We start from the raw sequence: 129,547 nt of genomic DNA, 5'->3' as shown, positions 1-129,547 counted from the left end.
AAAAAAATAGCTAACCAAAGAGCAATTAAAACGGTCGGTGTAAATGCCTCAATTCAGATTAAAATACACGTGCTTGCTAGCGGTCCACATGTAGGTTACCTTAGCTAATTGACGAAGAGCAATTATAACGGTCGGTGTAAATGCCTCAATTCAGAGTAAAATACACGTGCTTGCTAACTGTCCACACAAAAAACCCACTTACTAACCGAAAAACAAGTCCGGTAATACGTCATGACTCAACTCAGAGTAAAACACACGTGCTAGCTAAACAAACAGCAGAGAAAACAGTCAAAACATACAAGACTGGCCCATAAAAAAATAAATTGAAACACACTTACTAACCGAGGGCACAACTAAAACCTTCTTTGATAAAATGGTCAGTAAAAACATATGTGGTAAATTAAGCTAACGTGAGTGAGGCTCGGTTTAAATTCACATCTAACATTATAATTTGTACTGATGCTAACGTTAGCATCGACATTGGCAGTTATGCAGTGTGTGACACCCACAAACTCGCCAGCTGCAATGTTACTCACAAGCATCACCTTTCAAGCAAGCCAACAAAAATTCTGTTGACATTTTATCTTAAATAAAACCGATATTAGTAAGCTACTTTGGTGACTTACCTGGCTTACCGCCGTCCACCACGTCACCTCGACCTTCCACTGCGGGATAAAAGATGGTGGCAGAAAGGAAACCGAAGAAACATTAGTGGGCGTGTTCTTGAAATTACTCCAGTAGGATTTTCTCTATTTTTTTCCTCCTACTTTAGTGGCCACTGGAAATAATTATTCTCCAAAATTAATAAAAAATACTCTTTTGAAGGAAAATAATGGTAATTCTGAAAAAATTACTCTCTCATTTTTCCTGTGTGATTGTAATTATTCAATACCTGAAAAACTAACGACAGTCACAAATTTAAAACACGTTTTTAAAAATGTTGAAGAGAACAAATGGCAGTGACTGGATCTGAAGACTAGAATCACTACAAATCACATGCTGTGTGATTTTGAACACCATCTGACCCAAACTGGAACAGTCCAGCTTGGTCCGATCAGTCGTCAGGCCCAAGACATATTTGTAATTGGCTCAGCAGTCATAATGTGTGCCCTCACCATAAGAGAGACATGGTCTTACATTTTACAGCCAGTTCTTAAAAGACTGACTATTCAACAACTAAAAGTGCAAAATACAACAATAGATGCAGGAATTAGATTTTTTTTTCTTCTTTTTTTTTTCAAATTTATTTATGTATTATATTTCTGTCCCAATGTTTCTGAACCCTTCTTTTCTGATTTGAAGTCCTCTATGTTTCTTGATTCCCCAAAATTGGCTTGTGCGTCTCCACGTAGAAGCAGTGTGTGTTGTCTCTGGAAGCTTATTTGATTTCTGTCCCGATGTTTCTCAGCCCTTCTTTTCTGATTTGAAGTCCTCTACGTTTCTTGATTCCCCAAAATTGGCTTGTGCGTCTCCACGTAGAAGCAGTGTGTGTTGTCTCTGGAAGCTTATTTGATTTCTGTCCCGATGTTTCTCAGCTCTTCTTTTCTGATTTTATGGCCTCTACGTTTCTTGAGTCCCAAAAATTTGCACATGCGTCTCCACATAGAAGCAGTGTGTGTTTTCTCTGGGAGCTTCTCATCAGTAGATTCTGCCTCCTCCGTGGACTCAAGGGCGACTTGAGCCTCTTTCAGGGGTGTGATGATAGCTGTATCCAGAGGAGGGAATAGGAGGAACCCTTCCATCTTCAATGGCTCATCCTCACCTGTTTCTTCATGCCTGGCCTTCGTTTGGGGAGGTCGACCATCCTCTCTCTCCGCCTCAAGCTCGGTGGAAAGCTGAAGGTTGAGTGAGATCTGATCGTTGAGCTGAGTTTTCAGCTCCTCCAGTTCTCTCCCGAAATTTTGCTGCAAGGTACTCATCTCCTCCGCCATCTTTTGACGGAGGGTGTCCTGCTCAGCCCTCAAGGTGCTGATCACGCTCAAGCCTTCTGACACCATGTCCGTGTAAGACTTAATTTCTTTGTCAAGCTCACACTGAAGTTTGTCAGCCTGCTGTCGTGCAGTGATCAGATCAGTCTCATATCTTTGGCTGATCTCCTGGTAGGAATCTCTGGTCCTTTCCAGTTCCTCTTGGAGAAGCTTGTTATTCACTCTCTCCTCTTGGAGAGCGCTTGTCAACTTCTCCTGGCTGAGGGCACTTGCCTCTTGCAGCTCCTTACTGTGTTTTTGAAGGCGTGTCTTGTGCTGGAGTTCATTGTCGAGCTCACGCTGAATGTTGTCGACCTGCTGTCTCGCAGTCATGACATCAGCTTCGTACCTTTGGCTGACCTCACGGTGTGAAACAGTGATCTTCTCCAGTTCTCCTTGGAGAAACTTGTTCTTCTCCCTTTCCTGCTGGAGCTCAGTCGTGAACTTCTGCTGGATCGCCGCATGTGCCTCCTGGAGCTCTTGGTAATTTTTCAGAAGGAGATTCTTTTCCTCGACTTGCCTCCCGAGCTCACACTGAAGGGTCTCAACCTGCTGTCTGACACTGATGACGTCAGTGTCACAAGTCGGGCTGACCTCTTGGTGTGAAACCATTCTCTCCAGTTCTTCTTGGAGTGTCTTGTTCTTCTCCTTCTCCGCCTGAAGCTCAGCAGCAAACTTTTCCTCGCTGATGATGTAAGCCACCTGCAGCTCCTCGTAATCGACTTGAAGATCCCTCTTCTTCTTTCTCTTGGCGGTATTTCTTGCCTGAGTGGCAATCTTAGCCATGTCGAGAGTTTCTGGATTGCTGTATTTTACCAGCCTCTCCAGTTCCCTCTTTGTTTCTTTCCCCCTGTTGATGTACATTTCTTTCAGGGTTTTCTGTCTTTGCCACTGGTTTGTGGTCCTATCCAGCTGTTCAGTTAGAACCACTCTTGCACTCTGCTCGCTGAAAGACTTGGCCATCTCTGCGCCCAGCTGTTCACTGAGTTTGCCACCATCTCTAGGATGATCGTGATGCTTCTTCAGGATGTTCCTCTGAGACCTGACGGTCACGGGCACTCTCTCGGTATCTCTTGCTGTATTAGTGAAACTCATTTTCTTTGGCTGGTAGAATCAGTCCCAAAAAAAAATGCTATTGTGCGCAGCTGAAGGTTTCCTCCGATGAACAGATCTCTGTGTCAGTCGCTTTATCTCAGATTTTTTCTCTCCTTTCGATCACAGGTTTACCATGCGTTGAAAGATTAGAAACGATCTACCTGATCTAATAGCTGCTGCCCTATATATAGGCCTGAAGACCAAAGACCAAAGCCATTTTATTTGGCTTTGGTCTTTGCTTTGATCAGGTTTTTTTTTTTTTTTCTTCATGTCTACATTCTAAATAGAATTCTTTTCTTCAAAGGTAAACAGAAGGACTGCCCCACTGACAACATTCTAAACAGCTTTTAAAACCTGTTTTTAATCTCAGACTGATTGATGAGCAGCGTTCAGGGTAACGCATTACAAAAGTGGCCTGTTACAGTCATGGATTACCTTTCCCCAGTAACAAAGTCATTTAAAATGTCACTTACAACGATGTCATCCCTTTTAAAACATTCAGCGGAGGGGACAAGAACCCAAACACTTTGTTCAATACAGCTGGAGTCAAGAAACCAATACCAGCCACCTCACTCACAGCTCAAACCATAACCACCACCATAAACCAGCACAAAAATGACAATTACAATGTCCTTAAACAATCCAGTGTGATATTTATACCATATGTATTTTTTTCTGTAGCCATCTCTGCTTTGACAAGACTTCATAGCCTGACACTTATTGCAGCTGGACTAAGCCCCACTGGTGGCCTACGGCAGCTTTCCTGGGGAATCATCATCAGTAATGTAGCAAAATAGCTCCCCAGCCGCAAAATCACTGCTAAGCACTGCTGAGCCTGCCAGCCAGCATACATTATTGATTTACATTGAAAACTGTTAACAAGGAGGGTGGGCCTGCGCTGCTCCACCGGTAGATCATGGCATCAAAACTGCCAGGTGCAGGGATTAGATTCCCTCTGTGCCACTGCTGGCTATTGCTCATAAAACTGTCATGTTTTCTTCTCGTAGTTCATGGAGAGGCTTTACTTTAACCTCACCTTATTTAGCCTTTAGAAGCAGTATGTTAATGTCACACCGCGGTGAGGTATTGTCTTGTCTTGGGTTTTTTGTCTTGTCATTTCTTGTTTTATTTTGAAAAGTAACTCTCCTCTCCTTTCAGGTCACTTGCCCTTCCTCATGTCTCCAGTCTGATTGTCTTCCTGATTACCTGATTGTTTCCACCTGGTTCCTTTTCCCTCATGTGTTCAAATAGTCTGCGTTTCCCTTTGTCTTGTGCCAGTGTGTTTCGTCCCTGCATGTTCACGCCAGTGTTCCTTGCCACAGCCACAGGTTTTTGATATTGAAGTTCTTGTTTGTCTTCCTCTGATCTAGAGTGATTTTTTGTTGTACATTTAATAGACCAGTTTAGTATTCTTAGTTATTCTGACATAGGTCTTTCCTCGTTTTCGAGTGATTTTTTGTTGTAGTTTGTATTGTTTTGTTTATCCTGTTAATTCCTCCCATTGGAGTGTTTTTCTGTTCTTTGTTGTAGATGCTAGTTCTTTAGATTATCCTCCCTTTTGGAGCGATTTCTGTTGTAAATTTTGCATCGCCTGTTTTGGTTTCTTGTTTCTTTGTTAATGTTTCATAGCCGTGTGATTTCCCCGACGGAAGATCACGCGTCAGGTAGTTTCATAGCCTCGTTGTTTTCTCACTCTGCCCAGAGGTTTGTTCAAGACTTCACTAATAAAGTCAGGACTTGTGAACGAGTCTCTGCATCTGAGTCCTGCTTTGAGCCATAGCCTGACAGTTAGCTTCTTCTTACTTTTCAGATTACAACTTTTCGCACCCTTTCCGTTCAGTGAAATCTCAAAAAATTTGGTGTTTTGGAATTTTTCTAGCATGTGTTCCTTTGTGGGCTGAGAAAATGCATCAGCTAAATAAACAGATAGAAATCCTCCATCCTACTAGTACTGTTGCAAAGCTGAAAACGGGGCTAAGTTGACATTTTTGAAAAGCATATTTCTCACAGGACAGTGACTGTACAAACATATGATGATCTTATAGAATATGATGCATTGCTGTAGATGAAAGTACAGCTAGCAGTAAAATGCAAACACGTGAATGCGGCACAGGGTCAATATCAATGCAAAAACAGAAGAAGTTAGAATAAGCTACATATCACAGGGTCCATTTCTCTGCATAACTACTTTTACTTGATGAGGCAGTTTGATTTTTACATTAAAATCATTCTGAAAATGCAGGATTTCATATATCTTATAAGACATGAAGCTCAAGTTTTGAATGTAGGACTTTTCCTTTGTATGGACTATTTCCTTAATACTTCTTCCACCACTGTATGCACATCCAGACAGGCATTGCCTGCACAGTTATCAATTGTCCAGTAGCAGAGGAAATTTGTGTATTGCCCTGCCAGCCCGTACGCCTGTTAACTGCCCAGCAAGTAACCTGTCAGGCTTATTTTCCAGCTTGAAATGCTTTTGCTTAAGTTTGTGCATATAATTTCCAAGCTGTTCTCCCAACTTTAGGGCTGTTTTTTGAGTTTAGGAGAATGCGTTTGTTGTTTCTTCCCATTGTTACTTTTGCATTAATATTTTTTTTTTCTTATATATAAACCGTTTGTGTTTCAACGGCTGCCTTCGTTTCCGTGCTCATTGTCTGCCTCTTGGGTCTTGCTGTTAATTTAGTGATTAGTAGATCATAACACTGAGAAGTGAACAAGCTGATATTTGTCACATTTTTTTGTGTTAAAAATGTGTCTGACTTTTACAAACCAACAGGTCTAACAGGTTTGTCTGGCATTTTATTTTCCAGTAACCTTAAAGTAAAGGGCAGGTAAGTACATATGTATATATTTTGTGGAGTGGTGCTCTAAGGACCACTAAACAGGTGAAATATCTTAAATATTTGTTGAATAAATACCATAAAATCATTTTCTTTTTCCCTTTTCTTGGTTCAATAAATAAGAGCGATTAAAAGCTTAAGGTTTAACAAGTAAGCATCAAGGGTTAAAATATACATTCACACTATCGTATTTTCATTTGACTGAAGCCTTTAAACCAGGACAGACCGTTCAAAGAATGACAAAGTTGGCGGTATAGAGTGTGTTAAAGGAACTCAGGGCGCTCTGCCTCATGCTAACTTATCTGGAGAAAGCGCCGCACAGCTGTCACAGCAGTCAAGAGCCACAAACTTAGAAGTTCATTTCAGACACAATGAAGAATTGAAGAGTCAGTGAAATCTGTCAAAAGTAGTTAAGATGTATCTAAAACCACAATCTCTTAAAAAAATGAAATTAATCATGAAGTTAAAACTACTTAAACACACACAGAGCAGAATGCGGACTCACGGACATCTTCTCTTGGTAACTAGTTTTTCTGTCGTTCTGTTTTTACAGTAACCTTTGTTTTTGATCCTGACCACATTAGACAACCCAACATTCATGTCCGTCCTCTTGTTTACAATTTTCCAAACCTGGTTGTAATTATTCAATACCTGAAAAACTAACGACAGTCACAAATTTAAAACACGTTTTTAAAAATGTTGAAGAGAACAAATGGCAGTGACTGGATCTGAAGACTAGAATCACTACAAATCACATGCTGTGTGATTTTGAACACCATCTGACCCAAACTGGAACAGTCCAGCTTGGTCCGATCAGTCGTCAGGCCCAAGACATATTTGTAATCGGCTCAGCAGTCATAATGTGTGCCCTCACCATAAGAGAGACATGGTCTTACATTTTACAGCCAGTTCTTAAAAGACTGACTATTCAACAACTAAAAGTGCAAAATACAGCAATAGATGCAGGAATTAGATTTTTTTTCTTCTTTTTTTTTCAAATTTATTTATGTATTATATTTCTGTCCCAATGTTTCTGAACCCTTCTTTTCTGATTTGAAGTCCTCTACGTTTCTTGATTCCCCAAAATTGGCGTGTGCGTCTCCACGTAGAAGCAGTGTGTGTTGTCTCTGGAAGCTTATTTGATTTCCGTCCCGATGTTTCTCAGCCCTTCTTTTCTGATTTGAAGTCCTCTACGTTTCTTGATTCCCCAAAATTGGCTTGTGCGTCTCCACGTAGAAGCAGAGTTTGTTTTCTCTGGAAGCTTATTTGATTTCTGTCCCGATGTTTCTCAGCTCTTCTTTTCTGGTTTTATGGCCTCTACGTTTCTTGATTCCCAAAAATTTGCACATGCGTCTCCACATAGAAGCAGTGTGTGTTTTCTCTGGGAGCTTCTCATCAGTAGATTCTGCCTCCTCCGTGGACTCAAGGGCGACTTGAGCCTCTTTCAGGGGTGTGATGATAGCTGTATCCAGAGGAGGGAATAGGAGGAACCCTTCCATCCTCAATGGCTCATCCTCACCTGTTTCTTCATGCCTGGCCTTCGTTTGGGGAGGTCGACCATCCTCTCTCTCCGCCTCAAGCTCGGTGGAAAGCTGAAGGTTGAGTGAGATCTGATCGTTGAGCTGAGTTTTCAGCTCCTCCAGTTCTCTCCCGAAATTTTGCTGCAAGGTACTCATCTCCTCCGCCATCTTTTGACGGAGGGTGTCCTGCTCAGCCCTCAAGGTGCTGATCACGCTCAAGCCTTCTGACACCATGTCCGTGTAAGACTTAATTTCTTTGTCAAGCTCACACTGAAGTTTGTCAGCCTGCTGTCGTGCAGTGATCAGATCAGTCTCATATCTTTGGCTGATCTCCTGGTAGGAATCTCTGGTCCTTTCCAGTTCCTCTTGGAGAAGCTTGTTATTCACTCTCTCCTCTTGGAGAGCGCTTGTCAACTTCTCCTGGCTGAGGGCACTTGCCTCTTGCAGCTCCTTACTGTGTTTTTGAAGGCGTGTCTTGTGCTGGAGTTCATTGTCGAGCTCACGCTGAATGTTGTCGACCTGCTGTCTCGCAGTCATGACATCAGCTTCGTACCTTTGGCTGACCTCACGGTGTGAAACAGTGATCTTCTCCAGTTCTCCTTGGAGAAACTTGTTCTTCTCCCTTTCCTGCTGGAGCTCAGTCGTGAACTTCTGCTGGATCGCCGCATGTGCCTCCTGGAGCTCTTGGTAATTTTTCAGAAGGAGATTCTTTTCCTCAACTTGCCTCCCGAGCTCACACTGAAGGGTCTCAACCTGCTGTCTGACACTGATGACGTCAGTGTCACAAGTCGGGCTGACCTCTTGGTGTGAAACCATTCTCTCCAGTTCTTCTTGGAGTGTCTTGTTCTTCTCCTTCTCCGCCTGAAGCTCAGCAGCAAACTTTTCCTCGCTGATGATGTAAGCCACCTGCAGCTCCTCGTAATCGACTTGAAGATCCCTCTTCTTCTTTCTCTTGGCGGTATTTCTCGCCTGAGTGGCAATCTTAGCCATGTCGAGAGTTTCTGGATTGCTGTATTTTACCAGCCTCTCCAGTTCCCTCTTTGTTTCTTTCCCCCTGTTGATGTACATTTCTTTCAGGGTTTTCTGTCTTTGCCACTGGTTTGTGGTCCTATCCAGCTGTTCAGTTAGAACCACTCTTGCACTCTGCTCGCTGAAAGACTTGGCCATCTCTGCGCCCAGCTGTTCACTGAGTTTGCCACCATCTCTAGGATGATCGTGATGCTTCTTCAGGATGTTCCTCTGAGACCTGACGGTCACGGGCACTCTCTCGGTATCTCTTGCTGTATTAGTGAAACTCATTTTCTTTGGCTGGTAGAATCAGTCCCAAAAAAAAATGCTATTGTGCGCAGCTGAAGGTTTCCTCCGATGAACAGATCTCTGTGTCAGTCGCTTTATCTCAGATTTTTTCTCTCCTTTCGATCACAGGTTTACCATGCGTTGAAAGATTAGAAACGATCTACCTGATCTAATAGCTGCTGCCCTATATATAGGCCTGAAGACCAAAGACCAAAGCCATTTTATTTGGCTTTGGTCTTTGCTTTGATCAGGTTTTTTTTTTTTTCTTCATGTCTACATTCTAAATAGAATTCTTTTCTTCAAAGGTAAACAGAAGGACTGCCCCACTGACAACATTCTAAACAGCTTTTAAAACCTGTTTTTAATCTCAGACTGATTGATGAGCAGCGTTCAGGGTAACGCATTACAAAAGTGGCCTGTTACAGTCATGGATTACCTTTCCCCGGTAACAAAGTCATTTAAAATGCCACTTACAACGATGTCATCCCTTTTAAAACATTCAGCGGAGGGGACAAGAACCCAAACACTTTGTTCAATACAGCTGGAGTCAAGAAACCAATACCAGCCACCTCACTCACAGCTCAAACCATAACCACCACCATAAACCAGCACAAAAATGACAATTACAATGTCCTTAAACAATCCAGTGTGATATTAATACCAAATGCATTTTTTTCTGTAGCCATCTCTGCTTTGACAAGACTTCATAGCCTGACACTTATTGCAGCTGGACTAAGCCCCACTGGTGGCCTACGGCAGCTTTCCTGGGGAATCATCATCAGTAATGTAGCAAAATAGCTCCCCAGCCGCAAAATCACTGCTAAGCACTGCTGAGCCTGCCAGCCAGCATACATTATTGATTTACATTGAAAACTGTTAACAAGGAGGGTGGGCCTGCGCTGCTCCACCGGTAGATCATGGCATCAAAACTGCCAGGTGCAGGGATTAGATTCCCTCTGTGCCACTGCTGGCTATTGCTCATAAAACTGTCATGTTTTCTTCTCGTAGTTCATGGAGAGGCTTTACTTTAACCTCACCCTATTTAGCCTTTAGAAGCAATATGTTAGCTACTTCTTACTTTTCAGATTACAACTTTTCGCACCCTTTCCGTTCAGTGAAATCTCAAAACATTTGGTGTTCTTTCTTTTCTTCAGCTAAATAAACAGATAGAAATCCTCCATCCTACTAGTACTGTTGCAAAGCTGAAAACGGGGCTAAGTTGACATTTTTGAAAAGCATATTTCTCACAGGACAGTGACTGTACAAACATATGATGATCTTATAGAATATGATGCATTGCTGTAGATGAAAGTACAGCTAGCAGTAAAATGCAAACACGTGAATGCGACACAGGGTCAATATCAATGCAAAAACAGAAGAAGTTAGAATAAGCTACATATCACAGGGTCCATTTCTCTGCATAACTACTTTTACTTGATGAGGCAGTTTGATTTTTACATTAAAATCATTCTGAAAATGCAGGATTTCATATATCTTATAAGACATGAAGCTCAAGTTTTGAATGTAGGACTTTTCCTTTGTATGGACTATTTTCTTAATACTTCTTCCACCACTGTATGCACATCCAGACAGGCGTTGCCTGCACAGTTATCAGTTGTCCAGTGGCAGAGGAAATTTGTGTATTGTCCTGCCAGCCCGTATGCCTTTTAGCTGCCTAGCAAGTAACCTGTCAGGCTTATTTTCCAGCTTGAAATGCTTTTGCTTAAGTTCGTGGATATAATTTCCAAGCTGTTCTCCCAACTTTAGGGCTGTTTTTTGAGTTTAGGAGAATGCGTTTGTTGTTTCTTCCCATTGTTACTTTTGCATTAGTATTTTTTTTTTTGTTCTTGTATATAAACCGTTTGTGTTTCAACGGCTGCCTTCGTTTCCGTGCTCATTGTCTGCCTCTTGGGTCTTGCTGTTAATTTAGTGATTAGTAGATCATAACACCGAGAAGTGAACAAGCTGATATTTGCCACATTTTTTTTGTGTTAAAAATGTGTCTGACTTTTACAAACCAACAGGTCTAACAGGTTTGTCTGGCATTTTATTTTCCAGTAACCTTAAAGTAAAGTGCAGGTAAGTACATATGTATATATTTTGTGGAGTGGAACTCTAAGGACCACTAAACGGGTGAAATATCTTAAATATTTGTTGAATAAATACCATAAAATCATTTTCTTTTTCCCTTTTCTTGGTTCAATAAATAAGAACAATTAAAGGCTTAAGGTTTAACAAGTAAGCATTTCCTAAGCACGTCTTTAATGGTGTTGGTGGAATAAAATCTCTACTGGAATATAATTATAAAATTGAAAAATTACCTATCAAACTATCTAACTTCCACAAACAAGCCCTACTCGCGTGGAAACTGATTTACAAGCATAACTTTTCACCAACCAACCTTTGCATCTGGAACAATGAAAATATTCTGTATAAAAATAAGTCACTGTTTTATCAAAAATGGTTTGACCATGGTATCGTTCTCGTAAGTCAACTCCGTAATACAGAAGGACAACTGCTGCATTACGATGAATTTCTAAGTTTCAGTTCCCAGTTTCACCAAAAGAATATGCCATAGTGTTTGATGCTGTATCAAGGGGCATACTGCACCTCCTCAGAGGCTCAGGAGTCTCTAACGGGGACTCACTCAGCAGTGCCATTTTCATTGATTGATTAGCTATCAGGAAAAAACGTTGCTCCAACAAATATATTAGAAACTGCTTGCAAATTACAACTCTGCCACCTGTGTATGTTCAGTACATCTGCTGTACAGTCCGTTTTATGTGTGTGAAGACACTAGTGTGTCAGTGAATTGAATTGTACACTGTTAACTAATTAACTAAATAAAAGTTCATTGAGAAAAAAAAGTTTACGGGTACGACTCGAAAAGTGCTGAAGTGACGTCACTTAGGTTACAGTCAAGTCGCAGGGGAAAGTAATCGATCGGCGATTCCTCCAACTGCGCATGCGCATGCCCCAGACGCAAACATGTAGGGCAACGCCACCATCCCTGGAGATATGGAGAGACTTCACTGGCGAAGCTCTAAAGTCTCACCCATTGGGGCTGGTAGAGCCGCTCTTTGAAGTGAACGATCGGAGCAGTCTCCTGCCTGGGAGCTGGAGCGGGAGCCGCTTTGTGTTTTGTTTTGTTTTTTACGCACTGAGCAGGATGGGGAAGGGCGGGGTTATACACACACACACACTTGCACTGAAATGCTGAATTGAATAAATATTTTTATTTGTACCAATTTATGTGTCATTTATCAGATCAGACCCCCGTCCCCACCCCAACCCTCACTGCCGCTGCCAAATCTCACTCTGAACTCAGTTCAAAACTTTAGAGCCCTGCACAGGTAACGTCAATAATAACGTGCATAGCCATTATTTATTTGATACAATCGAACCATTTTATACAATATACATTTCTTGAACTCACATACTTCTTGCTTTAGCTTGCAAGATAAAGATATTTACATGCCGATGAAGCTAGTTTAGTGCTATCGTTACTGGGATTAGAAGTGGGCCAGTGCTAATTAGTTAGCACTAAACAGCTATGAAACATATAACGTTACCCCTCAAAAAATGCTCTGTCCTCATAATTTTCGACCAGAGCATTAACAATCAAGCCAGATTTGGGATGAGTCAACGTGAACCAGTAACCTATTGTCTCAAATTTATAATTTCACTCATAAACCGTGCAATAAGCAGGATGATTCATCATGTCCAGGTTTATTTCTCCATATCAACCTTCTCCCTCTTTCCGTGTTAACTTTACACAAAGTTACTGGTTCACGTTAATTCATCCCAAATCTGGTTTGATTGTTAATGCTCTGATCGAAAATTATGCACGATAGCACCCAGTAACGATAGCACTAAACTAGCTTCATTGGCATGTAAATATCTTTAGCTTGCAAGCTAAAGCAATAAGCATGTGAGTCCAAGAAATGTATATTGTATAAAATGGTTCCATTTTATGAAATCAATAATAGCTATGCACGTTATTATTGACGTTACTGTGAAGTCTCTCCGGAGACGGTGGCGTTGCCCTGCATGTTTACGTCTGGGGTATGCGCATGCGCATGCGCAGTTGGAGGAAACGCCGATGATTACTTTCCCCTGCGACTTGACTGTGACCTCAGTGAAAATTTTGAAGAGTAAATTTTACTCAGTTTGAGTAAAATTTTACTCCCAAAAAGATAGAAGGTATTTGATCCCAGTCCAAAAAGAGTAAAATTTACTCTCGTCAAAGAATTACATTTTCAGAGTTATTTCTGCTCTATCTAGAGTTCATATTTAACTCCACAAGATTAAAATTTACTCAATTTAGCATAAAGTCTGTCGTCAGACTGCAAAACACCAGACTGCACTTCAGTCTGGTGTTTGGCTTAACTTTGTTAAAGAGTGTACAGCATAGCTATGTATTTTATAACGGTAACGGTAATAATCAGTAAGCTGTATGTCGATACTGTCCTTGTTAGAGATATTAAAAACAAGCAGTCTGGCGTTTGGTTGATCCACTCTCACTTTTATTTGTCCAGCAGTCTCCTTCAGTATGTTTACACTGAAATGCATACTCAGACATTGCTTGTCATGTCTGCAAATATAATGTCACAATCCATAGCCTCAGCCACTGGGTGTTAACTGGATGCTATATGTCAGAACACAGAACTTCTACTTGAGCTGTAGTGACTGCAACGCAAGTGGGGGGTTCTTCACATCTACTGGGGACTCCAGCTCCTGGAGAGAAGAAAAGATTTGTACATTTTTTTCCTTAACTTATTCACAGAACATAACTTAAAATGCACTTAAATAAGAATTGGAGGACACTAACCACTAACTGACATACTAACTGATATGTAGAAGTAAGGTGTAGAAATAACTTCACTAAGCACCAAAACAAACTAACTCTGGAATGTTTATTCATAGTAGGTTGCATAAAGAAGAAATTAAGTGGCATCATCAGTATACATTATATTATATGCCGTTATTCTATAACGCCAATAAGTGTAACTGTACGTATATACGTTGACGGATATAAAAATGGCCAATTTTAAAAGTTTGAAGGAAATTAAAGGGAACGAGAGCTGCACATCTATCAAAAACATGAATATTTAACTATTATGATTTGTCTCTCAAGGCACTCGAGTGTCATGAGTTTCTACCTCAGAGTCTGAGTCATAGTGTTCACATGGCAGGCCCATGTTGGCCATCAGAGTTTCCTTCTCTATGGATCTGCTTCTGATGGACGCCCAGGCTCGCCTGTTGAGACCAGATTGAAAAAGTCACATTTTAATTTCTGACACAGTTCACCCAGGGACTTAGTACAGAACAGCTCTGAGGTGCTGTTGGTGGCCAAGAGTCCCTTTAGAATTTAACTGCAAACACTTCAGCAGCTGGCTTTAATGTTTAGTCTGTCCTCTCAAGCTCACAAAGTGTTAACCCCCTCTGGCCAGGGTACAAAGAAAGCACTCTTTGTCATGGTCACTACCTTTTAACGAAAATAAAAGCAGCAGCCATCAATATAGCGATGAGGCAGAAGATACCCAGGATCATAGCCACATTGCTTCGTCCAGCGTCGTCCTCTTGACAGAACTCGCCTTTGTAACCAGTCACACACTGGCAGCGAGTGACTTTGCCCTCAGCGATGCAGCTGCCGTGACCGTGGCAGTGTTGGACATCACAGGACGCAGAGTCTTTTTGAACTGGGATAATAGAGTTCTTTTGGGTGTTGAGTTGACTCGAGGAGGAAGACTGTTTAGGGCGGCCATCGCTGGCTTTGGTCTTGAAAGAGGCCGATTTTGTGTTTGGACCTGAGGAGAAAGGCAGCGCTAGTGACCGTGCATCATTATGATATCATTATATCATCAACACAACATAATTACTAACAGCCATCATCAATTCGTGCACTAAAACTAGGGCTTATAATGACTGATGACGGTCAAAACATGTGGAAGAAGAATGTTAAATACATGTAGGCTTAAATTTGAACATGTGGAAATTGAACATAACGAAACCAAGATGGTACATTCAACATTATCATAACTGATTCACACTTGAGTCACAATAAATCTGAGATGACTTTTCAGTTTCTTCTCCAAACTCACAGTCCTGCTCATCTGACTGGTCTGCACAGTCCAGATGTCCGTCGCAGAACTTGCTGCTGCTGATGCACGTGCTCCCGTCAAAGCAGGATTCTTGCCCAATGGGGCAGTTGGGGAGCGGGGCACAGGAAGTGGCGTTGACGGTTGAGAAGCCCCGTCCGCATTTACAAGTTCGACCTCCGGGATAGGCGAGGCACAGATGGGCACATCCGCCGTTGTTGTCGGAGCAGCTATTAGTTCCTGTAGGAAAGGAGTAAAAGGGATTAGCAAATTAAGCAGCACAAATCCTTGACTTTCTCTGGGAGGAAATTAAAGGGAGAGCTTTTCACACTTAAAGCATGAGCAAATAAACTAAAGCATCAAGATTATCTAAGTATAATTTAAAATGGATGGGTGGAGATTCAGCTGCATTTTTATAGGATTCTCATTGGTTTCCACTTTTAGTCTTTCTGGACATGTTACTGTGGTTTTATACAATTATGTTCTATTATGGGTAAACAGGTTCCCTTGTGTCAACACACGGTTGCTCATATCAGGCAGTAATGTGGGAATAACAGTGGTGCACACCATAAAATGGGTTCGACCTCCTCCCATGTCAATCAATAGTCTTTTATGGCTATACACACAAATCAGGGCTTCTGGCTCTCTGTGATGACATAATCTGCTTTGGCAGTGGAAGCAGACTTCCAGTGCCAGGCTGAGGAAAGCAGTTTGGGTTGAGTCCAGGAAATGTGAAACAGAGGTGCGCTGATGTTTGTCAATGAATAATTATGAAAAAGGCCATTTTTCAGTCTGGATGTGTGCAAATTAATAAAGACATTGTTTAAAATATTGTCCAAAGATGTGAAAAATGTGAAGACGTCACTGGATTTCACAGAGGAAAAAAAGTGAATGTGATCTTTAAGTTTGTGAGGCAACTTGCCTTGGATTTAATATTTTTTTGAGTCAAGGATTCCCAGTATTTGTAACTTCACGGTTGTGCTTTAGTTCTAGTTTTAGCAGATACTGTGTTTGCAGAATTTTGGAAGTAACTTTGTCATTTTTGTGTATGTATGGCTGCAAGAGTGTGCAACAGGTCAAGAACATAAGCAAGAGGAGTGTCAGCCAAGTGTCAGGTGTAGGGGTGTGTGTGTGTGTGTCTGAGCTCAATTCATCATCGCTCTTTTTCCAGTGCAAGACACACAGTAACGAGACTGGGCTCTCCCACAGCTTGCCAAGCCCCATCTCTGCGCAGGTATCACATCACACTGACATCCATTCAACTATTCACCTCAAACTTCGTCTAAGTGAGTCTTTTCATTGAGGCCTGAGTGTCCGATAACGCTTGTTCTGCTCCCTGCATTCAGGAACAGAGGGGAAAGTTGAGGTGGAAATAAAAGTGTGCTGATGGTGCAATTCCTGATTTGTGACTAGCGCACTGGTTGGATGTGCTTCTGTTCTAAAGATTGTTGGTTCACATTACAAACCTGGGCAGGTATTAACGCATGGTGTAGCATTGTGTAAAGCGGATTTCAGTGTTGACCAGCCACTTTCACAGTCTCATGTCACAACTGTTCAAGTGGTTGCAAAATTGCAATTGAACAGTTGCTGGTAAATCAGCGCTATAGTTGATAGGTTGCTTAAAACATAGCTGGAAGAAATATGCATGTATTATGTGCATGTGGTGATTCATGTCTATCATTTTATGTGCTATTGTTTATTTGGTTGTGTTGTAAATCACACACACAACAGTCATTTAGTAAAAGTAAGAGACAAAACAACCTGCCGAACTGGACCTTACACCAGTTTTTAAAGCCAGTCAGTGTCTCGCTGTCATTCTGTTTTGTCCTTCATTGCACTCTGATTTCAAATGTTTTATCTTGCTCCATATTATGTTTCAGTCACAGTGATACCTGCTCACTCTCTCCCCCCTCAGACTCTCTGCAGTCACAGGCTGTTCTGGAATACGTTTTTCTACGTCCTGTCATGCCTCACCTGCCATCTAGTGGCCATCAGAGAGAGCTCCTCATTTGTCTCCCTTCCGTTGAGATCCCCTGCCTGCAAATCTGCTCATCTTAACAATCAGCCTGAGCATACAGTATGTAGAGGATAGCTTTCAGTACAGTTTGCTTCCCTGACTGTTTATTTAGCCTGATGTGTTAAAGCTCTATAGATACCTACCAGACTGACTGTCGCTGCTGTAGGCTCTGACCTCCACCAGGCTGGTCTTTGTCTCAAACCACAGTTGGTTAGGCTGGAGACCGTCACTGAACCACAGTTTGGTTACATCTACAGTTTGGAAACACACACAGACAAAAACCCTCAACAACTACTGATGTTTGTACAGTGCAGGAATCAGAAGCTACTGCATTGGTGAGGAAACACTTGATGTTCGTTCATTAGTCAGACTGAAAATTAAGATTTGAAAGGAACAATGAAGGGCCTAATGGAGAGGGGGAAAGTGTGGGTGATTACAAGTGGACACTTAAAGGTGTCCAAGAGCGCAGACTGGTACAAAGAGGATGACTGAATAATTCATTGTTACATTATTCAATGATGCCATCTGCTGCCTGAAGGGGAGAAAGACGGATGAGACGAGGGTGAAAGCAGATGAATGAGAAATTTAAAAGGACAGAGTATAGTGGAACAGAAGGTGGGTGTTCGAGTCTTCAGAGCGAGGTACACATACCTTTGTCCAGGGTGATCCAGAGGAGGATGTTCTCAGTATGTGTGAAGGAAATGGGAAAACCTGGCCCTGTTTTGTACTGTTTATATCCTGCTCCGTCCACTCCAATAGAGCTGATTACGCCTTCACCTGGAGAGGAGAGTAATCAGACAGGTGCACACAAGCAGGAAAAGGAAGGCCTGCAAAAGTCATCAAACACATGAGAATTTCATTTCCTCACCGGTGTCCACCCAGTAGATCACAGTTCCCTGATTGGAAAAGACCAGCGAGGTGGGGACGCTCGACTTCCTCCACAGCACTGCTTTGTTACGGCCGTCCATCCAGGCACAGTCCACCTCTGTCTGGCTCTTCCCACCTGCCACAACTGTGGCTGTGTAGCAAAGTCGTCCCGAGGGAGGATGCAGTGCAATGGACGTGGTGCCCTGAAAGGTCCAAAAAGATGTGTTAAATTGATCAGGAAAAACAAATAACTTAGAAAAAATGTGTCTTGGAGCAAGCAAGGAAAGGAAATCAGAGAAATATCAGGGGTAAAAGAAGATAAATGATTATACTGTCTTGATGTACATCAGAGCTCCTCCATGTTTCAGCTGATATTTATACAATTAATGCAGTAGTAAAGAGGCAGCTAAGAGTAAATTTGTTTCAGTCTACGATAAGTTAGCATTTACAATATAAAAGCTCCAACCATTGCAGTTAAATCTGACTCTGCTATGGATAACTGAACATTGTGTTTGCTTCATGAACATCTTGCAGGGTTACCTCAAAACTAAAATTACTGCGCAGAATTTGTGAGCCTCCATCACCTTTAGTGATCCCTGTAGCAGTGAGGTGGTGTAGCCATCGTGGCGCGAGGTCACGTGGAGATCGGGCCTCTGGGTGCTGCTCCAGTAGAGGTTGGAGGTCACCCAGTCAACTGCCAGAGCACTGACTGAGTCATCCTTGTGGGATAGAGTTAAATTAAAGTTAAAGTTAATTTAAGACATCTACAGCAACTGTTAATGCAGCCACCTTATTTTACAGCTGGGGTCAATCAAAAATAAAAGCCAGAAAACATAGAAATGGCTTAAAATGACATTTATTTTTGCAACAATTTGAGAAGTTGCCATTTCCCTGGAAAAGCTGTTAATCCCTACCCTCAGCTTCAGGATTTGTCCAGACGGTGTCAGTCCCTGTCTCGACCTGGAGCTGCTTAGTTTCAGCACATCCACAGATCCTTGTCCTGTATCAGCCACATATAGAGAAAGCTCCTGGATGGAAACGTCCAGCGCTGAGGCCTCCGTTAGTCCGGGAAGGGCTAACACTCGGCTGTTAGGCATTTTTTTCAGGGCAACACCATCACGACGCATGGAGTGCAAATAAATCTGCAAGCAGTGGGAGGACGAGATAACAAGAGGGAAGGAGCAAGAGTAAGCAGGAAAAGGGAAAGAAGAAAGGATCAATTAAAAAGGTCTCCAACCAGAAAGGTTTCTCAAGTTTGTTTGGCAGAGCTGCTCCGGGCACCACAATGAAACCATTCACCTGGTAGACTGTTGTACGAGACAAAAGCAGGATGAAAGATGACTCCATAGGCAGAGAGCAGGTAATCATGTCCTTGGAAAGCAGCATCCCCTTTGGGCATCGGCAAACTGCCGTAGGCCCCTTCACCGCTGGAGCTCCTGGTGACCCTGGTGCTCCAGACCTGCCCCTCATTGCCGGGGCCAGGAGGCAGAGGTGGGAGCACTGTAGCTGGTCACAAGGGCTGGATATGGTGGGTTGGGAAAGGACATGCATCAGCTGGGGAGAGAGCAAACATAGGGACATAACTGTGACATAATATTGTAGTCCTCATACCCAAAACTACCCATTGAGCTGACCTCTTAGACAGTCATGATTGCAGTCAACAGTGATATATTGATAAAATGCAAATATATTCAAATAATTAAGCTCTTCAGGAGTTACAACCACACCAATGGAAGTTGAAGACTCACTTTCAGTCCAAATGGCTGCCCCGGTCTCTTCAGGAGGACCTTTTGATCTTTGCCGGTGGTCTTGTCAGCTGAGCGGATGGTTCGTCTTTTGGTGTCAGACCAGAACACTCTGTCATTGAAGACAGCCACAGAGAAAGGGCTCGGTGTTTCAGCTAACTGGAGGATCTAGTGAGAGAAGGGTATCACCATCACAGTCAACCAGCTAACAGTAAATGTCATGATAGAATCAGAACTTTTCCTCAAATGATGCTAAAACTTTGTGGGTTGACTTGTCTTTACCTTGACATCGTCTCCTTCCAGAGAGGCGGAGCCAATGCAGCGCAGCTTCTCGTCGGCCCAGTAGACCCTGTTGTCCAGGAGGTCATAGGCCAGACTGACCGGCCAGCTCAAGTTTCGGCTCACCACCACCTTCCTCTTTGAGCCGTCCATCCCAGACCGCTCGATCTGAGGGCTGCTGCCGATCTCAGACCAAAGCATCAACCTGAAAATATTGATTATGAAATACATGTAAATACATGTGATGCTGAAAGATCTAGGGTTGAAATTTTGGGTAAACATGATTTTTCAGGTTGAGCACCTTACCCTCTGTGTGGCAGCAGGACTAATGAGCTTGGCTGCTCCAGATCTTCACCCAGCACCACGGTGTAGTCCTGAGACCTCACTGTGGTATCACTGAGTTTCACAGCCAGAATCTGGCCCACCAGTCCGTCCACCCAGTACAGGTTCTTACCAACCCAGTCCACCGCAATGAAATCCGACTTTACCCCTTTAACAAGATTTCAATCCAATACTGAAAATTAGCACATTCATTCAATTTCTATTATCTCATCCTTTGCGTCAAATCTTGTTGATGTAGTGAACCATCCAGTCAGACAACTTTAGAGCTCCTGAGAGCAGCCGTACCTTTGATGAGTGTCCCTTTGTTGTTTGAGTTTTTCATGTCAGCCCAGCGGATGCTCTGATAGTCGGGGCTCAGCCAGTAAACTCTCCGTTGAGCCCAGTGATAATCCAGGGAGAAGACTGGCCGACTTGCAGAGGACAGAAGACGCAGGGTGCTACTATGCACTCCCAAAAGCAACAGCTCAGACTGCACTGATGCCAGAAGCAAAGGCTCATCTACAGATGCAAACATGACCAGTGAGTTTTTCTGGATTGTCTCCAGATGGAGTGACATTGACCAAAATGACAGCATGAAAATTCAAGAACAAAAATCATTGCACTCACATGGCTAATAGTGTCTACACCTACAGTACCTTTGGTCTTGCAGCTTTTGTTGTCAGGCTCTAAGTAGAAGCCAGGATGGCAATGACAGGTGTAGGACCCACGGGTGTTCAGGCAGGTGTGCTTGCATACGTCCTGTGGCACTGCATTGCACTCATCAGTGTCCACACAGGATGCAGCACTGGAGTGCAGTCTGAAACCTGCAGCACAGTAGCACCTCTGCAGGGAATGACGGGGGAAAATAAAAGCATCTTCAAGCCAATGCAGGAACGAGTTTTGCGCACACATTCAAATGCAAACAGAGGCGAAATGTTGATTTACAGTAGTCTGGTTGTGAAAGGCTGATGAAGCAGTGGAAAACCACATACACATCTGTTCTGTACTGACCGGCCCATTTGGGGTGCTGACACAGTGATGGTCGCACTGAGGAGCTGATGGGCTGGAGCAGTTCCGTAGAGCACAACCCGCACCCTCATCTGAACTGTCAGCACAGTTGGTGAAGCCATTACACACCAGGCGGGGGTCCATACACTCACCGCTGCCACACTGGTAAAGGTGAGAGGGGCATTTTCTCTGGCTGCCTGTGTAACAGATGCACAGACTCACTGTGACTCCATGGTAATTAAAACACACTTCACTGTATTGGACAGCATTTCCCCCCCATATGTAGGTTTCATCACTTATCATCTGTAAGTGATCTACTTATAAACTATATTATAAATGGATCACTTTTTATGGTGCATATCAGCTCATGAAAATGAGATGGCAGATTTAGAATGACCTAAAAAAACTGATTTTCATTGTATAATTAATCCTCTGCAAATAGGTGTGATTGCACCCAATGATGCATGGCAACAAAAGCTAATTTCTTCAAAAATAACTGAGAACAAACATGCTCACATTTGTCCTCGTCCAGGCCGTTGTGACAGTCCTTCTTCCCGTCACACCTCCAGGACAGAGGGATGCACTGATCGCTGTCTCCACACTGCCACTGGTAGTCCCTGCACTTTGCTGGTGGTGATATGCAGTTCTGGATACAAATGATGAGACCAAGCTTCAACCACTGCTTCCCAACCTCACATGGAAAGCTCCAGTATGCGTTATTACAAACCAGTAAATGTGTGAGAAGCAAGGAAAGTCTCCCTCAATTGTTGCCTCTACTCATTAATGCAGATTTATTTCACCTCACTCTTCTTTACCTTCTCGTCTGACCCATCTTTGCAGTCGTCCTCGCCATCGCAGAGCCACTCTCTCTGCAGGCACTCGTGGCTTTGTGGGCATCTGAGCTGTGCCGGGCAGTGAGGAGGTTTTGTGCAATCCACCTCATCAGAGTGGTCGCTGCAGTCAGCATATCCGTCGCATCTCAGAGCCTCAGACACACACTGACCGCTAGCACAGCGATACTGGTTCATCACACAGGCCACCAAACCTGAACAATTCGTAGAAATCTTTCACATTCATGTGTATTTTACAAACATTGAACGCAAGATTTGCTGGTTTGATCTGGGTTTCTGTACATATGGGCATCACCCACCACACTTTTCCTCATCTGACCCATCAGCGCAGTCTCTCTCGCCATCACACAGGAAGGTCTTTGGTATACAGCGAGTGTTGTTATCACAGCGCTGATGGCAGCCCTCCATCAGAGTCGAGCAGTCCATTTCATCTGATCGGTCTTGACAATCGTTCTGCCCGTCACACACTTGCTCCTGTGGGATGCATCTATTCCCGTGAGCACACTGGAACTCAGCTGGGGAAGAGAAAAGAGACTTGTCAAGGATTATCAATTGCATGTCAAGCATCTATTTTCAAAACGTATCACTGACAGATCGAAGACAAACTATCCAGTTCATCAGTTATTTTCCATTTATTTCTGGTGCTGTTTTCCGGCCATGATCAAACTTCACTCTGGACTAAAAAGAAATTCAGTTTAGAAATCTGTACTGATGAATGTGATTGGAAAACACAGAAGAAGTGAGAATGAAATATGAAGTTCACAGCACTGCTTCAACAATACTGAAAACAGATTCACACACACTCTCCCTTCACATTATAAATGACTACCTAACATTTTCCATGTGACTGAAACAGCTGATTGTGGCACTGCTTTAAGCTGCTTATTACCAGCTCAATGCACAAAACAAACCTGCTTTGCACTGAGCAGCACATCCCTCTTCATCCGATCCGTCCTGGCAGTCCTGCTCTCCGTCACACACATGGCTGTACATAACACACTCCAGGCCATCTTTACATGGCTTGAAACCTTTGCGGCACCTCAGTGGAGCTGATCTGGCACTGAGCCCGTTGATGGAGGCTTGGCAGAGAGAAAATGATGCATTCAGTGGGCTATGAAGATACCCAGTTCAGATTTTGAGATCAGGTCAAGGAAACAGGGGGATTGTTTTCTTTGTTTAACAAATAGTGTAAGTGAAGTTATGGGGACTCCAGGTGGTTAGTTGGTAGAAGTATCATCTACATCAATTATCTTATTGGCTTACGGGGAGCTGTGGGATCTGCTAATTGACACTGCTTCTCATCTGAGCTGTCGGGACAGTGGGCACGACCATCACACAGTTGCATCCTGGGAACGCACGCCCTCCGGTCGCTGCACAAGAAATCATCTGATGTGCAGGAAGACAAAGAATCAATTTGAGGAGCAAGAGGGAGTGAATATACCATTGTAAAGTATTGCAATCTCTGCCTGATGGCCATCACTGGATTCAGACTTACCTGCGTTATTACACTGGAACACACAGTTCTTTTCATCAAATCCATCAGGGCAGTCTCTCTGTCCATCACACAGCTGTTTTTGAGAGACACACTGTGATGAACCCGGACAAAGAACTGACGGAGTGATGCAACCTGATGACGAAGTGAGAATGGGGGACACTGTTGTTGCAGCAGTAACAGGATCTGGAAAGGGGAAAAACAAGTGTTAACTGGCTAGCTAAGCATAAGTAAGCCAAAACAAATAAGGAAGACGTCCATATCAAAGTTCAAGTAAGTTTTTGCTCCGTTTATTCTAGATGTCCATCGCTAGGTTTTTCCATCTACACAGCTTTCAAACTTTTACTGGCGTAAAGAATGAATACTAGAAAACTGGCTCTGAAGACTTACTGCATCCCTCCTCATCCGTGCCATCTACACAGTCTTTCTCTCCATCGCACAGCAATTTCTTGGGGATGCAGCGCTTGCCGTCGGCGCAGTGATGTTCGCAGCTCTTGGTGCGCTCGGCGCAGCCCAGTTCATCAGACTGGTCCCGACACTGTGACTTCCCATCGCACACTTGAGCCTCAGGGATGCACATCTTCCCGTGAGAGCACTGAAACTCACCTACGGTTGGGTACAAATAAAAGCTATGACTATGTGAATGAAACAACGTGACAGCTAATCTTAGTAGTTTCTGTTTACTTTCTTTAATGCTCTTTTCTGATTTAACTGAGTGGTTGAGTGAGTGATGTCGTAACTGAACTTTGTTGGCTTGATGTTTTTCTTTCCTTTTATCTTCCTCAGTGTGCAGACCCCAGCAAAAAATATAAATGTCTATATAACTGATTAACTCTGTTTCGATGTCACAACTCAACAGGTTCTATCAGACTTAATTAAATTAAAATAAACGTTTGAAGTGAAACAACCTTGTTTGCAGGTTTCTGGGCATCCCTGTTCATCCGAGCCATCCACACAGTCATTCTCCCCGTCACATACGTGGCTGTATAAAACACACTCTGTGCCGTCTTTACACTGCTTCGAGCCCTTGCGACACTTCAGGACGTTTGTGGGAGCTGAGCGAGGAGCTACACTCGGACAGTCGACCTCATCTGAGCTATCGTGGCAATGAGAGCGACCGTCGCAAACCAGGCTCTTGGAGACGCAGCTCCTGCGGTCTTTGCAGCTGAAGTCAGCTGAGGGGGAAGACATTTAATTGATCAGACATAACAGAAAAGCAAAGCTGATTGAGACAGAAAAGCTGTCTCAATCAGCTTGTAATTTGACTACTCACTCTTGGAAGGGCATCTTTTCACACAGTTCTCATCAGATCCATCGGGACAGTCTTTCTTTCCATCACAAAACTGTGTTGGGTTGATGCATAAAGAAGAGCCTGGACACAGAACTGAAGGACTGGTGCAGGCTGGCTTGGTGGGAGGCTCAGTGAAGGGTGTGACTGGTAAAGGGGATTCATTTAAGTTTTGTGCAGCAGTGGTTGGGCCAATCTCTGCAGCATCTAAAAAATGATGGAAACAGTAAGTAGAAGTTTATAGTTTTATTTGATTTTACAGCATATATTACATTGATTGCATTATTGGAATGAACATAAATATAGGCTTAGGTCCAAGATCACTAGCCATCTCCATCATAAGCCACTGTATCACTGCCCTTTCTGCACTACTTACCTCTCAAAATTATTGTGAAAATGATACATAAATGTAAAAGATGAATATAAATTTCATTCAAATGAATATAGCTTATTGGCCTGGCTATTTTAGGCATGCAACCATAGGATTTATAAGATGTAAGGAAAAGCTTGATTATTGCTGAAAATCTGACAAGAAACACAGCTGCTGTATTTGTCACAGCATATTTTCTCATCTATAAAGCATCTTCACATTTATTCCACTTTGCAAAGGCAACATTTCAACAGAAACTCACCACATCCTTCTTCATCTGATCCATCCCGACAGTCTCTCTCTCCATCACAAACATGGCTGAAGAGAACACATTCTGTCCCATCTCCACACAGCCTGGAGCCCATGCGACACTTCAGGACGTTTGTGGGAGCTGAGCGAGGAGCTACACTCGGACAGTCGACCTCATCTGAGCTATCGTGGCAATGAGAGCGACCATCACAAACCAGGCTCTTGGAGACACAGCTCCTGCGGTCTTTGCAGCGGAAGTCAGCTGAGGAGGAAGACATTTAATTGATCAGACATAACAGAAAAGCAACAAGGTAACAGAGAAAAAACTGTCTCAATCAGCTTGTACTTTGACTACTCACTCTTGGAAGGGCATCTTTTCACACAGTTCTCATCAGATCCATCGGGACAGTCTTTCTTTCCATCACAAAACTGTGTTGGGTTGATGCATAAAGAAGAGCCTGGACACAGAACTGAAGGACTGGTGCACGGTGGCTTGGTGGGAGGCTCAGTTAATGGCTTGATGGGTGCAGGAGATTCATTTAATTGGAGATTCTCTGCAAGAATGGTAGTTGCAGTGTTTGCAGCATCTAGAAATATCACACCAGGAGTTAGCTGGACAGTTTAGCTTAACAGTAAAACATCCATATATTGTCAAATTGTCATCAGAGAAAGCAAAGTGTGCTTCTTTTACAATTATTACCATTGTAAAAGTGACCATTAAATGAATACTCACCACATCCTTCTTCATCTGATCCATCGCGACAGTCTCTCTCTCCATCACAAACATGGCTGAAGAGAACGCATTCTGTCCCATCTCCACACAGTCTGGAGCCCATGCGGCACTTCAGGACGTTTGTGGGAGCTGAGCGAGGAGCTACACTTGGACAGTCGACCTCATCTGAGCTATCGTGGCAATGAGAGCGACCGTCGCAAACCAGACTCTTGGAGATGCAGCTCCTGTGGTCTTTGCAGCGGAAGTCGTCTGGATAGAAATTCCAGAAAAATTAAGCTTTCCTAGTTTCAAAATCACATTAGCGAGCAGGGAAATACACAACATTTGGGGTTAAGGTCGAGGCAAACTCCAAATTTATTGCTTACTTCTTGAAGGACATTTTGTCACACAGTTCTCTTCATCAAAGCCATCAGGACAGTCTTCATATCCATTGCAAAACTGGCTCGGGGAAATGCAGAGGTGGGCAGAAGAGTGGGGACAGAGCACAGAGGGGCTCCTGCAGGCCAGCACAGGCTGAGCAGGAGGTTTGGCAGTAGGTGGCTTTTTGTTTGAAGCATCAATATTTAGTTTTGTGGGAGTCGTGGTTTGCTCTGTGGCATCTTGAAGATTGACATGTTAAAGATAAACCAAATATGAGTTAAATTAGTATTTGTCATATAATACCATTGCATAAGTAATCTATGTTAAAACTGCAACTTTCCCAATATGTGAGATTATGTCTTAAACTCACCACATCCCTGTTCATCTGATCCATCCCGACAGTCATTTTCGCCATCACACAAGTGGCTGTATAACACACACTCGCTGCCGTCTTTACATGGCTTTGAGCCCATGCGACACTTTAGGAAGTTTGGCCGAGCTGCGGGAGGAGCTACGGTGGGACAGCCGACCTCATCTGAGCCATCATGACAATGAGAGCGACCGTCACACACGAGATTCCTGGAGAGACAACTCCTCCCATCCTTGCACTTGAAATCATCTAAAATTGGAAATTTGGGCAAAATGGAAACGATTACAAGAAACTCTCAAAGCTGGAAAAAAAGTCAGTCATTGGTGAATATATTTACTACTCACATGGTTTTAGGGCTGTTTTGCCCATTGAATCAAATTGTAAGACTGATGCTTTACCTTTAGATGGACATGTGGTTACACAAAGATCCTCATCATCTCCATCAGGGCAGTCCTTTACCCCGTCACACAGCTGGGCTTGTGAGAGGCAGATTGATGTGTGTCGGCACAGCACGGAGGGTTCATTACAGACTGGAGTATTGGGCACTATGGAAAGTTAGAATAAGGGAAAAAATTAATTAGTATGTCAGAGTAAAAATCTTTCTTTCAGATCAACGCAGCCTGACCTGCACGGACGTCCTTGAGCGCGACGACTACACTCAACACTTGACCTCTCACGGTCATGTCTTGGATGGCGCTTCCATCACGCCGGTCCCACAGAGTTATGACATCATCAGAAAGGGACAACAGGAAGGGCTCAAAGGCAGCTATGATCGAGCCTGAAATGTTCCATCTTCCTCCGGCGCGGTGGCTTCTCTCCTGCAGCAAACTCATTGCTGTCAAACCTGAAAACAGGTAGAGAACCATTTAACAGGTCTCTACTGTGGTAATACAGGCTGCAAAATTAAGATGCACTCTAAAAAAGTTTTGTATATGTTGGAAAGTTAGGTCTGATGTACCATCTAACATTACAAGAACCAAAGCTATTGATTGTTGGAGGCCCAAGAGTGACTCAAAACATCATTTATTACAATCTCTAAACTGAACTAAAAGAGTCTGAACACACTCAGTGCCCATTATTGCTGGATCATTACATATTTAATTATTTTTGTGGATGCAATTTAAACTGGAAAGAAGGACATGATTATAGCCTGCATGTGCTTCAAGAAGAAGGTTCTTGCATGACAGCTATACAAAAACTGGCCTTGAAATGAACAGTGGGACTGGTGGGACATTTGAGTGACAGACCTGCCCTTTTGGAGTTCCAGAGCAGGCTGTTAGCCCTGAGGTCGAAGGCGATGTTCCCCCTGACTCCGCCTGCCAAGTGCAGCAGCTCTTTGGGGCTGCTTCCCATTATGCTCATGATGAGGATTTGCTCTTCCTCCAGCCACAGGATGCTGCCCCTCAACCAGTCCAGATACAGGTCTCGAATCTCCTTTGCTGTGCGGTACAGCTGCTGTGGGTATCGACCGTCACCTGTGGTGGTGCCGATGCTGTTTTGGTCACATGACACCCAGTAAAGGTTGCCTCTCCTCTGGTCTACTTTTATCAGACATACTATAACAAAAGAAAGAGAAAGAAGTAGTAGGAGCCCATAGAAAGTGTGCAGACAGCTCTAATGTGGCCAAATAGCCAGTTCATTCATGGCTTATACTCAACTGACCAAGTACAGCTGAAAACAATTATTTTCCCTAAACAATTAATCCAGTATTTTTAAAAAAAAATTCATTTATTGATCATTTAAGAAAATAGAGAACGCTCATCACAAGAACCCAGTTTTGTCAACCACAACCAAAATATTCAATTTACAGATATGATATAAAAATGATGATATAAATTCAGAAACCCTCAAATTTGAGAAGCTGGAACAAGGAAATATACTGTTTAGAAATGATTAAAACAGTATTTGCTTAATTATTAACTATTTGTCAAATAAATAAAGACTAGATAACATCGCTTTCTCAGTTCCACTGTGATAGCAACCTGTCATCTGTACAAACCAAAGCATTAACCTGGCAAAGGTGTTGGGACCACCTCGGTCTTGACCTGGGTTAGACTGGTGCGTTGGATATGGCCAGTTTGGTTAGCCCAGTACAGCCAGTCTCTGTACCAGTCCAGATCAAAGGACAGGATGCCGTCGTCAGTGGCGAACAGCTGTGTTTTAGTGGCCCCCCTGCCTCTGAACTCCAACATGTTGATGTTGGAAATGGTGGCATATAGAAACTTTGGATCTATGAGACAAAAAAAAAAAAAAATCCTCATGTTTATTCAGCTATAAATGCACCAGAGAAATTTACTTTTTAGGTCATTTAATAGTTTGGGCCCTTGTTTGGGAAAGAAAAAATATTTCTACAGTATCAGATACATTTTATGTTCATTGCCATCCACCACAAACAGGGAAAGGCCATTTGTTAGAGAAGGAAAAGCTGTGATAAACCTACATTCACATGTCCCATCAAGCAACAGCACTTTGGAGTCTGGACAAGCACAGGTGAATCCGACAGGGTTGCCTTTGGTTAGCTGGCAGAGGTGACACTGAGTCTTTGCACATGCAGAAGAACCTGATTGATGACGAGACAACATAGCTGGGTATCTTGCATATAAACAGCACAGGAAGAAACACTTACATCGCCGTTATATCTATTGTGCCAATAAGTACCTTTGGGCTGCTGTTGCTCGTGATAAATGGCTAATAATGGCAGTGTGGCTTTCCAGATGAATTTCTTCTGGTCTGGTTGTTTCTGTGGAACCTGCCACAGTCCTTTGTCATCCACCCAGTAGAAGGAGCTTTCAAACACAGCCAGGCCGAGAGCTGGTCTCCTGCCAAACAGTCCTAGGATGGAGTAACGGCCGGTCCCATCCACCTTCACTGTCTCTATAGACTGAATGAAATGAGTTCATCAGTGATCCTGACAGCTGTAACAAGTGCTGCTGAGAAAACCACTGCTGGGCAAGGTTTTTCCTACATATTAGCTGATAAAGTTAATCACATTCCCTATATTCTGTTCATTCATTACCTTAGAATTAAATGAAGCAGGACCACAAGCAGGAGTTCTGAAATATGGCATTATAATGCATTTAGCTTATATATCCAATATATACTGAATATATACTCCAATTTGTTTGATGTACTCTTTCATATTGCACTGCCTCTGCTTCTTTGGTGAACTCACCTTCTTGAAGTCACTGATCCAATACAGCCTCCTGGCAGCCACATCAGCAGTGAGGCTGTGGGCCGACTGAGCAGTGAGCACCGCAAGAGAGCCTCTTTCTGAGCCGTCCATCCACGACCTCTCTATCGCCACTCTGTCCCTGTGGCCAGCGCTGATCCAGAACATCAAGCTGGGAGGCAGAGAGCAGAGAATTCAAAGTGGATCATCATCTCATCGAATGCATTCATGGTGACTTGATTTTAACAGTTCATTTCAATACGAATGTATGTGTAAATACTTATTCCTTTTCCATACAAAAGAGCGAAAGAAAAAAAAACGTTCACAGATCAGAAATATTTAATAACAATACAAATATTTTAAATAAAATGACCTTTACAGCATAGCGTCCAAATACCTCTCCACAGGTAGAAGCACCAGGTCTGATGGCCTCATGTTCTTGCTCAGCAGAGTAGTGTAACTTTTCCCATCGGCTGCCTGCATGTAGATTGACTCTGTCTTCTGATTGGTCCAGAACAGGTTTCCATTCAGCCAATCACAGGCTAGACCCGTGATTCCAGGTTCCCCTGTTAAGAAAGTTGGGGATTTTTTTCCCACATCATTGCTTTTATCTCAAGAAAAACTGGCTAAATTTAAACATTGCAGGACTTCTCATAGTTACTCAAAACAAGGAAAAAAGCAGTTGAACTGGTGACAATTAGTAGACAAACACAAGTAGACACTGCTTTGTTTTAAAGGGCCACAAGGCAAAAAGACATCTAGTTAACCATCGCTCACACTCTCCTGCTTCAGTCACTTCATACAACATAAATACAATATATAAAACTTGCCACAATTATAATAGACAACAAGCATAATACCTTTAAGACCTTGGGTCAACTAACCATTATAGACTGTGGAGCTGTGCTGTCCATCACTTTTGTAAATGCTGCCCTGGTCGTCAGCCCAGTAGTAGCAGCCTCGGGCGACGTCAAAAGTCAAAGCCACTGGGTCAAACACTGCAGTCTGGATAGCTGCAAACTGCTGAGACTTCACATTCAACAGCCCGACAGATTTCCTCTGCACCGTTAGCAATCTGACAGCATCACCTGGACACATTTACAGATTCAGAGAGACGGCTACAGTGAACAGTTGGATTGGATTAACTTTGACGTCCTGTTAGTTCATCATCCCTCAAATGCTGACATGACGAATTACCTCACATGTCACTCTAAGATAAGTGAGAGCAAAAACTGTTACATGTTAAAACACTGACTCAAAAAATTAATGATTACATTTGAACAGAAAAAGAACCTGGATGACTGCGATACAACTTGCATCATTTGATAATTGCTAATTTTATCATCATTTTCACACCAACATTTCAGGTGACAATTTCTTTTTTATGTAACCTGCTCGACTGTTTGCATTTCAACTTTGGTCTTTGATCTTTCTGAACTTTTCATCTGTGCTTTTGTCATTCGCTCGGCCACATCAAAGAATCCCATTAACATGTCAATGATCTTTTAGTTCATAAGGTTTGTTGCTGGGTTTGATCTTTTCAGGGGATGAAACAAAATCCAAAGCAAGTTCACATGGTGCAATTAAACTGATGACTCCTTCACTTACACCTGTCAGCATTAGCTTTGTACTTGGATGTCAGTCGAAATCTCCTGTTTTCTAGTACTTGGGCTCAAGATGAGACCAAACAGCTAAGGTCGAATCGCCATGACGCACATGTGGATTACTTGGATTTGGATAAACAACCCCAACTCATTACCTGTAGCTTGACACGTGGAGCTTCCATCCAGTTTGAATCCGTCTCTGCAGTGGCAATAGTAAGATCCGACGGTGTTTGTGCAGTGATGCATGCAGGGAGCAAAGGGTGGGGCACATTCATCCAAATCTGAGGAGAGGGAGTGGCTTTGAGCTTCAGAAGCAAGAGCTGTTTAAGATTACAGAGCTGCAAAGTGGAATTTCTTCTGAAAACTCAAGATATTCTTTAATCACGTCCGTTTGCTTATAGAAGTGGGAAAATAAGTCCTGCAGAGGGTGATCACTCCGCCACCGGCTACATACCTTCACAGACTGCTCCATTGGGAGAGAGCTTATATCCAACAGGACAGGCACACAGAGCTCCCCAGGCTTCATCCACACACACATGGCTACAGCCACCGTTGTTCATAGAGCAGATGCGACCTGCAGGAGGCGCAGTATGGCTCAGCGTCACAGAGATACACTTGGCATGAGCATTTCACTGCATCACATTATTTGGAGATCGGGTTGCGGTCAAGCGTCTGATAGTTTGTTGCAGCGACTGCTGTCACTGTAATGTGACTCAAACCCACCGCAGGTTATGGGCTCGTCGCTGCCATCTGAACAGTGAATCTGGCTGTCGCACCTTTCTTCAGCAGACAGACACGTCCCCTCAGGACACCGTACGCCATCCTCTCCACACAGATCTGACAGAGACGAGGATCAGAACCTAACCATTTAACTGGCACACATAACTACCCACCTGCTTGTGTTTGATATCTTTTGACACTGACTCCAATACTGTGTTCATGCTGTCTCAATGTACATGTTGGGCTGATTGTTAATCAAATCATGATGTCATCACAATCATAAAACTCAAACCCTTTCGAGGAATATCACCTGAAATTTCAGTTTTGACATCACATTAAACTTGTAGTCAACATCAACGTGATTATTCATTTACGTGATGTGTTGACAGATGTTGCAGGCCCACCGCCTGACATTCACTACCCTGTGGCACAGCATCCAACAACCCTCCATCTTTCTCACCACAGTCCTCTTCGTCAGAGTTGTCCATGCAGTCGTCTCGTCCGTTGCAGCGCAGCTCTTTGGGGATACAGATGTGGTTTCGGCAGGTCCAGTCAGACGCCAAACAGCCCTCTGTAGCTGTACAGTTTTCTTCATCTGAGCCGGTGGGACACTGGATTTGTCCGTCACAGCGGGCCGACGTATCAACACAGCCGACAGTGTCCACACAGGAAAACTGACCCGGTGGACATTCAGGAGAGCCTGATAGTAAAACAAGACACCACGCACACAATGGAAAAAACAGGATTCATGTCAATAGCAATACATTTTCCTCTTTCAGCACAAAAGTTCTGCACAACATATGAACATTGTTTATGTTTATGGTTTTACAAAGTGAATCCAAGCCCATACAGTAATATCCTCTGCACAATCATGTCCACAAAGTGGCAAACCTCGCTCCATCCTCGCTCATGAACGAGACTTTTGTGAAAGAATCTCTACTGCTTTGGAGTCATGGTTGTATAGACAATTTATTCATGTCAAGAGCACTTCTTTTGCACAGGGACAAGAAGCATACCTGCACAATCCATTTCATCAGATCCATCCAGACAGTCTCCACCGCCATCACATCTCCAGACATCAGGGATACAGTTTCCATCATCACACTGCCACTGGCCTTGGTAGCATCCCAAAATTTGACCTAAAAACACACATAGAGAGACAGACAGGAGGATAAAGTACAAAGATGAAGGATTGAAAAATATGTCCAAATACTCCTAGACAATCCCTTTTTAATCAAACGAGTTGATTTCCCTAAACAAGCTGAACTGTCATTGAAATTGTGCCAGCTGGCAAGTTCAAGCCATGCGGCACCTTTCAGAAACACTGAGGATCTGGAGGAGAAATGATGGGAAATGCAACAAAACAGAAAAGGTTGCAAACATATTACATATTCTGTTTTCCTTCAGCCTTTTGCCTGTGATTTGTTTACATGCCCAGCAGCCAGGCAGCAACTTAGAGCCAAGCAATATTTTACAAGCACAGACAGGAAAACGTAGTTAAATTAAGTTTTTAGGCAGCCAGGAATTAAATGTTTCAAGAGATTTGATGAGAAAAGCCACACAAAGTGCAAACAAACCAAACTTTAGCAAAGCAAACTGCGACTGAAAAACTAAGGAGGTTTTGTGTTAAACTCATCACAAAAGGTCACACTGGGCCTAAAAAGGCTCTGCTGTGACATGCACTTCGGTCAAATGATTATCACAAAAAGTTTGCTAATTAGCAAAATGGCATGGCTCTTTCTTCCCAGCCTGACTCAGGATTTTTCACTAATTTTACTCAGATATGGGTTCATGCAAAACAGGAACAAAAGGAGTAACTGAGTTTGCAGGTGCTAATTTGTCTAGTTTGCATTAAAATTCCTCCGAATCTTGTGCCTCTCCGCTCACACACTCCAGGAATGGACGCCATCCGGCCGCGTTCATGTTTAGTTGTAAATAAAAAGTGCAAACGCGCCCGCATGTTTGTTTTCGTCTTGTATACACACTCACTAAGTCACACGCGCTCCTTAAAAAAAATAGAGGACATTTTACCTCGAGAAACTGTCAGACTTGCCAGTAAAATCAAACAAACAAACTGGCGTAAATCCATATCGGCCCGCGCGGCTCATCGGGACAAAGTGCGTCACCTGAGCGGAAACGTTTAAATCAGCTTCCACTGCTCCAGGTGCGCGTGCCATTACAGCTCAGCGGCTCAGCTTCCGTTACCGGACATGAAGTACAATAAAATCTGTTGTATGGAACATTTAACATATTTATATAGTATTATGTATCATGCGTATGTATATATTTATACATATGCATAAATATTTGATTGGTTAATCGTTTAGCTGTCTTCCCAGCTTTCCTCACCACGCGCATTTAAAAGTTTGTTTAATAAAACAGCATAAATTCATTTATGTCACATCATTATTCAGCGATGCTCCTCACTCCCCTCTTGTTTCTCAGCTTTAGTTAGCAATGTTCTTGACAGCTGCTGGTTTAGCGGGCGTGAGCACAGAGTACACGTGTGTCCGATTTGACCGAAGGCAAGCTGTGCACGTGCCGCGTTTTTGTCCAGTGACAGCTTGGGGAGCAGCTCGCAAAATGTGTGCCTCTTCTTCCCTCTCCTCACCTCTTCTCTCCTATTCTCTTTTGTACTTTCCTCATCTCTCCTCTCGCCTCCTTTCCTCTCCTCAGCCCCCTTCAGTCCTTATTTTGAGTCGACGAGGCCGTGCGCATTTTGGATAGGTTTTGCGCTTTTACGCACACACGAGCGAATTGGTAGAAGGTAGCTTTATCCATGATTTTTTTTTGATGATTTTTCAATATCTAAATCTACATCGTAACTAAAGTTAATGCCAAAAATTGTTGTGGAGCAAAAATAGTAATAATAATAACAATGATTTTAAAATACAGTATTGGTTTCCAAAATGTATAATGTAGATTTATGGCCACGACCTGCCGCGTACAATTTTGCCCGTGGCACTTAGGTTTATTGAAAATATATTGATTTGAAATGTACAGTACTAAAAATAGACATGGCCTGACACTCTGAAGATATTTCGTTCATTCACATACAGATTAATTGATATAATAAGTTCATTTTTATATTTAAGGTTGAGTCTTTTGTGCTTTGGTTCCAGTCACCCCAAACTCCAAAATGTGGACCACAGATTCAAACAAAAGCCCGTTTGATGTTGTGACTATAAAGGAATTATTTAAAGAATAATTTCAAACTAATGGCACCTTTCTTTGAGGTTTTTTGATTCTTTACACACATCATGCTCATCAAAGAGAATCAAAGCTTTATAGTTGGCCGCCACCTCTTTCTTCTTTCTTTTGAGGCCAAGTGTGCAGTTTGACTTATGAAAGGGGTCATTAACGTCGATAATGCCCCTTTATTGCTGCTACTGGCAATTAGCATGTCAAATTTTAGACTCGGGTGGTGTTACATGAAATCGTCTCATTGAAGCTGTCCAGTCCAATTTTGAAACTGATTCTCACAACTCACTAAACTCACTAAATATTGATTTGCAGTTGAGTAAAGAATTATGAATAGTAATGAATTTGTTGTATTTGCTTCCACAAGAACAAGTTCTTTCTTTAAAGTTTTCAAAGAGAAGTCCAGTTCTTTACATCTCCTGACATTTCACTTTTTTTTTTTTTTTTTTTTTTTTTTAAATGGCATAATAATGTTTATTGTTAATGCTTTCTATTATGGATAATTTCGTATTTATGTATTCAAATTGTTCAAATGTTCAGTTGATTATACTTTGACTGTGGGTCAAACTGTCACTGGATCAACTATATTTTTTAAAACAAACAGCCTAACACCATCTTTGCTGAAGATTTATAGATGTTATATTTATTCACATTTAATTAGCCTTAATTATGTTCAACAAAATGTATAGACGTGCGCAACAGGCCTCCCATGGCGCTTGAAACTTAAATAGAAATTCACCAGCAATTAAAATGCAGCACTGAAAATGTCAGTTGGTCTTTTTTTCTTTTTCTTTTTTGGAGAAATTATCGATGTTGACTTTCCCCCAGTTCTTTATGTTTCCTCTTTCCGTCCCAACAGGCTCCTGAGCAGGTCACCACCTGCGCTACAGAAAGTGAGTTTTCTGATTAACTCCCGTGTTGCTTTCCCATTAATCAGCTGTGCAGCTCGTAATCTCCTTAACTAATATTATTGTCACGGCTTCTTATCAAAGGGATCTCTGATATACAACACAACAACAATCAGAGTAGCGGACCTCTACGGTTTTCACACCTCGGCCACTACAAAGGCCAACTGGTTTCGATACACAGCGACCATGCCCCATTTAAGTCTTTGGGCTCCCGTGGATCACACACGTTATTGAACCATCTTGACAGATCTCTTCAAAGCACGTCAGGAGAGAGGCGTGTTGTTATAAAACGGCCACTCAGCATCTCACCTGGAGCATTTGGAATCTACCTGTGGAAGAGACAACACACCTGGGAATTATGAAGGGACTAACGGTGGATTTCCTTTTTGCGCTTCTTCTCCTGGTGGATTTGCTTGTGGGTCTCGCCGCGCAGCCCCTTCCTGGACTGCACTCTGACGCACTGATGCGTGGGATGAGCGACGGCCACAGACGGACCGTGCAGCGGCAGCATGCCAGCGGGTTGACCCTCTACATGATGCAGCTCTACCGGACCATGCTGACCGACGACCGGGCGAGGACTCCGGCTGCCAGCGTTAGCCGCTTCAGGACGGAGGACAACCCGGCTCTGCACGACTCCGACTCTGTCACCAGCCTTGTCGCTAAGAGTGAGTACTTTGTGAATGGAGTTTGGTATTATGGTCATATCTTGTAATGACATGCAGTGCATGTGGGCTGTATGATTTATTTGGGATTATACAGTTGAAATGGCACCATGTAAACATTATAGAAAACATATTGTATACACCTTTAAGTGAATGCATTGAATGCTACAGCATGTCCCTTTATAACATGTGCCTTAGCTCTCCTTTGACACACACCCACAAAATGTGCACATGCTGATTAATTTCACTCATCTTAATTTAATCATTTGTCTAATCAAACTCTGATTAATTTATTTAGACATTTGTGAAACTGTTATTGGGTATAAAGGCTGTAAAGCTTTTAAGAGCAGCAAAATTACAGTCATCACATGCTCACACATGAGAAATTGGTGCTTCTGGCAGAAGTGTGTGTGTTACCTTACCTTCAAGTCATACAGACTGCTAATCAGTTTTCTTTACTCTTATCCCTTTCAGGCTGCCAGCAGACTGGCAAGAGGTGGTCCATCACCTTTGACATGTCCTCCATGTCTGCAAGCGACAACGTTCAACTGGCTGAACTTCGCATCCGCCTGCCTGCTTTCACAGAGTCTTCCAGAGCCTCAGTGGACATCTACCTCTCCCGCACAGACCGGTGCTCAGACATGCACTGCGCAGAGAACAGGCTGTTCCTGGGCCGCCTGAGAGCTCATCCCAGCTCTATGGTCTCCCCCTCCTCCTGGAAGGTGTTCAACATGACAGAGATGTTCCGTCGCTGGCTGCTGTGGGAGGACTCCGCACAGAGGACGGAGGATGAGGCTGAAGGGAAGGAGGAGGAAGAGCAGGAGCAGGGGGGAGTCCAACACCCTACAGCTGACCGGGTCATGATGGTGGTCTTCTCAAGGCAGAACCCGAACGGCCAGCGAATGCCAACACTCATCCGCACAGCAGAGCACTCCAAGTACGTCAGTCTGGACAGGGAGCGAGCGACAGCTGGCTCTGGCTCCAGGACGAGGAGCCGCCGGGCCAAGAGGCACCACCACACCCAGCAGCAGAGACAGAGGGTGGCTGGGGCTGCTCCTGTCAGCACGCCCACAGAGGAGGAGAACAAGGGTCCTCTCTGCAGGAAGGTGGACATGTGGGTGGACTTTAAGAAGATCGGCTGGAGCGAGTGGATCATCTATCCCAAACGGTACAACGCCTTTCGCTGTGAAGGGAGCTGTCCTACACCAGTAGACGAGACCTTCACCCCAACAAACCATGCATACATGCAGGTAAGACTGAATTTTGTAACCAAGATAAACTATTTGCTGCAACAGGATATAGCTACTAATACCCAGAAGAGATGTGTTCTAATCAAGCATTTTTTCTATTTCTCTCTCCAGAGCCTGCTGAAACTTCACCACCCAGACAAGGTGCCGTGTCTGTCCTGTGTGCCGACACGCCTGGCACCGCTTTCCATGTTGTACTACGAGAACGGGAAGATGGTCATGAGGCATCATGAGAACATGGTGGTGGAGGAGTGCGGCTGCCACTGAACAAAAGAGCTGCAAGCCTTTTGGTTAAAGGCCAGACAAACTGGAGCCACTGAGCTGCAGGGCCGGGCCTGAGCTACTCAGAGGCATGAAGTGGATGCATGTCCACAGGCACTTCACAGATATGTCCAGTCTGACACTGAGACAGAGGCTGCTGGGGTTTTTTTAGAGGATTAAGTGATCTAAATTGTGCCTTGGCTTGTCAGATGAGCTACAATTCATTGGTTTGATCCAGTTAAGATGAAGACAAAAGCACAATATGGTCATTGACTGAAGCACTGCAGGAGATCGCTGGAACATTTTTTAATGCCATTGAAATGAATGTAAATGTCAGAATGGTGTTAGCGCTTTAACTTTGAGATGTTTGGGTCACATTGACCCATTTGTATGTTTGCTATTTACAGTAATAAAATAAATCATCACTTATCTTGAACAAAGTGTTTGATGGTTTTTATTACAGTCTTTATACAAGAGTTTAAAGAAGGTCCTCATTTCCCACAATGATGATGCCATATAAGGCAAAAGAGACGTTTGGATTGGTTTTAGCAGAAAAAGCACAGGCGGAATTAACAAAATCAGTGACGACTGTATTCCATTTAGGTGTGCAAGTCGTATGAAGCCATTCCTCAAGTGTTTTCAAGCAGTACTTTTTCAGTTTCAAGAGATTAGACCGTTTCAAAAAGACACACATTTAAAATGCAACTCAAGTACAGAAGTACTATCAGCAAAAAGAAAGTACAGAGGTATTATTGCAGATTTATAAACTTATATATTTATAAACTTCAGATTTCCCAAATTATTACTTTTGCTTTACACAATCCATCTGAATAATTGCAATAAACAATAGGTCACTAAATGAGTCATTGCATAAAAAATTAAGGGTATAATTTGCCAGACTTTGATTTACATGTCAAACATGTCACACATCATACAGTCAAGTGTCCATCCAAGAGACGATTTTACGCATCAGTGTTGTTGCATAAGAGTACAACATTTGAACATATGTTAAGCATTACAAAAAAATAAAATAAAAATGCTGTAATGTTTTCAGAACAGATCTGAAAGTGGATTACACGGTGTAGTAAGACTAGGCTTCTCATTTCAACCCATCATTTTTTAATGCGAGTAAACCAAAGAGCGATGACACTGTTGCGAATCGCTTTCATCCTCGGGGGCCGAGTCTCCTCAGATGTCAATTTCAAACTGAGCATCTTCTAGAAAAGGGAAAAGACATCGCAGTTTAGCAGAGAGAAACAGACCATGACAGACGGACACGAAGGACTGCCGCTCCTCTCCCTCCTGAGGCTGACACGCTTACCTGCGCTCTCCTCTGTGTGCAGGCTGTGCTCGGTGTTGTTGCTGGCCGTCTGCTCAGGCTGGTTTGTGTTGCTGGGGGAGTCGGGTTTGAGCGGCCTGGTGACCCCCGGGATGTCGGGCAGGTTGGGAGGCGTACGAGTCAGAGGAGATGTCCGACACTGCAGGAGGAACTTCCTGTCGTAGATGATTCTGGTTCCTGCGGGTGACAGCAGCAAAGGAGTTAGCGGTAATGACCATCTAGCTGCTATCTTATCTTTCAGGTGATTGCACATCACATACGTCCACTAAAAGTGTTTGTTTTTGGCACTGACAGGCTCAGATTGTTATTCTAAGTGTCTGGCAACATTACTGAAAGGATCCCTGCAGAGACAGACATTTTTTTTAAAAGAGTGTTTCAACAGAAACAGCTCACAGCCACCAAACTCCATTGACAAAAACAGCAATTTTACCACACTTCATTTAAGCTGGACGGAAACAAAATAAAACTCACCAAATCTGTCTTGACTGCAGCAGAGAGGCAGCAGGTAGAACGACCAGACTACTTTTACACGAAACTCGATCAATTAAGGGTTTATTTCGACCAAACCAAAACAAGCACATTGAGGTCTCGATTAACACTAAAACAGTTTCAAAAAGTTTTGTTCCTGTTCGTAACTCAGACACAAAAACATGAGGAAACAGGATCCAGGTCGAAAAAAGTGTCCGAAACAAGTTAAAAGAAAAAAAGTTATGTGAGATAAAATGAATCTGCTAACCTTGATATTTAACACTTTAAGGTTAACAGTTGAAATGCAGGAAATACACACACACAGTATTCTGGAGATTTAGTGAGACAAACCACTTAGAGAGTTTTTCTGAGTGTAACTCTGTGTGTCTTTGCTGTGCACATGTCCATGACCAATGACCCATTTTTTTTTTTTTATCATCCATCTCAGTGACGCTGACACACCTTCACTGACCCAATACTGTTTTACCTGTGTAAATCTGTCCCACCTGGCAATACGGGGAAAGAACACAGTATCAGTTATAATGGACATGTGGACTCTGTGTCACCTTTCCCACAACGTCAGGGCGGGAAAAAAAAAATCTCCAGACTGGAGATTTCCCAAGATCTCAGGCTTATAGATGCTTGAGTGAAACACTGAATAAATGGGCCAAACTGCTCAGAGACTGTGTGACCAAGCGGATCTCACATCCAGTGAACACGCTGCTGCAGCTCAACAACAGCCTGCTGTAATAACAACACTATAAATAGGGTATGAGTACAGGCCTATATTTGCTCATATAGTCTTTGATTGTGTAAGTAATCTGCAGCTACGTGTTAGTGACACTGAATACAGAGGTCTGCTCCAGTCATGACTGAATGAATGTTATTCATATAACACATAACTGAGTCTCTCACTGAGGAATGTGTGCAGTGAAAAGGCTGTGCAGCTTGCAGGCTGCAGGATTTGCGCTGCTCTCATAAGTTTCCTTAAACTCCGTTAACTGGAGGTCTTTAGCCTCCACGAACCGCTGACACTGTCAAACATTAACAGGAAAACATATGAGAACTATGGACAAGACCTGCAGCCTGGCTCTCAAAGGGTCTCCCATACCATGATCTGATCTGGTTTCATGCCATGGTAAAGACATATTTGACTGCATTAAGTTCAATTAAAATATGCTTTTACTGATGGTAACTATTCACTTTGTCCCTGTAGTGTTACAAAATCACTCACTGTCCACTCACTGTCCCCAGATTCAAAAATCCCTTGCAGACATTCCTTTAAATGTCCCTTCACGTGTTGCTCCCTCTCTTTTATAAGCCCTTGTCCTTGTGTCTTCTTGTGTTTTAAGTGTCCCTTTGTATCTGTCCTGTCTTTCTAGTCAAGTTTTCTTTCTAATTTTCCTCCCCCTGACAGTACCTCCGGGCGTAGTGCTGAACACGGTCCCCCCTGGGGTCGTGGAGTAGTCCTGGGGCATATGAGCGGAATCGTGGATGGTGACCCGGCGGATGGCCGGGATATCCCGGCTCCTGGTGGCCTGACTTCCCGCTGACATCTCTCACGACACCGGCTCTGCGACTGGCTGTTCTGCTCTAAAGTGCGACGTGAAGGACGATATGAAGCCGCAGTCAGAACACAGAGTAGTCACCTCGTGTCCCCACGTGGTCTGATCACAGCCAAAACAACACGCGGACTTCCTCCAAAACAAGTGGAGCGGAGAGCTGTGATTGGCTGAAAACAGGGGGCGTCCCAACACGTGGAAGTTGTAGTTTTTCCTGATCCGCTCTCAACCATACATGTCCAGCTCGGAACTATGCCACATATTCAGGATAAATGGACAATCATAAGAGACTTTTTTCATATGATTAAAAAAAAAAATAAATGTGCAAATATGCATTCCAAATATTCAAATACATTTTACACATAGTCTCAAACAAATCAGCAAAAAACAGAAGGCATCAAAGAATTATTATCAGTTTAAGCTGGTGGGTAAAACTCAATTCTACAGTTTGATAAGTACAGAAAATGTACATTGCAAAAAGATCAAAGTACATGTTAAGTATAAACTCAGCGAAAAAGACTGCACTAATTTCACTTCTTACAAAAACACAGACGACATTTATGTCACATCTTTGTTTATTAAGTCTTGTAAATGGTTTGAGCTGGTGTACAGGGTAAGATGATCTATACATATCTTCATGTCAGAATGATTCTGATCGAAAGGCTTGTATACATATTCACGTTTGTTTATCCTCTCTCCAGGACAATACAAAAGAAAAGAAAACAAGTGGTCATAGCTACAAAGCCTCTACATTCCCCATGATGTGGGTGTTGGCCTAGTCTAGATAATGCTTAAAGAACATCCATAACAACTCTATGAGGGTGCATAGCATTCTAATTAAATATATTTTGTCATATATTTATACATATATTTTCATAAAAACATCTTTTTTTGTGCATGTGCGCAGTTGCATTCCTTAGGATAGAGTAATATGATATTGCGTTTACATTGTCATGTATCCATTCTAAAGGAGTATAGGTGATCTCTATTCTTCTCAACAGTTAAAATTTTACAATACTCTTTTTTGTTTCTTAAATACATTGTCGTAGGTTACACGTCCTCTCAAGTCACAAGCCCGGTAAAAATTTTCTCTCTTCTTCCCCCGGATCCAACAAGCACTATCACACACATGCATGCACGCACACACACACACACACGTGGTGGAGTTGAATTCATCATAGTGCAGAGGTTCTCCTGATTGGCTTAATTCAGATTAAAAATGCAAATTAAGTTTTAATTAATAGAGAATTTCACTCAGGGGTTAAGTGTAGATTTCTTTTAACTGTAAAATAAATGAGGGGATAACAGCGACTGTATGAAATGTGGGCATAGTCTCAAAGAGGCGGAGCGTGGGTGCAGCTGAGGCGGGCCAAATGAAGGCTGGTTGTGGAACTCTAGCAGCTATCTGTCATTCAGAGCAGCCATGCCCTTAACTATTAATATAATTTAAATAATCGAGTTACATAAAATCCCCGCAACCCCGAAAGGGATAGGCGGTATAGATAATGGATGGATGGATGGAGTTACATAAAATCCACCGCCATTTATTGTTGTTAAACTGTTGTGTAGTTGGGCATTTCAATATGGGGGTCATTGGGGATTGACTCGCTTTTGGAACCAGCCTCAAGTGGTCATTTGAGGAACAGCAGTTTTGGGCACTTCCAAACTGGAATGGCTTCATTTTTCAGGTTGCTGCTTGCACCATCATGCTCCTTTAGATTTCAGGCTTGGTTGATTTGGCGACACCTGTGGTTACTGGTTTTAAACTCACTTTGAGACGTGATCATGGCCATATTCAGTATTTTAGAAGCACTGATGCCAAGAGTCTCATCTCCCCAAATGAAACCCTTCCCTCTGATGCAGTGATGAAAAGAAAACCTTTTTCTCATATGTAATTATTCACGTAATATCCAATTATATTTTCTGTGCATTGCATCTCCCTCATGATCGTCTAATTAAGATTCAAAGCACACATTTTTTAATGGCAGCTGTTTTGTTAGGATTAGAGAACAGGTCAAAACAGGAAACTCAGTAGCAGCCCACAGGAACCTGCAGTGGAGGAAAATCTGTTTTACTTTAAGTAACTGAAACAGTCTTGTTTGACTTGGTGGACTTCTTTGTAAAGGGAATAATGATTCACGGAAACCTGTCTGGTTAAATGAATTCAGATTAACAACAGAGCAGCAGAGAGGCTGAGTGGTTCCTGACCACATACTCCATACTCTGCGTCCTTTTTGGTTTTATTTGAATCAAAGAGCTCCCCACCACAAACACACACACACACACACACACACACACACACACACACACACACACACACACACACACACACACACACACACACACACACACACACACACACACCATCCTGCTTCACACCTCCCACCAAGGACCCCCGTGCATCCCCATCCCGCCCAAAACGGCCCCAACACCAAAGTCTTATTCCGAAGCACTGACTTTGTATCCCGCGCTCGTCTTTTGAGAGGAGGACTCAGAACTTAAAAACAAAAGAAAAACATTTTTGATTCTGACAGAGCAGAACTGAAAACCTGAGTGGAGTAACAGTGGAAAACATGTGATATGTAATTAAAAATGTGCCATCATCAGACGAGGCTCTCGTGAGCATGGGGAATATGTGCATTGGTGTGATGTGTAACTACGGTGTTCATTCATTCACTCAGTGTCTCACTCATTCAGGCTACAGTAGCATTTACAGTACTTAAATATTGTGTTCTGATCTCCAGGAAATGTGTGCTACCGTGACATGACCGTTCATAGTGCTGCCGTCAGGTTTCTGCATAAAGTAAATCTTTCAGAGATGAAGGGGACGATAGGTGGTTTACAGTAATGCCAGTGTATTTTTTTTTTTTTTTTTTTGAAAATCGTGAAACACAACTACAACTTAAATTACACAGGAAAAAGAACATGGAGTTCGGTGGAGCCCACCTTGCGGCAGCAGCAGACCCCTCGATAGGTATCAGTGTATTAAGTTAACATATCCTGGTTTATATTTTGCTACGTTAAGTGCTGAAAAACAAATAATCCCTCTCAGGCCTCTGCAGCCCCAAACTGCTACAGCTGAGTCATCCCATCTCGCATCAGCGCGTCCTCTCTGACTCATTCCCATCAAGGTCGATGGAACCAGTCGGGTACAGCACAGCCGCTCAATGTCAAACTCGACCGCTGTTCATCCAGATGGAGCTTCTGTCTTCACTGAGGAGTTCGGTCTGTTCACCTTCCCGATCCTTCGTGTAGATTTCCAGGCGTCCATCTTCTGTGCTCTTGTCTTTAAGTTTTATTGCTGTAGCAAACTCCAAAAACACTCTGACCAGGCGATGATGTACTGTTTCTGATTAGGTGTGTGCGCGTGTGCTTTTGTTTGTACATATGAATGTTTGTGTGTCTTCACAGTTCACGAGTCTGGGGTCAGTGTTAATAAGACAATCACAGTGCTACCTGTCTGTCCTCGCTGCACAGTTCCTGTCACGATCACGCTGTGGTAGCATTAGTTTACGCTTGCTGCCATTTAACTGGGAATCCCTCCAACCACCACATCCTCACGTGAATCAGATCCTCCGTGACTTTTCCACTTCACTCACTTTGTTTGGAATGAACGAATCAGAATTCGACAGTGAGGCCCTACAGCCGTTGCAAACAGATAAAGAGGGAGCACACACGTTAGATGGAGGAGCTATAGACGCTCATGGAGAGGCCTGTGATTCCACTGCATATAGACTGAGGCTACTGATAAAGGTTGTGAGGCAAGGTGACGTGCGCTACTGGGAGAAATGATGGAAGAAGGTAGAAAAGGTCTCAAGGGAGGAAAACGTTGATCTTTGTGTTGTAGAGCTGCTGCACAACGCAACCAAACAACCCACTCTGAAAAACATTCCCTGTTGTCTGAAAAACACATTTCCCCTGAAAACACCAGGGGGCGGAAGAGCTTCAGCTCCCTACCGAGGTTAGACAATGCTCAAAACCAACAAGTTTCAAAGGAACGAACGACAAGAAACGAGCTTCATCCACAAAGGAAAAGACGCCAGCGCACGCAGACGGGAAAACACTCACGAGCAGGGGAGCACAGCGGCTTTCTCATTCCAGCACTGAGCGCGCCATGACATCACGGGGGCAGCGAGCCAATCATGAGGCGGGGCTCAGCGCCAAGCCAGAAGCAAGAAACACATGCGGTAGAGAAGAGTACACGCGCACATACGCACACATACGCACACTGACACATTTTCACGTAGCATAGAGTGCATATATCACATTGAGAATAGTAGGGGAAGGGTCCACTGAAAGAAGCATTGGTGGGCTCAGCGGAGGCTTAGCTCAATACAGAACCATCCATCGAGGGACTCTTTTTTTTGGCTGTAGTGTTATTGGACTCAACTTGCTTGCCACTCCAGTTGCGGGGGGGATAAGGTCCTTAAAATGGCCTGTGGCCCAAGCGTGGGCCAGCCCCATACCTTGTACCCCTTCAGTTTGTAGATAATGACAGTTCAAAAGGTCAAAGGGCATGCACCAGCAGTCATCATGCGATTACAGTTCACAGGAAGCACTTTTTGTTGCTTTTTTTTTTCTTGGTTGTTTTACTGACATTTATGTTTTTTTGTAAAAAAGAGAATCATCATGCCTTAGTTTAGTTGATATTTTTCTTTACAAATGTTATAAAACTACAAGTTGAACTTTTTCTTTTTTTTCCTCGCTCTCGTTTCTTTTGTGGTGCTCCATGGTCACGCGTTGAGGATGATCCTGTGTTTGTCATTTTGTAGTTTGCACTTCTTAGTTCTTACTCTTCCTCTCCTCCCTTGCTTATTTTCTTCTGCGGTCTGGTTGCGTTTTTGTGGAGGATGATTTGGCAGTGGCTTTCCGGTCCTAGAAGACAGAGAGGGATGCTGTTGACACTTGAAACGCAGGCTGAATGATAAAAAAGACAAAAAACACTGGCAAAACGGACAGAATGCCACATCTAGGGTTCTAATTCTGAACAGAAATGGAAGAGAACAGCATGTGAGAGACTACTGAGCTCTAACAAAGTTCAATAAGTTGCCATACAGGCTTCTATCCAAGCACTGGGATGCACAAGTGCTTGTAGTGTGTCCCGTACCTGGAGGACTGGGTAGTACGTATGTGTATTTCAGTGTTTAACTCTCCGCAGACTGGTGCGCTGCACTGACTGAGCGCCCTTTCTAACATCCACCCCCACCTGGAGCAAGGAGGGAGGGAGGAGGGAAGGAGACAACACTCGGACCAGTCAGTTAACCGCTGAAGCCTCTACATGTGAGCAGAGCAGGAAACTAACTCGTCTGTCCACCGGCCAGCCTCTGTGGCTCGCTGCCGTCCCCAAAATTCACCCGCCGTCGCTGTTATCTAGAAATTCATCAGCCAATCAGGTTGGAAGAGATCCTTTCCAAAGAAGCCACTGCCTGAGACATTCAGTGATGATGAAAGGTGGTAATATCTCACTTTTTCATTGACACTCATTTTGTACAACCCGGTCGTGCTGTTTGTAATACTTCACATGTCTAATTTCAGAATCATGGCTGGCTTGTTGTCAAATCTGCTCGAGGGGACAAAATATGTTTAACCATCATTTGGCTGGTGGCTACTGTTAATTTCCCACCCTGTGTGTCAGGCTATGTGACTGATTCACAGGAAAATGCTGTCCGTCTGCTTGAGTTTACAGTGTTGGTGTGTGACTATGACTCAGCGTGAACGATGACTGACTCACCTTTCGAGCGAGCACGTTCCCGTGTTCGGAAACAAACTGCGCCTCAGCAGCGTAGTCCTCTTTCTCCTCTCTCTGTGCAAAACACAATTTACATATTAATAGCGGCTCATAGCACTCATATTGTACATCAATAAATTCTTTGCAATCAGAAATGTAGAAGCAAACCAAAAAGTATCAGACATGGCAGATATTCCCCATGTGTTGCACCACACAACACATCACTCTGGCCAGGTTCATCAAAACAGTCAATTTTGATGATCGTTGAGTCGTTCAGTGAGACTAAAATTGATGGTCGTGAGCAAAAAAATCAAGCTGATAAGAATTCAAAAAAGATAAAAAGGATGGATAAAGATGCTCCCCCTCCAGGCACAGGAAGCGGCGGGTGGTTGGCGTGGCAACCTGACCTGGCCCCGCCTCAGCTCCTGTTCCCAAGCACGTTGGCCCGCCTCCTGGTGAGAGAAGCCCAGCCCCCTGTCAAAGGGCTGCGTGCCCTGCAGGAGGCGCCCACGCAGCACATGAGAGTAACCCGTGTCACACACCGGAGTCAGCAGAGCCTCCTGGGCCACGCGCAAGCCCGGCACGTCACGTCCCGACGACACCGAGCCCACCCAGCCCTGCAGGGAGTCCTTGTCTGGTAAGTAGGGTTGAAATGCTCCGCCTCCCACCACTCTGGAGAGCGGAACGCAAAAGCAAAAGGGAGGGAGACAGAAAAGCAGAGGAGATCAAAGTGATCCAGGGGTTACGTTGCCATTTTGAGCACAGACAGTGAAAAACAACACAGTCGAAGGCGACGTACCGGTTATCTCCATTATGCTCCGTAGCCCGACTCAGTCCCGACATCTGGGCATACACCTGCTGGCCTGCAACAACAGAAATCCCTTCCACTGAACCCAGCCCTACACTTCCACCTCCCCCTTTTGCTCCTCCTCCTGCTGCGGGGGCATCTCCTCTCCTCCCATCCGACCTCTGACCTCCCAGCTGCCCGTTTAGGTTGACCTTGGGGACGGCGCCACTGGCCCTCACCCTGTCCCTTTCTGCCAGCATAGTTGCTGGCTCCTGTGGCGCCTCCTCCTCCTCAACCTCCCCTTCTTCCTCCTCCTCCTCCTCCTCCTCCAGCTCCATGATGGAGCCGCTGGCCCCGCTGGCTCCGCTGCTCGGGCGACCCAAGCTGTAGGGAAGGGAGAGCGTGGCGCCCTCTGAGTCGTCCGCCCGACTGCTGCCCTCCAGTGAGGAGTCCTCCACTGTAACCAGCGAGGGGCTGACCCCTGCTGGCCACACCTGAACGTCCGACATCTCCATTAATGTGTCTTCCTCGGTGGTGGCGATAGGGGCACACTCGAGGCTGGAGACTTCCTGCCAGTAGGGTTCCGCACCGAGCGGAGAGGGCAGGCTGTACTGCATGGAGGCCGGGGACAGCAGCTCCTCCTGCACCAGCCCATAACCTGGAGGGACGACAGGGGCGAGACAAGAGAAAGACTAACACCACGCAGGCACAGCCAGGGGGAGGATGGGGAGGTGGTGGATCGACTGTTTCTCCAACCCATGAGGAAACAGTGGGCTCAGCCCTGTCCCAATACACCAGGAAAGAGACTGTTTTTCTCAAGCCGGAGATTTTGGATTCAAGAGTGAAAAAGAAAATATACTGATCCTTTAACAAATCCAGCCGAGCGTTTTTCACTACTTTCAGTTTGGAAAGCAGAACACTTGAAAAATGCTGGTCTATCAGAAATCAGCTTCTTTCATCGTTAGACTGTTAATTTGTCTCATGGTTAAAATATTTGGACTGATTTCCTTCTCTTTGGGGGTCTGATCTAATGTACTTCAGGTTATTGTCATTGGGACACAGCGATAAGAGTGAGGTGGGGGTCGAGGGGGTTTGGTGTATCATCCATTGTCTGTGAGGTGAGTGGTGCAGGGCTCTAGTTTGTACGGACGTAAATCTACAGAACATGCACCGTGTTCCTTGAGAAAAAAGGTGCGTTTAGAGTTAAGCTGTATATTGATTACGGGGTTGGCACGACATAAAGTGGAGCTCATTAAGAGGTTGGCAAAGTTAATCAGAAGTGTCCATTAAAGCTGTTAGATTTACTTACAGCCAACAATGAAATGACAATATTTATTAATAAAAGCATTTGAAATTTGTTCTTCTTCAGATCACTGTTGGTGTTGACCAATCGAGGCGGAGGCCAGGTGCTGCACGATCCTCAGAATGACAAACTATTCTAGACAGATGGGTTCTTTTTCTACAGTGTTTCCCAGCAGCCATGATGCAAATATCAAAGCTGTAAAGAAACGTCTCTATTATCGTTCCAACCCATATTTCTGAGTGGGAGTCAGCAGCATCTTGCAGATTCTGCAGAGGAAGATGCAAGTTACTGCTACTCTTGCATTCTCCTGTGGTTACACAGTCATGCATTTATATGTCTGCACCCCAAGCATCCAAATAAAGGTCACACACATACACTCTCATACATACAGAGACACACACATCAATACGCAGGCACATTGGACAAACCTATTACATTTAAAGACTTTTTTGTAATTGATTGTGCCTGTTAATGAAGTAAATCTACAGTATTATAAGTTACATAGTGGTCGACATTTATTCTAAAGTGACTGCATCATTTCAAAGTGTGTATCCAATCACATGGCTGCAACATGTATTATCTTCTGTTACTCAAGGAGGCCTTAACTGATGAACTGACTGTAAATGAATAAATTATATTCTTGGGATATTAAACATTATTAACACTATTTAAGCATTATATCTGTAATGATTCTTGAATATAACGAGGAATGTATAAACAAAATACTTTTTTACATCCTGTTGGGTTAAAGGTTCTTTTCTTTTTTATTTCATTTTTTTTATATTATAAGACTTCTTCCTCTAGGAAAATACAAGAGGACACACACAAACACACAGTCAAACACACAAACACACATTTTGTTCTGTGATAATTATTCTTCCTGAGATTAACTTCAGGGCAAAATAAGTAAGTGGTATCTTAATAATGTGATTCATATTCATATCAGAATATATATTTCTATTTTGATTTATAGCACATACAGAATAATGAGAAAAACATTGTTTTCTTTTGTTTTAATGTCATTTAGGTTCAGTTTCTTTGACAGATTGTCTGGATTGTTTTAAGTCATTTTTGTCACTTTTTTCCTTGTGTTCACCTTTAATTACTTCATTGAGTCACCTTTTGATTCATTACTATTATCTGAATTTAACACAAAGACAGGGTCAAATGTCTGTAACTATTTAAAATAAATAGTGAAACATATTCAGTATTTAAACTAATACACTTTGGAAACATGTTAATTGATATGCTACACATCTTTGTGATATTTGAGACAATAATACTGTCACACATTTTGGTGCAGGGGACAGGTTTGGATTGGGGATTGACTGTAAGCAAAATGTTTTTGATAGTTCAGATGAAGGAAAAACTGTGACATTGAACAGTAAAGGAGCACTTCACCCAAAATCAATGTTAGGATGTGTTCACACTGTTCTGCCTTAATCCACCAAAGTCTGACCAATGTGTTAAAATCACAAATATCTGCAAACTAAGTCGAGGTTTTATAGCTTCATTTCCACGAAAAACTGAGGTATAGTCTGAGCACAACCTGAAGCTTTCAGAAAATCTTTTCAGTTTACCTTTCCAGACAGTTTTTACAAATTGACCTTGTGAACTTGTTGCTTATAATACTGAAAAATGTCCCTTTGCTATGAAATATTGTCCCCAAAGCTAACATATTTAGCATTTCCTGTCCGTATTGTAGAAAAATTAGGATTTGTTTGCAAGAATCAGTGAATTACATCTCATGTCTGGCAGTTTGACTGTGTTTCACAATCCCATTCATTTCAAAAACAGCCTGTCTATCACTGACTGTGGCTGTGGAGAAATATTACGAGGCTTATGAAGATAATCATGAAGAATTCTATCTATAAGAATATCTATTGGTACAGTTAATGTATGGAAACGGCTGTAATGTGCAGCTGTGGACGCACTGCTCCCATAATAGTGATTAACCTGCTAGTTAAGGTTAACAATGAGATGCTCAGACAGGTTTAATACACAGTAAGTGTTTTCTTTTTTTTTGGCAAAGCTAACATACAGTATGTTTTCTTGTAGAAACAGGACAGGATGTATATCATTGAGGTTCAGCTATGCTCAGAAAATGAATGAAACATAGCAAAGTCTACCTGACCTGACCTCCTGATAAGTTTGTTTTCTATTTTCAGATTTTGAAAGCTTACAGGTCAGATGAATCTAAGCAGATAAGTTGCACCTGCTCTACCATGAATACAATCTCACCAAAAGTCACACTGTCACAAATAGAAACAACAGCTCAAAAGAAATGGGTGAAATTCCTCTTTACTGTTTAAGTAGTCTAGTAATCATTTTTGTGCATATGGACTAAATGTGAGTGTGTGTGTGTGTGTGTGTGTGTGTGTGTGTGTGTGTGTGTGTTTCTGGGATGGTACAGGGCCAGGGGGATGAGCGGTGGCATCAGAATGAGGTGAACAGGGAGGAATGAGTCAGAATGAGAGTTAGAATGAGTTAGATGAATCTGGGTTAGCCTTTCCCTTCACTCCTGCTGTTTAAACACAAACGCACGCACAAGGTGTCAAAGGCACAGGATGTAAGTGAAGCACAAATAAACGAAAAGACAGCACGTTGCACAGCACGCGACTCACTTTAGCACTGTACACGCACGCACGCACATGTACACGCACGCACGGTACTGCACTCATATTGAAATACAGATGAGAACACGCAGTTCTGGCTCACAGGTGAGCCTCAAATGTACAGAGGTAAATCAGGCGCACCCAAAAAAATACACAAACACACCTCACAGCAATATCCCTGCTGGCAGATAACGTTCAGACAATGTTAACAGTGAGTCCGTCATCAGACTTGGGCAAAAGATTGATTGTGAAAATTGACTTAAAGTAATTAACTGTTTTTTTGCCCATGAATGAAAGACATTAAGTCACAGCAACATTGTACATTGAACATTATGTGCTACGCAGCTGACCATGTGTTACAGCGGAGCAATAAACAACAAACCATTTATTTTACAGGAAAAGAAAAAAAATAAAACATTTGTTTGTTAATATAGCATTAAAAAACAAGACTGAAGTACACCCATTGAACAGAGAAAACATTTTACACTGTGAAGAAAACTTCATACATTGAAAGCATGCCATGCACATACAGATGTCAGAATCCAAAACAGCAAACAGCAAACTTTATTATGTTCAGGAAAGTCCCATTCACTGTACAGACACAAATCATCTTAAGTAGACCTGGGTAGACATGAATTTTAAGATACTTTAATATATCTGAAGTATTAAAACTGAGCCTAGTTGTGCTTGCAAGGCATTTCAAACACTTCTTGTGTAAAAATAAAATATTTATTCACATAAATTCCTTGCAAGCTGAAGGAAATAGTGATTTTCCTGACTTTATTTGAATGCTAACAAATTTAGCTACTATTAGCTAAAGCCCAGGTCTGAACATACACTCACCAACAGACTGACACACACACACACACACACACACACACACACACACACACACACACACACACACACACACACACACGCACACACACACACACACACAGATACCGTAACAGCAAAGCATGCAGCATGCACATGCACCAACTGTAGTACACACACAGAGCTGGATTGAAAGAGGAGGAGGAGGAGAGGGTCCCCGCTCGACTGAACGAGGGAGGAGCGCGGGAAAATAAGATGACAAGAGAGGAGGAGGAGGCCCAGAGGTCAACATGAGGTCATATGAGGTCAGAGGTCGGACAGGAAGAGCTGTGAGGAAGAAGAGCAGGAAAGGGGAGGAGGAGGAGGAGCAGGGCGGCTGGGCAGCAGATATGACATGTCATAGGTTCAGAGACAGACTGAAAGTAGGACGGACAAGAGATTGTCCTGAGTGCAAGACAAAAGTCTGAGACTGTCTGTCTTGTTCTCAGGGAAAGAATGAGAAAGGCAGAGAGAAAGAAAGAGGGAAGGATAGAAACAAGGTATGAAGGCCCAGAGCACACTATCATCTGTGTACGAGCGCCACTTCTGACTAGTGTATCCATCCCAGACACACACACACACATGTATGCACACACACACGCATGCATGTGTGCACACACTCACACAGACACACGTACACACATGTAATCTAGACAATCCCCAACGTGCTATCTGAAAATCAGGAATTACCCATACGTTAAGCCTGTTTGGCCGTATAAATGTCTGCGTTTACTCTTAAGATCCGGTCAGTAACAGCAAAAAGTGAGTTATCCTCGTTTCTCATATTAAGTAAGAAGAGGAAGAACCATCATGTTCAGGGCTCAAGTATGAGGTGTGAAAAACTGGAACTGAAAAAAAATAAAAATAAAAAAAATAAACAAAAACATGATTGTGCCCTAGTGAAGAATGCACAGAGGCGGTGTTAGTGCATGCTGCAAAAGGCCAGGGTTCATGGTGGGAGAATGACACCATTCCTCAGACCTCAAAAACATCATTTGAGATTCATTATCATCATCATCATCATCATCATCATGTACATGTCATGAGCAGCAAACCACCATGCAGCCCGAGTTCAACTTCAACTTACCCCTTCTGAAAAACGGGGGTCTAATAACTCGTGGCTTGTGCACTAGGCGCGGTGGCCTTGTGTCCGTGACCTCTTGTGGAGCAACAGAGACAAGGTACAATGGCTGTTACCCACACTCGCAGGGAAGCAGGGAGGTTTTCAGAGGTGGAAAGCATATGAGAACAACAGCTCACCTCACCCACCCCTTTCAGTGGCGCTGGCTATAGCAGCTGTTGTGACCAGTAGATTTGTTTACAGAAAAAAAAGGCATTCCTGTAAATAAATCCTGGAGGAATAACTGTGAATTTTCAGTGAACATTCCTGAATCTGCTTATATTACCAATCGCACCAAATACTATACTATGGAAGTAACTCTGATTAACTTTCCTCCCACATTCTCCTGCAAACTTTTATGCCTGATTGCTACAGATAATCATGGGACAATCACACAAGCTAAACATCAGTCCTGCCATGAGTATATTATGTATTCATCTCATATACTGTGTATATGAAAACTTTATTGTAACATTAAAACAAATGGATTCATAAATTAAAATAAAAACATGAAATGATCTAATCTTGAGTGATAGATTTGAAGTAACAGGGTGTTAAGACTACGAGCGTAGCACACTTGCTGTCTAACTTTTTGCTGTTGATTGATCAGAAAACTGATGTGAATATTGCATAGAGTAGCTGTTTGATGTGTTTGTGTAGTCTTACCATTGATGACACTGGGGGACAGCAGGCTGGAGTCGCGGTCGCTGAGTCGACAGGCACCCTCCTCTAAAGAACCGGGTGCTGGTTGTGGAGCCTGACCCTCCAGAGAGGTCACAATGTCAGCACGGTCGATGTTTTTCAGGGCGGTGTAAAGGCTCTCCACTGAGGGGGAAACACATTGGCGGTGTGGCGGCAGACAGATGACGAGAGAGGAACGGTGAAGCATGTGCAGGAGGACAGGGAAGTCGAGAGAGATGGAAAGTCACAGAGTATTCTACAGCCAGAGTGAACAAATATAGTTATGAGTTGATTATGCAATGCCAGATTGACTTTTGTGCTGTAAGTGATGTAAAGAATAATGCAGCATTCAGAATCTGTGACAAGCAGTTTGCATGTACTGACACATGAACAGGTCATTTCTAAGAGGCATAGCAGTGTCTCCACTTACTCTTGGCCCTTTTGCCTTCTCTGCTGGCCCACAGGTTGAGCAGAGCGGAGCTTTGGTCCAGCAGGGAGTTGGGATTCTCCACACGGATCCTGTTGATGTCGTCCACGCCGAACTGAAGCTCACGCGCCAACTCTGACAAACGGAACAACATGGATAAAATAGATAACACACAAAAGCAGACAGACGCAGTGGATGGATGGCTCCTCTGATCTTTGAAATGACTGACCTGCCCAGCTCAAACCCAGCTGCTCAGATATGATGTTGATCTTGATCTCAGTCCTCTCCATGGCATTCACAGTGGCTAAAGAAAAAAGCAAATGGCAGTGTCACCACAAGAAATAAGTGGACATATAGTCAACTAAGGAGATTGTAACTCTAGCTCTACTTAAAAAATTAGAATATTGAAGTCACAATTCATTTGGACTGTCCAGCTGATACATAATATCATGTCAGGGTTGATGTTGGGTCTTAGTGGTCAGATAATATCAACTTTGGACTATCCAAATGTGTGTTATGATTAATACTCAAACACTGCAGGCAGTTGCTATTATATTTTCGGTTTCAATAAATCTTCTTGCTGTTGACTCGAGTTGCTACTATAATTATTAATAGCAATACTTACCTTGACAAAAGCATTGCTCTGTTGAAGGAAATAAGCAATACCCAAAACATTGTTTTTGTCCAAATAATCTTCAGGTTAAGCACACCATATGGACAGGGGGGGTCAGAATTTGGGGTTCATTCAGGTGCTAGTCCCACCAGTCAAAGTAGCATTCAGTAACCATTATAGAGGGACTGAGGTGCAATGTAGCAGCGCTGTGTAACTGATAGACAGAAAAGGCCTTTCCTCTTCAACTCCAACGCCATCAGTAACGTTTGAACCAACCAGAACGGCCATCTTGACTCTGTTCATTTACCACAGGCCAATCAATGTACGGACTCCTCTGTCTAGCTCCACTGCGAGGTCCTGCCCATTCCCAGTGCTAAGCTACAGTGCTAATGCTAACAGTATCTGCTGCCATGCCATTGGAAATCGCAGTGGAGACACCAGCGCCATGCAAACCAATCACAGAAGTCATTCATCTACCAGGACACTGAGGAAAGAAAAGGCTAATTTGCCATGTGCCATGGAGCCATTATGTTGGGGGCTGCTGCTCATTATATGGTCACACATTCAATACGGGTTCCTCTAACTGCACTGCAAAGGACTCTGGGGCATACTGTAGAGCAGTGCATTGCATCCAAGGCTCAGTCTTTGTGCCATGCGTGCACGCGAGACAGATAGGGGGATATAGAGAGGGCAGAGTGGGAAGCGAAGGCATGTGGGTAAGGGGGCAATGCAACATTCAGCGCCCGTCTCCACTGTGTATAAGTCAGGAGAGGGCAGAAGGTCAGGCAGTGAAGGACTCACCCACACCAGGCTCGTTCAGCGCACTGTAACGTTCCCTCAGGGCGAGGGGGGTCAAAGTTCGCCTGCGCTCCTCACTTCCAACAACCTGAAAAGCAAATCAAAACAACTAAATCGAATTGTTGTGTCATTAATGTAGCCCGTTTTAACCTCTTGAGACCTGATGTTTGACCCACAGGACTTTAGCACTATGAAGAGCTCTGGTAGTCAATGTGGTCTTTTTCAAAGTGCCTTGTTGAAACAGTAATCCAGTGTACAGGTGAAACCATAGAAATATGGAGTTTCCCTACCTTGAAGACAGTCTTTTAGTGCAACAACATAATAAATCTAAATGTTAACTAAATGTCAAAATTCCATGTAAAGGTAAACATTAGAAAAATAATCGATTTGTTTTCATGTGGGTGAGGCCCCCCCCCATAACGGGAAGATGTTAAAGGGGTAAATAAAGCAGTGCTGCACATTGTTTTACTACTTATTGATTCAAGCACAATTTAACTTGTGGGCACTGGTGGGGGATCACTGGGTTTCATACACCCTGAAATATAATATGGGGGTGGGTGATGTAAGCAGGAAAAAAACTTGCTCTGGTAAAATTGCCTAGCCTAATGAATTCTATTGGCGTTAAATTAGCAGCTGCTTGTATCCAAAGCGGTTCACGCAGAGATAAATAATTCCTCAAATACACGTCAGAAAAGCAAATTAATAGAAAAGGTGTGGGGCACCACTGGACTGAAACAAAGGAGCCTTGTTCAGTTAACTTGAGCTTTTAATTATAACGTATTGGTAAGGAGGATGTAATACCACTTTAGACCACTAGATACCAGTAAAGCACATAGTCTAAAGCTAAAAGCTACAGTGGTAGATTAAAAGATTACTGGCAGAGGAAGAAAAACATCATGCGTGCTGTAATGTGTGTATACAGTTTGTGAGTTAAATATTATTTGATAAAGCCAAGTTTCTTTAATATAAATTAGACAAGATTACAGTTAGCAACTTCATTTTTCATCTTCATGTGATAGCAGTACCCAGTTGTTTGGTCAGGAGGCTGTTCTATTTGGCCGCGTCAGTAATGTTTTCATTTCAGGTGAGAATTAGCTGGGCCGATGGCTGCTGGTATTTGAGCTGGAGCCTTTCTCACCGACTTGATTGTGCAATACTTATCATGCTGTTTTCTCGGTAGGCTCGGCTATCACAACAAAAAAAGCACCCGATATTTTTAGATTTATATTGATATTTTTACACTTCCCAGTGTTACTTTCTAAGTAAGATATGACATTAGCTTGACACCTTATAGATTAACTTTACATATCCAGACCTCTGTCTCACATGGGGGTCTTGGTGGTTTGTGTATGTGTGCTTGCAGGGAGGTGTTTGCAAGCAAGTCCTTACCTTAACACATGGTGGCATGGCTATGTTAAGGTTACACAGCACATGCTGGGTATCCTCATACTTGGTGCACTTCCGCAGAAAGGATAAAAACCCAGTGGCATCCTTGTTACTATCTCTGACCTAACATAGAGACATTAAAGACAGAAAGAAGAAGAGAAAGAAGGAAAGGAAGAAGGAGGAGTAGAAGAAGAAGAATATGGAGAAAATGGGGGAAAAGGAAGAAAAAAGATAGAAGAATGAAAGAGATGGAGGCAAAGAGTGATGGAGCAAAGAGGAAAGGAAGGAAGTGAATGAAGGAGACAGTGTAAGAGGTAGAATACGTGAGAAAAGAGGAGGGAGAGAGGAGGAGGAAGAAAAAACACATCAAAACTGATATTAGAGCCCTCCACAGTGTCTCGAGCATGTGGCGCAGTAACATGGGACGAGAAGCAGGGGGGAACAGGGATGGAAGCAGTCCACAGGCAGGCGAGAGGGAGAGATTTACCTGCACATTTTACCTGGACGTCTGTCAGACCAGACAGTTACAGAGTGACCGTGAGAGAGAGAAAGAGAGACAGTGAGACAGACACGTACAGACAGGCAAGGCCGCAAGATAGGAAGGCAGGCAAAGAAAATGAGGGAGTCACAGGACATGCAAACAATTACCCAGAGAGTCAACAGGTAGACAGGTAAGTTGTTTGTTGCTTGGCTACACCGTAATGAGAAGGTATTTCTCAAAGTATTCATCTAGCTGACACTGAACAGCAGTGTGTGTCACACTGACAGACAAATAGATGGTTTACCAAAGAAAATGAATGAAAGAAAATACATAAATATGATGAGACAGACATGAAAAAGACAGGCACAGTGTGAAAGTCAAGATTTAAGCAACATCAGGGAAATTCAGGAGGACAAAAAGAGACAATTAAGAGCAGAAAGGAGGACTAAATTTACAGTGATATATCTGAAACCAGAGGGACACTTCAAAGCAGGGTACCATTACATATTAGGGAGGTGGGTACTATTGTAGACATTCAGTAAAAATAAATTTTATCAAAATGAAATAGAAAAAGAACCGAAAAAAGAGAGAAATTTAACAAATTCTTGTAATTTGGTTAAAAAGAATGAACTGGATTTGACAAAGACGAAGACACATAGAGGACACACATATTGAGAAATGTAATATATAAAAAAGATTAATAATAATAATTTCAAACTGTGTGAATATATAGTAGCATTAATATTTTTTCTTAACATGAGTGGTATGAAATGATGCCTCTGTTCTAGTTTCACTGTTTTTCAGGTGTAGATGTGACTTTCTTGGTGTGCTGTTGGTCCTGAATGTGTGCAGAGAGAACACAACGCCGCACTGTTATCTTCACTTTTACATGCTAACGGTGAGACTGCCTGACAGATAAAGCAAACACACCAAAAACACAGTATGAACAGGTTGTTTGGGTGATCAGCAGGTGGGTGCTCAGGAGGGAAACTCACTAACTGGCGAGAGGATCGTTGACACACTGAATCCAACAACTGAACAAACAAAACCACGGTACAGTATGAACACGTAGCGAGTGATAGAAAAGCAGGCACATGAACAGTCAGGTAAAGACAGACCTTGACAGAGACAGGCAGCCTGTTATCTCTGAAGGCCTGGAAGCTGAAGCTGCGAGGCTGCTGGGTGGCCTTCCTGATGGGCACCAGGTTCCCAGAACACTCGAGGTGCAGCGGCATGCCCTCCATCAGCTGCGGAGAGTTTCCCAAAATGTTACGAGAAACAAGATAAATCATAACAGCAAGAGAATCTGACAAGGATTTGACCCTTGTGTAAAACCAGTGTGGATCGATATCGTACGAGACAAACTCCCACTCCTCTGTGCCCTCATGCCTACCAGGATGGGGGAGCAATGTCAGCAATGCCTAAAAATGACTTGAGTAGCCACAATGAAATTCATATTATATAAATCATTAGAAACAAGATCCAATTGCATCAGCGTGCACAGATTAAGAAAAAGGTCATGCTACAGTTATGAAATTTATCTGCACTGTCTGAACTATGCTCAAGGTTGCCATGACCCCCCTGGCTCTCTGTAACACCTCTCCCTGTCCGTGAACTTGGCGACATTTTCCTTTGCCCCCGTGCTGACCTCAATGTCTCGACTGCGGGCCACTTCGGTGAAGTTTTCGTGCAGCTCCAGCGTCTTGTCCATCTTGTCGTCCGTCATGCAGTAACAACGCAAGCGTCCCTCGCGCGCTTCATTCATCTTGGCAAAGATAACAAACTTGGCCATGTATGGAACAGACATCAGCTCCCGGTACAGCAAATTGGCGAAGGTCACTGCCTCTGCCGTGCGTGGACAGTCTGCCAGCCAGAATCTGGAAAAGAAATGGTTGACGGCGGCGGGTAGAATTTTGATTAATATTCAGAAGTGTGCAAGAGAGCGGGGAAGAAAAGCTGACTGCTAATAAATTTGTTTTGATGAGCGCGGAGACAGTCACCTTGCAGAAACATTGGTGGTAAAGTTGGCACAGTTGTTGGCGTACATCAGCTTGGTGGTTCCAGTGATGTCCTCCCACTGAGCGGGTGCTGTGCCACCTGACATACAGCAACCACACTGTCATTCATGGCCTGATAACCAAGGTAACAGATGGCTACATACAAACTTGTACAGCTTTATGTTTATGTTTATGTTATAGGTGCATCCAGAAAATTAAAAACACAAAAAGTCATAACTTGACAGAAAAAGCAGGCACAGGATCCTACCAATGACACTGCAGAGGAGGCGCAAGCTGGTGGTATCGCCCTCCCCAGCATCCCGAGGACTCTCCCTCCAGGATGGCGGCAAAGGGATGCGCAGCCCAATTGGACGGTGAAATTTGCGTCGGCGTGGCTCGATGGTAACCACTGGGCTGAAGGTCGCCTGATTACCGAGCTGCCGAGTCAGCAGCTCATCAGGGATTGGCTGTGCCTGAAGTGGAAGCGGTGGGTGAAAATGTTATTAAAAACAAAGGATGTCAGAGCAGGCAGTGTAAAGGATAAGGAGCTGAGAAGGCTGGGTACATAAATATGTTAAATACAAAGTCAAGCAGAAACAGGATATGAAAGCTGAAGTAAGTAGATCTGGAAGGATAGTAAATAGGCAGGAAATAGAAATAAGGGGAGGACAGAAAAACAAAACAGAGCAGCGGATGTGCCATAGACTGAAACTCACAGCCATACTCACACATGCAACCAATTCATATTTCACACCTGACCCAACTCAGATCAGTGCATCAGCGCGGTCAGTGTGGCTCACAACTTAAATCAGGGAACTGAGGAGTGATGAATGGCTGGATAAAAGGAAAACATAAACAGAGCAGCATAAGGCAAAGCAAAAACTCATGCAGTTTCCTCAAATAGCATCAGCGCTGTGACATATCAGTGCCGTGACAGACGATGTAAACAATGTACACTGAAGTGACCAAAAAAAATGTAGAACCCATAATCCGTCGTAATCGTTCTGTTGTGAAAAACAAAACCGAGCGGGGGTGTTGTGTGAGTGTGATGGTTTGCCAAGTTCCCATATGTGTGTCTGTGGAGGTCTGGATGAGTGACAGTCGGCCACACGTTTGCCAAAGGCTCCAGTTTGGCAGGGCAGACACCACGTGTTGCAAATGCTAATTTAGAAATGGTGCAGAATGGTATGACTGAGGCTGATATACTCCTCAGGTCATGTTCTTAGCAACAGTGGATGCAAGGTGATGTAACCTGTATGTCATATTGTAGCTGAAAGGCCCTGAAAAGCTTTTCTCTGTCAGTGTTTCCTCTATCATAGCTAGCTTTCACATAAACAATTTCTGCATTTCTGGTTTCAGTTCAGTTTCAGTAAAAGCCGATTCTGTTCACTGTACGAATTAACTAAAGTAAATGTTTAGTGTAATTAAATAGATGAAAGCAACTACAAGAAATGTAAGGTGGGAAAATTCCATTAAATAAATGGAACATGTACACGATTTTCAGTAAATGGGGGAAAACATGCATGTTTCATGAACTCCCTTCAGACATCAAGAATCAGAACAACAAGAGAATAAAAGCATCTGTCTGCAGTCAAAACACACCGAACAAATTCACTCTCAGTGACTGATGCACAGCGCTTGCATGGTCAGGCTCATTTGTCAGACAGACAGAACGCCAACTTAAGGACGTGAAATCTGTCAAATCTCGACTCACAGAGACAAACAGAAATGCCACAGGTAGACACGCTGGCATGGAGCACTGAGCCACAGCCTGAGAGTCAGCTGGTTGGTAATACAACATCTGTCCTCGGTAATTTCTGAAAGCACCAGATTGTCTCTGTGTTGTACAAGCGAAATAACAAACACCCGAGCAATTATGAAAGATCTGCATAGGATCTCGTGTTTGCTGTTCCTCTCATGTATTTTAGTTCCAATGTTTGACTCCTCTTCTTACCTGCAGTCCCAGTCTCACTCTCTTGGTGACGGCCGTCTCGGGGAAGATGGCCTCGACGTGGGGCACCAGTTTACTGGTCAGCCGACCCCCCTCTGGACCAATCAGATCACTCTCCTGCTGAATGCGGGAGACTACGGCGAAGTAGAGGGGGAAGTCGGTGGAGATGATGCGACGGATTCTCTTCTTCTCCAGCTCCTCTTGACTCTCCAGGTCTGGACGCAGCAAGGAGTGAAGAAGTTTTGGAATTTGAATACACGTGTTGAGGTAAGAGATAATATACTTCTGTGTCATTGCTTAGACAACTGTGCCATAAACTATCTCCTCCCTGTACCCTTGTTCTGCAACTCCAGGGTCATAAAACAAGATTAAGATCGGCATCGTATGCAATGTCTCGCCAACAGTCATTCATTACCATCACACTGACCTTCATCCATGCCATTCAGAATAGTCTCCAGCACTTCGTCACCGTAGCGATTGCGATGCTCCTTCCAGACCGAGCCATTTTCACTACGGAGGACCACAAGTTCTCGGTCCCCTCGGCCCAGTGAGGCAAAGTGGGGGATTTCCACTATTACAGGCCTGCAAAAGAAGATAAATCTGGTTTTGAATCAGGTTTCATACTTGTACTTCTATTCAACACACATACCATCATGGATTATGGCGTCTCTCTGAGACATGCAAAACTATTAACGTCCATTAGATGGCATGATAATCCTTAGTTTGTAATTGATTTTAAAATGACATTATTGCCATTATTTTGCACATATCCAGGGCAAGTTATCATTATTTCTAGTCTCTGTTTGAGTTGACAGCTGGTTCGCTGTTTGACTTTAATAATAAAATTGCTTTGCAGGAAACTGATCAAGTATACAATATTTTTTTTTATGCATTTTGTCTTCTTATATTACCCATCAAACCCTGAATATCATTTGCAGAGACTACCACAAGCTGCAAATGTGAACGCACATAAAAAACATCTGCACGCAAAGGTGAAGAATTTTTACATGAACATTTACAAAGCTGACTCACCCAAGGAACTGCATACTGGACGGCCCTAGGGAGATGATACGGCTTGCTAGCCCCTCCCCCTCCACCAGCGGAGGAGGCGTGGTCAGTTTCTGAGGTTTGACCAGGCGGCAGGTAATGCGTGTTGGGGCAGTGCAGGTTCGAGGAGGAATGATAACTCGCAGGCCGTGGTGTCTGCTGCCTCGCATGGAGCCTCCCCGAGCATCCACCATGAAACTCACCAGGAAGCTGAGAGCCAAACAGCGAGACGATGATTAAATGAAAAGGCTGATCGCTCAATCATCTTTAAACATGATGTGATTATGATCAAGATGCACTTAGGCTTAAGTAACACAGGCACAGGAAATTTAAGGAGTGATACTGGGCTTTCCTCTCCGCTGATTGAGACAGAAAAGGAGTTAGTGGTTTATTCAGCAGTGTTTTGAATTGATCTGGTGTCTGTCTGATTCATAAAGGAGTCCAATTGACTATGAGGGTGCCCTTTTCATTTGATTGCCTCAATATGGCAGGCGAGGACAGACCATCTGGAGTGGCCACTCAGTGCAGCAAGAATGACATAAATAGATTAAAAAAAGAGAGCCCCATGCTGTTTTATCCAGCATTAGACAGGCAGCTTCATACAGGTGCGAGTGTGTGTGTGGCAGGGTGACTCTTTCCTCCTAACACCCTCACTTTATATTCTACTTCTCTACAGCTGACTCACTGTGCTGTGCATGAATTATGACTAAGCAGACTTCCTAAATTAACATTCTTGTGCTTTATGAGCACATTTTGTCATCAGAAAGAGTGTCGCGCATACAGCCGCAAAAAGTCTTCACCAAACTCATGTTTGGTCTCTGGTTGCACTTCTGAAAGTTTGTTGAAATGATCATCATTGATGTTTTGATGTCAGGTAATTCATAACATCAGTGAAAGATGAGGGATGATTCAACAAAGTGCTGCATTGCTCAGTCATGTTAGTGAACACATCTTATCCCTTGTGTTTTTTTTTCCTATATCAGAAGCAATATACTAATAACCTCATTGAATCTGCCAAAATCCCTTCTTTATATGGTAAGCCTGACAAGCAACATCAATCCAGATCATAATTTAACAAAAATAAAATGAAAAATGAGGATTAACATGCAGCAAAATGTTTTATTCGCTGACCCAGTGTGAATGGGGCTGGCCACAGGGCTGACGTTGTCTGAAGTCTCTGTAGCCGGACTGCTCGGGATAAGAGAGTCTTCATCATACTCTTTTGGCAGGGGGATGGGGGTGTGCTGAGGTCAGAGAGGGGAGAAAAGACGAAAGGCTGTGAGAAATTGAGAGGCAGTAAAACAACCATGACAGAAAAGATTAAGATTAAGAGGCAGATAAAAGCAGAACGGAATGACAGTGAAGAGATAGGCAGGGAAAAGGAGAAAGAGAGGACAATGTGGTAATAAAAATACAGCACAATGAAGGGAGTGAGAGGAGAGAGAAAATGATATACAGAAACAGGCAGAGAGTAAACCACAGTCTAGTCTTTTTAATATTGTGTCTATTTTACTTTTACAAATTAATATCAGTCTTCAATAAGACAGCGAAACACATGCTGACAAAATGTAGTGCACCGTCCAAACATCATGAGTTAAGCTCACCTGATCCAGTAGTACAGTCTCTGGGGACACACAAGGGATCCTGGGAATAGCTGGAGAATATGGCCTACAGGAGAGGAAGTGAGAATCTCATCCTGCTTCTTCTCATAATTGAGGACAGAGATGCTGTAAATGATGTATGCTAGCCATTCACTGACTCCCTCGATCTCATTTTGCAAGATTTATGTTTGGTATTATTGAAAACAAATGAAAACCAGCACATATCTCAATTATGGTCTGCAGACCCCTCAACTGCCAGAAAAAACAAAAGCAAAAAGGTGAGTACACAGTGACTTACGTGGTACCCATGCCACCCTCAAAGTCTCTCAGGGTTTTCTTTGGGGAGAGGAAGTCATCGTCCTGGTCCTTAAAGTCATCAAGCTTCAAATAGCGTGCTCCATCCATCCCGAGCAACTCGTCTCCTGTGGGCAAAATTGAAAGGTAAGAAAGGTGGAAAAGGAGCCAAGAGGGGAAAAAAAAGGAGAACTGGAAAGCTGCACATAAACAAGAGAGAAATGGACGAGACCAGGGGAAAACAGGGCAAATGATGCTGATCTCAATTCTCAAGTTCTTCTACTCAGTCGTACAAATATACATTTTAGAAATTTTTCAACTGCCAATGGAATTCACCCTTTCCCCAAAAGCATTCTGATATTTTCTTTCTTTTTTTATGAGCATCTTGAACTGTGGTGGATGTCTCCACTTGATTCCAAATATTGCCACTTGACTCAATTCTCGATAGATGAAAGTAGTGATCGTTGCACCACCATGCTTCCCATCCATTCACCTTCATGAAACCACAGAAAAAAATGGCCACAGAGCAATCTGAAATATTTCAGTCTAAGCAATGGAGTCAAACCAACAACAACCAGAGCTAATGGAAACCAAAGGAATGAAAGAAGAGGGTCGGTAAGACAGTGAATATTAACACAGTTTAGGACACTGCATGGACGGCAAACTGCAAGGCACCTGGTGACAGCTTTTTTTAGTGAGCATGCCCATTAAAGATGAAATCACATGTGGTGATGGTTGTTTCTGTGTGGGAGAAAATACCTCAATTATTAAGGAGGAATGATTTTGAAATCATAGCAACAATAGAAAACCATAAACCACTTCACACAACAGAGCTGCTTACAGACAAACATTCATTAGAATAAGCTGCACAGGTAGACAACAAGATGTTAAAGAAGAAGAAAGCAATATAATTAAACAAGTACCACAAGGACAAAAATAGATTCAAAAATGGAGCTTGCGTGTCAAAATGCTGTTGTAAAAATGACATTGATCTGATTTGATGTGACTGCACGAACAGCAACTGTACATGCTGTTTGCAGGAGAGTGTCACAGCTGGGGCACAGCATGTGTGTAATCAGCTTATTGATCAATTAGGTAGTTAACGGTAGACGCACTCATTTTCAAAATGACTGGATTTGGAAGGGAGTCGTTTGTCTCTTAAATACTGGAGATCTGTCAATAATGAGTCCACGAACAGATGTGCATTGAACGCCGGTTAAAGGAAAATGTCGTGATGACATGCTGATGAAGAGCAGACACAGTTTTGTAAATAAACCTCTGAACGAGAGGGAGAGAATAAAGATACAGAAGATAAAGACAGAGCAGAGTGAAGAGGGCTGGACTTCAGACAGAGTCAGCAAAACTGATTAGAAAAGACAATTAGTGACACACAGAGAAAATGAGGAAGTGCAATTGCAACGAAGGCACAAGTTCACGAGCCACCGGACCGGACAAGCCAGAGATACAGACACAATCCTACCTAAGGTTAGCTGGGCAACCCCTACAAAACAAATGGAAAAGGGTGTTATAAACAGTCACATACATAAATAAACTCATGGTGGTACTTTGACGTGTCAGTGTACCTCCAATACAGTCTCCAACTACCACAATAACGAATCAGAGCTGAAAATGAATTATCAAAGATATACAGTGGATGTTTTTAACATTATCAAATTGGATAACCTACCTTCATCCTCAGAAACATCCAAAATCTCATCTACTGTCTCAGGAAAACTCATTCGATGCTTCTCTGTCGTGATCTGTGAAGAGCAGACGGAGGTTGCAAGAGCAGGAGATAATGCAGGGACAGAGGAACGAGTGAAATGGAAAGGAAAGAGAGGAGAGTAGATGGAAAATGCAGGTGAGGGAGCTGAATCTGATCGAGTCAAGACAATCATTTGATTGAACATCTGAGTCACTGTGTGTCAAGGCCACTTCTTTGCGTATTCGTGTAACCATGTGAACCACGCATGATGTGTTGCTCACCGTGGAGACTGACTCCTCAGTAACCAGTTTCAGCACATCGATGACAGAGATGTAACCTAGCCGCTTAGCAATACCCAGGGGAGATGTCCCATTCTATACAGGGAGAGATGAGAAACATCAGGCAAAATATTTCCAGAGATTTTTTAAAATAAAAATAAAAAGCATTTCATTCTTTTTAAAGAAAAGCATTCTTTAAAAAGTACATTTTCACATGTTATTTTGCTATATAATGTCATAATATGATAAACTTTTCAGTTCTCAAAATCCAGGCAAGAAACAGAAAGTGGATAAACATTAAATCACAATTCATGTATGTGTGTACAGACATATAGTCATAGATAGTATGTATGTATGTGTATGTAAATATATAGCATGTATGCATAAAAAACTGAATGCATGTTCAAACCTCCAGACTACAGAAAAATCTGAATAATATGAGACATGTAACATCTTGACCATTGTCCACGACAAAAATCCAAATATTTAAGAAATGTTATTTATGCTTCAGTAGGTTGACATCTGTCAATGTGATATTAGCAATATGTTACTAAAGTTAGAAAATATCTCTAATGTCAACAGGGGAATATGATACAATTTGCAAAAATTTAATACAGTATCATCCGCATATAGGGATGAATGTTGACTGGAGACAAAGGGATACTCATATGTATCATATGATAGAATCTCCCTGAACAGTTCATACTGCTTACAATCACCACAGAGCTATTAATGGCATTACAGTACAGTGGTATTACAATACGGTATTGCTTATTGACCATCGTCCTTCAGAATATGTGGCCAGCATTGAACATTTTGTCATGCCTGCCAGATGATGGTGTTCATATGAATGAGCCATGTGCACCTTTCCAGGACTTAAGCAGCTTGTTCAATTCCTGGTAGAAATGACAATTAATTAGGTTTTTTAAACTAAATTATGTCTGTCAAGCCATTTGAATCACATTCGCAGATATCACCTCAGAGCGATGCATTCAAAGAGTCCTATTTATTCTCACATTATCAACAGGACACATTTTTATATTTTCTCAGAGAAATCAATGTGCAGGTACAGAAGGAATGAGAGTAAGATCACGACAGGGTAAGGTATTGTCTCTCACCGAAGTAATCTCATTGGGTTGGGCTCCGTGTTTTAACAACAGGGTGACAATATCGGTATGGCCCTGCTGAGCTGCTTGGTGCAGAGGGGTGTAGCCCATCTGGAGAAACAAAGAGGGTGGTCAGACAGAAGAAGAAACACAGAGAAAGCAGCATTTCCATCTATGATACTGACTCCTGATACTAATACCAACGGTGTCCGAGCCTACTTACTCATACCGCTTAACTAATTCCTGGAGACTGCAGTGTTTTAATAAAGCTTCATAGTACTGACACCAAACATCAAAGAAGTAAATAAAAACACAGAGTGAGTCATTAGGCTCATGTGTATTCATACATAGTCATCAACATAGTCATGTTATACAAATGAGATGGATATGGTTTACCCTTGTCTTGCTATTCACATGGGCCTGCTGCTGCAGAAGGAACTTCACCATCTTGATGTTGCCATAGTGACAAGCCACATGAAGGGGTGTGTAGCCCATCTGGGACAAGGAGAGAGAGACAGTTGGCTGTTGTTCAGTAGCTTCATTAATGCCTCCTTACAGACAGCTTGGAACATTAGCATCCACATTTGGAAAAAGACATCAAACAGAAGCAGTCTGAGAAATTATGTGTTCATTAAAAAGACACATCACCTACTTTTACAAAATAAAGAAATCAAATTATATTCAACTGTTATCCACTTCCATGACTATGACAGCTTACTGTAAAATCCTGTGGCTCCCTCTACAGCATCATCTTTTAACTCAAGTCAGCTAATAATACCGGTTGCATCATTGTGTGTACCAGTGGAGATGGTGTAACTTACCCGTGAGGCAGCGTAAATGGAGGCTCCTTGTTTGACCAATGTGTCAGCGATTCCCACATGACCTTCCTGAGCCACAAGATGCAGAGGGGTCAATCCATTCTGACAGACAGAGGGAATGGACAGGAGACCATGAACAATACGTCTGCATATACGAAAACATGGCAAACAGTTCTGCTAAATCGCTCTACTTTGTGAAGCAGCTGGATTTTGTGTTTTTTTTTGTGGATTTTGAGATCCACATGAGAAATTGCAACATCACGCAAGAATCTAATCCCGATTTGCGACAAAGCCTGCCCAAATATATAGCAGAAACACTAAGGGATAGCTGTGGTATTGCCAAATTTGTAACAATGGACAAATTTCTACTGTCACACCGTATATACCATCATTTTGCTCAACCCTGTTTTTGAAAGTTAAAAGCCACACACTGTATATCAAATTTCACTCCATTCTAATATCATACCTTGTTGCCCAGATTCACATTGGCCTGCTTGGAGATGAGCAGGGCCACAATGTCAGGCCGCCCTTCCTGTGAAGCCAGGTGTAGGGGCGTGATGCCTTGGAGGGACTCGGCATTGGGCGTCGCCCCATTCTGCAGCAGACAACTGGCCACCTCCATCTGGTTCTGCTTGGCCGCTATGTGCAGGGGAGTGTAGCCATTCTGAGGCGAGAAACAAGGACATACAGACACACTGGGTATCACTTTTCTTAACACAGTTCATGTCTAATTTTAGATAAATTCTTCAGCGCTGACAGAGTGCTTCAGAGCACAAGGATTATCATGTCAGTAACTTAATGGTTATGTATGGCGCACTGATTTGTTTTGGCATGTGTGTCAGTGATGGGTTGACATGCGGTGTTGGCCTGCCTGTGTGAGTATGCGCACACGCATATGTGAGCATCTTACTCGGGCAGTGCTGTGTGCAGATCCTCCCTTGCTGACCAGGAGTTTAACAACATCCAGGTTGTTGTGATGGACGGCCACATGAAGGGGTGTCAGACCATTCTGTTAAACACACACACACACACACACATACACACATGTACATACACATATAAACCCATAGACATATACACAAAAATACACCAAAACATGTATATATGAAACACATACCATGATAAATCATCTCTATGTAGGCTGCTTTAAAAGGTGCTTTATTGTTTTTTGTGTATTTCAGGGAGCCGAACTACAGGAAGCACAGCTTGACTCACCTTCCCAGCTGCATTAGGGTTGGCTCCTCTCTCCAGAAGGAGCTCCGCCACATCCACCTTCCCATATTTAGATGCCACGTGGAGAGGAGTGAAGCCTTTCTGCTCAAAAGAAAACAAAATAAAAAGAGATAAGCCATGCCTGTGATTGCACTCAGGGTTATTGGAAAACCAAATTGAGAGGCTAGGCTTCCTAATTATTTTTTATATTGTTTAGAAAATAGGCATTTTTGATGAGGAGGAAAATTATTGATCAGATATAATTTAGCATAAAATAAACAAGGAAGTGCTCTTGAAGTAGGGAAATTACAACTGATGCATTTGCTGGATAGTTCAATACACAAAAAGGTCCCAGACATTACATCAAGTGAGGTAATGTAACATAAGGCTATATGAATGGCTTCTGCTTTACCTTTGTCATCTTTGTCTGCTGTGCCCCAGCATCCAACAAGATTCGAATGGTGTGGACGTGTCCTTCACGTGCAGAGATGTGTAAGGGCGTGTGGCCTGCAGTTGTAGCTGAGTCGGGGTTGGCCTTGTGCTCAAGGAGCAGCTTGACAAGCTCCTTGTGGCCCATGCGGGCTGCACAGTGTAGAGGGGTCTGGTCATCCTGGCCACAAGGAGAAAGAGGTTCATTTATGTTTTAACAAGGAAAATGGATATCATTAAGCAGCGGGTAATGAAGTAAAACTGAAATCTGCCACTGATGTCTGCTAATGCTGGCTTCAGGACAACTTGGAGCTTCAACCACTGACTTTGACTGGAACATAGCATCATTGTATTATGTTTTCTGAAAATGTTCCTGCAGGTCAAAAGGCAGCAATGACCTCCCCAAGAAATACTGCATTGCAGCAACAGATACAAACATATAACACAAAGTTTGTTGACACGACTACATGGCTCATACCTTCGCCTTGGCGTCCACTTGTGCTGCGTTCTGCAGCAGGAACTGAGCAACTTCACAGTGTCCTGCTCTGGAGGCCATGTGGAGGGGAGTCTCCACTTTCTGTTGTAAACAAATACAGGCAAATGAATGACATAATAGTGCACCATTTGTATACTGCATATTGCTGAATAGTTCAATTTGTAAACTAGGTACTTCTATGCTAGCCCACACAGAAAAACATGATTTGTTGTTAATCTTTAATTTATGATCAGTTTTTCTTTTACTTTTTGACAAAGTTAATTTTTTAATTTGAAACAAATCGTGTTTAAATCAACCTTGTTCAAATCGGGGCTCATGGTTCAGACCAGTCTATTAACTTCCGTCATTTAGAAACAATTCATTCTCATTTAGTAATATCCTTTTTAACAGCACTTCCTGTGCCGGCGAAAAAGGGACTTAATCCATCTATGGCTAATTGTTTAACGTTTGACCCACGAAATTAATCCTCTCAAGTAATTAATTACTGAATTCAGTGTGGGATTCACTCTCTTAATATGAACACGCAGAGTGCTACCTTTTTGTGGTACATGTGAACAAAATATTAAGTCACTCAACTGGCAATGCTGGAAAGTGATTTAGAAGACAAGAAAATAAGAAGGACTGTGGTTGAGTTGTGGGACAGAAAAAAAGGGTCTCACCACATTGGAAGCATTAGGTGAAGCCCCTCTCTGGAGCAGGTTCTTCACTATGTTCAGATGGCCCATGAATGCTGCTACATGTAGAGGAGTGAGACCAGACTGCACATGCAAACACAGACAGAGTCGAGGCTCAATATCAACACATTACAGAAAATAGCCCCTATTAACGATCAGAAAATAGCCAGTTTTGAAACTTCAAGACAGAAGACACTGACATTAGATGGGTGTTACATCAATGTAAAAATGAGTTACACATATTCTACCATTCCTTGACCTTAAATACGCATATACTGTAAGAAGCAGTAAATACAGACACAAAATGCAAACATATGTTTGTTACAAAAGAAAGGGAGTGCTTGATGAATTCCACGTGGGAGAAAACTGTTCATTATCAGACTGTGTTCTTGGCGGTCACGTCGTCTCACCTCTGTGACAGCTTCTAGGGAAGCAGAGTGCTTGAGCAGCAGGTCCATGGACCGCATGTGGTTCTTCTTGCAAGCAATATGGAGAGGTGTGAAGCCATTCTGAAACACAGAGGAAAAGGTGCATAACTAGGCGACACACGTGTGCAGTCCTGAAGTAAGAACCACTTAAGACTTTTGAACCTAAGATTGTTTGACTAAATGTTTCAAAATTATGTAATTTTCTCTCCAGCATTACTTTCATATGACGGTTGTCTCCATATAGTGAAGCTGATTGTTTGATGTGGTGCATAAGACTGGTTTTCCGTTTAAGCTTTTGAATGTCTTCAGCTCCGTCTTCACTTGCGTGTCGTCCAGTCGCTATGACCACCTTGAGGGATTGTTGAAAGTCAACAAAGCAAACAAAAAACCTACCAGAGCACGTGCATTGGCTTTGGCCCCCTTGTCCAGTAGGACTTTGGCCATCCGATGGTGACCACAGTGGGCTGCTACATGAAGAGGGGTTAAATGGTCCAGTGTGATATCATCAATCTCGGCGTTGAACTGCAGTAGCTGCCTGACGCAGTCCATGTGATCCCCCTGAGCTGCCATGTGGATGGGGGACAGACCGTTCTGTAAGCAGAGAAAGAATGGGACAGACAGAGGCAGGAAAAGTTAGGTAGAAGAGCAAGCTGCTTTGTTTTCTGATGGACTTTCACTCAGTAGTTAAGATTATTTTCTAAGATTCAGCTCAAGATTCACAATGTCAAAGCACCCCAAAAGACAGCAGTGATTGCAGTGCCTCATTAAATTCATCTACCTTGGTCTTCGCCTGGATGGGAGCACCGTGTTCCAGCAGGATCTCAATGATGCGAACGTGACCATTCCTGGCTGCACAGTGGAGAGGAGTCAGCTCATCCTGCGAAGAGATGAGTTAAGAAAGAGAGAGACCGGAGAGTAATTGGAGAAGTATTAAATGATGTAAAAGATGAGGGAAATAGATATTGGGATGGTGGACTGGAGCTCAGTGGGATGCTACCTTAGTTTTGGCATCGATCTGTGCACCTCTGTCCAGCAGTAGTCTGACCATCATCACATTACCCCTCCTGGAGGCTATATGAAGGGGCGTGATGCCATTCTAGAGAAGCAGTGACAAGAAATGAGTCAGTTGTAATAATCATCATCGTATGAAATCACAATGCAGGCATGAGAAGACAAAACTGTCATGGAAGCTAGTGAAAAGAGCAAAATGTTTAGAGACAGTATTAAGATTCCTGTATTCTTCATAATATTCCTCCCTCAGCACACAATATGTGAACCACATCCATCATTCCTCCCAGACGTCGTTTTTGATACCACAGCTGAGATAAACTGACCTTGGGGGTGAAGTTTACATTGGCTCCTCTGTTCAGCAGCAGCTGGGCGACGCTCATATTCTCATAGTGGGCTGCAATATGCAGAGGTGTGAAACCAGTCTACAGAGGGAAACACACCATGGAAAGGTGTGAGAATAAACGTGTAAATAAGGATAATTGCAGTCTGTTTATATCAATGTCAACAAACAAGGTTACAACGTGCATGACAGGTTGAACTAGAGGACTGCAGATCTCTGCCAGGTGTGTCTGGGGTAGTGACGCATGGACTGGCTCTCAAGTCACCCGAATCTGCATGTGCACATAAATCATCTACCCGCCACCCATCAGGACACATTATTTTCTTTGATCTAGACGCTCACACCTGCACGGACATGTCACTATTCTGCTCCCTACCAGTCCCTGTGGGCTATATTGCCGTTTAAAGTATGTCGAGCATTGCAAGCTTTCCAGGTGACTTATTTACTGTGTGTTCTGATATATGAGTGGAGATAATAACAATAAAGTTAGAAAGAAATGTTCATTCATGGAAATTGCATTCTGACTGTATTTCTATCTGCTTATGCAATGTACTTTTCTTTTTCTTTCCTTTTTGACTGACTGTACTGCCACAGCACGGTAAGTAAACCATTCCACCAGTACATCAGTGTCAACCGGTGTGCATACCTTGCTGAGAACATCAGCATTGGGGTCATTCTGCAGGAGCACTGCGGCAGTGCGCGTGTCGTCGTTGCGAGCAGCGATGTGCAGCGCAGGGAGGCGGACCTTGCCCTTGGTGCCATAGTTGATGAGTAGTGCCACAACGTTTTCATGGCCCTGCTGGAGGGCTACTGCCAGTGGAGTGAAGCCATCCTGAGAGATGCGACGGCGAGAGAAGGAGATGGAGGGACGAGAAAAAAAAAAGAGGAGATATGGAAGTGGGGAAGAGGCAGGAGCAAGGAAGCAATGGAAAAGAGGGATGGAGAGGGGACAAAGTGAAAGGGACACCATTTCATATCATATTCTAGGAGCAGATACAGGGAAAAATATGACATTTACTTACTTGCAATCAGAATAATGTTCCATTATGAAACATTATTAGGCAAAATGTCTTTCATACATAACATAGGAGCTTATAAATGGGCCTCGTGTCTGTCAGAAAATGATCCCGTAATGTTTGTTCATAATTATAGCCAGTGAGAGATGTGGCATTTTGCAGGTAATTTGCTTGTTACAACAAAATTTGATTTTCAGACTGAACAATATACAAAATTAGTTGATTAGTTTTACAATGTAACACATTCCCAACAAACAACTTTTATATATGGCTGGTCTGGATGAACCTCAGATAGGCTCACAATCAAAACGGCCTGTTTGAAGAGACGTACCTCAGTGGGGAGACTCTGATTGGCACCGTTCTCCAGCAGGAACTTGACCACCTCTAAGTGATTCTCCTGTGCTGCCATGTAGAGAGGACTGAACCCTTTCTGTTGGGCCACAAAGACACAATGCATAGTTAAAACCACACATACACACGAGCCTCGACCCGTTAGACGTGATGTTTATCAGCCTTGCAGACTCTTCTCTTGCACACAGCCTTGCAGTGACTCACATGTGACTGGGCATTAACGTTGGCACCGTAGTTGACTAGCTCAGCCACCACTTTCTCCTGCCCTGCCAGCGCTGCGATATGGAGAGCTGTGTTCCCTTTCTGGAGGTCACACACACAAAAACACAGAGAGAGAGAGGAAAAATAGAGTGAATGAGAGGGAAATGATTACAACCTAATGGCCTAGATCTCTATGCCTCCATAAAGCTAGTGTTTTGTACTCATCCAGTGTATAAGATGAAAACTGTGGTGATGAAAGCAGTACAGTTTTGTTCAAACTGACACAAACTAGCTTTGAGGAAAAATTACATGTTGTGTTTGAATATGTAAAAAGTAAGTTTAGTGAGTGTTTTTTTTTTCTTACAGGAAAACTGATAATTCCTTAAACTTGTCCCTCCAAAATTTTTCCAGGAAAAAAAAAACAGCTACATGTCGACCCTGAGGTGACAGATCAAAAGTCTCAATTAAACCTTTAATGTCTCTTATGACACTGAAAGCCACATTCAATAATGTATGTTATTAAAAAGCTTGTTAAAAATTCATCCAGTGTCACGATCCATGTTTCTGCTCATATGTTACTGTCGCCCACTGCGGTATCGACCTCCCAGGCATAACCTTACTATCGTGATCTCGCTCCTTGTGATATTTTCCTTGAGCCAGCACTGTGTTTTCCTGTGCTCCAGATCTCCCTTAGCTGCCAGCCTGCGTGCTTCATCCCGCTGCCACCTGCCTTCTCTCCACCATCATTCACACTGTCCCTCTCTCTGCCGACCAGCCATCGGCTCATCCTCGTCATCCCCCCCCCCCCCGGGGACTGCACCCTGCACAGCCAGCTATCAATTCTCCTCGTGGCCATCTCTCCTAGTTTACCTTCTGCCATAATTCATGTCTTAGAAGTACTTAGCATGAAACTTTCTAAGTTACTTCTTGAGCATGTGTGCTGCACTTGGGTCCACCTGGTTTAAACATTGCATCCAGTTCTGGTGGCATAACATGATCTAAAAAATTCTGGCGCCTGCACTTAGCTAAACTTGCTGCACTTTAGCATGTGGATGCTTGCTACAGTGGTTTCCGTAGTTGCACTCCAGCTGAATTAGCTACAGTAAGATGAAGCTAACAAATGTGTTGGGAAGGTGGGACAGTTCTTTATTCACCTCAGCTCAGTATGAAATGCCACTTTAGGTTACTGAGTGTGGTAGAAATTCTTGTGAGCTGAAGGAGGGAGTTCACCAGGAGACTTCAGGTGTGTTACGCAGAGGTATTTATTGCAGGCTTGATGCATCAAGGAGAAGTTGATGAGCAACACAATGTGCACAATGTGAATCAAGGTAGTGCCACACCAAATTCTGAAGATGTCCCTTCTAATGGGGTGTATTAATACCCCCAATGTCACATGTTTTCCTTTCTACTCCTTGAACTATTCCCTATTATGGATATTCTGTACCCACTTCCTACATTTCTGGTACTCTATTGGATAGTCAAAACCAAACAATAGCTCATACCATACCTATGTATGCCCTGACATCCAACCCTCTAACTGAGGACACTTTTGACCTAATTCCTTTAAAATGTCACCTCGAGCATTCCTCTTTGAATTGGTCTGGTATCAGTCTATACAGTTTATCTATAAGACCTTGGCTACCTCCGTAGTAAGAACAGGGGGAGAGAATTCCTATCTGCTGTCTGCTAGAATGGCCTCCAAATATTATGTTAATGTGTCTGAGGCCTCTGTGTTGTCCAACCCTGAGACCTTGGGGTGCCTAACTGTACAGAAGGCCTGTGATAGAAAATTCCCTCACAGCGAGCACAAAGAAAGGAACAAAGTACCTTGGTGGTGGCTTCCAGCTCGATGCCAGAGTGTAGCAGCTCCAGGACCATTTTGACGTGACCTTCTTTAGAGGCCAGGTGTAACCCGTTGAGACCATTCTGAAGGGATAAAGCAGAGATTTAGTCACATTAGAGTTAGAAGAAACATATGCAGATATGATCCAATATTCCCTGAAAAGTTATCACCGACTCCTATTAAAGTATTAACAATTAGTAATAAACTATTGAACTTTCAATTACACATAGGATTGACAGTATTTTAAAGCTTCAGTAATAGTAGAATAATCCTGTTAATAACTAGGATTATTCTCATCACATTTCACATTAACTGAAAAGTGATACCACAGCTCTCAGGGCAACAGAATGAGTTAGGTTGTGGTTTAGCGAATTAGTGTAATGATACATACACACGAAGCAACTGTAAATCAATTCACCGAACATATCTGTGCAAAGACCTCACAGAAAACCTCTCCAAAGCCAACCTTGGCCACCTCTGGCCTTGTCCTCACCTTGGCCGTGATCATTGTGGTGTTGGCCACAAGCGCTGACATGAAGTATCTCATTGCCAAAATGTGGCATTAGTGCAGCGGTCTGAGAAACCAGACCGTAACGTGTTTGACTTCTGCTGCTGGACCATCCTCGGACTCCCAAGTTCACATTCCATCTGTTTTTAAATGAAAGCACTTGGCTGATTGGATCCACGCCGTACCCTTCAGCCTCATGCCCCCCTGAGCACTGCTGCATATGCCAGTTTTCTCCAGCTGTGCACAACACCACTTGTCTAGTTATTGTACCTCTAAAAATAACTGATAAACCCACAATGACAGCAGGAGGACTCAGTTGTGACAAAATGAACAATCTTATGAGACTGATGAGTAAGGAAGAGAGCGGGGTAGGGGGCGGGAGCAGTATCAACACTGTCTGTCTATCTGTCTGTCTGTCTCTCTGGTTGGCTACACGCATCAGTGAAGTCTGAGCTGCAACCTGCCTGCTGTAACCAACCTAACCACCAGGAGTCTCCATTATCCATGCCGTTCACAGGCTTCTCATCATACTGCGGCGTCACTCACTTCAAATGGGTAACACCGTCTCCCTGCGAGCATGCGCAGAGTGTTAGAAACTGTATCTTAGTGGCAGTTACACACACACTCTTAACTGTAGTGTGTGAACATCTACTGTGCACTCATGGGAAGAAAGCAAAACACAGATTCAGTTTGGTTTTTAACACAAAAATAACACCTTCAACGCCTGTTAGCACCCCATCCGCAAACACCTACATCTGTGAATTATGTACATTTATTCCTGATGCCAGGATAAACAGAGGGAGAGAGTGGGAGAGGGAGACACGCTGCAGGGTTGTTAGCTATAGCAAGGACAGGTTATTGCTGCAGAATCACATAAAAATACCACCTCTGTCCTTGCCCCAGTCCTCAGGAAAAACCCATAAATATAATGCTAAATAAAAAATCCTAAGACAGAAAGAGAGAACTGCACAAGGAAAAGGAGGGAAATAATTCATATTAGAGAATCTCATTTATGCCATTTAGAAATAGAATTGGTCACAAGGTTGCTGGTATGAAATGCAATTATTGCAGATCATATCAAGAGTCATTATTTCATCGAAATCTTTGCAATCTTAATGCAAAGATTTTGACAACCCAAGAAAACTGCAAAATTTAGATATAGATAGATAGATATTCAGCAGTCATCTACTGTATCTCCAGTATGTCATCTTCTCTCTCTCTGGTGCATGTGTGTTTGTTCTGCACACATCAACGCCGATTCAGGGATTCTTAATGCCCATCTCGCTGACAGTGTTTTGTCTGTGTATAACAGCACTTGTCAATTCATTCACCAAACATCACTCCCACTCCACAGCTGTCCTTAACACGATGGCACGCCATGAAGTTAGTGTATGTATCTGAAGCACACACACACACACACACACACATATATATATATATATATATATATATATATGATTGTTCATTTTGTCACAACTGAGTCCTCCATATATATATATATATATATATATATATATATATATATATATATATATATATATATATATATATATATATGGAGGACTCAGTTGTCCTGAATGTGAATATATATATATATATATATATATATATATATATATATATATATATATATATATATTCACATTCAGGACATTCAGTCACCTGAATTTGCAGTGTTTGGGCCATGATGCAACAAGGTGTAAGACAGCAGACAGTAGGGACGAAGATTGAGGGAACTATAATCTAATATGCTTAATTATTTATGCGCACCACTTTACACAAGGATGGAGAATCAGGAGGTCTGGGAGTTGTGAATTTTTAATTTTCTTTTTGGTCTTTTATTTTACACCATTTGCTGATACTGCAGAATGCCATTCCATTGAGATTATGGTGACATTATGTGGTGCATTCAAGGCCTGCTTCAAGTTACTTTAAAGACCAGAACCACAGTTTGTACAGTTTGTTCTCTCTCAGAGGAATAAAATGAAGCAGCTAAGTACCAGTCTAAATTCAATCTGTTTCATAAACCATGAGCTTCTTACTGAGGGAAAGCCTTTAACTTTTTTAAAAAGGAGCTCCATACTCTCCCACGCCCAAACTTTTCAATAATATCTCTTTATCTATTTTTATTTACAATCAAATTCTTGATTCCATGAAGTTCCATGCTTGCAAGCTCCCTTGACAGACAGAACATCACACTCATATAATGCATGAAAAATTAATCTCATCGCAGAGTGCTTTCATAAAGGTATCCATACTATTGTTGGAGTAAGTAATTAAGCATTAAGTATGTATTTAAGTAATGTACAAAACACAAGGACATAGTGAGTACAGCTATTTTGAGGCTATTTATGACATCTTCTCTGGGAAAACACGTGACAGTTGCCCAGGATAAGCATCCTTTCTGGCCTACCTCCAAATGCTCCAAATGTTGAGGGTAGCTAATTTTCACTCCTGCCACCGGCAAATAGGCAAAAATGGTCTGATATTGCTATTTTTATGTTATGTAACATACAGCAGGTGGGGTAGGGATTTGGAGTTCACAGAAAGATGCTTAGATGACAAATCTGCTACATTTGAATCCACACCATAATAATGTGGGCTGCTCTAATTGCAAATCAAGGATCCCGACAATACCAAGTAAATGGTGTCTGAATTGAATATGAGGCCAACAGCAGAACATTTTGATCTGCTCCTGGTCACTCGGATCTCTTTTCCTCCTCTCATTAACTTCTCTCACTCTCTCAGCTCCACACTTGAGAACTTAAGATGGAAAAATGATTAAAATCTTTATTCTGTTACATCTGCTTCTGGTATCTCAGCTCCCATTTCCTCCTCTGCTCTTCACTCCTTTCTTCTTAACACATTTCATCTCATGTCCCTCTTCTTCTTCACTTGTTTACTCCACAAATGTCATTTCTTATTCTTTCCTTCATTCTTTTCTTCGCTTTCTCTTTCACTCCTCCGTTCACGGTTCACTGGCTGATCCTACTGAAGATTGAGTTTTTATGAAGAACTTTGTTATGTCCATAGCTCATAAGCTAGTTGTTGAGCTAACTAGCACAATTTGCTCACTGAGGTAACATAAACCATCTATGACAATGTTAGGGCGGACCTGTAGATGGTGATAGTTTGCCCAGTAACAGAACTTTGGCTCCATTGATTTGCAGAGACTGATGGGAAAACAGAGTTGAAGTTGTTTTTAAAAATCTAAAAGATTTGGGGCTTTTGAGAAAACATTCGTGGTTGGAGTCCCAGAAGCGACCCCGCGGCTATGCTATTGGCCATGAACAGTAGGTATGTCTTACTGGTCTAACAATGGGGTAGTTCCTTCATATATTATGCCACAGACAGTGGTGCTTCTCAGTATACGATATTTCATGCTCAGCAATAGCCAGAAGGCACTGAGCAAAGGGACCAGCGCAAGCAGACATATCTCTTTACTTTTTCCAATGTGCTGCCCGCAGGCATGAATGAATGAATCAGAGGTGGGATTCAAGGAAAAGAACTCATACAGCATAATGAATTTAGACCCTCCCGTAGTATATAAAATATATCATCCAGACCTGCACCACTGGAAACTTCTCCCAAGGTTCATTAACAACTCAAGCAATACAGGTCTGCTGCTGCAGGGCTCAGCGTGACTCTTCATTTTTTTAATGAACAGTACGTACCACTAAGAGTTAATTTATTTGTGTAGCTAAAAGAGTATTATTATTTATACAGAGCAATATTTCTCTGTTAAATATTGTATTCACACTTCTAATTCTCACTTTTTTCAGAATGGATCTTGAATCCTGCAGAGAACATGCTTAGACTTCCAGCCACTGGCTTTACACTCCAGGTAAAATCAAACACAAATGTACAAATAGCTACATCCCAAAAAATAAAATGATATTCAAGAAAACAAAGAAATTCATTTTGGATTTGGTGTCAGAGGAGGTACTTCTGCACAGGCTGCTATTACTTGCTGCGAATGCTAAATAAAACTTGTAATTGGTTTTGATGAGCCCTGATTTAATTTGCTCTTTTGCTAATTGAAATCTGTGGGTGGCATCTTTTCTTTGCTCCCGCATACACACAAACAGCTTTACTGAGACCTGTTGCACCGAGTTCAATGAAATCTTACTTGATTCGCTGTGTTGATGTCGATTCCGTTCTTGATGTGATCCAGAGCCTTGTCCAGGTTCCCTGAACGAGCTGCACGCAGAAAGCTGGTGGCTGCATCTGCCTGCAGAGAACAAAGAGGGGGACTGTTAAAACATGGGGGAGAGCGTGTGCTTAAATAGACCAACACTACTTTTCTGAATGCATAAAAACATGTCATACAGAACTCTTTGCAGCAAACAGAACACAAATTGCAGATCTACACCAACATGAACAGGTCTGAAATACACACAAATGCTATAAATACATACAAACACTTGCCAAACATCAACTCTTTCTCCAAAATAGTTCATAAGTCCTCCATATGAGGATGTAGTTGCGCTAAAAGCCTCAGTCAGGTCACACATCGATAAATCCATTATAATAATATATCACTTTGAGGCAAGACACACAGCTGTATGCTGGAAATACGATACTACATTCATCGGCTCTCTTCTGCAAGAGGCTAAAAATGTCAGACTCCTTACAGTCAAGCTTCGCCCACACTGCGAGCTTGGCAGGCGCTCACAGCCGAGCGCACTCCGCCACGAGCTCCGCTGTCTGCCTGTCTGATCTCAGAGGAAATGCTCCTGCGGTTTGCGTCTCAGCGTGTGCCGGTGTTTGCGCGCCCACCTCTGAATTCATTCATCAGCCAATAGTGTAATACGGCTGACCTGCACAAATGAGATGTTTCCAATGCCCCGCAGAGGAAACGCCGCGCGGCGTGCTGCACTGCTTACCCTCCCTCTGCCCCTATCATCGGCAAAACGATGTATCTGTTTGAGCTGTTGTTCTCAAGTGGTTTAATTATGCTGAAGTGCTGAAAGACATGCCTGCCCTTTTTCCAATGACTGAGACATGTTTTATTTTCTTCTCTCCTCACATCCCTTATCTGTGCTGATGCCTCTGTGAGCCACGCGCAGCATTTCATCTAACAAACAAATACGATTATTTGGTCTTTCGACAACCTCCTCCCTATCCACTTACCAGTCCTATTTTCCCTCAACACCACGCTTTTCCTTTCATTTTATTCCCATTACTATTATTATTAACATCTCAGGGTTTTCTCCTCAGAAAGAAATAATTTCCCTCATTCCTCATTCTGAAGTGTGTTCACACATATTGCAAATATTACCCAAATTTGGCTGATATCCAACAGTGTCCTTCAATGCATTGTCTTTCTTTTTCCTCTCCTCTTGCAGCACACCACTAAGTGTCTGGGTAGCGATGCGATGAGTTCTCTTACTCATCTCTTTGCTTTGAACGTGACAGCTAGACATTACTGAGCCTGAGAGACTGAACTTCAAACAGTCACTGACAAGAGACTCTCCAACTTAACAACCCACATTGTTTGGTCCTGGATGTTTTGGATGTCTGTCACATTATGCAGAGCTCCTCATTTGTTCCGGTGTGTTTTGACATTGATTCTGCAGCCTGAAGCCGTATCAGATTTCACAGCAAACTCCTTTTTATGTTCCTCCTCTTCTGTGCTCTGATGTGTCCACGATGTGCACTGTATTGCTGTTCACCGTCTCCACCTGTAGCCCTCCTCCTCTTCCCCGTCACGCCACCACCGCTGCTTCATCAACCGCTTCTCTATCTGCATTGATCACCTGCAATATTTGAGTTTGTGTGTGTGAAGGCAACGGCAGCACGAGCCGAGAGCTGACCACGTTTAGCAGAAAATGAAAAATCTTGCAGCACCTTAGAAATTCATTCTCGACCAGTTCGAGTTCATGTCGCTGTCAGGCTGGAATCCATTTTCCTCTATGCTTTCCCTCTCCCTCTTTTTTTTTCACCGCTCCCTCCATGGCTCCTTTCATGCATCTCTCTCTATCAGATATTAAAGCTGTACATCCGATCCTAGCAGTTCACTTCGACTTTATTTCTAATCATGGTGCCACTTGCAGAAAACAATCAGATTACTGAAACCTCTCAGCGCTGAATGAATGATTTCGCCTGCACCCAAATCAGGTTTTCCTCATTCTGGCCACTTCCCATCTTCCTCTGGCTCACATGTTCTACTTTATATTCCAACTGTTAATTAAACCATCATATTTTTTGGTTTGTTTCAGTGGGTTACTCATGACTCATCACTTAATTAGTCACTACTTTGTTTCCTGTGTTTCACAGCAGTGTTAGAATGAGTCTTCGTCGCTTTGTGACATGAACAATATGTCGCGCTATATCCCATAGTCCGCTGCCTCAGGTGATTGCTGTAATCAAGAATGGGCTGTATGTAAGAGAGGAGATACGTTGATTGCTTGTCGAGCCCATTCACAGTCACTGAGCCTATATGATCGACTCCTGTGAATGTCGACATTCAATTTCACACTCTCTTAGCGGACGGTGTTTACCTCAGAAACCCTATGTGTCCTTTTCCATCTCAGCTTCACATTTCACATTTTTATTCAAGAGGACTAAATACTATGACTGTGTTTTAAAACAAAGCTGTTAAGCTTTCACAGGCAGCATTTTTAATGGCCGTGAACAATAAATGACTGAGGTCAGTGCAAAAGTCAAGCTTAACTTGCACTGTATGCCAAGATAGAGACACAATCTCACAGGTAATGACTAACTCAGAGTATAATGGAAAAACATAAACAAAAACACATAGTAGCTAGCATAAATATCAACAGAACGGCACATTCGACAACACTCAGAAGAGAGAAAATTGAGACACAACAGCACTACAAAAAGCACAAATGAGTGTGCAGTGTGCCTGCAAGGTTGCCTGTAAGGCCACAACGACACAGCAGTTTTCCTGAACATGATGACGTGAGACGAAGCGACAGCGACACACAACCACAGTGCAAAAAAGGTCAAACTAACGAGTGATTTAATTGTGTTATGTTGCAATTCTGTTATCCAGGAAGTAAAAAAGTGGGGTCAGTTACTTTGTGCTATCCAATTTCGGCTGATGCCTTCAAGAATTTTACTGACGAATAACAGTAGAAATATTCATCGGTAGCTTGAAAAGGTGACATTTTTTGCAATGCCTGAAAAAACCCCATCGTAAACTGATGAGGAAACACAAACAAAGTGTTGAGGAAATAATAAGCAAAGTGCACACAAGAATGTATACAAGCATCATATTTACTCTGTTATTAAAGAGCCAATTTCCTCAGGCTTTGGCCAAACCTCTCAGAGACCACAATACTGACCTGATGGACAAGTCAGTGCTGAACCACATGAGCCAAGAAGACAGCACACACCGGCCAAGACAACGCCGAGACAGACAGTTAATGGCTGACATACGAACAGAAAAACGCAGCATGTAAACCGGCTGGAATGAGGCAACGTGTGCCAGGTGTATAGCCCAGATTTCAGTTGTAGAAAACACTGTTTTTAACGTGCACATATACACATAAATGTAATGACATGTGGAGTATGTCAGCTGTTGAATCTCTGTGACATGCATACAGTCTGTCATTTTCTCTGCTTCTCTTACTTTATTATCCTGTTGTCCTTGTGGCTCGTGTGTGTGGCACGTCACATTTCATTTCTGTGTGTTAGCGTGGCGAGCCCACAAAAGTCTGATTAAATATCTTCACAGTGAACCACAGACTCATATATTCTACGCCGAGCCAAAAATAATCGTGTGGACATGTCAAAAGCCAGAGGAGGTTCGGATATGAACACCAAGGTGGTGAATGTTGAACTGCCCACACTCACACACACACATGTGGAAATTAAAGGCAGAAACCGTTAAAGCATCAGATTGCAGATTGCCATTTCATCAGTTTTATCTGTGCGCTTCTATAATTGGCACCCGAACACACACACAAATGTTCTAGTACAAGCGAGGTTGGTAGTAACTGATCTTAAAAGATGAGTAACACCTCGCCGCATTCAAAAAAACATATTATGGCGCTGAGTCACACAGAAAACAGGGCGATTAGATCAAAATATAAGCCGTTATATAAGCTGTTGTTAATGTGACTGATTTAATGATATGAGAAAGTGGAAAATAAACATTTATACTGGAGTATTTCAGGACTGTTCTGTGCGCAGTCAGGACTTTAGGAGAGGGGGATATACAGACACTGAATCTCTGAACATCACAAAGTCTCAGTCCTGGAAGCATTTGAGGGTTTTCTGTACTGCGGGTCTTCTCTGACTGAAGTCATTGGCAGAACAATGGATACGTGTACTTATTGTAGCGACAGCTCCTGTCACTTCTGATTTTGAAATGGGTCCTTGTGTCACTTCAAGTTGAGACTTCATCTCACAGTTCAACATGCATCTCTTCTCCTGTGCGCTGTTACTTGGTAGGTGATTGTAGAACTGTTACAACTACGTCATAGGCGTTACTGCTGTAGGCACAGACATGGGACATGTTTAAGTCTATGTTTCTTAAGCAAAACCTTTAATTATTCCTATTCTTTATCATCAAATCAGCAAAACTGGACGGTGACCAGCATCTGCAGCTTTGCCCCAATGGGCCAGCTGTAGTGAAATGCTGTCAGGATGATATACGATGATATCACTGATCTAAAGTAAAGGCATGTGTTCTGATAGTAGGTCCAAGCTTTGCGATGCAGTTTTAAGATATTACTCCACTAGGGGGCACCACAAATGCAAAATGTTTATATCTCATAATCTGCTATGTGAATCTGTATGGAACTCTGCTCGCACAATCTAGGGTCATGACTCAGTTGATGCATAAAATTTGGTGATGAATGATTAAAGTGAAATCACCCGTACGTCCCACAGAGCTAAACGTTTTTCAGCAGACCTGCAACCTATGGTCAATTCAGAAGTCTGTCACTGTATATTTCCCAAAATATGTAATATCAAAACATCTTTATCTCCACAAGTCTCTACTTAAAAGGTCCAGGATTCAAGTCCAAGTCATCACCTACTCTTGAAGCTTTCCGTGCTCTCTCTAAAACCTTGTATTGTGCTGGGATCCCATTAATTACTGCTTGGCATTGTTTATATAAAGCACATGGGTATAGTTGTGATAATTACTTGCAAAATTGTGTTGCAAAATAGATACCTTCATTCTTTCAGTTCAGTTAAAAACATGTAACATACTACTGTGCGGCTACTACTACCATTACCTATTTCGTGTCATGAACTTGAGTATATGCAGGAAGTTCCGAACTGTTCTTTCACTGTCTAAAGTGATAAATCAGATGGTTGGAGGGAGAGGGGAAGGCAGAAAAGAGGGGTGAGAAAGAGATGGAAACAGGGTGAGGGAACAAAATAAAGAAATGAGAGAAAGGAGTAACAATGTCTTCATATCCTGTCAAACGCAAATGGATCTCCACAGAGAGATCTGGCAGGTAGAGTAGGCAATAGTCTGCACGTTTGTCTTCTGAAGGGAACTGATGCAGCATATTTTGGGTGTATTATGATGAATACTGGTGGACAATTGCAAATTATAAGTGCAGATGGTGGCCGTTGTGAGCCTAAACAAGAAACTCATTCACATAAGGCTAAAAAACAATACATATGAAGACAAATTACCTACAAACACACACACAAACCCAAACTAAAAATAGCTGCATAGATGCCACAGTATGTTAGTGTTGGCACCAACAGGGAGGGAGATGGATCACAGTAATGAATCCTCATGGGTTTAAACAAAGACCCACTTCTACCACCAAAGACAGATAGATTCTCAAATGAACTCACACACACACGTAAAACAGGGCCAGACACACAATATAACAAGGCAGAGGAGTGGAGCGGAGGGCAGATTTACGCGCAAAGCTACGGCACACACGATTTGCAGGCTCTGACAGCAGGAAACAAAGAGGAAGAAGCCTTCCAGGCCCCTGCTGTCAAGTCTATCTCATAGCCATGAGCACAAAAAAGAAGTAAAAACAGATGCGTGTGCACATGAGTTAATCTTGGCGTGTCAATAAGCATACGTGGAACACTATATAAAAAAGGCACATCTTGCATCGTTCAGTACCAGGAGTGCTCATTGTTTCATCATAGGATGTTCTGGTGGGACAGCATCCCCAAAGCCTGACAGTGTTGTTCACATCCTCCAGCACAGATCCACAAAGAAAGGAATCCTGAAACCCGGCTGCTGAAAGCTGTGCAGAGCATCAGAGGGACGCATTAAAACAAGCCATCTAATCGACTGCTGCTAATGTTACAGGTTTCTTCTTTCCCACTTGGTTCCACAACTCTTCAAGCAATTCCCCAATTCCCTCGACTTGCGCCTCTCTCTGTAAAACATTAACTTTACAGGAACACCCAGAGTTAATAAAAACCACGAGTATAATCACAATTAACTGCCTGATCTCGACCGCTCACTGTAGCTATTTTCACACACACACTGTATCCTGAGACCCTCAGTTTGGAAAGGATGTCACTGTGATTCTGACCAGTGAACTTTACAGTATAACTTACATCAGACAAATACTGCCACTTGAAAAGTTCAATCATTCATTCAAATCTGATAAATGCTAGTTAAGATACATAATACGTAAGGCAGGATCAGAAATGACAGAAAGGAAGATCAAATTATGGGTTATATTAACGCTCTGCTTGGATTTCCTTTTGAAAAAACACACTGTGCTCTTGTAAAAAAAAAAAAAAAAGACATATATATATATTTATATTGTTATATTTTTTCCTTATTGTTATATTTTCTACTATTGTTTTATTTTTTTTATTTATTGTTATATTTTTTACTTACTGTTTTTTTTATACTTTTTTAATAGCTTCTTTTTAACAGATGTGTCATGCACCAACCTCACCAAAGCAAATTCCTCGTATGTGTAAAATTGTACTTGGCAATAAAGCTTTTTCTGATTCTGATTCTGATTAGCATGTGACATCTTAGCGGCTTTCAAACTTTTCAGTTTGATCCAAAGCAAAATTACAGGTGTGAAACCTTCGTTGGACCACAGTTTGGACCAAGTTTTTTTTAGATCATTCGCACCTTGGGATCAATTATAGGACGCTACAGCAGGCTTTCTTTATGGCATGAAAGCACACAAAACTCAGTTAATCTAATTTGGAAAGTATTATTTTACATTATGACTTGTTTGGTGCGTATTAATTGTGTATTTTAGAACATTTTCAGTATCCATTTGTGCACAGAATATGTAACTGTGTTAAAAAAGACGTAACGTACAAATAATAGAAGTCTCTTCATAATGATGTGATAATTTTAGTTTTCTGCTCTGGGAAGTGTCGATTATTTCAAGACCATGTCTGTGCCAGGCAAGATGAACTGAAGCCCTGAGAATGAAAAATCAATAGAGTCCAGCAAACTGGGAGTTGATCCAATATTGATATTGATGGATGGATGGATGGATGGATGGATGGATGGATGGATGGATGGATGGATGGATGGATGGATGGATGGATGGTATGTGTGGGTGTGAGATGGCACTCCACAAATACATACAGTAGGTATAGGGGCTGCATATACTCATAGATACAACACACAAAATTCAAGTGATGCATCTAGATACACATAATATTTACAGAAAGCATTTGATGAGGTGATTACAGTGTGGCTTTCCGAAGCCGTCCAGATCGTACAAAGAAAGACTTCGCCTGTGACCTCTGTCTACCAAACAGTGAGACGTCAGATAAGCTTCCATGCAAGTCAATCATCTGCACAGAGCGCTCTAATGAGAGACGTTCATAAAGATGTTTGATGTCATCAAGCGTGGTTTGCTCCAAATCCTCACACTAATCCTGCAGAGCAGAACACACATACAGTATGGACTGCATACACTCATGTCCATGCAAACCGAACCAATCACAATGCAGAGATAATCCAGAGTGCAGTGAGTGCACAGCGGCTCAAACACAAGTCTGTTAAGAAGAACACAAGAGTGCAGCCACCAAATGAAAGCCTGCATACAGTACCATCTATTCCTATTTTAGCATGTTTTCTCATCTCTGGCTGAGTTCAGGTCTGAGGTGAAGTATATCATCGTGTTGACAAAAGCAACACAGGTTGGGAGTAGAGTAGCCTCAGAGTGAAACTAACACTAGCCTAACACAGCAGACCAGCCTAACATCTTTGTGCAACCGGCTCACATATCAAGAAAAGGCTGCTCATCTGAAGCTGAGCTGCACTTCATCTTAAAAATAAAAACAAGCTTGAATAAAAGATTCAATCATTTGCTGAGATGAATACATTCTGCAGCGCACCAAAATTCCTCTTTGCTTGTGAAACAATGATGAGACACATCAAAACGAGGATCTTCCTGTTGTCTTCTCTATCCCGGTGCTAAAACAGAGCATCTGAAATATTTATAGCCTCTGTCAGGCCACTGCTTCTGCAACCCATTACAATCAGAGCATGCTTTTCCTTTAGTTTTATATAGCTTGATGTCTGGATGCATGCACATCACACACACACACACACACACACACACACACACACACACACACACACACACACACGCACACACGCACACACACGCACACACATTGTACGCTTATGTTTGGGCAATTTCAATGTGATATGTTAGTTTAGTCAATCAAGACAGAAATATTATGATAATGCTTGTAACACACACACACACACACACAGTATCACACACGAGCACACAAAGAAATAACAAGAGAGGGTGAGACAACTACAGCACACACACACATACACACATGCCCACTTTGTGCATGTGTACGTGATTAATATTAAATGACTCCCTGCCTTGTGATGGCATTCAGAGATAAAACGCGATACTCAATACAAACTGATTTTTGCTATAAGTGAGGGTCTTAAAAAAATGACTTCATGTGTCAGAAAGCTTCCAAGTACTGAAAGACGTGCTACGATGGAGCTCTTGGTTTTAGCATGAAGCAGCCGAAAAGAAACACTTTCTCTTCCTCCTCTAAAACTACATAATTTATTATTCTTCCATTTAACTTTCTCAGTCTAAAGCCTTTCTTTCTAATCTACTGTCGCCTGAGGATAATCCCCCGGATGCACACGGAAAGAAAGACACCTTTTACTGAACATCTTCTGACCAGGTCCCACTGCACGATTTCCTGTTTTCTTTACTACTCAGTTTGTGTTTAGAGCACTTCTACTGTACCTGCAGAAAAGAAACAGTGATGGACAAAAAAGAAATGTGCCACAGGATGAGCTGGCCCTGAACTCCTCAATTCACAAGCACTTCTTCATTTCCTCAGCCACACATCACATCCACTCATTTCTTGTCATTAGTCCCGTCTCCCTCTCGCTTATCTCGTAGCTTCATGCAACCTCCCTCCTTCTCCCTCTCCCTCCATCTGCCTCTTCTCTCCCTTTTCATAACCGTTCAATATTTATGGGCACTGCAGAAATACTACTGGCAAAGCATGCTGGGTAGAGCTGTCCCTCAGAGTCTGTTCCTGACGTCATAAACTCTGTGCTGACATTCTGGGCTCCCTGCCCTGCCTCGGTGTCCGAAAACAAAAGTCAAGCTCCGTGCCAGCACGAGTGATGTCTGAGGGTGCATCTTAATAACACACAGGAAATCAAATTTTGGGGAGTTATTAACTCCACTAAAAACTGGACTTTGAGTGCACAAAATGTCTCAACTGAAGTCTTTGGGAGCTGAGCGTCAGCTGCTGGTCAGCAATATCCAGTGATGGAAACTGGTTTTAGTATTTCAATGCAGAAATCACACAAAAAGGCCATAAATGCAGTATTTTTCTGTCCATATAGACTCCTGTGCAATACTTACATTTACCAAAATATTGATTAAATATGTATCTGACACACTGAAATAACAGCTGTGGCTTACAAAATGTGGTACATCTTATTTTTTACGTTTTTTTGTTTTTTTTTGTTATCCAAATACTGAAGGCCCAAATTCAAAATGAAGTAGATAAGCTTAAATTATTGATATGATGTGAATGAAAGTTTAACTGGGAGAATAAGACTCCTGAAATGGATGTGAAGCGATCAGCTGGAGAGAAGACGTATCGCCCTGCTGCAGGTGTTAGAACCACAGTAACACTGGCGATTGGAAAGTGGTGTTTCAGTGGAGAGATAATCAATCTCACTGAGAACAAACAGAGGCTGCAGAGAGCAAACACAGCTGGCAACAGCTGAGCTGAATTCTGGCCTATCATCAAGTTACTCGGGTAATTCACGTTAAAGGATCGGAATTTGTGCAGCTTTATTTTCCTTGATGCGGATCATTTAAACCATGCTTGGATCGGCCCCGATATCAAGCCTCAGTGTTGACTGTAACTCTTCTATTGTGGAAGTGACATAATGGTAAGATGGCAAATTTTGGAATCAGGTTTGTGCATGAAGCATGAAGCGATAAAAACACACCTCAATAAAAAAAACAATTCACACTGGAGAACAGAACTGCTGCTGCATCCATTTTCCATTGACGAGGTACATTTACATGAACAGCAGCAGGTACTCTGGAACATTTTTAGACGGGGAATATTTTTACCAGGTGCTTGTGCAGTCCTCCTTATGATTTTTCTCTGACGCAATGTGCTAAGAGGTTTCGGGCTGATTGGCAAAAGCAGCATTAACTTTGCTTTGAGCAACGCTGTCCGTGATTGCCCAATCAACTTGAAGAGGCAGGCGCTATAAAATAAGTGCCACATGATTCAGAAGTTGATTTCAGCTGTGTCTGATCACCCCGGACAGGATGCGACTGGCCGTAAATGCGTGCTGGCACAAGGGAGCGCTGTACCTCTCACTTTTAATGGCTTTTAAAATCCTCATTTGGAACACCAGACAGTTCAGATGGAAGGGTGTGAGGCCGCATGCTGTGATCTTATGCTGCACTAGCTTTGCAGAGGCATCCATTATACGCCACACTTCACACTTAAAACTCTTATTTGAAGCCCTTTATCTAGCAGAGCTAAGAAGATTTATTATCATGTGTATTCATTTATTATTAGATTCTTAGCGATGCAGACAAACACACAAGAAAAACATTGAGGTGTTAAAGAGGAAGTTTTTCAAGTGTTCCACTGAATCCAGGTATCAGGGTCAAACAGACCCCCGGAGAGAGTTCATAAGGTGACTGCTATTACTGCCGGTGTGCTGTGACACGTCTATAAAATAGATCTGGCAATTAGAGCTTGCTCTATAATACGGTGGTTTGGCAGAGTATTAATTTAATAGCGTTTAAATGTACTGTCCTCCCGAGAGAGAGAGAGAGAGAGAGAGAGAGAGAGAGAGAGATGGAGAGAGAGAGCTTTTGTGGATGAGAGAGAGGGGACGTGTGACTATGGACAGAAGTGTTTTGCTTTCTTTTGTGACATTCGACATAAAATAATATATGATGACAATTTTAAAGAATCATCATAAACACAGGTGGCATGTTTGCAGATTGCGCTGGTGCTCCAGGTTGAAACATTTTGAAGCACTTTCTCCAAAAATGTGACTCAAAGGTCACAGCGTGGAGCCCTGTATCAGCACCTCTAAAGCTCGCTGAACACATGATTGTGTAAAAACGACAATTTGCCCTTTCACGGAGCTTTACAGACTCCAGAAAGTTACTGGCCGTGGCCAAGAAACATTCTGTCACAGCCCCCTGTAAAACAACAAATTGTCAAGCAGGGGGAAACAGCTAGTTTCCAGTATGTGTGCTAAGCTAAGCTAACTGACTGCAGGCATGAAAGACATTAAATACATTGTTAAAATTTGATTTAGGAACTATGCCAAAGCAAAGATTTTGAAAACAAACAGTACATAATTCAAACATTCAGTTCAACATAAAAAAAGCTGCAATTTTATTAAGTCTTTTATGACAGGGGAAGGGAGGGGCAGCAGCTCATAAATGGTGCATACAGACAGAAAAGAGGGGAGAGGTAAAAAGGAAGAAGGTAGGAAGATGAGGAGACAAATACATGCCGCTAGGGAACCACTATGTCTGAAAGTCATGTGTGCATAACTAATGCAAAGCACTCCGCTGCACATGGTCAGTGACTGCAGTACCTCCCATCGGGCCAATATACAATCACTAAGACAGGAGGAAGCAGTCAGCAGAGGGAGGAGCAAGAGTGATGGATAGGAAGGAGGAGGAAGGTAGGAAGGGCATACAGAAGAGAGAGTGGGAGGGTCTTTATTTCCTTCCAAATAGAGGAAGACATAAAGGACATAAAAGGGTTATGAGGGAATGAATGAGTGAGAGGGAAGAAGACGGAGGAGGGGTGAACGCGGGGGAGCTGAGAGGAGAATCCTGAATAGCACAGCGGACACCTGAGATCATGAAAGAATAACACGGCATGTTAGAAAACAGCCTCAGACCGTTTTCCTGCTTCTCACCTTCAAGGCTGTCCACAAAGATGTGTTTGTGGTAGTTGAAAATGCTGGCGTTACTGCGGCTGAAAGGCCAAAGCAGAAATGAACATGGACGTGACTTTTCCAGTTCTGCGGAGAAGCAGGGGTCAGGCGCAAGTGGGAACGATGGAGAGAGGAGCTGCGAGAGAAGTCACGTTAAAGCAACCTCTCTGTGTGTGATGGGAGAGGTGGATCTTTCACAGCAACGAATCCCTGCAGGGAGATTTTCTTTTTTTACTTGTTCTCCCTCCACAGTAAGAGGTCAGAGGTCATGTTCAGACACAGAGCGGCGCCTCGGGAGCTGGTGGGGAAGCAGACTCTTCCCGATAAGAGGAGTTTCAACCTTCAATCAGGTGGCTGTGTATCAGAATTGGCCATTTCGACTGGGATTTAGGAACCGCGCCATCGACAATGAAATTCTTTTTCTCGTCTTTTCTTTTGAATTCGCACATCGATGGGAGAGAAAAGCCTCTCTGTGCAGCCGTCTCGGCGGGTGACACACTGTTGTAACACTTCTTGTTTCAGCGCTGTCAGTTTATCACTCCTTCCTCCCCCCATCCATCTGTCATCTGTTCATTTTGAGGTGATCTCAGGCCAAGACTGAGGCTGGTGCCATTGCTTTTGGGCTTTGGTACATCCAGTCTGAGGATATTTGACTGTAGGTTCACAAAATCTTACATATGCATTTGCACAAGGATATTGTTTACTGTTTTTTTACAAAGTGTCTTATTCATTATCTTATTGTATTTGGTAGTTTTACTCCTGTAAATGCTTTTTAGCGCATGCACATGTTACTGTATTTCAATGGCTTCAAGAATAAAAATGTGCATAGAACGGTATCATACATGTGTGTGTGTTCTAGCTATGATGAAGCTCAGTGTGAACAAAGAGTTCACTGTTTAATTTTTGATGCCACGTTCATTATTTATGCTCCTGCACAACTGTATGATCACAGTAAACTTATGTACTGAATATAATACAGTAAAACTCATGCCTTTAGAAGAACGCTGTTCAAACATACCATACATCTGTAAACGTTACTATGTGACACCAGAGACCGAAAAGAGCACTATGATGCCCTCATGGTTGTCTCAGCCAGACTGATTCATAAACATCTGTATACATAGATGTGTGTGCATAAAGCAGCCCTTAAATTAAAATAACATTCATTCTAACATGAAATCACATATATATACACACACAAAGCATCAGTATGATAAACAAAACCAGAACTGGATTAGATACCGGCTCGTAAGTTCACCACAAAACTCAACGGGGTAGTGACTATAAGGTCACTGCAGTATGACTCAGTAGTTGAAGGCGGAGTTGGATGTTAGATGTCAGAGTATCTGAGATCTTGGCCTGAGAGGAAGAGATGGATGCGCTGAGAGGCGTAGGGGGCTCAGAGTGGGGGGCAGGAGCTGCTGCCCAGTCGTGACGTTGACTGACTGACTACCAAATCACCCGTGTCATGAATCAGGACTGTAGAGGGCTCCCGAGCTGACACACACTAACTCACACAAGCACACTGACAGGCGCAGGACAAATACACACATTCTTAACCTCTACGTTAACGCACATGCATTTGAAGTCACAAAGGCGTACCTGTGTGCTCAAGTCACGTGTAGACGCGGCAACATGGACTAATGCTGCAACATGTATCATGTTCAGCCTGCTGCCAACAGGCGGTTACAGAAACTGACATATGCTCCTCACTGCAGGATGTAAAGACTAACAAACACACAGAAATGCACTTGTCAGCTCACTGCACCCAGTGTGACAGGGCCTCCATATGAACAGTGGTCAAAAGGTGCCCAGTTCATGAGCCATGACCTTCCTCCCACACAGGCTTTGGTAAACCAGCAATATGTAGCTGATGATTCAGTTCTGTGAGCACAAATAAGAACAATAAACATGACGTGTTTGCATATTGTGTGCGTCTGGGCATATATGTGGCAGCTGTGTGAAGCTCTGGCATGAGCACAGTATGCCGGCTCCACTGCGCATGCCTGTGCTAGTGACAGCAGGGCATCACTAATCACCCAGTGGGTGTAGAGTCATACCAGTAAGTGACACGCTGGGAGAGCGATGGGGGCGCAGAGGGGCTGATTGAGGATGAAGGAGGAGAAGTCAAAGAGGACGACTGCAAGATGAACTACAGGACGAGATCACAGGAGGGCAGAGCTACATCAAGCTGTTATTGTGAGTTCACAACCACCACTATGACTACTGCTTCTAAAAATAAACAATGATACAGCAATGGTATTAACAACAGCAGAACGAAGCTCTGCCATGAGAGAATAAGACTTGACCGTGCCTCTTTTTCTTGAAGTTATTAAATCTGGTACACTGGTATTTTAAAGGTTAGACTCAGAATGAAATGTGGTAGAGATGACATAACTATTCGAGTAAATATGATATTAAGAAACATAATCACCATTTATAAAACCAGAACCACACACTCATCTTCACATGCCACCATAAGAGGATAATTGCACTGTCCTCAGCCACAAACTGCCATTGCTGGTCTGATGGATTTCATAGGATGGTGACCACTCCCTGAGGCCGGTCGATAAAGAGCCAACTCCTTATGATTCAGCATTGTGCGCAGGTTCACAAGGGGCGTTTTAGCCCACGAGCAGCCATTCATCAATGGGACAAACTCCTGATACCAGGGTCAGGAGCTGAAGGCCCAGTGGCCTGCCAATTTAAAGCTGCAGCAAGTGGCTTGTCCCCACAGGCCAGCCAAATACGATTTTCTATAAACTCAAGATGAAAGAAGTGAGTCACAGAAAGAGATACAGAGAAACTGTAATACTCAATGAATCCTGATCTAGACTCATTAATATACTGAAAAATAGGGCCATGGGTGAAAACAGACACTCAGAGGATCACTGACATAAACACACACAAAAATAACCATTTTCACTGATGCAAGAATCCTAATATAGCCGACAGAAAACAAACTGTACTGTTCCCTCATTTAAGGCTAAATAAATGTACTAAAATGCACCATCAACATTTATCCAAAACACAAGCTGGTGAGCAAGGATGCAAAAGTGGGTAGCAGCACGACTATGACACATCACATGATGTCGCAATGAGAAGTCACTCAGCCCTTTCCAAAGCACATGCTATAATAAACCTTATGCACCAGGGAGAGCTAAAAATATAGGCTAGACAAGCTGACACACTGCATTTGCAGAAAGCTTCACTTTGTTCAGAGCACCATCAATCATCCCCATCATTCACCCGTTGCTGACGCTTGTTGTTGTCTGTGCTGCGTACCAAACACGTGATATTCACACACAACTGTGCACCGGGGTGGGTGGTACACCGGTTTCGTCACCGGTGTCACGTTCTACATGGACTTTGTGATACTGTCCTTACCGATACACCATATACACCCATGCAAAGCAGGATTCACCTCAAAACTGAAGTTCAATCGTGGACTGACACTGACTTTAAACTTAGAGAGTGCGAGTTTTGCCATTTTATGTCGCTTTACTGTTTATTTTGCTGGTTAGCCTGTTGAATTTGGTGTTAGCATGATCCACAGCTAATGTGGCTACCAGCATCTATATAGACCCACATGCACAGACGTATTTGATATTCAAGTCAGTCAGGTTCTGGTCAGTCAGGAGAAACTGTGTGAACTTTGGGCATCATTTGAAGCCAGTTAAATACCACAGTGGTAGCTTGGATGTGGGGAAACTGTTTTTTCATGTTGCATTTGTGCAGCCTCGCACAGCCGGACCTAACATTGTTTCCACACTTCATAGAAGCTCAGCTTTGTTGGTACATGAAAACCCTCTCTGCTGTGTTACTGCTGCAGGTAAATGCACCTGCTAGACATGCCTGTGGTACACTGGCTGTTGGATGTTATATAATATACTTTGGGTTTTATATATTAATACACAGATATAAAAGACAGAAGCATAAAGTGAACAGCTGGAGTTAACCTTCAATTGCAAGTGCTTATAGTGAACACACTTATGTGGTAACATTAATGCCCATACAGTGGATGCTAGACAGTTGACTTTATTAGATTCCATTATTAGACTAGAGAAAAGAAAGAATCCATAATGTTCTGGCCCTAATCACACCTTTAAAAAACACGCTTCATACCACACTAGCACCTGGCTTTGAGGACAATCTTTGTACTTAGCATTCTGTTTCTAATTAATATTTCACATCAGACTGAAAAGGCCCCTAAAGCCACATTCTAACCATGAGATGAGAGACACTTGGGAAAATATTGCTGCGGTCTTATGTATCAGTTATGTCAGATAGTTGTTGAAATCTGGAGGGTAGTTTTAATATATGAAAATATCTATGATAGATATTTCTTACTGGGTTATTACGATGCCTGTTCTTGACCTCATTTATTATTTCAAATATTAACTCGCATGGGAGAGATTTTAGCACTTTCAGGTGTGCACTGGGTAAAAGTTTCAAATATACAGCAAGCAGAGACAGATGAGATAAAGATTACAGTACACGCTGCATTTGCAATGGCAAGAGTTGTTTCCTCACTTTTCCCAGCGGGGCTAGCAAATTATAGTGTAATCAATCACTTGAGACTTTTTGCATGGTTCAGTGAGTTTGGTGCCTTGAATTCTGATGAAGGAGAAGCAGCTTCAATTTGTTAAGCTACAGGATTAAGGGGATGTTTTCAATATGTATGCTATGTGCATATTTGAGAGGTGGGGAGGTGTTTTGTCCTCTCACCTTGGCCTTCCCCATGGGACCTCTGGTGCAGAGCCAGCAGCACACACCCTGTCACCCTGTCAGTCGGTCATACCGCCTTGAAACAGCTGAGTCAGACTCTCAGCTTCATTACAACCAGGCCACGATCCATTAATATTTTAGCGTGTGTGTGTTTATATGAGTCGCATGTGTGACGTGGAGTGAGACTGTATGAATTCAAGACACATATGCAATCAGTCAATCGATCAATCAACCAAATCCTTCGATCAAGTCCTTCTGGCGGACAACAAAGTGTGAAACTGAATGATGTGGGGAGCTACTAGCCTGCCAGCGTGCACATCATCAGGGGACTGTACCATAGCTGGTTTGAATCAGTATGTCTGCTAACCAGAGGCACTGCTGTGCATGAATCATACAGAGGATCATGCAGGAACGGCAGCGAATGGCTGTGCTGGTGAGAGGGTATCTCGCTGGCTGGGCTCCATGCACTTCTGACTTTGGCAACAGAAGCGACAGGAAGTAAACAAGACAGATAGGATGCCAAGCCAGAGACGATCCTCCAGGGAAGACAAAAAAGTGCATTAGCCCTTATACTGTTGTGTCATTAAGTTCCTCTTCGGCTGGGCAATTATTTTGAAAAAGAAAACCAATGAAGGGTTCAAATCATGAAAACGTTCTCCGCTCCGCGCCTCCAGAGCAAGATTACATTTCCATCTGTTCCTGTCTTCCTATTAACTCGATATCCTCTAAAGGCCAGAAACCCATAGTTTACTCAAAAGTTGTGACAGTGTTACTATTTATTTATTTATTGTACTCTGACTCTGTTCAGACTGCTAATGGATGTCTCTCCCATGGATGAGTTGTGCTACCTGATCGTTTGCCGACACACTGATCCAACATGGATACCTCTATCCATGTTGGATCAATGGGCTGCAGTCAAAATTTTCATGGAATTAGGGAAGAGCTTCAGGGGAAGACAGAAGGATGGATGGAGGCAGAGAGGTTGAAGAGAGGGAAAAGGGCAAACGGCGAGCACCGGGCCTTCCGGTGAGAAAAATCTCCATGTCAGATAATGAGGCTGAATGTGCACACCAAGCAATAAATTAACATTTGGTCTGGTGTGGTGCACGGTCAGTCACAGCAGAGCAGTGAAGCACTCTGCCACACACACACACACACACACACACACACACACACACACACACACACACACACACACACACACACACACACACACACACACACACACACACACACACACACACACACAGTGGTCAAAAGACTAATTATTTTAGGCTGGTCATGCTCCAGTGCTGCCCATATTTGAAAATAAATCCCAAAAACGGACTCACACACTCACATTTCCAAACTTCTGAAGTGTGGTGAACTGCTTGGCTGCTTGATGATGTGTGACATTGATTCTAGACTTTTCCTGTGATTTTTAGAAGCTACGAGGGCAAAAACACATTTATATTAATTTCCTGGCTTTTGATTTTCCAGTGGTTCTTTATGAGGGTATTAGCCGGGCTGACACATTAGTTAATGGCCAGCTCTGGTACTCAAACTACAGTGTGTGAATGCAGTGGCGCTGACGTGCTAAGCGAGTCAGTTTGGCTTACAGAAGCATGTTGGGGATTCGGCCTTTAAATCGTCCTTGAGTCCTGGGTATATAGATATTTGACAGGCTTGTGGAAGGAGGAATACAGAATGTGTATAGAGTCTCTTTACATTAGGTTGATTGTAAACTACTAAGTTTGGATATACAGGCCCAATTCTGAAAAAGTCTGGTCGCTGTATAAAACATAATTAAAGCAGAATGTGAAAACTTGCTGATCCTTTTTGACATATTCTCTTTGTACTACAATACAAAGAGAATATTTCATATTTGACCTCATCAACTTCAAGTTGTGGAATGCTCCAAAGACACCTGTTTGGAACATTCCACAGGTAAACAGGTTCATTGGTCACAGGTGATAGTATCATGATTGAGTATGAAAGGTGCATTATTGAAAGCCTCAGACGTTCGCAAGCAAGGATGGAGCGAGGTTCACCACATGATTGAATAAAGGATATTACTACATGGCTCAGGAACACTTTGTTAAACCGCTGGCGGTAAACACAGCTGACCTTATATAAATCAAGGAGAGTCCCTGCGCATGTAGGTAGAATAATAAAAGAGTGTGAGAATTAGACATTAAGGGAGTACAAAATACTAAGATAGTCACACAACCACCACCCTCAACCAACCTGGGTTCTAGATATACAGTATATACATTTGAGCTTGAAGGGTCATTATAGTGACCTTGAAATGGTAAAAAAAAAAATGTTTGCACAAGGTCTGCTTTCTGGAAAGTTTCCAGAAATGTCAGCTACTTCTGACAGCCTTTGTAACCAGTAATGATAAGTAGCTCTGTTTGCTCAACACTGAGCTCAGGACAGAGCAAACTCTGAACTTTTTCCAAACTTAAAAGGCTCTAAATAGGATTTTAGGATGAGACAAGGCACATTACAGCGCATCACGACACACAGTGGAGCACATTTTGCTAACTTGCACTCATGGCATGGCAGACTCTGGGGGTAGATCACATCATATTTAAGCTAATTTGTTTATGTGTGTTCTAATTTGTTTTCAAAATGACTTTGTGGTGGAAACATAACTACTGCATAAGTAAGTGCTCACTAAATGTCCTAATTATGTTCAGAAAAACCATAATCTGGGTGACATTGCATTTTATTCAAAACAACAAGTATCTGCTAATTCTAAATATATTGATGCAATTTCTAGAAGGCAAGGTTGGAATCAGCAATGTTTTCCCATCATTTTCCTCCAATGACCTCTACAATCAAGAGAAGAGTTACAGCTTTTACATATGGCTGTAGAGATATGATTATTTATTTAACACACAAACATGTGATCATGTCAGCAGCTGCCCTCCTTCTCTGCTTCTACAATTAAAAAGTACTGTGGTGTAAAGAGGAGAGACAGAAGGAGACGGGATAAAGGACGGAGACAAGGAGGTCGAAGGAGACAGAGGTGGGGGAGAAGGTAAAAGAGGAGAGAGAAAGATGGCAGGATGCAGAAAGATACTGTGAAGAGCAGGAATAAGCAAAGAGACAGAAAGATAGCTGACGGACGAGAGCGCTAAGGGCACGGTGAAAGAACAGTTTCTTCACTTTCCCTCCTTCCATCTGAGGGTTTAAAATTGAAGTAGCAATGAAGTATTTATACAAATTCAGCATGGATTTTCCAACTCATTGCTTCCATACAGTAGACAGCCAAAGAGGATAGTGCAGGGTAACATGCAGCACTGCTGACTGGCCTCTTTTTTCTACATGCATGTCACAGACATAATGACAAATTTACAACCAGAAACACAAGATCACACATGGAGAGGAGAAACACAGAGTTGTAATGAGAGAAGGGAAAAGTAGCAGAGGGACGATGCTAAGGATTTCGTGTTGACTGAGGAGAAACACTCAGTTTGAGTTTGCTTCCAGCTGTCTCTCCTTGCTGTCGAGTCCCCAGAACTGTTGCCATCAATGAGTGCTGATGCAAGCTGTCTCGGATCAGGGAGTGTGAAGTGATATCAGTGAATGAATGGCAGCTGGTCTTGGCAGGGATGTTTGGAATATGCTGATGCTGTATTCTGTCCTTTTTAGGCATGGGACCTGATAAGATTTTTTTGATACCAATGTCATTATTACTTGATTGATACCTGAAAAAAAAGACGACTTTTACAACTCTTTCAGCATCGACGCAACTGAATGCAGGTCTCTTCCACTGTTGAGAAAAAAGTGCAAAACCTTTCACCGCACAGTGACACTCATTCACCCTTTCTCTGCTCAAATTTCCCTCCCTGTGCAGCAGACGTGAAAGGGTTTTGCTGGCTGGGAGCTGACGGGCAAGTGGCCTGAGAGCTTCTGAGCTGTAGCAACAGTCTGTCTGTCATCATCAAAAATGGATGGCATGAGAGGAGTTTTGTACAGCGATCATTTTCAATCATTCATTTAGGTTTTCTTATTCAAAGAATAACACTGCTGGCGGTTGGACCATTTCTCCATCTCCACCCTGACTTTGTGTTGCAAGTTTCCAGAAGTGTAGACACATGAGTTTCACTTCATTGTCCGAAAAACATGCCAGCATCGATAAAAGGGACTGATAAGTTATTATTCTGGTTTCACAATTTCTAAACCAATACTGCTGACAGTAAGTATTCCCCTTTAATCCAATCACTTTGATTTTATCTGTGTGCGTGCGTGCGTGCGTGTATAGATGTGCAGTCCACCAGCATGGATTGACTATAGAGTGATGAGCCTGAATAGGAAGGAGCCATTCCATCTGCCATCAGGCAGCAATCCCAGTGACACATGACACCCTCTCTGATCATGCAGACACACTCAGACACACATATACCCACACCCGTAAACACATCCACACACACAAAACCGATTAAACCATCGAGATGCGCGTCCCTTGTAAAGTACTTTGCAGGAAAGCTAATTATTTAGTATGTGTGTAAGTTAACACGGAAGTTTCCTTAAAAGTTGCTGTTTTTAAAGTTTTTAAAAGTTCAAACTGAACAATATAGTCTCAAAACAGGTATTGCACGGCATCGAATTGTACGGGTGTGTCTCCACGCTTCACTGTCAGCTTTGTTCGAGGCCTAAGATCAATATGAAGTCAGTTTGGGGAATGTGAGAAATATACAGTTTCCCCACAATTTCAAGCACTTCAAAATGCATCAGAATTATAGTCAGTAACAGGATGAACGAGCAATAAATCCTGAAAGTATCTCACAGCACCACCACTATATGAAATCCTTGATCATGCATTGTGTCCATTAGCCAGCACACGTACTGCAAAATGTGTTTAGGCCAGCAGAGGAAAGTGATGGAGTCAGGGTGTGCCTGAGAGCGGCTGCTTCAGTGCATTAGTGGGCTCCGGCAGGCCACATGATCCATGCAGACCTTGAGGAGCACTAATTCCATTACATAATGTCCATCTCCAGCTCTAAGTGTCTGTGTGTGAGTGTGTGTGGGTGTGTGTGTGCTCTTTGCAGGCATATCAGTGTGTGTGGCATTGTGCCACTTTGTATCACTTTCACTCTTCCTCTAATGATTCTTAGGAATTAACAGCCCTCACATACTGATTTTGCTAATGACCGATGATGAGTCAACTGCATCATTAGTATGAGGTACATCGTGAATGTAGGTCAATTATGTAAATTTGATGTTTTTAAAAAAAAGCATTGTGTTTTAGATGTCCCGTTGTCTGAGCAGCAAGAGATGGAAAACAAATCTGGAATACAACTGCTGTCTGACTCATGTCTTGTTACTGCTGTAGTGTTATCAGAGGCACAGTGAGTTGAAATGAAGCTCAGCGTTCACATAAATCTGGGACCGTGCAGAGCAGTTTGAGATCGTAGCTAAAGCAACAAGCTTTCTTCACTCCAGGATTTCATATAGCTGCAAAATTACATGTCTCATCACCATCCCCAGCATGCCCTTGTCCATCTCATCATCCCTTTGTCATCCCAGCATGTGCAGGTGTCACATCGTAATCACCACGGGAACATCAGTCGCCTCAGCTGGCTGACCCCAGCATCACGGTAAACTTTGTGAGATTTACAGCTCTAACCCGTCCCTTCTGCATGGCAGGGCTTCACATTGCATGGCCTTGCTAACAATGGTGATGGATGCTCTGATTAACAGATACAGGCTGGCAGATGAGCTGTGACTCTTGAGGAACTCAGCGACACACATCGATCTAATGGGCCATCGGCAATGTGACCCTCTGAGCACACCAACTGTTGCTAGTGTTGAAAAATAATGACAAAACTAAAACATTTACAGATTTAATGCAAGAGGAGAATATATATTACAACAGTTTTACATTAGACACGCACCAAAGTTCTGGATTAACGGAGCAAAATGACTTTCCTGATATTTATCAAAGGTGTCTAACAAGGCAGGCTTATCTAACATCACTTTGATCTCCAGATCGAATATGTCGAGTCCTCGATAAGCCCTCAAAAAGGTCTGATAAATATCGACCATCATGCTTCTATTCTGGAATCTTCCTATGTTGTCTGAGCAGGTACGGATCCGGGGCAACATCAGATACAGTATCAGAGCAGGTGCTCAGCTCGGCTAGCACAGAGTAGTGGTGTGTAGAGAGATGGGGAGCTCTGGTCTGGGATGCAGTGTAATCCAAGGCTGGCAGGTAAATATAGCCTGTGGCTGCTTTGGGTTGGGCTGAGTGCTGCTTTTGCACTGCTCGACCTTGGCTCATCCTGCCCTCCCTTTCCTCAAAGGAGGTAAAAAGGCACCAGCCCACACGATTGCAGGGCCTGGATTTCAGTGTGGAATTGTTGGTGTCTTGTGCATAATTTCATCCAATCCTGCAAGTCTAGCACTTGTAGGAAATTTCTGCACATTATAACAGTGTCTAATAATGTTGACAAAGTTACACTGGTGTGGAACGCGGGATGACTAGCTGGAAGTGCTCCGCTGTTGTAGCATCTCTCACAAGCTTATATAGACAAGTTTCAATGATATGAACTTGAAGGCGTGGACCACTGGCTAAAACGTGAATCTGTATCATCTGAAGTGGAACCCGCTGAGAAAAAAATGCTGGAACCTCAAAGCACTAGCACAAAGGGCAGTGGCAGTGACGTCAATGTGAACAACGTTAATCCTCAAGATCCTCAGGCAAATATCAGTAACGTTGCTCTACAACTCTAAATGAATGTCAGCATTGCTCTGTGTCTTGCTCTGTACATATAGCCAACTGTTGTCTAACACAGAAGCCATAACACCTGACCAGTACGCATCTGCCACCTTGTTTGATTTTTTTCAGCCCCCTAGTGGCAAAAAATGGTCAAAGAAAACTTGATTAATTTTCTCCTTCCTTATGCAGATGATGCCACTTTTAATTACTGAGGTTAGACCTGAGGTTAGAAGTAATTCTGATGTCCTTTTCCCGTGTATTGTTTTGTGTGAGGACAAAAGCGGGCAGAGAGGCGAAAGAGGCAGCACAGAGTTTTGGCTTATTAGACTTCAGTTTCCATAAGGTTGCATGAAAGTGGAATGAGATACCCTGAAGGCCTGCTAGGCAACTCACACGCACACAAACTGTTTGCGCACACACACACACACACACATACACACACACACACACACACACACACACACACACACACACACACACACACACAACTCCTTTGAAAGCACGAGCATACACACATACACTAAGAGCACACACTATCCATTAGTAGATCTTTGGATCCATTGTAATAAGTGCAGGCCTGGAGGAAAGAGGAAAATGTAGAGGCCCAAGGAGCATCATGCTGAGGTACTACAATAAAAGGTTTCCTGTCCCAGATTAGTCTCCCCCATTGGTTACAGAGAACTGAGAATGAACCCAAACAATCACAAATGCAATTTGAGGATGACCAAGCACTTTCATGTACCTCCTCATGCACATTATTCCATTCTTAATATATATCATCACAACTAATGCACCTCACCTCACCTGACTGCACGTCCCATTAAATGTTTGTTTCCAACTTATTTAGTGGTGCGCTAAGTCGGAATTCAAATTTGTGCAGTTGCACCACATCTGCTGAGGTGTCTGGAATTCTTATGCTTTCAGCATAGAGATCCAGATCTTCCATGTTTTGTCTGGTCTGCTTACTGCTCCCCAAACCAGCCAGGCCAATCCATTTGGGCTATTAGTTAGATTTTAATCAATATTTACGTAAATATAAGTATCTGCTCTGACTCAAAGGACTCTGACGGGGGTCACAGCCAGAAAAACCTGAATGGGACATCCCGTAATTCATAGCAACATAAATCAATGATTGTCATTGGACTGTTGTGACCAGTGACTAGTAAACATAAAGCAATGGTCAATAGTGCAAGACATAATGGCCACAGTATGGTCAGACAGTAATCCATACTGTCAAGGCAGGCAAGCAGTGAAGTCCACAGTTTATTCCACATATAACACAATTCCTGCTGAGTTTGTTCCTCTGTGATGAGCAACAAATATAGAAGAAAAATATTAATGTTGATTCACAATGCATTTGCATGCAAGAATATTTGCTGTTATTTCGTTATTTACAATAAGGTCTGTTCACACAGCATGGCACCTCTCAACCCTATGCAAAAAAAAAAAAATAGCATTTAGTAGATCCGTATGTAATATTTCAGCTTGACATTTAAGCTCTTGTTCTTCTCTCGAAGATTACATATATATTTTTTTCCAGGTATGAGTGAGGAAATACATGAAAGATAGGGAGAGACAGACGTAGATGACAAAGGTCGTAGATCTATTCCAGAACCCAGGACTCTGCAGCTCTATGGCATGCACCTTGACCAGCAGAGCTAGCAGAATGCCCCTGCACTTTCTTTGCAGATTCCCTAACTACATTACTGTCCAGTCCATCCAGAGTTATGATAGGATCTCTGTTGGCACTGTAGTGGATGACCTTTGTGCAAGGGGAGGAGCAGGGGAGAGAGATGCCATGCTGCCGAGTTTGATTTACATCGAATGGAGCTAATTAACATCCCCAGAACATTAAGACCTGCCTGCGCCTCCTCTTTCCCTCTCCGTCTCTTTGACTTGCTTCCTTGTTCCTTTTAAGGCGCATGGCAACAATCTACCGGAGGAAGAAAGACAGATTCAGAGTGAACAGAGAGACAAAGAGACGTAGTTGGTGAAAGAGGTGAGAGTGAGGGGGAGAGGCTGCTCAGACAGAAGCAGTGAAGCAGAGACAGGGTTTTCTTTTTTTGTTTTTTTGCTGCAAACTCTTCCTTATCACGGCATGAAATGGGCCTTACGATGTGAAATGCTGTAGAGGACAATATAACAATGATGTTGTGCATTCAACAAAGACACAAATAGATGCGGAGTTCTTTCTGATTGATATTGGAAAATGCAAATATTTTTTACGAAAAACTAACAGGAACAAATTTGTTTTACAGGCCACAAGAGAGACCGTTCTATACTGATTTTTTGAATTAGCTGAGAAAAATCGTGCTTGGGTTTGCACATTTCTTACACTACAGTGAAGCAAAATTAACTTTAAAGGCATCGGCAAGCCATTACAAAGGAGCCAGTTGAGATGAAGAGGGGTTATGAATCAAATGACCATTAATGAAATCTTCAACATAACAGCCTGATTGATTTTTGAACAGGCAGCAAATGTTAACAGCATGAAGATCAGAGAAGGGCCAGCTGAGTGCAGTAACGTTAAGTAAGCACTCAAAAAATCTCATATGACATCTGCTGGGTTAAAAAGCATTAATATCCTTGATTTTCTATGACTTGCAGTGACTGTTGGCTCAGTGGACTAGGTTTCATTTTGATCAATAACAATGATTAAAACATCACATCGTGCTATCAGTTTAAGTTACCATGTTTGTACTACAGTATATATCACATTATAATTAGGTCTCAAAGGATTTTAAAGAAGAGGAGCCTACCTCGATCAAACTAATTAGAAATCTCAAAACTAGACAATTTAAGGTAGATTGAGTAGGATTTTCCTAAAAAAAAAAAAAAAAAAAAAAAAGATGTATAGAAAATAAAAATAATCCTTCTCAATCATCACTTATGACCCACTACTATCATGTGGATGTATCTACTCAAACCCTGTATTTTCTCATTTTGGTGTGCTAAGGATGTTCCTGGGTGTTAATATCTAAGCAGTGGGTGTGTATCCTTCAGCCAATAACAGCGTGCAGGGTGTGAGGGCGGGACTCTATAAAAACATGGCGATCAGGTGCCAGATGCAGCCACGAGGAAGCGTTGAGCTGGGGAGGAGGGGCCACCTTTGAATGTTGAATGCACCCGACAAATCCGACTCATTGTGCCTCTCAAGTCACAAAACAGAGAGAAGTAAAGCAAAGCAGAAGATACAGAGGGAATTAGAGAAACACAAAAAGCCCACCTGATCTACTTAATGTAGCACCACCAACCCTGAGACGCCTCTTTCATATTTGCTCACTTTGGCTGTAACTGAACAACTAACTTGTGTAGCTAAAACAGCTACACTGCATTGTTACAAAGTATTGTCAACATTCACAATATTTCAATCTTATATGGTTCCATATACCCCGGTGTGCCCCCACTGCCATCATCCAAAACCAGTGTGTTCATTGTCTGGCTGAGACCGGTATAAATGTCTCCTGTTCTGTCTCCATCAGGTCTCAGCTCAGTGTGTTCTCTGTTTCCAAAGCCTTACATAACCTTAGCAAAGTTGCTTTTACTGCTGAATCACAGGATCATCTTAAGCCAACCTTATTTTAGTTGCCAAAACCAATGTCTTAGTTAGCCTCGTTACACAACAAACACAGGGGAAATGACGTTTTCCAGGCTATGTCCAATGTCATCCACTCTATGATGGAGTTATGTAATCCTCAAATAATTGGTGTCCGCATCTTGTAACCTTCATATTTTTATGGTACTGTATAAAAACTATATTTATGGACAGTGCATGAAGGATATCACAGAGAGCCTAGCTAATAACAGTTTCACAGGTTCGCAGATGAAAAGTAAACTGGTAAAACAAGCTGAACATACTGCTGAAAGCCTACTCTGTGGCCTCAGAAACCCTTAGCAAACCCTACTGCTTTGCAGCTGGGACATTTTTATGATGAAAGAACATTAAATAACTTCTCTAAAGAAAAGAGATTACACTCCATGAACACCCCCGCTCTCACTGCAGATTTCGTTTTTGGACCAGATCTTCTCCTTTGTGTTTCTGTCTTTCTGACAAATGCTCAATCTCGCAGTTACACACACACACACACACACACACACACACACACACACACACACACACACACACACACACACACACACACACACACACACACACACACACACATCGCACAAAGTGAATATAAAAAGATCTGTCTGTCCTCTGTTTCCACCAACTCCACATCAATATGTGCACACAGAAATACTGCAGAAGGAACAGAAAACAACTGAGAGCTGGCTTTTGCATTGAACACCGAGGCCCTCTGTACATGGCAATGTTTTACTAAAGGATGAAATTCATAAAAGTTTTTTTTATCCATTCAACAAGTACCTTTCACAATGGAATATGTGCTTCCATAAATAATTTCAGTGCTGGCAAGCACACGTGCAGGGCGGCACAACCAATAAAATCTGCACCTGAAGGCAGAGCCAGAGTGGGAGAGTGCAGGGAGAGAAGTGAGACGGGGGAGCGAATGAGAGCTCTCATGCCTTCAGGATGATATCCTGCGTGGTTAGTTTGTGACAACACATTTAAATTTTAGTATTCTACGTAACAATTTTACAAGCAGCAAATAATATGCAATTAAAAATAAGACATCTGGATAGAACAATAGATGTACTGTAAACATGCCCCAAAAAAAACATACAGATGGGTTAAAATTGCATCTATTATTAGAGTGTACCTCCATCTTCCCCCTCCATTTTACGGCTCCCCCAATGAAAAAGTCTGTAATATGGGGGAAGACACCATATCTGAGACCAGCACAGATTCATGGAAAAGAATAGAGCATGCAGAGCATGTTGAAGGTAATGTGATTATATGCATTAGAACACATGTACGTGCAGTGCACTGAACTCACACTGCATTAATATGAATGAGCTGCACCCATGTAAGGCTGAAATCCCCCAAAATGCTTGTCATGTGAAAGAAAAAACTGACATTGCCTGTGATTTAACCAACAGCCTTTAAGGGTCACACCTAAAACAGCATAAAACATCATAATCAGACTCCTTTTCCTTCAACCATAGCTAAATATCTTACCGAGCAAACAACAACAACCTGTACCAAAGCATATGTGCTTGACTGGTTAGCCAGTCACACAACCACACGCATGCACGCACACGCGCACACACGCACACACACACCAGCTGAGGCCACAGGACCAACTGTGTAATTATACATGTGTAATTGCATCCTCACCAATCCTGCACAACAGATGCAGTGAGACAGAGACCGCCAGAGAGATCGAGAAAGGCAGGTGGAGGGGGAAAGATGGATGCAAGAAACACCGTCACCTCCCCTGTCTCCTGAGACAGCACAGCCATACCTTGCGCCGGCGGTCCCTGGATCGATTCCTCTTTTTTATCTTTTCCTCCTCCTTCTCCCTCTGCTCCTGGGCGGCGGCCTCCGCAAGGTCCTTGGTCTTGCGGAGCTGCTTGGCGGCTTGCGCCATGGTGCCGCTGCTACTGCTGCTGCTGCTGCTCCAGTCACCGTTGCTCCAGCCCTCCTCTCGTTTGCACTACCACCAGTCGTCCCTGTTTCCTCTTCCTGTGTCCCTGTGTCCCCCGAGCCCCGTCAATTACTACCTCTTCTCTGGTGGCCACCACGACATGTGTGTGTATAAGGCAAGCAGTGGGAACGTCTGTGTCCGGATTTTTGTGTGTACGTGGATGGTGTTGATGCTACGGCAGCCACAAGACAGCCTCCAGCAGCCACAAAGAAAGATGCTACAGCTAGTGGTGCTGATGCTGCTGCCTGTGCCGCGGCTGCTACTCATCCAGTCAGCTTGCACTGCGCTGAATTGCCTCCCCTCCCCCTTCTTTCAGTCCTACCTTCCTCCCTTCTCTCCTCTCTCCTCCCTCTCTCTCTCTGCCTTCACAGACCAGTCACGCAGTCCTGTGCTCAGCACGGTGGGGATCCTGCTGCAGAGCTCCCTCTTTTTATCTGTCAAATGTCCTCCTCTTCCTGCTGCTCTGCCTCTTTCGCCACCGTTTCGTTCTCTGTGAAAGGCTTTTCTTTCACAGCAGCGGTGTTATGTCTTCCATAAGTCAGGTGAAAATGACGAGGGCGCCAAAGCTGCGGAATGCCTTCAGATTTTTTTTTCTCACGTCTTGCCTCTCTCTGATCATGGTTTTTCCATGGCACCTCCTTCCTGGAAGCAGATGGAGAGAAAGAACAGCAGTGAGAGATGGAAGCTCGTAAAAATAGAAATGGATATCGTTTATCCAATATGCAGCATCTGAGTGCTGGTTCTTCTGCGGAATGATTCTTTGCACAGCTTGGTCACACTCTGACTATCAAGGGCTGATGTTAAGGTGGCAAGGCATCATGGCCCCATACGTACATTAACATCCACACCAGCCCACTTCCGTTATGTCATGTCAGAGGCAGACAGGAAGAAAAACATCAGCAACATGAATGTTTCATAAAAACTGCATGCCCTCTCCCTCCTCTTTCATTCCACCACTTTCCCTCTTTCCATCACATCAGGAGGGGCCTGCATGGCTGTTTGATGCTGCAATTCAGTAGCAGAAGAGTAAACAACAGCGTGAACAGACAATATGATTTAAACATGATACAGGCATCTATGTTTTGATGTCCCGAAGACAGGTATCTGTAAAACCTACAGCTTTTAGTAATAATTAAATTCTTTGAAATGAAAACTGTGAAACTAAATCTATTGCTAAACATTGTAATGTGATAGTTTTTTTTTAATGCATGAAGACTAGTACACGTTCTGTTTTTCAATGTGAGCAAAAAATGTTAATATTCCCATATGCAACTGAAAAATGAATACCACTCATCAGGCAATTAGTATGAGTAATAGTGTACAATTCATCTCCTTGCTGTCATCTTAACATTTATATCTCATTGTACACATACTGTCACATGATATATTTCCTCTCTGTAGCCCACTTTTCAACTTCACAGAGAAAATGCACTACCACAAACTGTCTCTCATTTATTCCCTCCTCCTGCCCCTGCAACATCATTTTTCTGCAGAATGATGTTGCAATGTAACGTGCAGCATAGCCTTCAACAAAGAAACCATGTGACAACTTGAGGAATACATATATGTTATATCCAAAGGGGCCATCTGCCAACAGATTAACACCAGATCCATCTCACCATTTCAAGACAAAAGGCACAGCGTGAAAATCAACATAGTGGCTTTATAGGAATATTCAAAATCTCTCAACAATGAATATTTTTGAAGATGTTTGAAGATGTGCATTTATCTGAGTGACAGCATTGTATTTTCTCGTGCTTGACGCTAATGGATCTATTAAGCTGAAGGTAATAAAGAAAATAGTGCAATAGCCTCAGTCGAGTCTTATTCAGTTAAGTGTCAACTGGTCCTTGGCTGGCATAAATCTTTTGGCTGACCACTCACTTAGGCACTTAACAGAAACCATAGTGGGAGGATCAGTCCAGTGTACAGAAGTCTCCCTACTGCGTCTGTAGCAAGTAGCTAGCTTGTGCGGCTAACTAGCACCTTTGCTGGTGACTGAATAGCCAAACGAGCTAATGCTCTTATTGCTAATTCAAGGAATGTCCTGCAGACTCTCGACCTATCTTTCAGCTTGCCAATGTAAAGGTAGCCAGCTAGCAACACAAGCTAAGAGCCAGCAAACATTATGGCTAATATGAGAGGCACAAGTATGGGTTAGCTAAAATTAAGCTTAAGTTTGTAGGCTCAGGCTGTTTAAGTTAAAAATAACAACTCAATATTTTGCTAGCGAGTACAAATAACACAAGCCAAAGTTTTCAAGATCACATTTTATGACTGGCTAACATTACTATAAAATAGAGAAAGGGCAATGCAAATAAGCTAATTCATAACTTGCTTACCACAATCTTCATGCATATTTGTGAATGAATTATGTATAATTTTAGGTTCATTTTGTGCCACAATAATACGCTATTCAACAGAAAACCATTGATGCCAAAACTGTGAAGGTGTGGTCTCAGACTTTGCTCTGGCACGCTCAGCCATGACAACATAGAGTCATGCTGCCACCGCACCGCATAACAGATCAGTACAAGACCAAGGAATATTTTTATGGCACATAACTGGGGGGTACAAAGAGAACTTAAATCCATAAAAGGAAATCCATAATGGAAATGAATCATCTTCGGTTTTAATGTGCATGTATTTGTTCATCAGTGACAGCAGGACAAAGCGGCTGATAGCAATGAAGAACATTTCAGTGGCAATGTCATACACAGAAAAAAAATCAATGTAAATGAGGGGGTGGAGCAGATGGTGGTGGGATCTATCATTGATGAAAACAAAGACAATACTGGTGCTGGATCAGATCTGATTCCACCACTTTCTCAGCCAAACTGTGGCATGCTAAATATGGAAAATGATGACGCTGCAAAAACGTTCATTATTTGTTACCTGAAGAAGAATTTCTGTGAAATGAGCTCAATGACTTAATAATAACAACACAAGGTCGAAGAAGAGAATATTGAATAAAGCCACAGTAACCTAGAAAAACCTGTTTTTAGAAGGTCTGGTGAAGACTTGTAACACGAGCCGTACCTTGTGAAAGACAACTGCTGATACAGCAATGCTCCTGAAATTTCAGTCAGGCTGTGAATTAGCTGATTTATATTATGTTTATTAAGAAATGCCATTGCGATTTTTATGTTTGGAAACAGCTGTAGGCCTTCAGGGTTTGTGATTGTCTATCTTGGTCTTGAATGGACTCCAGAATGAGCAGACTTCTCCTGGAATTGACCTAGATGTGATTATATTAAGAGCATAACCCATCAGTTCTGTACTCAACCCAATAACAATCACCAAACAATAAAACAAAAAAAAAAAAAGAGCAATACACTGACTGTTGGGAACTGGCCGATTTGTCAAAAGGATCCCCTCCCAACCCAATTTTTAAAATGTCTGCTGTGCCAACCACTCTGCTACCTTGTGGACAGGGTGTTGCATATTTTATAAGAAAAACAGACACAGTAAAGACACTCCCAATTTTCTCCAGAGTGCTTTCAGCAATATCTAGCTTGGATTGTCAAGGTTGCATGATCATGAATCATGAATTTCATTTTCACTTAGTGAGAATGAAATCTGAAAGAAACTGGGGAGTAGTGCAATGGCTACAGGAGTGAATTATGTGTCATTTCTCTCTTTATTTTCAGTAGCACCAGTGAAGTCACGGTTCATCAGTTGCCATATGGTGGAGCATGAAAGTGTAATATTTATTGCCACCCTGTCACACTCTACATTTCTCAGTAGATTAAACAGTTTTCCCACGGATGGTGATTCATGATTCTACAGTGCTGAGGTTTACAAGTACACCACTACTATTTACTGCACTGCAACCTCCTTGACTGCCTCATGCCCACTATGTTGTAGCACCATCAGGTGGTAGCTGGTTGTTATTGCTACTAATGGACATTTTTCAGTTTCTCCCTGAAGGAGTTTTTCTCCATGTTGTGTGGGTACTTATGCCCCTTAAAGATGATTTTCAGCCCCACTTTAAAAGACTTTTTTAAATTAAATTACATTTGACAATACACTGGTTATGTGTCGACTCACGTACTTTTTATATGATAAAATCTCATTAAGATTATTATATTTAGAATTACTTCTCCCTATCAACATTTTTTGTTTGATTGTATCTAAACAGAAAATGTCAAATATGTGTCTAGATAATGTAGATATATATATTTTTCCTTAATTAGATCGAGTTTATGTATCACTGTTTGCATGTTTGTGTTGTGATGTGATGTATATTGTACATTGTTTGCATGTTTGGCTTGTTTGGCATGTTTAATATCAGGTTAGATTCTGGCTCTTTGCATCTATGTGATGGGTATGCTTGTTAAATGTCCCTAAAACGTCCTAGCGTTTAGCAGTGTCTTTCCGGTTTTGCCACGTGCCATCTGGCCTAACTCCAAAGCAGACTCTGGATCCACTGGTCTTTGCCCTTGACGATGACTTGCACTTCCCTCAGCGAGAAAAAAAAAATTCTGGGACTTGGCCAGTTCTGCTGTGGCCAATCTAAAGTCTGCACGCATCTCTGAAATAAGAAGAGAGGCTGTGAGTGCTGTAACAAAGGACACGACTTTCTCTTCACCTTGATGTGATTTTTACCTCCACAATGTTCTCAGACTCCACCAGCTACACATTCCAGCACATCCAATGATTTAGAAATTAGGTGTTCTTCTATAAGTTGTTTATTAATGTAATTACTTCGAAATCCTATAACCTTGGAATTTAAGATTGAGAGTGAAGATCGGAAGTGGAAGGATCTATTGACCACAGTTTATCAAGAATGTGTGTATTGGTGTGTGTTAGCTGGAGTGGTGGCTGTATGGTTCAGAAATTTTCAGACCTAAATATGGTCATATAAACTATACAAGACAAATATAACTTTGATAGCAAGTGTAACTCTAATGTTAATATATTCGCCTTTACAAGATGATAGACTATACCTTCTGTACTGTAGATGAAAGTATATTGTATAGAGAGTCACAGAACAGCGAACCCTCTCGTGGTTCAAATATCAGCTTGACATTTTCTCTGGTAATGTTTCATAAGAGGGAGTTCCTGTACTTTTTTTTTTTACCTTTTTCTTTAATACTTCTATTATTACCAAAACTACAAATACACCTAACACTGTTAATATCACTGCTGTGGTACCAGTGCTGGCACACAACTCTGCACACTTGCACACTTGAAACTGTAGATGTCAGCAAAGTTTCAACATAATTTCATCTACCACACAGGGCACTGAGGAGAAAGCAGTAAGTAGATAAAGAGGAGCACACACTCACATTATTTGCAACAAAATTACCAGAATGTAAGCAGAAAATGATCTAAGGAGAATAGTTGTTCTTGTTTCTTTTTCTGTCTCTCTTCCGTCTTCTCTCTGTTGTCTTGGGTCATTCACATATAACATTGTGACATTTGCGTAAGATAACATCTAATCAGTCATTATAACAAAAAGCCATGGTATGACCCTTTAAAGAACTGTACTGCTGGCTCCATTAAGCAATGCTCAGAAAGGTGGAAATGATATACTGCTACATAGGGCCAATGCAGATGAACAGTGAAACAGAAAAGGTATTTGAGTTTGCTCAGCAGTTCAGCTGCTGCACCACGGGACAATGGGAAGCTGTGTTTTCCATTCTGGGAATATGTTAACTATGTGGTTAACTTTAGCAAAGGGAAAGAATGGACAAATGTAAAAACATAGGAATAAAAAGCTTCCAGTAGATTGTGTGACATTGAATTTATTCTGAAATAGATGCGCTTACGCAGAAGCCATAACAGTGAATATTTTAACATTTGAAGATGCGCTTTAAATATGTAACAATTCCACATAAAAATGTCTAACTAACTAGACCTATTTTGTATATTTTGTTGAGTTGTGTACTTGCACTATCCCCAATAGAAATGTGTCATTTTAATCAAGATAACTGTGTGTTTCATTTGGTTGCCTGTCAGTTTGTACACATCCCCTTTATCTCCTCCAGTTCCTATAACTGGATACAAGGGAAACAACACGTATGTCAGAAAGTGAAGAAGAAAGTTGGTAAACTAAACTAAATATGAATAAAGCTTTAATACATTACATATTGTTCGTGAAAATTTCTGCCAATCACATTAGATATATTTTCGTTGGCAATGGAATATTGCAGGGATGATGTATTTTTGTAGGCTGACCCAGAAGTTAGCATTGCCCTGGTTTGTTTGAATAAAAAAAAAAAAAAGGCAATCTGACTTTTCCATTGGATTTTGGATTAGTGCTGAAAATAAGCTCTGTTGCAAACAAAAGGTTAGAATAGTATTTTTTAAGTGCTTTCTAAAGTTTAGGATGGTTACATGATGTGTGCAGCAAGATAATCTCCACAAATGAACACCACTTTTTCCGATTTTTGAAGCATAAATGCAATGCAAGCCAACATTAGGCTGTAACTGAACAACATCACAGCTGCATGACTTCAACACAAAGCTTCCTACTATGCCATTTGAAACACACAATGCTTCACTTTACTGTAACTTTATAAATCTACAGGTGGGAAAGTGTGTCTTGTTTGTGAGAGTGTGAGTATAAACACGATGCTGCAAAGGCAGACTACTCTCATGTAACAAGTTGTAAGCAAGCGCCTTTTTCAAAGGGAAAGTTCCTATTATTGAAGTGTGGATGAATGAGGTACTCAACAGTCAGTGTAGATAGTGGATGACTCGCCCTCATTTGGAGAAGCAGCAGAAGACAACAATACCGATGATCCCACGCCACTTCAAGACATTATCAAACTTTTGCTTTCATTGTTTTGATTGAGAGACCCCTAGTAGTAGAAGTTGGTCATTTTGTGACATGCGTGATGAAAAGATCAATACCACTCTGGTGTCTGTTGAAGCTACAGTCAGGAGGCAGTTAGCGTAGATTAGATTAAAGACTGGAAAGGGATGAAAGAACCCAATAATTTGGGGTTTTACAGGGGGCACAGTGACTTCCTAGCCTGGAAGTAGTCCAGCACGTAACCTTCCGTAAAACCATGAGTTGTTATCTCATGGATTAAACAAATTAAACTTGCTAATTAAGGAGCTTTGTCAGTGCTTTTTGTAACCTTTGGACAGAGACAGGCCAACTGTTTCTCCCTGTTTGTCATATTCAAACTAAATTAAGCTAAACATTTCTTGGCCATGGCTTCATTTAAGCATACAGACAATGATCTTCTCATAAAGCTTTTCGCAAGAAAGCAAACAAGCACATTTTCAAAATGTCAAACTATGCTTTCGAACACTAAAGCACTTGCGAAACGTATTCTTGGGATGACTCCTGCACATTCGAATGGATCATAAAAATTAGATTGCTGCGATTGATTTGAGAAAATGGAACAGAATCTCTGCGTCCTTTTTAAATCCCATGCTGTCTATGACCACTCCTCCATTAGGAACCATTGATCATTAGAGCTGGACATGCCAGACCCACTCTGTGAGAATCGAAGTGCTCGGGGGTGAAAGGCACTTGGCAGACACCCAAAAATTATCTCAGAGTCACCCCTGTGGAAGCCAAGATGCCACAATACTGCAGACCAGCTTCCTGTCAAGGAGAAGAATAATGCAAACTTTCTCTCTTTCCGTCTGAAATGCTGATGAGGGGACTAGCGCACACGGCAATTCTGCATTGCATGTAATACAGTCTCCTTTTTCATCGTCAAAGCCCTTTCAGCAAGCAGCTGATGATAGTGCAGCTTGCATATTTATCAGCCTTTAAACAAAGTTATTGGACTGCTCCTTGAACCTTAAATTTGCACCTCCCAGCAGCATCCAAGTGTCTGTCATTAGTTCGTGGGGATAAAAAATTAGGTACGTTTAAAGGTGTTGCTTAACTCTTAACTATCACCAGTGAATCCAGTGGCAGATTGTTTTTACCCTGCAGCCTTGCCTCCATCGCCCTGCCGGGAAATTTGCCGACCTCTGAGGCTTGAATTACCTGGCAGTGCCTGAGAGAGCAGCTCAAGAGCACTTGAGGACAAGACTCGTGCTGCTCCCGATCAATGCTCATCGACTGCCTTTTTTTTTTTTAACAAGAGTTACATTACAGTAAATGTGTTTGCTTTGCAGTGGTTCTGCAGACTGCTACGGCAAATACCTTGTTCCATAGATTAGGAGGTAAATCTGAGATGTAGAGGTCTGATGGTCTTCAAGTGGCGGCCCAAAGTATGACAAACCAAGTGCCCTTCTTCACTGCAGCTCTAATGTTCAGTTTATGTCATGCTGCAGCATGACATGACATGATGGGATATGGCATAATATGATGGGAAGGGTGAGATATAATGCAACATGATGGATAAGAAAGGATAGGGCAGGCTATGCCATGATCTAATAGTCACATGATATGACCCCATCGCCGCACCCGCTAAGCTGCAAAAGCAATGGGACCTGAACTCAGTGGAACTAGTGCAGCGATGTGTATTGTTCTTGGTTTGTTTACGTGCTTCGGTTGCACGCATTCGTAGCTTTTTTGAACTTGGCCTACACACCTTATGAAGTTGGAGAACATGTTAGCAAACTTATTTACATGTGGGGCTACAGCAGACAAAAAGAAGCATTCAATTGGAGTTGTGTTCCTGGTGAATGTAAATCCAATCTTCACCCTCCTTTTACTTCTGTTTCAGTCTCCACCCGCTCCTGAGGGAAATATCTGACTCTTTAGCTGCTAAATGCTCCTCTATGTTCACCAGTTTGTCCCCGTCTGGTGCTTATCACAGCATTTCGTTGTTGGCGACAGCTGTCTGCTCCATCTTGAAAGCACATTCAGAATTTCTCTCTAAAATGACACGTTTTTTAAAGGCTAATCATTGACTGTATAAAACACAGATGTAGTCTCTCTGTGACGTCACCCATAGGTGGAGGTGGAGTGTGGGTAGAGCTGAGACAGGCCAAATGAAGCCTTTTTGCTGAACCTTAGCAACTAGCTGTGACTCAAAGCGGTCATGCCCATGATTATGATTCATTTTAAGCCTTTTCATTTCAACAAGTGAGGAACACAAAACCTCGCTTAAACAGGATGAAAGTTCATTCTTGACTTTGGAAACAGGTAAAGTATCAAAATTAAAAGCATTGTGCAGTAAAATGGTCTCTGTCACTGTTTTATTATTATATGTTTTTGGATCAATATTCCTGCTGTATTAATGTGTGTGTTGCATTTTAGTGCTGTAAATGTTAAAGGTTGAGCTAATTTTGACTACTTTATGTACTGTTGGGTAGTTTAATGTACAAAAATGCATCATATCATATAAGATCAACACGTGTTTGCAGTGTTGCTGTCCTGTGAGAGCCACTTGTCTCTAAAAAGTACATTTTTCATGAGAAAAACAGCCTGTTTTCAGCTTTGTGACGATGCATTTCACAGCTAATCCGAGAGGTTTTGAATAGTTTATTTAGCTTAAGAAGAGAATTTTCTCAACCCATAACATTTAATGCTTCAGTTTAGCACGAACATTCAAAATCAACACATTTTCAGTGGAAAGGGAGGGTATACAAATTGTAATGTAAAAGTAACTAAAAGCTGGAGTGAAGTAAAAAGTCCAAAATTTCCTTTTGAGATGTAGAGGAGTAGAAATATTCAATATTCAAGTCAACTGCAAGTACTTTGAATGTGTATTTAAGCACAGCACATGAGTAAATGTACTTCATGTTACATTCTGCCACCGGTTATGCACCAAAGCACGAAGGAAAATTCCATGCATATGATTCTGATTCAGTCACAAAAGTAATATAATCTGGCACATCTTCTCTGTGAGACTAAGATTAAGGTCTTCTGTTTTGTGAAGTGATATCTCTTCGCTTTCCATCAATAATCCCACCAACATCTCCCAAATATTCCTCGCCCTTTATGAGGGCCTCATCCTTCTCAGAAGGTGCAGTCTAAGCCTTGTGTCTCCTCACTTTTCAATTACTCCCAAAGACCCAGCGCTGACTCACATAAGGCCGTTTCCAAACACTATCAGCACCTGATAGATACAGAGCACTTTTATAGCGTGTCGTTAAAGTTATTAAGGTCATTAAAGTATCCGAAAAGATCCCACTCTGAACTCTCAACAAATTAGACACATTTAGATGATCTGCGTGAGTCTGGCTGGGGGTCATTAAGTTTGCAAACAGCACAGGGGAGGGAGGGCAGAGAGGCAGATGTGCTCTGCTGCAGTGTTTCTTTTAGATGAGTTAAACTTCTTTTTTTTCATCTCGCTTTTTATGAATGTGTATTTATGAACTAATAAATAACAGTTTACAGCAGAGGGTGAGCCAGGAGGAGTCCAAAAACCTTCAAACCAAGTTTGTTTTTTTTAACAACAACATATTTATTGACTGAACATTTGCTCCAAACTGTAGATACAGTATGCACTCTTTCTGTTTATAGGGCAGTGCAGTTTGGAGCTGGTGGGTGGCACAAAAAGCTCACTTCTCTGTCCTTTTGCCCCCTCTCTGCCTCACTGCAGAGAGACAAAGGTAGAGACAGAGAGAGGCAGCGGCATTCAGATCAGGAGAGGGAGGGGGCAGCGTTTTTTGGAAACGGGGGAGGTGAGCTGCACTGCAGCAACTGGGCGTTGGCTCAGCCCACAGACGGAGGCAGAGAAAGGCAGAGGAGAGAGGGAAACACAATGAGAGGCGCAGGGGAAATCTACCAAATGTGTTGTGAGGACAATCGGGCACAAGTAAACACCAAATGACAGGAAGCAAGACCTTTGTTTTTACAGACAAGATATCCTCCAACATGTTGACATTTGTCTTTCATGACTTGGCACTGAGATTCAGAGTTAGGCTATAACATTGAAGCTCATCAGTTCAGTGATGGAAAGTAATTCAGAGCATTAAAACACTTTAAATGTACCGAATTACTTTTAAAACATTCTTTTATACTTTGGTGTGGACAATGCAATGATGAATTAGCTAGATTGAAAGGTTTTAAATCTAAATATGCATTTGAGTTTTATTGCTGCTAAATGCTGTACTTTTTACTCTACAGCTATAAATACAAGTAACTCAGATTTTCATGGAAAACTTAGGGATTAGTTTATAAAATATGATGCATTATGGAAGACAAATCTACAACAACACAACATACATCATAATATAACACACACAAGCATGAGTGTACTTTTTAAAACTCATAAGTACATTTAGCTGATAGTTATGTAGTTTTTCCTGAATGAAAATTAGTGTTAATTTTTACTTGTAACTTGCACTTTTACTTGTGTTCTGTGTCCACAACATTCCTTCCACCAGCAGTTCGGCCTGTTACTACAGATTAATGTATACTGAGCGTTTATGTAATTAGTGAAGACTCACATTTGCCTCACAATTTTTATTCTAAATTCTACTAAAGATCTCAGTTTCAGGCTGTGAGGGAACAAGTACAAAATGATGCAGTAACATATGGAGTATATTTATTTCTTTTTAACTTAAACACAAACATCACTACATTTACAACACAGAGATAGAGATTATATTTCAGGCAGTGTAGAGAAAAAAAAAACAGCTGAAGAGGAAACATGGCAGGAAAATCAAGCTGGTATTCTGGTTTGGGGTGAGGGAAATAGATTTTTTAAACATACATCCATTGATCCCTGCTACTGCATGCTGCCAGTTTTGTTTGTAGGATATTTAGGCTGGATTCCATATCATTAATCATTGCTTTATCAATGTTCAAACTTCTAAAACATCCTTTGACACTTTGCTATGGACACTCTAATGATGAATTAGCTGAAACTGAATTCATGTGCTGCTGTGTCTCCTGTTTTCAATGGCCACCTGTTGCAGTGGCTCACCTACATCTGCTGTATATTCTGTGTGCAATCAATGACCAATCCCTGGGCTTCAGAAAATGGATATGAATTCCTCCTATGCTCACATTTTTGACGGAGTAAAGTTCATCACTGGCCTATCCTGAATTCTTATCCTATACAATTCAGGACTGTTATTAGGTAGTTCAAATGAAGCTATGTCCCAAGCACATACAGCAGGAAATTTCAGTCCTGCTGTCATATTGTTATATATAAGGCCATAATGTGCAAGCAGCTCCCTTATCACCCAGCCCACCTTAAGAAAGGCAATATAACGTTTAATGCTCTAAGCAGTTTTACCCCCCTCTCTGTATTTGGCTGCCCCTGTCTCTCCTTTCCACCGCTGCTCCTTGTGTCTCTATATTTTTGATTATCTCTCTCTTCCAGTCTCTCTACCTTCTTCTCAATCTTTCTCCATCCATTCCTCCTCTTTTCCTTCGTCCTCCCTCTTTCTTTCTCTCTCTAGGCCAGGAAAATGTGCTGTGTCTGCAGGGAGGTTATTTGGTGCAGGGAGTAATTGATAATGGTGCTGCTTTTGCTATCAGGAGAGCTGTGTTTGCTTTTAAAGGAAATGAGACAGAGACAGAAACAGAGGGAAATGCAAGTAAGAGCGGGATAAAAAGACAGGAGTATTAAAAAAACTGAAGAAGACTGTGTCAAAGGAACACACACACAGATACTGAAGAAAGTCAGAGGCAGTTAAGAGGGAAAAGGTTTTGAACAAAAGATGAGAGGGTTTTTTTTTTTACCATTATAAACTTGTTTTGGAATTTATGTTTAAGAGTTGCTTTTTGGGTGTGAATGTTTGTTTGTCCTTGTATGTGGCCCTGCAATCGGCTGGCGACCGGTTCAGGGTGTACCCCGCCTCCCGCCCATTGTAGCTGGGATAGGCTCCAGCCCCCCGCAACCCCGAAAGGGATAGGCGGTATAGATAATGGATGGATGGATGGAGTTGCTTTTTGGGTCATATTTACCAGACTCCATGTCAGCTGTTGCAATGAAATATCAACAAATGACTTAGACTTAGCACGGGCATTGTTTTTTGATAAATGTACTCTATTTAAGCACCTCTGTGTGATGTGACAGGCTCCAGCACTCCACAACTGTGGATGGGTTAAGCATTTAAATGAAGTGCATTTTAATAATTATACTTTTTTACACTAGAAATATACTTCCAGGGTGGAAAATATGCCTTCCTCTCTGTGTGCATTGTAGTAGGTTTTGTGGTTCTTCATGATTGAACTTTTTTGACTTAATTTTCTTGTCCTTGTCATGCAAAGTAGCATCAAATCAGACATTATCAGACTTTCATTAACATTATCGGCCCTTAATTAAAACCACAATAACAGCATGACAATTATTATAATAACACTGAAAATGTTTGATGCATATCTGTCGTGTTTGTAGTGCCTTCAGTGTAACACAGGACTTAAACAATGTCGACATCGCACAGCGGTGATACCAAACAGCGGAAATCTGATATATAACATTTGATACTACAGTGAAGCAGGTAAACAGTTTCACTTGTGCATCTTGTCAGTATTTCAAAAATAACTCTGGCCTGGGAGGAAAGGCAAAGTTATATTTGTCAGACAAACTCGACCTAAGGAAAGTAAGTTTTTTAAATCCGGCACAAGCTTAAACAAAAAGATTTACTTTTTCCTCTGCGTTGTTGATGCAGTCATTTACGATTCAGTGTTTCCAGCACTGGAGCCTGGCTGCGTCAGTCCTGCCTCGCCGCTGAATGTGCTCGTGAAATATTGATGAGATCTCTGAGGCTAAATTCCGGCTTGCTGTGGCCTCAGGTTAGAATTATAATTAAAATGTTAGACCCAATAAAGTATACAGGCAACTATAAAGTGTACAGGCAACTACTATAATATACTTACTGAGAACATAAACTGTACTGTAGACGCACAAGAGCATACAAGCACACAGACACAAACACATACATTATACTGACTCGCACCGATCCCCTGGAGGATCAAGTATAGTCAGTTATGACTCGCATATCTTTAGGTGTGTATTTTCACATTGTTAGTATATCTTTATGCATTTTATAAGCAGAGTCAGTTCAAACTCAAAGATATTCCAGCTCAAACTTCTCTTTGACTTTGAAGAGTTAAACAACAACATGCAGGAGGGCCAAAAATAACAAAAGCTGCACAAAAGAACAAAGAGTTTTGGGAGGAAACTTCATGCTCGTCATGCACGGGGGAACGTTTGCCACACCCGAAATGCAAAACACCCCACCACGCACTCCGCCCCCCCTCATCCCCCTCTCCCTCTTCAGAGGAAATGAGATATGCTGATGAAGCTGGCAGGTCTCTCATGGCTGAAGACGAAGCATTTTGGCACTTCTGAGACATCAGAGTGAGTCAGGCAACCCGGGGGGGAAGCCTGTGATATTTCATCTCTCTCTGCCTTTCTTTGGTGTTTTAACCGTGCTCGCTTCTCTTGTCCCCGTAGAGTATGTTCTCAAAAATGTGCAATGTGTCTCTGCGAGGGTTGTCCAAATCTTCTGTGCCTCTGATACTGAATTCCACTTTTTTCCTTAGTTTAGAGGGCCAGCACTGAGTTGTTTGTGAGTACATCCTATAATGCTGTTCCTGAAGTGTTTTTGACTGAATTAGCAAAATTAAAACCAGCAAATACTCAAAACTCTTTGATAACAATCTGCTGTGCGACGACTTTCAGCGTTCTAGGTTGCAGACATGACTGCCATTCAGTTGATTTTTGGGCCACTTGCTGCACTGCTGTGAGCCAAAAAGGAAAAGTCAGTGAGTGGATGATGGGAAGTAAATAAACAAATGGGTCAGATATGGATTGAATACCTTTTAAGCCAACTGCATAATAGAAACATTCCTCGACCAAATTTTATTTCTGCGTCAAATGTTTGATTTATTTGGTCTGTGAGACACTTCCTAGCACAGTTATCTATTAAAACCAATGTTTTCTTAGCCCAGGTCGGTCCAGTCATCTCACTAACAGGACGGAGGACTGTGAAAGCGTTTCCTGAGCGTGCACTTGCTCTACACGTGCACATTTTGCCAGTGTGCAGCAGTTTTCCGCAGCCTGTGTCAATCTCATGAAATATGCAGAGTTGAGCTTAGTCATTGCCATTCACCGGGTGGGGTTGCGTGGCTTTGAGTTTCGTGACCCAAACTAAAGAGACGGCTTACTCAACCGCGATACTACACTCGCTCTGTTCAGCCTGACTGCCTCACAGCACAGCGTGTAGTATGAAAAGGCAGGTTAGTGGATTACAGAGAAAAAACAAAAGAGTCATGCTTTGCATTCTTTGAATATGCCACAACATGAATATGCCAATAGGTGAGTGTGTGAGTGCAGTGTGGGTTATCTTTGAAGGAATCATCCCTGATGTTGGCAGTGTATGCCAAACAATGCTGATTATCCACATGTGAATTGCTATAATTAACATTTGGTTCGGGCTTTATTCTACAAAATCTAGTCTCTAAGTCTTAATTTGTGGAAACAAGTGACAACAATCTGCCTTTGAGGTGAGATTAGTGCAAACAAACTTCTTCCCATTATTTTTCCCAAATCAAGTGATGCTAATCACCCCTGTTTCAAATTTTCAGTTACACTTGGGCTTGGCTTGGCTTATAAAAGGCTACAGTGCTTCTAATCATATTTAGACTTTGTTGTCCCAGAAGGGAGCTGAGAACAAAGCACAGAGCAGTATAAATTATCAGTTTTTATAAGCCATTTAAATGTAGAAATCACACCGTGGAACTGCACAATGGAGAGAGGAGTGGTTGGACAGTAAAGGACTGCAGGAGCTCATTTTGAATAAAAAATGGGAAGCACTAGGATTTTCATGTCGGAGCAGAGCTGAGGCACAAAGCTGATGCAAGGCTCCAACAACCATGAGTCATCTCATCCAGGGAAGCACCCTCCCTCCGTCTTCCATCCATCCGTCCACCATCCCTCCTTTCCCTTAATGCATCTCATGAGTTTTTCTTGACTTTAGAAAGTGAGCCGCTGAGTAGCTATGGTAAGTTCTCCATTAACAAGCAAAAATATTTCATTTCTAATGTTGTGTTATATATTCAGTAGCAGACCTCGGGAAGTTGCTCAGTACAGCTGCCTGCGAGTTTATTTCTTTGCAAAGCGCTGTATGTTTAATGCAAAAAAAAAAAAAGTAACACCCAAAGTGTAAGTCTTAATTTTCTGAGCCACTATTAGTACTATACATGCATTCATGGTCTGGAGGGAGAGGCGTAAAAAGAAGAGGAAAATAAAACTGGGAGAGAGGGAAGAGAGAAGGAAGGAGTAGAAGAGAGCGAGATAAAGAGCGCAGAGAGAATGAGATTAACAGAGACAGAAGGAAGAGAGACTGAGAGGAACTTTTCCTCTTCATCTCTGGCTTTAAGCACAGTCACCATGGGAGAAGCTGTCAGTCACTAGCATGAAAAAACACTCGATATGAAACACACACCTTTGTACATCAGCAGTCAGTGTGAAAACACATTTCCTATCCCCGACTTTAATCATTAACATTGACCCCAAAGCCAAGCCTTAGCCCTCAAACAACCCTCGTCATAAACTAGTGTACTGCATGGAATAAGCAGTCAGTGAGCGGAGCCGCTGTACCGTCAAAGCCCCATGTGGACAAGATTGAGGACTGCTGGCACCTTTTCATTAAGAGCAACTAATTCATCACTCAGTACGTGAGGGACAAACTTTAGCGTTTATAGGGCTGGCCTCCTTTCGCAGTGGTTCAGCCAAAAACGTCGTCACTCTCAAGTCTAAAACTCAAAGCGGTCGTCAAGCGTTCATACACAGACGCATGCAGACACACACTTGTTTGTATTTATCGACATAAAGCCTTTCAACCTCTATCCCCTACATGTTATTGCACTGCTGGTATCATGCTAGCTACTGATTTGCCACTTGTGGGGAATATTGGTGAAATCATTTTTCCACGTACGCTTGATTAACACCCTCACAGTGTATTCCTCATGTGCAGTGATAGAGCTGACACACAAGCACACATACATCTTTCTGGAGGCAGTCATGCTGACTTGAGGGATTACACATACTGTCTCAGAATACTAAGTGGTACTTAGTACGATTGGCTACAGACGCCTCACACTGGTGCCGTGCTACTGGACCCATTACTGTCTGTAAATAAATGCACCCTCACTGACCTCCAGCCATTCTCTGAATCACAATTCAATCACAACTTTAATCCTGAAGTCTGAAAAATGAAATTCTCTTGATGGTTGTGGTACTGACCACTTAGAGGATCTCTTGAACATTTGCCAGGACCTTATTCAAAAGGCAAACACTCAATGTAGACTAGCTTTTTTTTGCGCCGTGTTCACCAAGTTTGCTTGACAACAGATAGAAACACGGCACTGTTTGGGTCACAGGGCAAACTGAAGTCACAAACACAACTGAATGTCCTGTATCTGTATGTTTGGCAGGAAAAAATCCTAAAAATAAACCTTGACTTTTGAACCACAGCTTTGGCAGTTTTAATCTGCAAATCCCCTCGACTCCTCCACCCAGCCAACACTGATTTCTTTTAACCATGACCATGCTATGTCCCAAAAGACAAATTCATGGCCATGACAGATTTTAACATATCGGTATGAGGACTGGTTGAGTGCAACAGTTCGACCATATAGACAGAGACCATCCCCCTCACTGCAACAAATGTTCTATTAACGCCGCAGCAACAGACACGGTTACGTAATGGCTTTTCGAATGGATACTTCGCGTCCCAACATCACATACACCCCGACACCCCCTTTTCTAATCCTCAATGCCTCTGTTCTCCTCCCCTCTCTCTTTCTCTGTCTCTCTTTTCCTCGCTCTCCCCTCCCCTCCCCTCCCTGCCCTCTCCCTCCCTCATTCAGCTGTATCATGATTCTGCAGCTCAACCTCTGCAGCATGACTCCACTTTCCTCGCTGCGCCTCTCCAGCAGCTCGTTGACAAGTCTAAGAGAAATACTGGAATGGTTTAAAATAACTGCAAGCAGACCTACACTGTAGTACACACACACATACTCCCTCGCTCTCTCTGAGTCATACACACATGCATTCTTTGACCATGGAGTTTTTACGAATAACACACCACATAATCAAACTAAATGCTACTTTTACTGGCTTAATTCTTTCTTGATGCATTCATTCAAGCTTTTGAAGATGCCTTTGTGCAGAGAAATAGCATAAACTAAAGAATATTCAGCTGTCCCAATGGAGGTTTTTGAGAAAAAATGACCACATCACTTGTAAGCAGGCTCGCTTTGTCTTCATGCTTTATATGGAGCTAGCCCTGTCATGACTCAAAGGAAACAAAGTAAAAACTGTGTTCCATTGATC

The 129,547-nt window shown here is 42.5% G+C and overlaps 3 protein-coding genes and 1 long non-coding RNA gene across 19 annotated transcripts; 1 reads left to right on the top strand and 3 right to left on the bottom strand.

Moving 5' to 3' along the window:
* Positions 1-36,732: 36,732 nt before the first annotated feature.
* Positions 36,733-38,550, top strand: LOC139348991 (nodal homolog 2-A-like). The gene is made up of 3 exons (XM_070989428.1): positions 36,733-37,039; positions 37,511-38,286; positions 38,398-38,550. Exons 1-3 carry the CDS (start codon positions 36,733-36,735, stop codon positions 38,548-38,550), a joined length of 1,236 nt encoding a protein of 411 aa, XP_070845529.1.
* A 422-nt stretch (positions 38,551-38,972) lies between these two features.
* Positions 38,973-42,049, bottom strand: LOC139348704 (eukaryotic translation initiation factor 4E-binding protein 1-like). Its single transcript, XM_070988986.1, has 3 exons — positions 41,772-42,049; positions 39,866-40,060; positions 38,973-39,761 (listed from the first exon to the last, which is right to left on the bottom strand). Exons 1-3 carry the CDS (start codon positions 41,905-41,907, stop codon positions 39,733-39,735), a joined length of 360 nt encoding a protein of 119 aa, XP_070845087.1. The 5' UTR covers positions 41,908-42,049; the 3' UTR covers positions 38,973-39,732.
* Positions 42,050-42,470: 421 nt separating this feature from the next.
* Positions 42,471-44,016, bottom strand: LOC139348714 (uncharacterized). The gene is made up of 2 exons (XR_011603414.1): positions 43,792-44,016; positions 42,471-43,760 (listed from the first exon to the last, which is right to left on the bottom strand). It is a non-coding gene; the product is annotated as an uncharacterized lncRNA (long non-coding RNA).
* Positions 44,017-46,482: 2,466 nt separating this feature from the next.
* Positions 46,483-112,004, bottom strand: ank1b (ankyrin 1, erythrocytic b). Of its 16 annotated transcripts, none has more exons than XM_070988997.1 (44): positions 111,198-112,004; positions 82,143-82,244; positions 77,490-77,588; positions 75,666-75,764; positions 75,442-75,540; positions 74,741-74,926; positions 74,078-74,176; positions 73,741-73,839; positions 73,522-73,620; positions 73,137-73,334; positions 72,726-72,824; positions 72,301-72,399; positions 71,624-71,722; positions 71,129-71,326; positions 70,720-70,818; positions 70,415-70,513; positions 69,971-70,168; positions 69,508-69,606; positions 69,083-69,181; positions 68,699-68,797; positions 67,584-67,676; positions 67,285-67,357; positions 67,078-67,098; positions 65,602-65,725; positions 65,307-65,370; positions 64,834-64,946; positions 63,688-63,912; positions 63,083-63,237; positions 62,659-62,870; positions 60,973-61,177; positions 60,708-60,804; positions 60,356-60,584; positions 59,826-59,954; positions 58,230-58,349; positions 56,844-56,928; positions 55,659-55,733; positions 55,433-55,564; positions 54,988-55,146; positions 54,289-54,360; positions 48,441-49,086; positions 48,049-48,313; positions 47,645-47,716; positions 47,021-47,119; positions 46,483-46,788 (listed from the first exon to the last, which is right to left on the bottom strand). In XM_070988997.1, exons 1-43 carry the CDS (start codon positions 111,321-111,323, stop codon positions 47,051-47,053), a joined length of 5,829 nt encoding a protein of 1,942 aa, XP_070845098.1. In that variant the 5' UTR covers positions 111,324-112,004; the 3' UTR covers positions 46,483-46,788; positions 47,021-47,050. The 16 variants fall into 16 exon arrangements, with proteins under 16 accessions (XP_070845098.1, XP_070845104.1, XP_070845112.1 ...); XM_070989003.1 differs by having other exon boundaries at positions 48,184-48,313; XM_070989011.1 differs by having other exon boundaries at positions 48,441-48,504.
* Positions 112,005-129,547: the final 17,543 nt, after the last annotated feature.

Source organism: Chaetodon trifascialis, chromosome 20, assembly GCF_039877785.1.
Source record: "Chaetodon trifascialis isolate fChaTrf1 chromosome 20, fChaTrf1.hap1, whole genome shotgun sequence".
NCBI classification, from domain to species: Eukaryota; Metazoa; Chordata; class Actinopteri; order Chaetodontiformes; family Chaetodontidae; genus Chaetodon; species Chaetodon trifascialis.
The sequence above is the reverse complement of the archived record's forward strand: the minus strand, read 5'-3'. Positions and strand labels throughout refer to the sequence as shown.

Bases quoted from the DNA above. Each gene is read 5' to 3' on its own strand.
- LOC139348991 (XM_070989428.1), top strand. From the start codon at position 36,733: ATGAAGGGACTAACGGTGGATTTCCTTTTTGCGCTTCTTCTCCTGGTG. The intron at 37,040-37,510 runs GTGAGTACTTTG...TATCCCTTTCAG, and splicing joins CACCAGCCTTGTCGCTAAGA to GCTGCCAGCAGACTGGCAAG. The intron at 38,287-38,397 runs GTAAGACTGAAT...TTCTCTCTCCAG, and splicing joins CAAACCATGCATACATGCAG to AGCCTGCTGAAACTTCACCA.
- ank1b (XM_070988997.1), bottom strand. From the start codon at position 111,323: ATGGCGCAAGCCGCCAAGCAGCTCCGCAAGACCAAGGACCTTGCGGAG. The intron at 67,099-67,284 runs GTAGGTTATCCA...TTTGTTTTGTAG, and splicing joins GGATGTTTCTGAGGATGAAG to GGGTTGCCCAGCTAACCTTA. The intron at 55,734-56,843 runs GTGAGTCCTTCA...TTTTTTCTTTAG, and splicing joins GCTGAACGAGCCTGGTGTGG to CCACTGTGAATGCCATGGAG.
- LOC139348704 (XM_070988986.1), bottom strand. From the start codon at position 41,907: ATGTCAGCGGGAAGTCAGGCCACCAGGAGCCGGGATATCCCGGCCATC. The intron at 40,061-41,771 runs GTACTGTCAGGG...TGTCACCCGCAG, and splicing joins GTTCAGCACTACGCCCGGAG to GAACCAGAATCATCTACGAC. The intron at 39,762-39,865 runs GTAAGCGTGTCA...TCCCTTTTCTAG, and splicing joins GCACACAGAGGAGAGCGCAG to AAGATGCTCAGTTTGAAATT.